The sequence below is a fragment of the Dipodomys merriami genome, unplaced genomic scaffold, assembly GCF_024711535.1.
Source record: "Dipodomys merriami isolate MVZ:Mamm:240054 unplaced genomic scaffold, mDipMer1.0.p SCAF_6, whole genome shotgun sequence".
NCBI classification, from domain to species: domain Eukaryota; kingdom Metazoa; phylum Chordata; class Mammalia; order Rodentia; family Heteromyidae; genus Dipodomys; species Dipodomys merriami.
The window spans coordinates 35,540,316-35,684,494 of NW_027206179.1; the positions used below are offsets into that span (position 1 = coordinate 35,540,316).

The 144,179-nt window shown below is 36.0% G+C and overlaps 1 pseudogene; it reads right to left on the minus strand.

Annotated features, from left to right (window-relative positions):
• Positions 1–38,331: 38,331 nt before the first annotated feature.
• On the minus strand, positions 38,332–38,714 carry LOC138813519 (small ribosomal subunit protein eS25 pseudogene; annotated as a pseudogene).
• Between the last annotated feature and the right edge of the window lie 105,465 nt (positions 38,715–144,179).

The following is a 144,179-nucleotide window of genomic DNA, read 5'->3' on the forward strand; positions in this document are numbered from 1 at the left end:
TTTCCTTGTATTGATACTTAATGTTTCAATAGTGATATGATGAGAAGAGAAGTTTTTATTTCAGCCTTGTCTGTTTTGTATCCTAAAAGAGAACATACCCAAATAAATAAAATCAGAGATGAGAATGGGAACATCTCACAACAGAAACAAGCAAATTCAGAACATTATAATGGGATACTTTGCAAACCTTTATGCTAACAAATTTAAGAATTGTGAAGAAACAGAAGAATTTCTAGCAAATATTGATATACCCAAATTAAACCAAGAAGATCTAAGCCAACTAACTAGACCCATATCAAGTATTGAAATAAAAATGGCAATAAAAGACCTCCCACCCAAGAAAAGCCCAGGAACAGATGGAGTCAAAGCTGAATTCTATAAAGCTTTCAAAGGAGAACTTGGAACAATACTCCTCAAACCCTTCGATGAGATTGAAAGTGAAAGTTTACTACCAAACTCCTTTTTTGAGGCCAGCAAAATCCTTATCCCAAAACCAGATAGGAACCCATCAAAGAAAGAGAACTATAGACCCATTTCCTTAATGAACAGTGATGCAAAACTTCTCACCAAAATTCTGGTCAAATGACTTCAATAACTAATTTAAAAATTCATACACTATGACCAGGGATGCAAAGCTGGTTTCATATATGCAATTCAATTGATGTAATTCAATACATCAAAGAAAGCAAGGACAAGAACCACATGATCAGCTCAATAGATGCAGAGAAAGCATTTGACAAGATATAATACCAGTTTATGAAAGAAACACTGGAGAAACTAGGAATCTATGGAACATTCCTCAATATAATAAGGGCTGTATATGACAAACATAAAGTTAGCATTATACTTGGTGGTGAAAAGTTAAAAACATTTCCTCTAATCAAGAATGAGACAAGGATGTCAACTGTCTCTACACATCTTCAATAAAGTATTGGAATTGCTAGCCAGGGCAAGAAGGCAAGCGACTTTTTCTTTCTCGAGTTTTCTGGTATTATTTCACTGAAAATTTTTTCTACGTCTGTAGAAAATTTTTTCTATGTCTACACCTCTTCTCCATCTTCAATGCCTATTATTTTTAGGTTCAGATTTTAATGGTGTCCTAGATGTCCTTGTACGATTCACTCATCCTTATCTTTTTAAATTTAACTACATCTGACTTTTCTAATATGCATGCTATATCACTGAACCTTGATAGTCTAATTTCAAACCTTGCAGAGAAATAACTAAAGCACGAATTAGACAAGGATTAAACAATTTAAGAATTTAAAAAGACAAAACAAAAAAAAGAGGTAGAAAAAAGTTTCAACAGAAAAAAAAAACTGTGGAAGACAAGTAGAACAAAAAGTTGAAATTCCTTATTGAAAACGCAGGTGTGTGCAAGCTGGGTTCTTTTGAAAATGTAGATGTTCCATTTCAATCTCTGATTGTTGGTGATTTTCCTTTAGTGTTTACTTGTATATCTCTTCTGGGTCAGGTTTGGATTACCTGGGTTTTCTTTCTGGGTTCAGTTTGGGCATTGTGGTTGTTCTGGATCAGTGGCAGGGCTGGAATGAGTTGGAGAAGGACCTATAGAATAGCAACAATTCTTAAGGGCTGGACTGCTCTGTGGGTGGGGTAGCTCTATCATATTGTAAGCCTTCTGCTGGGGGTGGGAGCAGTATTAGGCATGAGAAGTAGTGGCTGAGGGATATGTAGGGAAGGCCCCAAGCACAAATAGTGGGCCATATAACTCTCTGTCAGGTGCACCCACTCTTACAGCCTGCATCTTCTACTGCACAAGGAAATACACAAGTATTATTCTGGACAGGACTAGTGTTTAGGTCTCTAGTTTGATATCACATTTGCAAAGTGACTTGCAGATAGCTTTTGCCATAAATATATATGTTAGGCTAAGCAGGGATGCCATCCCTGTCCCTGCCCTTTGTCCTGGATGGGTGACACAGACATCAAGTATCTGCTGCCCTTGCAGAAAATCCTCATCGCTTCTGATCAGTCATATTGCAGGTATACAGACATGCTGGAAATTGTTCATACATATATATTGTTGGGTAGGATAGGTGTTAAGGATATAGCCAGTTAGGTAGACAATGCCTTGCTTATTTATTCTCATCCCTGCCTTTTGCCCATTGGGTGACAAAGCTACTGGTTGGTTTTCATCAGGCCAGAGGAAAGCTCCTAACTTGAAGATGAATAAGAAAGATGGGAAAATTCAAATATCTCAAAGTTCAGTCATCCTCATTTTGAAAGCCAATGTTTGCTTTTTAAAAGGATTGTTCAGGGACTCAGTTCTGGAGTACAGGATGGAGTGCATGATCCAGACCAGGTGATAAGCCTGGTTTCTCATCTCTTGCTTTAGTAGTACTATATCCTGAAGTTGTAAATCTTGTTTGACAGAAGTTCATCCCCTCCTGGTGGGAGAGAGAAAGTGAAGGAGGAGGGAGGGGAGACTGCCTGATTTAGGTGAAAGAGCAATGTTTACCTTAGGCTCCCCAGCACCTGGACATATACATATACATATATATATAATATATATGTATATGTATATGTATATATAGTTATCCATTAGTTCTGATATTCCTGAATTCCAAGAAAAATGTAAGAGAGAATGATGTAGAGAATGATGTAGAGGCTGGGATGTCCAGCTTTCATCTTGCCTTCAGTTAATCTATGAGCCTAATTAAGTAGTCAGTGATGCTCAGGGCAAAAAAGTTTTTAAGCACTTGTTATAATCTACTGCATAATTAGATGGATAAAGTACTGTATATTTTTTTTTCACAACATAACCAGCAGGCCTAGATGTAACTATTGTGTTGCTGTAATTTCTATAAAACAAAAGTCGGGGAATGGAGAACAAAAAATGATGAGAGCAAAACAGGGTAGAGGGAGAGGTATAATCCTATAATCAGACCAGAAGTCTCACATTCCAAACTTAAAGGATGGGGGGGTCAGGTAAGTAGCAAGGAAGAAAACAAAACCTAAGGCTTACTGAAGAAAGACAAGAGAAAGCATTTGAAGGAGATAACGTTTGAGAGTCCACTAGAGATTCATTCTTTATTAGTACAGAATTCATCTGGAAATTATGGATGACTTCGAGATTTCACCTAGTGAAAGGGACCTTTGTCAAATTATTAACAAACAAAATATAAAATTTAAAAGGCTTTGACTAACATCTTTTTCCATTCAGCAGTTTGGATATATCATCTCATACCTTCTGATATCTAATATTTCTGAAAAGTTATATATTATTTTTAATGAGGTTTATTTGAATATGATTTTTTTTGTTCTTGCTGTTTCTGAGATTTTCTTCGACCTTTAACATTTTTTATTATGATGTTTCTAAAGTGGATTGTTTTGCATTTGTCCTACATGGATTCTGTCAATACTCTTAGTTTTTTTTCATTAAGTTTTGGAAGGATCTAATTTTTGCCATTATTTTGTCTAAAATGAGATTTTCTTTGTTCTCTTCTTTCTTATACTCTCCTTTTAGGTATGTTAGCGTTCTACATTTTTTGGAGGTGATTTTTTAAAAAAAAATCTCTCTTATATTGTTTCTCTTCTGCCAGCTCTGTTATTTTTGACCAGCTATAATGAATTTTTCATTTTGTTTCATATACTAATCAGGTTCTGAGTTCTTCTTGGTTCATTTTTATTATTTATGTTTATCATTATTTTTCTATTTGATAGAATTGCTTGTATGATGGCATTGTCATTCTATCTTTCCTTGCTTACTTAAGCATCATTTTCTTCATTTTGCATATACAATTCATTTGAACTTTGCTACATCTAACATCTGGGCCCATGCACAGGGATTTTTATTGTCTGTGTTTTATGTGTCTGAGTCATGTTTTCTATTTTTTGGTCTTATAATTTTTTAGTTGTTAAATACTACACATTTTAGGTAATTTATTATAGCAACTCTGAATCATAATGTTTATTTGTGATTAGTCAATTGTTTATTATTATTATTATTATTTTGTTTATGTGGTACTGAGGAATCAAACCCAGGACCTCATGCATGCTAGACAAGCAATCTACCACTAAACCATGTTCCCAGCCTTAGACAGTTGTTCATATTATTTGAATGAAGTCCACTTTCCAAGTAGTGTGCAATCTCTTCATGTCATTTTTCATTGGCACAGACTTGGGCATATTAACAGTCTTGTGAGATGACAATGATTTTTGAAGGGTTCTTTGTATCTCTCTTTTCCTGATCTCTCTGTAAATTGACTACCTCTATTATCATACCCAGCTATTAGCTTCTAGCAATGCCCACTGATTGCTCTATTATATTTGACAGTGCCTTAGGGCATATATTGCTCCACAGTTTGATCTCATTAAATTTAGGCCTCTTAGCAGGGATTGCTTTTGAAGTTAGTGTTTGAAGCTTGTTATGATCCCAAGAAGACTCTCAGTTGTTTCTGTCTCTGATTCTCTCCATTAAACCACAAACTGTTCTACAGTTTAGCTTTGTACTTCCATTCTTCTAATCGCTTACCACGAAAATCTCTGACAGTTTCCTTTGATTTGACTGTCCCACTCTCTATTACAAATAAAAATCAGTGCTCTTGAGGAAAGATAGGGAGGTCTTGCTTCTTACAGCCAGCCTTTCTCTTTTGTGAAATCTATGCCACTGCTATAGAATTGTGGGGGACTGGCACCATAATCAGAGCTTAAGAGTGGGAAGAGTTGGTATATTCCTTATTCCCAGCATGTTTCTCATAGTGTGAATCCTCTGCTCGATAAGCAGGAATGAGGGTGAATAGAGCCCAAAATTACTGGCCAATCTTGCCTGGGTAAACTGCCTTGCATTGGAAATGAAGCTAAGGGCATGAATAGAGCTCCAGGCCACTCAACTAGTTTGTTTTGTGTATCACAACAACATTAATGTGGGGTGCATGATAATGCTTATGGGCTGTCTGCCCATAAAGAAGCTTTAATTTTAATCTGACAGTTGAAACTGGAGTAAAGGGAGGGAGTATTTTGTTCATAGATGCACCTGCCATAAGTTGATTTTCCCATCATGAGCCTTTGGAGTCAAGTAGAAACCAAGAGTCCATTGTCACTATTCTTTGCAAATACGGTAGACTTTCATAAGAAGTATTTCCCATCTGTAGGATGCCCTCAAAACGATTGGCAAAAACTTTGCATGATAAATTGTTTGATATTTAGTCTTCCCCAACCATGTTTATAAACATGGCTGATAAAACCAGCCACAGTAAAAGGCTATTGGAACTGTCAGTATTGCCATTCTGGATGTAATCCTTCAGTATTGTACATGTAAAACATAGTATTGTATTGTAAATAATTTTAGTTTTATTTGACAAAGAACACACACATATGTATATATACTTATGGGATATAATACATTTTGATATATATATTTGCAATGGAAATGGTTATATAAAGCTAAATGAGGCTAAATAATTAAGTAAAACTAAAACCACACAAATCTAATGTGTGTATTTATTATTCTTTTGTAGACAAAATATTAAAAAATATTTTTAGAAATGTCAAAAATGTAATTTATTATTATTTACTAGAGTCATATAGCATTGGTTATAAAAGCCTATGTGTTCTGATTGAAACATATTATTCTTTGATCAACTTCTCCCCTTTTTTGAACTACTTTCCTTCCCCAGATGCTGGTGATCATTGATTTTATGAACAACTTCTTCAGGTTCTCTATATAACTGAGATCATGCAGTATTTACCTTTCCATGCCAGGCTCTCTTCACATAACCCAATGTCTTTGGAGTTTAATCCACATTGTCACAAAATTTCTATTTTCAGATTTAATAATATTCCATTGCGCATATACTCTCTTTACCCATTCATCAATTGATGGACAAACAACTAATTTGCTTCTGTGTCTAACTTATTCTGAGTAAGCTGCAATAAGCATGAAAGTGTCGACATCTTTAACTTCTTTCACCAATGTTTTAAAAAATTGTATTGTAAATGTGATGCTCAAAGGGGTTACAGTTACACAAGTCAGGTAATGAGTATATTTCCTTTTGAACAGTTACCCCCTCCTTCATTCTCTCCCAGTTTTGGGGAAAAAACTGACTCCCTCCCCACAATTTGTATTGTTCACTTCCAACACTGTCTAGTTGGTTTTACTGCCGAATTGATTCACCCTTTATTCCACCACTTTTGTATTTCCATTTCCTCTCACCAAATCAGATAAATCTATATACAAGACAAAGGGTACAGAGATTTAAAAAAACAGCAACAAGTTTCCCTCATTGTAATCATTAGGATGTTCCCATAAATCTACAAGTAAACCCAATGGATAGTAGAAGTCAAAATATTATACCTGGACAGAATTAATTAAACAGGAGTCTGAACATTGACACAGTGAGAACAAAGGAGGATATTCTTAGGAGGGAATCAAAAAGGCTCAGTGGCTATGCTTATATGATCATACAAAATGATGCTTATCAAAATGAACTCCAAGAAATAGAAGCAAGAGGATTTTTATTGTACTGTTTGTGGGAGCTTTTTCTTTTTTCCATTTTGCTTTGGTTTATTCCCTTCTGAAGACATCTTTTAAATATACCCATTTCAGTTCCTTTGGATGTATATTCAGGTGTGGGATTACGAGATCATGTGACAATTCTGTGGAGCCTCACACTGTTTTCTATAAGGGCTGTTTTAATTTATAATCCCTCTAATAGTTCATAATGGCTCACTTTTCTCTACAACCTCACCAGCATATGTTATCTTTCACCTTTTCTATGATAGCCATTCTAGTAGGTATGAGGTCTTATTATGATTTTAATGTACATTTCCATGATAATAGATGATGATGAAAATGTTTACTTTGCATTTTAATGAGCTTTCAAAGCTATCAAATACATTAGGGTTCACTATATTAAAAAGCTACCCTGTTCTCACTTTCAGTGTTCTGCTATGTACCAGAAAAATTGTCATAATAAATATAAAACCTATAAAGACCAATCAATATAAGAGCAATTTAATATGTTCATTAAAACATTTAATTAATCTCTACCTATCATTCCTACATGGACCTCTGAGGATAATTTGTTGTTAGCAGAAATACAAAGTGAGGTAACAATGTATTTGTCTATTTCTACAGTGCTTGAAACCACCTGCTAGGTAGATAGCTACTCTGTAAGAGGCAACTGTTAGGCACATTTATTACACTGAGGATTTTTACAAAAAATTTATATACCTTGTTGTGCTTAAGGCATTCTATTTGTGCTATACTTTCAATGGCTCTCACAATCCATTCATTGTTATTTTGGGAGGCAGAAAGTGTGTCTCATGCAAATATTAATATATAAACTAGAAAGACTAAATAAAAATGTGACTTAAATTTCTTAACGGGCATGATGACCACATGTAATGTTGTCACATGTTTTGTATTCTCCTTGTTCTCAATCAAAGATCCATATGCTATTCTGTTTTTGTATATTTTATTTTATTTTATTTTATTTTATTTCTTTTGTATATTTTAAACATGCAGGTTTACTAGTAGTCAGTGAGCAAAGAAGCACATTGCTGTCTAGTGTCAGGTGATTTTTACAGATTATTTTTACAGACATTTAAATGCTGTATTAACTTTTCTCAACGCGATGTGACTTCCCTTACTTGAAAATGAACCCTCTGAAGACATGACAAAAAAAGATACAGAAGCAAACTGGAAAATGAGGTCCGACTGGCTGCCTTGCATCTAGTCTAAAGTGCCAAATTGTTAGCTATTGCCTTCACTCTCACCTCTTCTACTTTTGATCATGCTTCATTTCCTTCTTGTCCTTCCTCATCATTATTTGGAACCATTAACTCAGAGTCCTGCTGCTCTTTGGCTGATGTCAGGTCGCTGCTTTCTTCTCCTGAGAGAAATTAGTGGTCCAAGTGACTGATACTGCTGACAGCTGCTACAGAGTGAGAAAGGAATATGTATATTCCATTAATTTTCCACATGGGCAACTAGTGAGAATCTGGAGCACCACCTGGGAAGGTGTTGATTAGTAAGGAGGTGGAATCTTAAATCTAAGACTGATATATAGATAACTTCATGAAACTTGACGTTATACATCATCTTAAAAGAACTCAGAGACAATATCTACTGTGAAAATTTTGTTACTTTTATTTGTTAAGTCAGATTTATTGAGGTACAATTTATAAGGTGTATCATTTTCTCTTTAGACATTTTATGTATATGCATACATTTATGTATACATTATATAGCTATAAAATATACATATATGTGAACATTTTAACATTGTATCTCCTGTTGCCTTGTTGGCCTGGATTTCTCAAAACTGCCAAATTATGACTGGCCATGCAGTTTATAAATGTAAAACTATTATGTAATCACTATGACAATCATGACTGTTCTTTTTCCATTGATTTACTATGTATCTTTGTTGAAAATCAATTAAGTTTATATTTACATAAACATATCTGTATGTGTTTCTGGACTCTACATTTTATACTTTACATAAATATTGTCTTTATCAATAGAGCTTTATAGATAAAACCTTGTAGTTCAACTCCTCTACTTTTTAATTTCTTTCAAAATTCTTTTTCCTATATAAATTTAGAACCAACTTGTTAGTTTATATGAAAGAAAAGTCTTTTTCATTGAAAATATATACCAATTTATGGAAAAGTGTATCTATCAATATTATTCATTTCAATCTGTCAGCATGATATAACACCTATTATATAGATTTATTACTTTCATCCATCAATTTCCATTCTTTTCAACATTTAGTACTTATAATATTTTGTAACATTAAACCTTAAAATTTTAGGTTATATTGTCTTATTATAGATGGTAGTTTTAAAATTTCTAATGGCACATAGCAGTATAAAATTTTAGGTTATATTGTCTTATTATAGATGACAGTTCTAAATTTTCTAATGACACATAGCAGTATATACAACATTTGTTTTTTTACTTTGAACTTTATGATGTCTTCTAACCTATTTATTAGGTCTTTTCATTTTTATTTTAATAATTTTGTCATTGTTAGACTTTTCTATTTAGATGATTATGTTGTCTTCAAATAAAGTCGGTCTCATTTATTTTTTCCTTTTTAATTTTTTTGCCAGTCCTGGGGATTGAACTCAGGGTCTGGGCACTGTCCCCAAGCTTCTTTTGCTCATGGCTACCTCCCTACCACATGAACCACAGTGCCACTTCCAGATTTTCCTGAGTGGCTTACTGGAGATAAGAGTCTCACAGACTTCCCTACCTGGGATGGCTTTGAATTGTGGTTCTTAGATCTCGGCCTCCTGAGTAGCTAGGATTACAGAAGTGAGCCACCTGTTCCTAGTTTTTATTTTTTAAATGTTTTTTTTTCCAATTTTATTCTGTTTATTTTTTCACAATGGAAAGGCTTTCTAATACAATGCTAAATAAAAGTGGTAGATGTAGAGATACCTTCTTATTTTCTTTTATAAATGTTTAAATGAAAATTTCAAGAACAAAAGCAAAAATGAAGTGGTATCATAAACCTTTAGTTTTAGCTCGGATCTAATATGAACTCACTGTACATAGTTTAATACACTTATTCCACTTCAATTTATTGCAGTGAATATCTCAAAACATAAGTGTTTTTAATATTGAATAAGAATAACTAATCATTGCATTAAATAAGTAGGGTTTTATATTTCTGCTTACTTAGTATGTAGTGATTTTGCTTTATATGAGTGAAATAGAAAAAGCCTGAGACTTGGTTAAAGTTACATCTTTGTAACTTTAAAGTTACATCTATGTTATTACAGTAATTCTTCCACATTACTTGACTTTCATTGGGAGTCACATATCTACATATTACCAATGATTAGTAATTAGAAAGTTTGGAATTAACATATGTTTAGGGTTAAAACAAAGAGTCCTCGTAGCTTTGGAGTGTGGGTGTGTGCGGAAAGGCCGGAGCTCAGAAGAAAGAATCAGATGGACTTCTTCCTGGCCCATCAGGAAAGCTGCAGCTATTCCTGCCCCACTTTCCCCTCCCAAGCCCTTATTCTTCTGGCCTTGCTTAGGATGTGAGCAGTGAGAAGAAAGGAACTCTAGCTGGGGCTTTGCAGAATTCTGGGAGGAGATGACCAGCTAGGGAGTCTCCACTTCAACATCCCATATATAGTGGCTGCACATGAAGGAAATCGTGTCCTGGTATGTTTGGATAGAAAGAGGGCTTTAAACAGTTGCCCTCAGAAGAAACCCCAGTTTTTAAGTAGAAGGCATGGATTCCACAAATTCCCCTGTAGGCTGTAAAAGTTATAGAAAAATCACTGAATACAAAATTAGGTGCTGGCTTGCAAGGTATATATCCAAACTTGTAGCCACAACATTTAAAGAAATCTGCAACATTGAAGAGAGGAACGAGAAAACTGCTGTGATCTTTCTTGGAGGCAGTTTTCATTGTTTGCCCAGGCTGAGAAAGCACATCATCACCCTATGAATGGGGTACTTCAGCATTGGAGGCCATGACCATATGCCCAGAGGCCAAGGGCACAAGACTTCATTCAATGGACAGGTTTTGAAGTCCCATGAGAATATTATCTGTTCTTGTACACAGGAGGAGGTAGGGGTGAAGCATCTTGAGACTGTTCAGAATTATAAGATGGCTTGGACTGTGCCAAACTTACCCAAGAGAGAATGTTTCCTTTATTTAGAAATCTTAAATCTTTCTTCCAATTATGTCATCAGAGTGAAAGGCACTAGAGAACAAAATGAAGTTAGAAACAATAAGAGAAAAGAATTTTGTTTTGTGTGCTTTGGGGTTTCATTGGATTATTTTTAGCCTAGTCCACTTTTATAGATAAAAATATCAATTTTTCTGGCATAGGAAGTTTGCTTTGTGCATTTGATTATGTGACTTTTGACCTTGATGATGTCACTAGGCTGACTGTATGACTCCTCAGCAAATAAAATTCTGTGCCCAGCTCTTACCCTAATCTCATCAAATTTGGAGCCAGGGACATTTTGAAATATGAATCTAGTGAAAAATGTATTTGGGATCTACCATGAAGAATCAATTATAGTGTGTATATATATATGCATGTATAATATTAAAACAATCACAAGATAGTGATTTATATTGTTGAAAACAAATTTACAAGTAGATGCACAATGGGATTTATATGACTGTAAGTTGTATAATTAACCCAATATGATCTCATTGTCTAAACTCGTAAAAGTTAAAAATAAAATACTTTAGTGTTTTTGATAATGTTCTTGAATGGTTGTATTGTCAGCTCAGAACAAAGGAGGCTGTCTCCTCTTAACTGAAAAAGGTTTCTAATTTCCTCAGATGTTAAAAATGTTTGCCACATGGTACATATCTGTATCAAAACCTTCTGTACTTTGGGACTGAAAGTTGTTGTCCAAGTTTTAGACTTTCCTTTATATGTACATATATATATATATATATATATATATATATATATATATATTCTGATTCTCATTTCTGTACTTCCTAATACATTTGTAAACATGTAGGCAAAAGCAACTAAATTATGTAATTTCTTCACAGGCATATGTTTAGAAAAATGATTGTGATAGATTTGGTTTAGAAGTAAGATAGGATTTCTTTTGTCTCTTACCAGCCATGAAATTTTAGCAATAATTCTCAAGCTGCTGTTTCTAGAATGAGGGTATTAAGCTTCAGAGGATACAGATACATACTAAAGATTAGAACCATTTATCTAGAGACTATTGATAAACAAATTGATATTTCTTTTGGTGATCATACCCTAAAAGAACAGCCACATATATGCAATGCTTTGATTAAGAAAATACTTCTATGAAGTACTCTATGAAGTACTTGGATTAAACAAACCATTGAATATTAATTCATTAGCATGTAGCTAAAATATTTAATTATAGTTTCAAAATGAAACACATAATGGTAGATTCAAATTAATAATTGCTTTGAATGTAAATACAAACAGACATGAAGAGGTTAAAAAAGGAAATATAGTTAAACTATAAGTTAAACTTAGAATGGTATCTGGTACTTGAATGCTATAAAAAGTGACATCTTTGACAGATCTTTTTGTGTAGGCAATGTGGTAGCCAGTTTTATAACTTGTATAAATATCTGATCTTCCTAACAGATATAAAGTAGCCTTCTAAATGTCACCTAATTTTCAAGGGATGTGTCAGCTCTAAACTTGATGTTCAACTACAGCCATACCTGCCTGAATTAATTTACCTGTGTGTCTCTACATAAAATGCTCATTAATGACTGTTGTAGGATCTTATTTTGAAATACAAGTCTCTTAGTCAGTGTTCAGATAATAAAATGTAATTAATTCATGTGGCTGTACTCTAGAATAAAGTAGGTGTACCATCATAAGGACATTTACATTTATAATATGCCTAAATATCTTCCAATATCTCTTTTATATTTGATATTAAATCTTCATAATGTGAACATTTTAGTACTATTATCTTTTCCATGGCTCTATTATATATCATTTACTCAAAGAATAATCCTTATAACTAGACTAATAGCATAGAACATTGAATGATATTTTAGTCAGTAATTTTTTTGAATCAAAACTTTATAATATTACAAAAATGATATTTTCTCTTAATACTTGGACTTTATTATATTCTGGCTATCTCTAACACTTTTAGAGAGTAGTGCTACAAAAATTTACAAAATGCTCTTATCATTCTATAATGTTAATGAATCCAATTGCCCATAACACTTAGGTATAAGTAGCAATATTGTAGAGCTGATGTTCTCAAAGAAGCAAAAATTTTGGAAAAGAGCTCAACAAAGAGTTATGTTTTTAGTTTATGTGTTCAGTGCTCAGGAGATCACTTATTATTCAACTAAATCAAGTAATCATATTATATTTCTAGGTCTTGTGAGATTTTTGTTCTCTCCTGAAGCTTCACTAAACAGAGTCAGAAATTATTTTCTTTTTGAAGCATGAACATATAAAGTTGTATATATAAAGTACATATAAAGTAGCTTAAATTGTATACCTCTAAGTGAGTGTATTGAAATCCTAACTAAGCCTAGGATGTCAGAATGTGACCTTATTTAGAAACAGAGTCATTGAAGAAGTCAGATCTTTAAGCTGAGGTAATACTGGAACAGGATAGTACTTCAGTCCCATCTGACTGGTCTTCTTATAAGAAAATGAAGTTATGAAGATGGCTTGTATGAGGGAAAAGTGCCAGGTGAAGAGAAGAAGTGGACCATGTGAAGCCAGAGCAGGCACTGGAGTGCTACCTCTATAATCCACGCACCACCTGAAACTACCAGAAACTGGAAGAGACAAGGAAGGACCAGGATTTGAGGAACTTGGCTCTGCCAACATCTTAATCTCAGACTTCTAGCCTCTGACTCTGAGAGAACAATTTCCTTGTTTGTAACTATCCAGTTTGTCACTATTTTAGCACACCTAAATAAATGTATGAGGAAGAGAGAGAATCAAGCAAGTGTCCCTAGTTAAAGGTTTTTTTGTTTGTTTGTTTTTTTGTTGGTCATAGGCTTGTACTCTGGGCCTGGGTTCTTCTATACCTCAGCTCTTCAGCTCAAGGAAAGTGCTCTACCACTTGAGCCACAGCGCCACTTCCGGTTTTCTGAGCGATTTATTGGAGATAAGAGTCTCATGGAGTTTCCTGCCCAGGCTAGCTTTGAACTGCGATCCTCAGATCTCAACCTCCTGAGTAGCTAGGAGTACAGACATAAGCCACTGACGCCTGACTGCAGAATTAAAAGTTTTTAACAGAGAAAAATTCTGAAATGATCATATCAATGACTAATTGATAAATATAGATGAACATTCATTTTCCATTACCTAAAAAATGCCTTGAATATAAAGCCCATTTTTTAAATTCCATTAGTCATTAATATATAAATCCAAATAATAGTTTAATGAGGAAAGAGTAAATCCTTTCAATTATGAATGAAATATTTAGTTTCAAATAATGCAAATATATTAGCTTACATTAATAGAATGATGTCTATATGTCTTAAATTTGATATTTCATTATCCTAAATGGAGTTTAACCTGCAAATGTGGTATTAAAAAACCACTTTAAATTTTAAATAATTGGAAATATAGATTTTTAATAATTGTTATACAGTTTTCCTCAAAATTCTATTCTAATGACAACTCTTTTTCTCAAAAATGCCCCATTTTCAAATTGTGCACTTTAAAAATGGATTTAGATCAAAGGCAATTTTGGAAATCCAACAGGGTCACTAATTCCCCCACAGGATTGTAACTAGTTGTTCAGTGAACTAGATTTCATATATTGTAATTCAGAAAGTATAACATTGTTTCACATTATTATTATGTATATTGCAACATGATAACATTCTTTCACCTGCTAATTAGACTTACCTTATGAATTTCCTTTTAACTAAAAATGTTCATTCAAAAAAAGGTAAGCCACATAAATCAGAAGTTCAGATTCAGAAATTTTCAAGCTGTTCAGTTTATAAAAGATAGAGCAAGATAATTTAATTGAAAAAAGTAATGAGTACATATCACATTGATAAGAATCAAAATCTAGTAGGATGTGCAAGAATGAAAATGATATATAATAGTTTGTATGCAATATGCTCAAGCTCAATGTATCTTTAAAATAGAAAATATTAACTTTTCACACAAAAATTAAAAGTTCTAAGGGTTGATGATATTTTCTATAAAGATAGATGTTCCAAAAATTAGCTGTCAAATCTTATCTTCAATAAATATAAATATACATGTGAAAATTTCCAAACAAGGTGCTGCTATGATATGCCATCACTAAATAAGTTTTCATTTTTGGAAATGAGAATGGATTTAGTCTGATCAGATTTCACATTCTTGTTGAGTTCAATTTTTCCTCATGGTCAAGAGTTTCTTGATAAAATGGCTGGAATTAAGCAGGCAGCATAGAGGTACAGACTGATGGTGGCTGGTCCTTATACATCATTTACTGTATTCCAGGCACTTTGAAGTTATTTTTTACAAATATTATTATAGTTAATTCTCATAGCAACACGTAAGATGATTTCTAGTATCATCCTGTTTAATATATATAGTTTATGTAGTTTGCCAATAGTTATATAGCTGTTTAGAAGGAGAGTCCTAACTTAAATACAGGCTTCCCAATGCTTAGGATCATAGTAAAGTATTCCACTACTTTAAATTAACAATTTTATGATGTTATTTTTTTTCACAAACTCACCATTAAAAGATTGATTTTGCTAAATTGGGAGAAAAAAGAAAAAAGAGGGATGAATCTATTCTGATATACCATGCAATAAAGACAGCTATTAAATTTATGATCTTGTGTTGGAAGTATTCATCCAATGACTTGTTAAAGAATCCCAACATGTCGGAGACATTGACCATGAAATGAGAAAAAATGAGAAACTGGAAAGATTCTCCCAAGACCCATAGTTTAAGCAATCAAAGGGAATTAAAAACACAAAAGAAAAGTGTCTTTGTGCTCAGGTTAATCTTAGTAACAAAAGCATTGGAGTAAAGCAGATATGTCCTATCTGATACTTCCAACAATTCAATTGTTTACAGATCTCTTGAATTAGTACAAAAGAAACCTTACAGAGAAGAGTTAATCAATAACCATGTAATCTATGGTTGATCACAGCCAAGTGTCTCAAAACAGAAACAATGGCTGTTGTCTTCCTTTCTATGCAGAAACCCTGCAAGGCAGAGAACACAAATAGGTTTTAGTTGCTAGGCTCACCTCAACAGCTTTCTGGGTTTGTCTACACACCCAAGGAGCTTGTGCTGTAGAGGGTTGTGAAATTGCTTCTAGATATCAGAGGGCAATGCACCAGAAATGAGACATGAGCAGATATCAGGTTATTTTAACCTATAGAGAAAGCAAAATATCTGAATCTGAAGAATTATAAATAATCCTCCAATTAATGTGCATCACTAGTCTCATTCTCTTTATATGTCTGGTTTTGAAAAGTAACAAAAGTTACAAATGGGGCAATGTCATTTTTTCTAATGGAAACAGAATTCAGTTGTGTGTGTGTGTGTGTGTGTGTGTGTGTGTGTGTGTGTGTGTGTGTGTGTCTCATTTTCTTAATCCATTAATCCACTGAGGGGCTTCTGGATTATTTCTATGTCTTGGCTATGATAAACAATGCTGCAATGAACATGGTTGTGCTGGTGTTTTCAGTATGGCCTGGATTGTGGTCAATTGGATAAATGCCCAGGAGTAGAATTTCTGGGTCATAGGAAAACTCTATGTTTAAAAAATTATAATAAGCAAAGTGAGCCAGGCCCAAAGAAACATAGGTTGCATGGTTTCCCTCATTTGAAATAATTACGATGTGTCTATAAATCTGTAAATAAACCCAATGGATAATAAAAGGCAAAAAATGAGTTGGACATGAGAAACAGGACTCTAAACATTCATACAGTGAGTCCAAAAGAGGATATTCTTAGGAGAGGATCACAAGAACTCAATAAGTATGAGAAAATGATCATATAAAAAGGTGTTATCCAAATGAACTCCAAGAAGTGGACACAAGAGTTTTTTTTTACTTTTAATGTTTTTTTTCCCTATTTTTTTTTTGCCCCTTTTGTCACTGTATTTGATTTCTGTATCTTTTGTCTCGTATATAAGTTTATCTGACGGGAGAGAAAGCGGAAGCACAGAAATGGTGGGACAAAAGAGTTAACTAATTCAGCAGTGATACTCACTAGATACTATTTTGGAAATGAACTATACAACTTGGTGAGAGGGAGGGGAAAAACTTGGAGAAAATGAGGGAAGGGGTGACACTGTTCAAAAGAAATCTACTCAGTATCTAGCTATGTAACTGTAACCCCTCTGCACATTATCTTTAAACTAAACAAAGTAATAGTCATTTGTTTTACTAATGTGCTTCTATAGATTGTCAGACTATGATTTGTTCCTAAGTGATAGCCTTTTATTTCATTTCATTTCATTTATTTGTTTATTTATTTATTTTGGCCAGTTGTGGGGCTTGAATTCTGGGCTTGGGCGCTGTCCCTGCATTCTTCAGCTCAAAGTGAGCGCTCTACCACTTGAGCCACAGTGCCACTTCCAGTTTTCTGGTGGTTTATTGGAGAAAAGAGTCTCACAGACTTTCCTGCCCAGGCTGGCTTTGAACCATGATCCTCAGATTTCAGCCTCCTGAGTAGCTAGGATTACAGGCATGAGCCACCAGCACCCGGCTAAAAGTGATAGCCTTTTAAATAAAGGTATTTAGGAAAAATAAAACATTTTAATTCATAAGTTCAAAGTAGCTTCGTAAACTCAGAAGAATAAACCATAGAGGAAATATTTCTCAAAAGCATAATTGCTTTTTAGCTGCTACTCTGAAAACTCTTAGCACTAGAAAAAAAAATTTTCTTAAACAAGTATCTTATAATATGGGTCCTTAGAGCAGGTGGTCCTCCTGATACTTGAGGAATAATAACCTATTTGCAATAAAAGGATTGAGTCAAAATCTATTATAGCTATCTCTCTATATAGCTATGTGTATATGTATTTATGTAGTTGTGTGTGTATGTATATGCATGTGTATGTTTGTGGTGAGAAAATATTTTTCAGTTAGGTTTTTTTTTCCTTCTGCCATAGCGATTGAATTTAGTGAAGCAGCAACCATCCCTCAAACAAGTTTTGCTTTCATAAAAATCTTCAACCGTGCTGATATTAGAATAACATTCCAAATGAGTTAATTTTAAAAAAATATTCAGCACCTGGGCCTTAAGTATTTCTAAGAACTAAAGTATATTCTTAGCTGTTGGCTAAAATTCTAGAACAGCTGAAGAAAAACCAAGAAGTAGGAACATAAACACATGCTGATATAAGATGAGAGAGTTGTGGAAATAGGTGGTCAATGACATTAGCTTTATATGAGCAAACACTTCAATTACATGGTAAAAACATTATAAATAAAAGAGGGAAAGCCCTAGCAATATTTGACATTTATTCTTTAAAAGTGCAACAGGAGAGAATTTGGCTTGAAATTCAACTTTGTAAATCCCTGTGCATGTCATTTTTGCATGTTAGTTATGGGATCATTTATCAATAGGCAAGAGACAATTGTCCAGTTTGAGCATAAAATTCAGCCTAGATTTTTCTAGTCAGCACAGGAAAGTAAAGCAGACTGACTCAAATTATGTTAGTTCTTCAGAAAGCACTATTTGCCAGAGGGGCTACTAGAAGCTTAATCTGGATACACATTTTCAATCACTTTTCCCAGAGTGCTCCTTGGTGGAGGCTATGGAGTTCTGAGCATCAGAATTTTTATTGCTTTATCAAGGGACTCTTGGGAATTCTCCCCCCATCCCCCATTTCAATGTGCTGTTGACATCATAGTTTCAAGTGTGAAAGTCCCTCAACTAGAAATGTCCTTCTTTCTTTTCAATAAAGATTCCATTCAAAACTCAAGATTACTATTTAAAAGCCAACTGAAATAGAGACTTTCCTTTATACCTCTATACTTTTTTCTCTCCTTAGCCTTTAAGTCACTTGGGGTGGGAGTTATTTTGCTATTTTGTCAACTATATGTAGTGTGTGTGTGTGTGTGTGTGTGTGTGTGTGTGTGTGTGTGTGTGTGTGTGTGTTGATACTGGCACTCAAACTCAGCATCTGATGCTCTTACTTAGCTTTTACTTCAGAGCTGGCACTCTATCACTTGAGCCACAGCTTACTTCTGTCATTTTGCTGGTTCGTTGGGGGATACGAATCTTAAGGACATTTCTGCTTGGGCTGACTTCAAAGCATGCTGTTCAGATCTCAGCCTCATGAATAGCTAGGGTTACACATGTGAACCACTGCCACCTGTACGTTAAATGTATGCTAATCAATTGGATTTGATTAGAGTATCTAGGACTTACCAGCTCTTTTTCTCCAAAGGAAAAAAGGCAGAAAAAGAAAGAAAAGAGAAACAATACATTGTATTTTAAATCATACTTTTAGGAATAATATAAATCACTGTTTATATGAATTCTTTACTTCTACAAATTGTCAAAGCCCGGGCCTGCCGCTTCCCAACATCAGATAAACTAGATGAAACCTCAAGCTAAAATAGTCTCTTTTCAAATTGAGTTCTTTCATCAGACAGGAGTTCTTTTTATTGACCTAGGGAACAAAAGGACATTTCAATATATTTTTTCTGCACTAAAAGCTATCGTTCTATTCCTATTAAACCATCTTTGTAATATAGGTCAAGATTTCTGCTTTACATTATAAGGCATGGCACACTTTTGTTAAGTATGCCCTTGTCTGATGTCCTTGGAGCACTGTTAGGAAATCATTTCAGCTGCATATTTCCCCTCTCATGACACCCTGGGGAATACTGCTGCATGGAAATGGGAGGGTAATGGCCTATCTAAAATTCTTAGGGAATGATTTTCAGAGATAGATTTAATTAACGAAAAGTATCAACTTGTATCCACACAAATATTTCATTAGAAAGAGCATAATCTTATCGTTGTCATTGGTATTATTTTCGTGGCTTAGATGGACCTTGACAGGAGTCTGGTGATATAGAAGCACAATTGTTGAGTCAGCATCTTCTCCCTAATGGTCCAGCAAATACCCCAGGGAGGTCTTCATTTTCAGACTTCTAACAGCTCTGTGATTTGCCCTCAAGTCATAAGAAATTGTAGAACAGTTTTGTTTCCTCCTTGGCAAAGTTGCCTTCACTTTTATTAATTCTTAATAATTTTTGCTTTGGTTTCCTACCAGCAATACCATATTAGAAGAAATGTGGTTGGCCTCTTGTATATCACTTTACAATTAGCATAATACTTTTACTTCTCGGCAAGTAAGGGAGGGGGCATTAGAGGGATGTTCACTGAGGAAGGTCTAGATCTGTCATTTTTTCTGAAATTCTTTCTTTCTTTTTTTTTTTTTTTTTTGGTATGGGGGAATCGAGCCCAGGACGTTATACTTGCTAGGCAACTGCTTTGTCACTAAGCTACACCAGGCTCTGCACAGTACATTTTCATATTTAGTTCTTATAACATATGAGGTCTAATTGACCAGGGAGCTTCCATTGATTCTTTTGTATCTTTTCTAGAAACATCCTACATGAAAACAGCCCACTTGTTCCATCTCTAGACAACTATGACAAATGATGTAATGTTTTGGCCATGACTTTGACTCTGTGTTGGCAATTGTTAATAGTTGATCATGTGGTTAATTCCTTTGAGTTTTGTTTTAATATTCAGTATGTTCTTAGGCAAGTAAATAAGTAAATGAACATCAGGTAAGCCTTGGGCTGCTGATGGCTGTGTCCCAATAGTATGGCCTCTGATTCCTTCCAAGGTGAAATCTGCATGCCTAGAGAGGCAGATAAATTATGGAGAAGAGAAAGACATCACCTGAAGTTTAGTTACCAGGGCCTAAGTTAGTTTGTCACTATGTGTTCACATCATCACTGTAACTGACAAACAAGTTGACATAATTCTGATTCCCAATTTTAGCTTGAGAAATTGAAATCATGTAAACATAAGTGACCTTTCTGAGATGTTGAATTGTGTTCTGATTTTTGCCCCTTTTGGAATTGTTTCTATTGAACTGTTCTTTCACTTTGACATAGTACAACCTAGTAAATTGAAGGAATTTATATGACTAAAATGCCCTTGATCTTGACTCAAAGCTCTCTCAATCTCACTGTTATGGTGCAGTGTTTCCTTAGTAGCTAGAGGGGAGTTCCTGAGAAGATGTCTTCTCTCACATTAAGAAATGGAATCACATGCCAGACTGAGAGGAAAATATGGATGCTTCCAAATAAGAAATTTGTCCACATCTATTTGTACTGGAGTTAGAACACACCTGAAAAAAATCATGTGACATATGTATATATATATATATATATATATATGTGTGTGTATGTATATATATAAACATATAAAAGTATATAAATATTCTACATATTTATTCATACTTCTTTATAATTTTCTATCACTGCTTGCAACATTCCCTAAAAACCTGAATTTTCTGATAATGGCCTTGTTATTACAAGTAATTGAGTTATAAACATTTACTTAGTTTTGAAGAAGGCGCTAATAGCAAACATTCATCCAGTTTAGTTAAACTTGATTATTACATGGTGTGGTAGTTTGGAGGATATTTTATTGCTTGATTATTTGATTTAGAAAAGAAGGCAGAGCTTATAGTAAAGGTAATATTTGACTCAATATAAAGAAACTGAAATATGATAATTTGGGGGTTTTTTCAGCTAAAGACAATAAGAAGGTTATGAAAGTAAGCTAGAGTTAATATCCATCAGGAAGAAAACTTGAACAATAATAATATTTCTCAACACAATAAATATTACACAGTTCTTTTCTAAAATTTTATAAATATATTGTAATCAGATTGTACAATGAGTTGTGAAAATATACATATGTACATGTATATTGTTTTCCCTGTAGAATCTTAAAAGGACAATTGTATAAACCTCTCTTTCCAATAATTATTTTTAATTATTTCTGAGTAGGATTAATATTTGAAATTGCCAATAAAATTATTATAGATAAAAAAGAAAAATATGCATGTTCTTCATTTATGAGTACCTTTTTTAACTTTTTAAATTAAAAAAAGTTTTTTGTCAAGGTGATATACATAGGGACTACAGTTACATAAGTAAGGTAGTAAGTACATTTGTTGTAAAACTTGTTACCCCCTCCCTCATTTTTCTCCCACTTCCCTTTCTCCCAACTCCCCCACCCACGTTGTACAGATCATTCCAACATATTGTGTTGTATCGCTGTTGCATTGGTTCTCCCTTTGTCCTTTGTCTTACCATATTGCTGTTCCCCTTCCCTTCCCTAATTCAGATAAATGTATATACAATACCAGTGTACCAAAATCAAATACAGTGACAACAGGGGATTAAACCATAGGGGAAAAAAACACAAAAGAAAAAAGAAATCACATAGTATATTAAAAACAACAACAACAAAGAAAAACCTTTTGTGTCCATGTCTTGGAGTTCGGTTTGCTTAGCATCATCTTATATGGTCATATGTACATAGCTATTGAGCTATTCTGCTCATCTGCTAAAATTATCTTAGACATACTAATTATTGCAAATAATGGAAACCATGAGACCTATGTTTCTTTGGGTCTGGCTTACTTCACTTACTATGATTTTGTTCCAAGTCTTCCCATTTCCTTACAAATGGCACAGTGTCATTCTTTCTGATGGAAGCACAGAATTCCAGTCTCTCTCTCTCTCTCTCCCTCTCTCTCTCTCTCTCTCTCTCTCTCTCTCTCTCTCTCTCTCTCTCTCTCTCTCTCATATATATATATATGTATGTATGAGAGAGAGAGACATATATCACATTTTCTTGATCCATTCATCTACTGGGGAGGGGCATCTGGTTTGGTTCCATATCTTAGCTATGGTAAATAATGCTGTGATTGAACATAGTTGTGCTGGTAGCTTTAGTGTGGCCTTGTTTGTGATCACTTGGCTAAATGCCCAGAAGTGGGATTGCTGGGTCATATGGGACCTCTATGTTTAGTCTTTTGAGGAACCTCCATATTGCTTTCCTTTTTGGCTACATTCCATAAGCATGCCACACCCTAAAGACAAGCAAATATCAACCAAGAATAGTGTACCCATAAAGAGTACCTTTTAGAAGAACATTTATACTACTTTTTATCCATGATCATTTAGAGGGGCAGTACTGAGATTTGAACTAAGGGCCTTGTGCTTACTAGGTAGGCACTCTGCCACTTGAACTAAGTCCCCAGATCCTTATCCATGATCTTTTAAATATTTATGTACATCTTACATATGTATATAGTACTGAACTTGCTTGACTCTATTGTTTTTCTGTCCATTCTTTCTCATGTAGCCTATGTTGTCTTTAATTTGCAATCTTCCTGCTTTGACCTCCCTAGTACTATGAACAGAGATGTCGACCACCATGCCCAGCTTTATTAAGATAAAATTATTCTCATCATACTACTAATATATTCTGCATTAATTTTTACTTTATAACCACTGTTAACTACTTTTTATGTACCTTCATTCCTTTATTTTTAAATATCTAAAGCATTTTTTGTTCTTTTTAAAAACAGACAGAATATTCTAAAAACTTGACCCAGGTGTATTTATCCTAATAGATATTTGACAGTTATTTCCATATCTGAAGAATATATTAATAAATATACACAGAATCCTTCACTAATGAGAACAAAATATGAAAAAATTACACAGAGTAAGAGCAGTATATTAGACTACCTAAAGAATTTTTTAAATGTGGTACCAAAAAGTCATAAATTCATTGGAAATTGAAATGTCATTGGTAATTGTGACCTAAAGTAAACACAATGATAAAATATTAATATAAGGGCTGGGTAGGCTCAGAAAGACAAAGGTCATATGTTTTCCCACATATGCAGAATCTAGACCTAACACACACACACACACACATACACACACACAATCATGGTTGTAACACTATTTGGGGGCATGAGAGAATTTAGGAGAGTGAATGATGGAGTGGGTAATATTGAAGTACATTGAATATATATGAAAATAGCATAAGGAAACTTACTGAGAGCTATTAAAAATAAGAATGAAGGATGAGGAAAAGAGAACAATAGAGTGGACTAATCTGATCAAAGTACAATATATGCATATGCAAAATACCATACATGTATATATGTGTATGTAATAGCATACACTAATAAAAAAAGATTAGGACTGCAGGTATACCTCAAATGGAAGAGTGCTTGCCTAGCAAGTGCAAGTCCCCGAGTTCAAACACCAATACTACCAAAAACAAAAAACAGGATAACAAAAGGAAAAAATATATATGCACACACACACACACACACACACACACACACACACACACACACACACACACACACACACATATCTAGAAATATAAAGTAGAGTGAGGAGAATGAAGACCTACTATAAAATGTTCATGCTCTTGGCACCAGTGGTTCATGCCTGTAATCCTAGCTACTTAGGAAAACTGAGATCTGAGGATCATGGTTCAAAGCCAGCCTGAGCAGGAAAGGCCATGAGACTTTTATTTTCAAGTAACCACCAGAAACTGGAAGTAGAGCTGTGGCTCAAGTGGCAGAATGCTTGTCTTGGCTGAAGAACTCAGGGACAGCACCCAGGCCCCAGAGTTTAAGTCCCAAGACAAAAAAAAAAAGTTTATGGAAAACACAGATAAAATGGAGAGAAATTCAATTTTTTTCCTAAGAAGTAAGAAATCAACACCTCCATCCAATGCATCTATAATTTTATACAAACATGTTATTTTAAATTTTTCAATGGAAAAATAAATCAATTATGAACTTTTTAAAAAGATTTTTTCTTTGCTTATTCATTTGCAGTGCCGAGGGCAATTGCAAAAAAAAAGTGTGCAATACATAGTAGAATAAATATCACCTGCCTTAAAATATAGACAGAAGACACAGTAGCTGAAATATTGTTATATTGATCCTAAGGTTGTACAGATGTTCCACAATATATGCAAGAGATTTAAATAGAACAGAGTGGTATGGAATAAGTGTTTTTTACAGAAGACATATCTTTACCTACCTCAATAGGAAGAGGCCTATGAATTACTGAGAAAGAGTAAAGAACTTGTGTCTCTCAAACCAATCTTGTCAATTCCATTATCTGCCAGTGATAAGAAAATAATTTATTTCACTTTTTCTAATTATCAAAACAATCCAAGGATACTTTCTGCAAATTAATTTAAGTTGGGGATGCACAGTTTAATGAAATGTCAAAAGGGATTCTGCACCTTGCTACATCACCTTAAATTTTCTTTCTTCCTTATTTTTCCCCTGTACATTGTCAGTATGAGTGGGCTGTTCATGAATTTAAAGGAATCTTCATCGTGGCAGAAGGGATGTTTTTCTCCATGAGGAGCCTCTCTACCCTGCTGAGAAGTGGACCATCTCAGCACACTAACTGCACACTGTGCAGTCAGAAAAACATCTGGAAACACTATAAATAATCACTTGAATATTTAACTCTGAGGGCAAGAAACTCTCCTTATTAATAGATATTTGTTGGCATTTGTGTAAGATTATGAATTAGAGCATATAGATTTAACTACTCTTGATTAAGTAGGAAAAAAATCAGAATCCTTATTTGCCTGTGGGAAAAGATAATCAGACATTGGAACTTGAAGCACCTTGAGAACCCTTATACTATTTTGAGTTATGATCCAAGGCCACCAATGATGATTGGTTCATTACGTGAAAGACATCTAAATCATAGAGAAGGGCTAAAAAGAAAAGCAAAGAAATAGCAATTTCAAATAACAACTCAAAAGAGGGAAGGAAGAAAGAACTGGTTGATGGCCCTCACCATTGGAAATCAATCACCAGCACACATCAGGGTCAGTTTCTGAATATCAGACTGAGTTTAGGAAATGAGCAGGAACACATGTACATTCAAAAACTTAATATAGAGTCAGGCATCGGTGGCTCACATCTATAATCTTAACCTACTCAGGAGGCTGAGCTTTGCAGATCATGGTTCAAAGACATCCTAGGCAGGAAAGTCTGTGAGACTCTTATCTCCAATGGATCACAGAAAAAGACAGACATGAGACTGTGGCTGAAGTAGTAGAGAACTAGCCAGGGTGGCTGGGAAGGTGGCTTAGTGGTAGAGTGCTTTCCTGGTATGCATGAAGCCATGGGTTCAATTCCTCAGTACCACATAAACAGAAAAAACTGGAACCATGCTGTGGCTCAAGTGGTAGAGTGCTATCCTTTAGCAAAACGTCAGGGACAGTGCCCTGACCCAGAGTTCAAGCCCCAGGGCTGGCAAAAAAAAAAACCCAACCCACAAACAACTTAATATTTATACCTATCTATAATATACAAAACATAAATACGTTCCACAGTTTGCCTCACCTCAAACCCTCTAGAACATGCATTTAAGAGGCAAGAAATCTCTGCTTGCAATGGAGAATGCCTTCCTTCTGTCAACTAAATCTCAAATTGATTTATGACAGCATGACCATAAGGCTCAAATGAAAATTTCTGGGGGAACATTTTAAAAAAGGAAACAGTTTTTGTTTGCCATTTGTATTTCTTTTTCTATCCCTCATTTCAGAAATTAACCAAGTTATCAATCCTGCAACTAGAAAAGTATGAAGTCACAGTACATCATTCAAACATTGAGGGATGATTTCAGGGACTGACAAACACTGAAATCTGTCCAAAATGGCAGGTTGAGCACATTATCAAAAGGTTTGTTGTCATCATTTGAATAATAGGGTATTAGTTGGAAGTTTTGAAGGTGACAAGTGCTTTCATGTCACTCAGAGAGGAGGCATTAGAAAAATATCTGGAATTAAAATCACTGGGGTATAGAGCAAGTTAGTTTGTTTGAAGTTAAATGTGCAAATGGATAAGACACGCGAGAAAATTGTTTTAAAAATGTAACCAGTATCCTGAACCAGGGCAATTTGTAGGATGTAATTCACTGAGCAAATGTATTTCCTCCTTTTACTAGTCATTTACATTGCTCAGTGAGTTAGATTTCCCCTGCCTGTGCATGAACCAGGACAGTTACAAGACAGTAGAACGTAAGCAAAAGGCTTGGATTAGTTTTAAGTCAGAAGATGGTCTCATTTCAGTTAGATGTCTAGTCTCATAGGCAGATATTTGTTTCAACTTCCACTGGGGAAGAAACAGGGGTTGGGGGAAAGAGGGTATGGGTTCTCTTCTGCTTTCTCTTCCCAGATGACTAATTGGGATGTTTTAGGGCTCTGCAGTTGGCATGTGGAGAGCTAGGGAATAGATGTAGGTGGGAAAATACTTGTTCTCATAAGCCATCTTCTTTTTAGCTCTGAGTCAGGTAGGTTGAAATCCACTTTTCCACTTATCGGTGGGATTCCTCTGTTCATCCCTAGCATTTTACTGCCAGTTCTCTTGATACAAAGAAGGAGGTTTCCCTCAGGCTCCTCTTTAATCCCTGGAAGCCTTTAGCTTCCCTCTTCAAAAGTTCTGTTCCTCAGCTCCCCACCACTGTGATAATGGCCTTTTTTCCCCCAAAACTTTAATTTTATTGTCAAGGGGATGTACAGAGGGGTTACAGTTATATAAGTAAGGCAGTGAGTACATTTCTTGTCGAACTGGTTATCTCCTCCTTCATTTTTCTCCCTATTTTCCCCCACACCCAAATTGAATAGATCATTCCCAGCATAATGTCTTGTGAATATCGCTGTTGCATACCACCTTTGTTACCTGTAGTCCTTAACTCCAATACGGAAACTATGGAAACTAGTCACATAAGTAAGGCAGTGAGTACATTTCTTGTCGAACTGGTTATCTCCTCCTTCATTTTTCTCCCTATTTTCCCCCACACCCAAATTGAATAGATCATTCCCAGCATAATGTCTTGTGAATATCACTGTTGTATACCACCTTTGTTACCTGTAGTCCTTAACTCCAATACGGAAACTATGGAAACTAGTCACCTTTCCTTTGCATTGGTGCAATAGTCCCTGTTCTTGTTTTTCATGCTAGAATAGTAGAATCGCTAGCAGCCGGTTTTCTGCCCCTTGCAATCCTCAGGTAGAACAGAGATTAATGAAGTTGTCTGGGACCCGTTGGCACTCTCCACATTGCCCCTGTGGGAATGGAGAGGAGAGAAACAGTTCACCCAATTCCTCTTCCTGGGCAGTGGTGAGTGGCTCACTGTACGCTAACAATAGCCTGCAAAGTCTGTCTCACACATTCTCTCAGATATTTCATCTTCTCAATGGGAAGGAGAGACCTCATATAATCTTCAGCATATACGTTTTTCCCAGTGCTACCTGCTGAGTTATCTCATATCCCATTTTAGAATCAGGCACCTGTCATTTCAGGGAAAGGTAGAGAAAATGTCAACCTTTTAGAAAATCAACAGTATGCATGTATCATTTCTGGAGTCTAAATCCAAGGACTTAGAATCTAGACTGGAATTCTAATAGCTATACAATGAATGTAGTAGAGTCAAAAAAAATGGACACTGTTTTAGAAAGAGTAAATGTGATATACTTTGAAGGTAAGAGGAAGGTAGGCCTTTTATTTTAAGGCCTGCTCTACTATCAAGAAAAGTGATCAAAATGAAAGCTTATGGAACAAAAGAAAAAGATAATGAAAACAGAATGTCAATACTTTTCAAAAATATGTGGTTTTCCTTTTTCACTTTTATCTTTTGTTTAATTTTTTTGGCGGTATTGGGGTTTGAACTCAAGGCTTTGTGCTTGCTAGAAAAATGTTGGATCACTTAAACTTCACCTTTTGCCTCTAGTTAGTTTTTTGAGATGTAATCTTGGTTTTTCTCCCTTGGACACCCTTGAATTGTGATCCTCCTATATAACTGTATAACTGAGATTAAAAACACACACCACTGTATCTAGCTTATTTAACAAGATTAGGTTTTGTTAACTTTTTGTCCTATGGACTTCAAACTGTAATCTTCCCCCTCTCTGCTTACCAAGTAGCTAGAATTACGGGTATGAGCCTGGCTCATTTGCCTTTTAAAGGTTAAATTTTATTTTCTGTTTCTATTTCAAGAAACTCTAACAAAGAATTTTAGATCCTAGAAATAAAGTAACTGTAACATATGCCTGTTCCAAGAATACTACATTCTTCTCTCCTATAATAAATTGGATATTCAGATAAAAATAGGTTGATTTTTGAGGTACTAGAGACTGAACCCAGAGCCTTGCATTTGTTAAGCACTCTATCACTGAGCTGCATTTGTAAACAGAAAAAGTACACTGAAGAAGTTCTTGTTCTTATTCGTTTAGGTTTGCATTACCATGTGTATATTAAGGATTGGTTTTCAGCATATTTTTTTTTAATCCATTATTTGTATTTCCAGAGTATTTTTAACAATTCAAAGAAGAAACCTTCATTTCTTTTGTTTGATCCTGTTATGCTTATTGAGTAAAATAAATAAAATAATGGTTTCTTGGATGTTACTGTATTAAGGATTTAACTTCCTCTGAGGAAACTATGGACAACCCATCCACAGCATGTTGAAAGCTATGAGTCACCTGGCATTGACCTTGATGTGTGTACTTATCTAAACACCACACATCTGTTCTTTCTTTTCCAATAAATGGACCATATGCCCCTTGACTCACATACAAGAGCACAGTGTTCTAAAACAAACACACTAGAGTTAATTTAGGGGATAAAATGAACTTTGAAAAAGACTCATGTTTAATGCTTGAACTGTGACAAAGCAAAATTTATTTCTAAATGTAAGAGTGACATTTTATCTCTTCTCTACTACACTGCTAAACAAGCCAGTTTAATAATGTAATGTTTCAATAAAGCTAAAAAAATCTAGCTAGATAAATTTAATTTCAAACAAGAAATTTTTTAGATACTTCCCATTATATATTATACTTGAAATCTTTTCAACCATACAATTTTATATTCTTAAGCCAGTCATCAGTCATTGAAGCCTTAGGAAAAAAAATATGAGCTACCAGTCTGGAATGTACAAGTTAACAATAATTTTAAGCACATCCTACATTTGAAAAAATTTACAAAAGTATATTTACAAATATGCTTTTACATTATTGACTTTCATTTGCTTCTATAACAATTTGTTCAGGTAGGAAGAAGTACTGATATTAAAACTCAGAGTTTAATAGCCCAAAGCCACAATTACAAAAGAGAAGACAGAACTTGAACCCAGGTCCTTTGCCAAATCACATGTAGGCCCTACACAATAACATGAACTCCCATTCTCGTAAATCTGGTAAGATACATTAAAAATTGGTCAGGGTGGTTACATCTGGGAAATATGGGATGAAATTACAGGGATACTTCATATCTTTATACCCTATATCTTCCATAGCATTTAAATTTAGTTTAAAATTCATCTTATTTTGACCAGATAAAGTTACACAATGATAAAGCTATTACATTGTAACAATGTACAAAACACTATGTTGAAAATGAACTTTACAACTTGGGGGGGTAGTTGTGGAAGTGGGAGGGAAGGGATGGTAGGGGGAAAATCAAAGGAGAAGGCAACAATACTCAATAAGAAGTGTACTCATTACCTTGCTCATGTAACTGTAACCCCTCTGTACAGCATTTTTACAATAAAAATGCATAAAAAAAGGAAAATCACTATTTGAGTTATAAAAAACAATAACAACAACAAAAATCAAGAACCAACACAGATATTTACAAACCAATAAAATACTTTTAAAATCCTTTTTTGGGGGGGGAGGGGCCAGTCATGGGGCCTGAACTCTGGGCCTGGGTGCTGTCCCTCAGCTCTTCAGCTCAAGGCTAGCGCTCTACCACTTGAGCCACAGCACCACTTCAGCTTTTTTTCTTTTTGCTTATGTGGTGCTGAGGAATCGAACCCAGGGTCTCATGCATGCAAAGCAAGCACTCTACTACTGAGCCACCTTCCCAGCCCCTACTTAAACATCCTTAAAGGAAGAATAAACACGTAATAGTCCTGTCAAAGTTACACTTTACCAAAATTTTAAATAAATAAACCCTGGCCATAAAAACAATGTGATAATTAAAATACTGGCTGTCATTTAGGATTCACTTAGACAAGTGTTTTTGTTTTACTTTTTTAATATGCAAAAGGACTGTTTTAGGGGACAGGTTTTCCTCTGTCTCTGTCTCTGTCTCTGTCTCTCTCTTTGGTGCCAGTCCTTGGACTTGAACTCAGGACCTCGGTGATATCCCTGAGCATCTTTTGCTCAATGCTAACACTCTACCACTTGAGCCACAGCTCCATTTCTGGCTTTTTTGGTAGTTTAATGGAGATAAGAGTTTCATAGACTTTCCTGCCCAGGATGGCTTCTAATTGCAACCCTCAGATCTCAATCTCCTGAGTGGCTAAGATTACAGGGATGAGCCACTGGTGTCCAGCTTGGGACATATTTCTTACTACTTATACTTCAATGGCCATTTTGATAATTAAGTTAAAAATGAAGAAACTTTAAATCATGTTGTAAACTAACTTCTAAGAGTTTCTCCCAAAAGAGAGAGAAAAAGACAACAACAAGAAGCACAAAACCCAGAGAAACAGAAAAAATAAAATTACTTAAAAATTATGTATTTAAGCCGGGCGCCAGTGGCTCACACCTTTAATCCTAGCTATTCAGGAAACTGAGATCTGAGGATAGTGGTTCAAAGCCAGCCTGGGAAAGAAAGTATGTGAGACTCTTATTTCCAGTAAGCCACTTGGAAAACCAGAAGTGGCACTGTGGCTCAAGTGGTAGAGCACTAGCCTTGAGCTGATAAGCTAAGGGACAGCCCCCAGGCCCAGAGTTCAAGCCCCATGACTGACAAAAAGAAAAAGAAAAAAAACTTATGTATTTAAGCAAAAAAGGTCAAAAGCTATGTATGTACATATGACCAGATAAAATGATGCTAAGCAAAATGAACCCCAATTTAGGGACACAAGTGGTTTTTATCTCTGTTGCTGTTATTTTTAATGTATTTATAATGTACTATATGATTTTTTTGTTTCTTTTGTATGTTATTCCCCCACGGTATAACCCTTGTTTTCACTGTATTTGATTCCAGTGCCCTGCATCTTGTTTATAAATTTTTCTAATTTGGGGAGGGGAAGGGAAATAACAAAATGCTGAAACAAGGATACAGGTTGACCTATTGTAACAAAGAGATGTACAAGACACTATGTTGAAAACGAACTTTACAACTTTGGGGAGGTGGGGGAAAGGAGGAGTTAGGGAGCTGGGGAGAGAAGGGATGGTAGGGGAAAACAAAGGAGGGGGTAACAATGCTTGAAAGGAAATGTACTCATCACCTTACTCTGTAACTGTAACCCCTTTGTACAATTAAAAATTATGTATTTAATCCAATAGTCAACAGTATGGAATAGTTTTCTTAATTTTGTCACATTTAAACAATAGGGAATTGCTAGTATAGTCTTCCTCAGTCCCCTCAAGTTTCTTATTCCAGCATTCCAGGTCTATATCTGTGTGTGTGTGTGTGTGTGTGTGTGTGTGTGTGTGTGTGTGTGTGTGTGTGTAAAGATATCTGTATGTATGTCATCCATAGTGAAACAAATAGCACACACAGACACATATCTGAAGTTTTGGGGTCTACTAATAAGAGGAATAAGGACAAATTTGTGTATTCCATTCTTCAGGCAGATGTAGAATAGATTTTTAAATATGCAAATGACCTGCCTGCAGGGTGGTAGTGGCAAGAGATTTTTGTTTTCATGATAAACAAGCCAATTTATTGTTCTGTAATAAGAAGTGAGACTTTTTATCATGCAAATTAAAAAAAAAACTATGTCAGCGAAGAACGAAGGGGCATTTTCTTCCTTTAGGCAGTTACATGGAGGACCAGGTTCTATGAAGTTATTTGGCAAATGTGAAGTCCAAACTATTCTTAAGGTCTACAATACATCACGAATTTGTCCCACCACAAGAAGAGCCCACGCCCCAGAAGGTTAGAGGTTCTTCCCTACCCCTTCCTCTGGCTGAGCTCTAAGAAGTAGTGACAAATTTTGGAAGGGAGCAAATTTCAAAGGGAATTTTACATATCCTTTCTAAAGTTAACATGTAAAGAAGATGTTTTTTTCTTTTTGGAGTTCTGGTTTTTAATGAAAGTACCTTTACGTCTTATTTACATAGAATATTTTAAGTAGATACAAGAAGAATGAGATTATTCTTTCTTCTTCCAAAGAAGCAAATTAACTTAATACAAAAGAATAGACAAAGAGAAAAATAGAGGTATCCAGGAGAGGTGATTATATTAGAGAAGTAATAGGAAAAAGATATGTTAGCTAGAAATCAAGGGTTGAAATAGTTATATAAATAGACATGGAGGCCAAACTTGCCAGAATTCTGAGATGAAGGAAACTTTGTCCCTGTGAGGATAATGTAAATTTCAAATGAGAGCTGTAGAAAATGATGATGAAAAGAACATGAAAGAAAAAAATTTAAGGTAAGCTACATATCCAAGAATCTCCTAAGAATTTTCTTGTTTTTATTCTAAATTTACTATATTTAGAAACTTTATCACTGTAATTTCCTATGATTGAAGGAATATGTATAAAGCTTTCTTTCTTTTCCTTAGTAACAAAAAAAATATTTTATTACATTTAACTAATTGTATAAAGGGTTTAGTATAGACAAAAAAATCCATGATTAAGAAATCCTTTAAATATCTGAGGTGATAGTTAAATCATTCAAGAATAAGGATGTGAACAGCAATGGTAAAAAATAAATCTTGCAAGGATAAGTTGAAGCAATCATAGCCATATGTAAATATATATCAAGTAATATCAAGTGCTGAATTACCATTTTAATGTAAGCTTATACAAGAGAAAAGTCTGTATAGGTTTATAAATGTGCAATAGTTGTAACTAAAGTTATCAAGCTTTTGATACTGAATTAGCCAGAATCATCTATGCATAATCACTTTAATTATGCAAGTAGATTGTCTAAATTATCTTCAAAGAGCTCATAGTGTTAAAAGTATTTTGTCATATCTTTATTCGTTTATCCCAGTATTGGAATGTGTGAAATTAAATCAATTAGATGCTATTGATTTCACAAGTTTAGGCAGTAATGTAGGTACATGGAATTGCTTTGTGGAGAAAGTGGGATATTTGTTAAAAGTAAGTATGTAGTTATCAGATTAACTAGGCTTTTGTATATATCCAAGGACTGGTAGTTTAAAAAGTTAGATCTGCTAGAATGGATAAAAAGTATCATGACAAATTCATTTAACAGCTGTGCATTTCATTTTAGACGTCACACCAATATGGCAAAAATATACGAAGAGGAGGCAATGGGTAATAGAAAGCATGTCATGTGGGCTCAAACTAATTGACCTAACAGACACAATTTAATTTCTTTAAGTCAGAGTTATTAGCCCAATTTTGGAATCCATAATTGTAATTGAATCATTAATGTTAAAATTTGTATACATTTGAGAACCACAGCCATTCACTATCAGCACAGCATAGGAAAATTATATTGTTCAGCTATCTTCACTAATACTATTTTATGACACTATTCTATTCCAACAAAAATGTTATCTCTATGCATCTATCTATCTATCTACCTACCTATCTACCTACGTATCTATCAATCTATCAATCAATCTATCTATATATATATATACACACACACTTTTTTTGTTGATGTTTCATGAACCCACAATAAGATGTGAGCATTAGAGAATGGACAATAGATATTCAACTTCTCAGAAGCTAGCCTGAAACTATTCTCATTACTCAGTGGACCTGATGATTCCATTAGGGGAGAGACAGAAATGAAATTATACTGCACTACCCACCAGTTAAGACTGAAGACTATATTATTTCTCTTGCATAGGTCTTTTGATCTACATGGCTTTAAGCCTCATTTTCTTATTTATTTGTATCTCTACATAAATATTACAGCCTGGAAACATCTTTCATCTTCTTACTCTATGCACTAAATATATTATGTCATGAGATTATACTTATATTGTATCTTCTTACTATGTACTAAGAGTAGATCTTTGCTTTTCTTAACTTATATTTTGATCTCTAACACTTTGAATAGTATCCAAGACATATTCATGTCCCATACACATTTCTTGAGCCAAATATAAGAGTGAAGATGACAGGACTCTAGATACATGATGACAATGTGGGCACCTGTGGAGGCTGGTCACTCAGCATGCTCATGGACTTGGGAAAGGTCAGTTCTCCAGGTCAAGGTGGAAGGTCATCTTTGGGACTAGGAATGTGGCAGAGGGTAGGACAAACATTAGGCACTGACATTGTGAACTTGGATGCATGAGAGCAATGTCACCTCCCCAGACAATGAAGATGCTAACATTCCCAAGTTTCTGGACCACATTGATGTAACCATAGTGACTGACAGTAGTAATTGACCACAGGCTCCTCACTGACCATAGCGAGTGGGTCCTTACAGCTGGATGTGATGTAGAAATACAGACGAAGAGCACATTTATTGGAACTTAGTATCAATGGCCTTAGCAACCAAACCTCTAATGTTTGATATTTTTCACTCAAAAGAGCCTCATTGGTAGTGAAAAGTGAACAGTGACAACTGTTGATTAGAGTCTTCATGAATTGAACCTCTGTTCTCTACCCTCAGGGTGATGCTAAGTATAGAAGCAGCCGTCGACTGTACAAGGCATGTGCTCTGAGTCACGTGGCTTGTGTTGGCATCCAGCTGCCACCTACAAGATGTGCCATTGCCAGTCCCCTCAAGACTTCACCCTTGCTTCCACCTCCTCGCAACATACTCAGCCCTCTCTCTTCTTCGTGCCTTACTTCACTTTCTAGGAAGTGGTCTTGGAATGGCATATACTTCAAAAGGCTGCAGAATGAGTCGCATGAGGCAATGGAGCTTTCTGGAGTGGCTAATAACTGCAGAAGAACTAGCATTGGCTAGTTAACTAACCATACTCACTCAGGCCAAGTCTGTGTATACTCAAGTCTCCTCTGAGATTCTAAATGGACAAAACCTGCTGTTTTAGCTATCTGAGTTCAGAATTCTAAAATGCACCTACTTTTCCTTAGTCTTGCTCTATTCTTAATCATACTCCAAGGACATCAAGCTGACACATACAAGTTCTGGACATGTATTTTGATGAACACATATACACATGCTGAATGTTAAGTAGACATTATTGACTTGAAAAGGACTACTCTCAGAAGGTAGTCCCATCTGTATATGACAAAATCACGTCCCTTCTTGCATGATTCATTAATATACCTGATCTCCACTCATTTGCCAGCTAGGATGTCTGAGCAAAATTTCTACTATGAAGAAAGCCTCTCTATTTCTCTTGGACTTTTGAGGGCTGAAATATAAGATGCATTTCTACTTCTGAAGTGATCTAGGAATAGATAACTGTTTATTTTGTACAAGGTTTTGTTTTTTCAGGCTTTGTTTGGGCTTTGTATCTGTATCGTTCCTCTTCCAAATGTTCCACATGCTCTGAGAATCAGACAACAGATTGAGAATGGCCTAGAATCCAAGAACGATGTTCCATCCATCCCAGGGAATGGAGACTCATCTTCACAGTTTTATGAGGCATACATTGTAAAAGGAATGCATCCTGGGTGTTCAGAGACTGGGGAGGTTCCAGGCCTACCTTAAACTATTTAGGTCAGAGGCCCTAAGAGAGCTGCCCTAAATGGCCTGAGGAGTTTATATGCATTTGTCCTAGCTCCTCTGAGGGATCAGATCTGCTGTGTAAGTCCAGCCTGTAACACAGGACTTTCATACCTTGGGAACAAGGCATAGAACTGGCAGAGGCCAGTGGACTCACCACCTCCCTCTGTGATCATTCAATCAGAATTTCACACCAACAGGAACATTTTAAACAGATCATTTTCTTTATTACTGTCTGGGGGGAATGCAGTGCTGAATCTCCTACCAATTTCAATTGTACAGGATAATCCTGCACACTGCCTACAAAGGAGCATTTCTGAGTAATGAGAAAGTAATTTATCAAAAGCAGGGAATTGGTGTGCACAACACTGAATCTGAGATATAGTCATTATTCTTAAGTCTCTGTCACATGTTAGCATTGTGCAATGATTTCCACACGTATAGCCTTAATGATGTTTATAAAGCAAATTTGCTGTTATTTTTATTCTGCAATGAAGATGCCAAAAGCTCAAAATTTTATCTGCAATGTTAAGTGGGCGTGCATGTTTTGTTGGGATTTGAATTCATGTCTTTTTCTTTCGCTGAAGACTAATAATAATAATTATTATTATTATTATTATTATTATCAACCATGTCTTAGTCCAGCCCATGACTATCCAAAATAAAACCATAAATTGGGTAACTTATGCACAACTGAAATACGTTTTCTCAGGTGAGACGTACAAAATCAAGGCAACTACAGATTCAGAATCTGGAATGGGCTACTTTCTCATAGCAGACATTTTCTGGTCCTGCCTTTTGGTGGAATGGACAAGGCAACAAAGCCTTCCTTTATAAAGGCACTAATCATTAGGTAATCATTAAATAATCATGAGGGCCGCACCCTCATGACCTGCACACCTTCTAGAGCCCCACCTCCTAATATCTTTTTGGCCAATAAGACTCAAAAGCAAATTCGAGAGATGGCTCACATGCATTCTGTTCACAGCAAATCACCCTTGAGAAATACAACACCACTGAAAGAGTTTATATCTAAGAAACCAATTTTAGGAACAGAGGGAAAAAAATGAGATTTTATTTCAGAATTCAGTGGCCTTGACAAGTACAAGAAAACAAGCAGAAATAGTCAATAGAAATATTTGTGCCCAAAATAAGAGTTGACTTGTTTTGTGCTCAGTCAAATCTCCTTTGTATTATGTGTTCATCTTTGAACATATTTTTTCTTCTTCCTTTAAATAAAACCAACAAGCAAACAAGAAAAAACCTTCGGCATAGTTAAATTTGCATTTTTAGAAATTTGTGGCAAACTTTGGCAAGCCTTTCCATGTAAAAGCCAAAAGATTTTGCTATCAGCTTGGGCAAAAACTTCTCAGCCTCCGAGAAGTGTGTGTGACTCAGAGTTAGTCTCATGACAAGACCATTTCACAGTCCTGCTGACAGGGCAGAAGCAAACACAACTCTTTCTGACTGGTAATTTCTCCCCTTTGTTTGATTCCTTGTCTGCATCATCTCCCTTTCCCTAGAGTCTTTGAAATCAAATGAAGAATGACATGAGAAAAGAGTGCATTTCAGGATACAGAGTTTGACTCTTCTAGCCTATTGATTTGGGGTGCCATGTAGATTTGATATCAGCCATAATTCAGTATCCACCAAGAGTCACTTCCATTCTTTAGGTCTGTGTTTCTGAGATGAGCTACTTTAGATTACTGATGGCTTTTAACTTGGGTAGGAATATGGAAAGCCTGTTCTGGAAAGTTCATGTAAGTAAAGGAGGAATTAAATGATCTGTTGCCTAATGAATTTTTGAGAGAACTTATATAGTAAGGATGAGGGCAAATGGTCAATAGTATTTGGATACTATATCCACTACAGTTTAGCTCCTTTAATCCAAGTCAATTAAATTCTCTGTAGTTCAATTTCTCTGTCTGTGGAATGGATATAATAACACCAACTTCAGAAATTGCTCCAGTATTTAGACTCAGTACAGATAGAGCATTAAAGCATTCCTCTCACCCAGTAAGTGTTCATGTTCCTATTCAGCATGTTCAATGATCCGGACATGCACATTAGTGTGGGACTGAAACATTTCATTTTGCATTTTCATGTAAATGATGAAAGCAACTTATCTGTCTCCAAATATTATTTCTCTTTAATTTTAAAAAAATTTTTGGTGTAATAAAGTTTTATTTTTCCAAATGTACAGTTGGTTGGATCTGTTCATGCATCTTCACCAGCGTTGGGGACATCTCCACCTTTACTATTTCTAGTGTAAATTATTTGAGCTCTGTGCTTTGAAGCTAACTTGATGAGTCTTTTACTAAGCAGCTCCTTAAGGGCTGCCCTGGCCAGGGAGCCACGAACCAAATCCTTAGCCTCTCAGAAACCACAGCAGGGGTTATGAGCTTATAGTAGGGAAGTTCCTTACAGAGTTTGTCTTACATGGCTTTGTCAAACAGGATGAGGTTGTTGAGCTTGTTCTGAACTTGGCCTTTGGACCACTTCCTCTTCTTGGCCTTGCACCCAGACTTGTTTACTGGGTCCTATTCCTTCTTGGCCAACTTCCCAGCATCTTTCTTCTTCTTGTCGTCCTTGCGTGGCATCACGAAGTCTGGAGGGCAGGAGGGAGCGCTGTGGCTTGGTCAAGATATTGGGCAGAAAAAGTGTTTCTCTTTATTAACAACCTCTTTTACCAAAGTTATGATCGGGATTCTAGAATGCAGGCCCAAATTCTTCCTCTTAGTTTGCTGACAGAGAGATCGTATGTTTCAGAAATTTGTATTGCATTTCTATGAGACTTTGATCCAGTGCTTTACCAGCTGTGAGTAGGAGTCAGAGAAAAATTACTATTAACAGTTGGAGTCACTATTCAGAAAGGCCTTCGTCAGGAAAAGAAAATTTAGTATCTCTGTGGTGGTGCCAGGCTTGAATTTTAAGTGACTCTGGCTAAGAAACACCCAGATGAAGGAATGCCAGAAAATCAGATTTTTTTGTTCTTATGGAAAGTATTCATTATCACTATCTACATAAAAATGAACTGTGGCTTAAATATCAGGTAAATCTCCAGAAGGTGCTGCTTTATTATTATTTTTATTTTTATTTTTTATTGTGAAAATACCATACAGAGGGGTTACAATTACATAGGCAAGGTAATGAGTACATTGTTGCCTCCTCCTTTGTTTTCCCCTCCCATCCCTTCCCCCCTCCCACCTCCTCCTACCACCTCCCCCAAAGTTGTACAGTTCATTTTTAAACATAATATCTTGTACATCTCATTGTTGCAATGGGTCCACCTGTATCCTTATTTAAACAATTTGTTTTTTCCCTTCCCCTCCACAAATTATACCAACAGCAAATACAGTGAAAGCAGGGGTTATACGGTGGGGGAGGGACATATAAAGCAACAAAGAAATCATCTTATAAGTATGTTAGAAACAATCACAAGAAAGAAAAAAAACATTTGAATCCTTATCTTGGGGTTCATTTCACCTGACATCAACTTATCTGACCTTTCATATGAACAGAAGTCAAGAAACATTACCTTGCAGAAAGCATTCCAGATGCATCTTCAGATCAGGCTTCTGGAAGTGAAAATTGAGTCCGAAGATACATTGGGGAATGTATCTTGAGAGACATCTAACTCATTAGTATTCTCCTCTGTTGAGCTTTTTGTCTATCCCGTAGCTGGAATCAAGTTCTATCCAAGAGATGCTACAGACAAGCAAATATTATCAAAACAAAAAGGCAGTGATAGGCTCTTACACAATGTTCCTGGGGACTTCAACACCCTAGTGTCAACACTAGGTAGATTATTCAGACAGAAAAATCAAGGAGCCAACATTGGTAAATTGCATCCCAGAACAAATGGCCTTCACCGAGCCCTATAGAACATGCCACACAATGCCCACAGAATCCACATTCTGCACACCAGCACATGGTGGAGCATTCTTCAGAGAGATCATTTGATAGGTCATAAACACATCAACAGAGTGTTATCTATATACACATGTTCAGTGAATAACTATCATAATATTCAAGAAACAGGTGAGGTATATGCTCATGCCTGTAATACTACTTGAGAGGCAGAAATCAGAAGGATTGAAGCTCAAGCTCAGCCTGAGCAGAAAGTTGGCAAACCTTATCTCAAGAAAAATGCTGTATATAGTACTCCATGTTTTAATTCCAGCTATCAGGGAAGCATAGGTAGTAGGATTGTGATCCAGGCTGTTCTGGGAAAAAAACATGAGAGACTTCATACAAAAACAAAACAACAACCACAAAAAACCCCAAACTAAAATCAAACAGGGCTGGGAGCATAATTAAAGAATGCCTGTCTTGAAAGCATGATTTCAAAACCCTTTTGCTAAGAAGAATGAAAAAGAAATTAAAACAAATTAAGTGTCCACTCATTGATGAATGTGTAAATAAAGTGAGGTACCTATGTAGGATGACTATTTAGTCATTAAAAAAAATCTTGTCATTTCTGACAACATGAATGGAAATGGAGATCATTATCTCAAGTGAAACAAGCCAGACCCTGAAACACAGGCATAGCATGGTCTCACTCATTTGTGGAATCCAAAGAAGCTCACCTCATAGACATTTAAAATTTAAAAAAACAAAATGCAAATGAACCATAAGTTGTCACAGACAATTGGCCTTCTAAACAGAACATGGCACAACTCCAGGAAAACTCAAAGCCTCTAGCAGGCCTCAAAGAGTGACTAATGTCTGACGTCTCAAGGATTTGGGAGTTCAGAGTCAGGGTTTGAAAACAGTCTTGGCAAAAGTTAGCAAAACTGTATCTGAAAACAAATTGGGTATGGTGGTTCACACTGTGGGCTTAGCTACTCAGAATTACAGGTTAGAGGATCATGATTTGAGGCTGGCCCAGGTAAAACCATGAGACATATCTGAAAGCAAAGTGAATAGACTGGGGATTCAGTTCAAGTGCAAGACCCTGAGTTCAGTTCCTAGTACCCCCAAAACAAACATAAAAGGGAAAATAGATCCCCTGCTTATAACTTGTTAAGAGTCTAGAGTTCTATGCTTGATGCTGGTGGCTCATGCCTGTAATCCTAGCTACTCAGGAGACTGAGAGCTGGGGATTGCGGTTCAAAGCCAGAGTGGACAGGAAAGTCTGTGAGACTCTTATCTCCAATTAACCACCTAAACACTGGCAGTGTGGCTGTGGCTCAAAATACTAATCTTGAGCAAGTAGTTCAGGAACAGTGCCCAAGAACCTGAATCAAACTCCAAGACTAACAAAAACAAAAACAAAAAACAAAAGAAAAACAAAAAACCATCTAGAGTTCTAGTCTTGCGTGAATTCTTTTATTATTCTGTGGTGACAGAATCTATGGTAGACTTTTTGGTCTTTAGTTTTGTGTGTGTGTGTGTGTGTGTGTGTGTGTGTGTGTGTGTGTGTGTGTGTGTGTGTGTGTGTGTGTGTATTTGTGTCCAGTTCTGGGGCTTGCATTTAGAGTTGGGCACTGTCCTTTGGCTTTTTTTGCTCAAGGCTAGTGCTCAACTATTAGAGCCACAGATCCACTTCCAGCTTTCTGGTGATTAATTGGAGATAAGAATCTGATAGACTTTCCTGTCTAAGCAGGCTTTAAACTGAGAACCTCAGAGGTCAGCCTGTTGAGAAGCTAGGATTACAGGTGAGAGGCACCAGTGCCTGGCCTCATCTTCAAGGTTTTTGTTTGTTTGTTTGTTTTTAATTCAAAAACATTTTACAAAACTGACCACTTCCAGGTTTCTTTTCTTGGCTTTCTTGACCTTTTCTCTTCCCATTTCCATTCCCCTTCCCCTTTGGATGTTCATTTTAAATTTTCTTCATTGTTTCTCTCTAATCAGTAAATATTGCAGCTTTGTTTCTTACCCTTTCCCCCTCATCTTTGTCTCTTTATCCACTTGGTCACTTTAATTACTACTTATTCACCAGCAAATGCTTTTTTTCTTTGAGTTAACCCATTTCAGAATTAGATCAAGCCTCGCCTGCCAGTATTTATTTAAAAAGTTGTCTCACCATAGAACTAAGAGAAGGAAGGAATAAAAGTCAGCAGAAAAACACATTATCAAGACAACCACTTCTACAGGCCTCTCATACTGGAATCTTCTAAGGGCTTCAGAGCAGCTTTAATAAATGTGTCTCGGGTCTCTCTCCTCTGAGGGAGAATAACAAGTTATGCCCCTTAATCAGCTTCTGTTTTGCTGATCAAGGGCTACCTCATATGTAGGCTATAGTTTGGATCTTAAATGTGTGTGTCTTAACCCTTTCATTAATAGGTTTTTGAGTTAAAAAAAAAAAAAACAACCTGAAGATGAGGCCAGTCACTGATGGCTCACACTGTAATCCTAGCTACTCAACAGGCTGACCTCTGAGGCTCTCAGGTTAAAGCCAGCCTAGGCAGGAAAGTCTATCAGATTCTTATCTCCAATTAATCAACAGAAATCTGGAAGTGGATCTGTGGCTCTAGTAGTTGAGCACTAGCCTTGAGCAAAAAAGCCAAAGGACAGTGTCCAACCCTAATGCAAGCTCCAGAACTGAGCCACAAATACACACACACACACACACACACACACACACACACACACACACACACACACACACACACACACACACACACACACACACACACACACAAACTAAAGACCAAAAAGTCTACCATAGATTCTGTCACCACAGAGGTCAGTGTTACTCATGTCTTGTATCTGCTTTTTCTTTTTGATAAAACATCTGCTTAAAAGAATTCACGCAAGACTAGAACTCTAGATGGTTTTTTGATGGTTTTTGTCAGTCTTGGAGTTTGAATTTAGGTCCTTGGGCACTGTTCCTGAACTATTTTGCTCAAGATCAGCACTTTGAGCCACAGCTACACAGAGACATGTTATTGGAGGATGTTAGAAAACTGACTTCCTCATATTTCCAATACCCCATTGAGGCCTAGGAGAGAGAACGGTAAGAGACATTAACTATAGTTTGGCAAGAGCGGCTGGAGTAAGTGGTTGAGATGAAAGGTATTTGAAGGACCTGATACGATTCTCATGTGTATTTTTCCAGACTTCACTGAACCCTACACTTACTTGAAGATAACCAACCATCTCCTTGATGTCTCTACCTGTATAACTCAACCATGGCTCCTTAATCTTAGAACATACTAAAGTGATCACATGGGTTACTTCCTTCATACCTGTACTGCCAAGATTTCTTGTTATGGAAAATTGGTACCTGCCTTCCCAAGTCATAAAATTCAGTCAATGATCTTCATGTTGCCCTCTCTTTCATGTTCCATATGATATCATTTCCCATCTAACCTGTTGGTGATTCCTGTTGGTTTCTATAGCCATTGCCATAGTCTAAGCCACTGTCATTTCTTACTGGGACTGTAGTAATAACTATTCCACATTGCTGTTGATTCATTCAAATCCTTTCTCCACTCTGAACTGGAAGGATCATTTTTTTTTAATGGAAGAGTAAACACATAGCTCTCCTGTTAAATCTCTTTACTGACTTCCCATTCTTAAACTGAGTTTTGAGCCTCCTAAGTATGGTCTACATAAAATGCCTCTTGGCATTCTCCCCTGTGTCACAGAAGTAGTTCAGTTCCAGTTTCCCAGCATCTGTCCAAGTATAGAAGCCCCTCCTTCCTCTGTGGCTACACGCTTGCAACAAATAGCTACTTTTCGGTGAGATATTGTTCGTCAGCTTTCTGTGACCGTAGCAAAATAACAGACACAATTAACTTCTAAAGCTAAAAGGTTTAATTTTGGCTCATATTCTGGAATTTCCAATCTGAGATAGGGTTGTGCCCAATTTTTTAGGGCCTCTGGCAAGGATGGCACACCATGGCAGAAGTGTGTGAGAAAGCAAAAGTTGTTATATTATGAGCAAGGAAACAAAAGGAATCAGGAAGGGGCTGTGGGCCCATAATCATCCCCAAAGACCTAAAAACCTCCCACTGCCTAATGAGAGCCTTCCACCTACTCAATGTACACTGCACTTCCCACTTGGGCCACTCTGGGGACCAAACCTTTAATACATTTGAGGATAGTACCTATATTCAAACAGCATACAGTTTTTAAAGGTTTCTGATTAACCAACATCTTTGAAACCTTGAATGAAAGAATGAGACAAATCAGAGAAGAATATGGAGGGAGAAAGTATTTTCAAAAGTCTGAAGTCTCAGCCAGGTGCCAGTAGTTCACACCTGTAATCCTAGCTACTCAGGAGGTTCAAAGCCAGCCCAGGCAGGAAAGTATGTAACACTCTTATCTCCAATTAACCACCAGAAAACTGGAAGTGGCTCTGTGGCTCAAGTGGTAGAGTGCTTGCCTTGAGCTGAAGAGCTGAGGGACAGTGCCCAGGCCCAGAGTTCAAGCCCCACGACTGACAAAAAAAGTCTGAGGTCTCAGTTACATGTTTACTACATTACAGGTTTGGTTTTCTGGTTGTTGTTGTTGTTGTTGTTGTCAGTAGTGGGGCTTGAATTCAGGTCCTGGGTGCTCTTGTTCAAGGCTAGTTCTATCACTTTGAGCCACAGCTCCACTTACGGATTTTGAATCATTAATTAGAGGTAAGAATCTCAAGGGGACTTTTCTGCCCTGGGCTGACTTCACACCATGGTCCTCAGATCTCAGCCCCTTGAATAGCTAGGATAATAGGCATGAGCCACAGATACCCAGTTCCTTACAGTTTTTAGTCTAGATCCTGCCTCTAAACCTTCCTTCCTTGACAAACAGTTATTTCAGTTATATAGCACTTAATTTATACAAAGCTATGTTTTAAATGCCTAGAAAACATTAATTCCTTTACTTAATTGACTCTGTTGCACAATAGAGCTGTGTTCAGACTCTACTTCCTTACTGTCATTTTTCTCAAGGCTAGTGTTCTACCACTTGAACCACAGTTCCACTTCTGGCTTTTTGTGGTTAAAAAGGGTCTCACAGACTTTCCTGCCTGGGCTTAGTTTCAAATCTTTATCCTCAGATGTCAGCCTTTTGTGTAGCTAAGATTACAGGCATAAGCTACCAGTACCTGGCTATGTTGTAATATGCATTAGTCCAGCTACTATACTTACAAGAAATCCTGTGATTGAGAAGAATGAGTAAATTAAACCTCAAGGTAAAGCTACTATATATTTTGGACTTCTAGAAATACCTGACTTCAAAGCCCCTGGCTTTTCCACTTACTTTTCATTAATGGATTCAATATTTAATGAGAACCTTCTGTAAGCACTGTATGACCTTTGGGACATGCTTTCACACCTTAGATTCTTTGTGTCTAAACCCGACCTTTCTTTTCCTTTAGCATTCCCTGTCACGTGTCTTTCCTAATTTGAGATAAACCTTTCTACAGCTACTTACTTCACCTTGCACTAAAAATACATTTTATCTATTCCAAATTCCTTGCCTGGGTATGACAAGTCATTTATTAGGTGTATATGGCTCAGACTATTTCCCTAACAGCTCAGTTTTTTTTTTTTTTTTTTTACCACTTTTCTACCTGAAATTCCTACAGAAGAATCTCATCCAAAGTGCTTTTTTTAAAAAAATATTATTGCCGACTGCTGTAAGGCCTTTTTTATTGCCCAAGAGGCCTCCACTCATTATTTTTTTAACATGTGTACTTCACTTGGTTTCACTATAGATATGTGTGTGTTTAAAGTTCTGCATAAAAGAGTGGGGTCAAGGGAGTAGGCCCCACAGCCTCAACACACAGGCCCAGCAGCGGAGGGTGGAGGCCATGGCAGCTAACAGCTTCAACGTGGGTGAAATTGCTTAGAAGTGCATCACTGAACAGTGACCACAAAGCAATGAATCAGGTGGATTCATTCCAATGCCCAGGACCCAGACGCCAGGACCTGGCACTAGTGGAATAGTTTTACTCATTCCTAAAGACCAATGTTGCATCTATGAGGGAAGTCACTTTGCAGAGCTGCCCACAATCTCTTCTCACCTCCCATAGTATTTTGTACATATGTATGTATATGTGTGTGTGTGTGTGTGTGTGTGTGTTCTCATGGATGTCATCCCTTACAGGTTTGCAAGCTTCTGATTAGACTGAGCTTTTCAAATTTAAAATCTATGTCATCTCCAATTTTCTTTTCTTAGCACATCAGAATGAAAATCTCCACAATGAAAGAGACATAAAATATCAAAGAATAAATCGTTACATATATTTAGATACTATATAAAGAAGATGTTAATATTCCATTAAAATGCATTAAATACACTCTCAATAATTAGGAAACCACATTCAGCTTTGGAAAGGGAGGCAGAATTCTTTGGGAAATTAAATAACAAAATCATTTTCATCTCAATAGAAAATATGAACATACTATGAAAACCTTGACAGAAATCAGATAAAAAATGAACGCGTGAGAATAGCGTAGACTATTCTAATATTGACAAGTAATTAAGAGTGAATCATTCTATTAACTTAGAATCTCATTTGTTCTAAGACACCTGTGTCTTAGAACACCCTTTACCTTCCTGGTAAAGGGTGCATTCAGAAATGGAAAGATGTGTGCTCAGTGATAGGCTAAATCGCTTTGGAGGTTCATTTGGATATTTGTAATTTGCTCAGAGATAAAGATTTAAATCTGTATATGCCTGTGACAGGGAGGCTGTTTTGGCACAAAGATAGATCCAGGCTGCTGTGGTGAAGGATGGATGCCTTTACTCACCAAACTGACAGCACACACTCTAGCAGAGAACTAAGGAGCCCTTGCTTTCTGTATTCCCCTCTGGGTTTGGCAGAAAAGTAGATTTCACAGCACTATCCTTCTCTCTGTAGCTTCCCAGTAAAATAAGGAGTGAGAAATGTCACCTTCTTCTGTGGTTTAATTGCTGAGCATAGAAACTTGGCTCTAACCCGAGTAATTACAGATACAGCTAATGAGGTGAGTGGCTTGTGGTGAATGTATTTAGTCAGAAGTTTGAAAGGTGTGAGCTGAACAAATACAAATAAAAATAGGAAAGCAAACCATCAAGGGTGTTTTTTTTCTATTTAAAAAGAATTCTTTTTGTTTCCAGGATTTTAGTCAAATGTACTTACTTAAGTCAAAACACAAAAAGCAAAGAAATGCCTTGCTCAGCACTCAAGCTCCTCAGGGAAAAGATTAGGGTAAACACATAATTTCTAACTCTCCCTCCCTCTCTCTTTCTCCTGCCTCTCCCCTCTCCTCTCCTTCTTCTTTTTTTCTTTGAGTTCCACAACATTAGCTTAATAATAATTTCTTCTAAGTTGTGGCAATTTGTAAAAATGTGTTCAAGCTGAACTTAACAATAATACTTGAACAAAGAGCCTTGTTGTAATAACTGAAGAATTTTTGCTGTCACATTTTTCATGTTACTTATATAACAATTGAATGCAAAGGACTTAGCACATTCTCACTTATAATGGCATTTCTAAACTAAAACTAAAACATTAAAGCTAAAACTGAAACATGGTCAAGAACAAAAACTTATCTTTTTAATTAATTTACTGTATTGTTACTATGGAGGTGATGTACAGAGGGGTTACAATTACATGAGTCAGGTAATGAGTGCATTCCCTTTCATACAGTGTCTTCTGTTCCCTCATTCTCTCAGTCCCTCCCTCCCATCTTCACCCTTGAGTTGGATAGTTCACTTTGAACATCTTTGGGGAGAGGCCACAGAAACGTATTTTTTTGGTAGAAATAAAATTAGAAAAAAATCTTTAACTCTGTTTTCCCAAACATACAACATGGGCCAACGTGGACACTGTTAGAATTTATTCTGTGAATTAAATAAGCGGCCTTAGTTGTTTCTGGAAAGTGACATACTATGTTCTTTTATTTTTTTCCAAATTGTAGTCCAAAAATATTTTAATAATAAAAACCATAAGTTTCGTGTCTTTGTGTGTAAAATTCTTTAATGTAAAATTCTACCTATATAGCCGTAAAGAATAAAATTTTAATGTAAGAGCATAAAGAAACTGTCTCAGATATCAAAATGCAATTTAGGTAATTGTCATGCAGTTTGAGTTTAGTGTTGTATTAAAAAGTAGATTATTCTTATTTAAAAGCATACAAAGAACTATTTGTGAAAATGAGATTTTTCTCTCTGATCTTTCTGTCATACTTCCCAGCATAACTTTAGTTACTATACCTTCAAATACTTTTGTCAAAAATTAGCTTTCTTTGTTACATTTTTGTTTGTTTACACATTCATTTTCCAGAGTTTCAATTCCTTGTGAAAGTGTTTTTATGAAGTCTGGCTTCCATTCCTTCTGAGATCATTTCAGTATTGGCTTCATCTTGGTGTTGACATTGGTTGAGTCTTTCCTTGGTATAATATGTTACCTTTAATTATATCCCAGACACAGTATGACCATTATGTTGGGAGACTTTGGGTCCTATTAAGATATTTATTTATTTTTCTTTTTAAAATTACCTTTAATAGTCATACAAAGGAATTTTAAATTTTTTCTTGTTGTTGGCCATGGGGTCTGAACTTTGGGCCTTGAGATCTTCAGCTCAAGGTTAGCGTTCTACCACTTGAGCCACAGCACCACTTGCAGCTTTTCTGCTTATGTGGTGCTGAGGAATTGAACCCAGGACCTCATGCACACAAGGCAAGCATTCTACCACTGAGCCCCAGGAGTTGGCTTTTAACAAAACAGTTTATGAATACAATACATCAGTGTCACCCATTTCAACATTTTCACCCATCCCTTCTTTACACACCTCTTAGCTCACTCTTCTTATATACATTGCATTCTTGACTGCATTCTCCCACTATTCTCTTCATTTTTCTGCCCTTGTCCCCTTGTCCCCACCCCTTCCTGGTGTTTATTTGGCTGAACTTGACTTTGCCTTTCTAAAGAATTATGCTATTTCAGTTCTCCCTTGAATCCACCATATTTCACTTAAGACATATTTTGTATACACTCGCATACCACCCAGTGCATTTTAAGCTTATAAGCTAAATCTAGCTTCTACCTATAAGGAAAAACATGCACCCATTGTCTCTCTGTGTCTGACATACTTCACTTAACATAATTATTTCTAAGGTCTTTCCATTTCTTTACAAATGATACAATATCATTTTTTTCTAATGGATGAGTACAATTCTATTGTACTCATTTTCTTGATCCATTTGTCCACTGAAGGGCATCTGGGCTGATTCCATACTTGAACTATGGTGAAAAGTGCTGCACTGAACATGTGTGTGCTGGTAGCTTTGCTGAATCCTCACCTCTTTAGGTTTAGCAAACAGCCGCAGGCTTGCTTTTTGGATTACGGTTCTAATGACAGTTCAATTTATTTATTTATTTATTTTTTTGTTGGCTGTGGGCTTGAACTCTGGGCCTGGGCACTGTCCCTCAGCTCTTCAGCTCAAGGCAAGCGCTCTACCACTTGAGCTACAGCGCCACTTCCGGTTTTCTGGTGGTTTATTGGAGATAGGAGTCTCACGGTCTCTCCTGCCCGGGCTGGCTTTGAACCACGATCCTCAGATCTCAGCCTCCTGAGTAGCTAGGATTACAGGCGTGAGCCACCAGCGCCTGGCCTCAATTTATTTTTTTATGTGATCTCAATTGTCTTGACTTAACTGGTATTATGTCCAACTGTTTTTGACTTAAAACACCTTTACCCTGGAAAATGTGAGAACCCTTTGATCTTTGTCAGTCATTTCTTGCCTCCCTATTATCCATCCGTAAGCAGCCATTAATCTGTTTTCTGTGTCTATGTTGTTGTCCTTTTCAATATTTTACATTGATAAGTTAATAAAATATGTAGTCCTTTGTGGCTGGTTCCCTTCACTTCTCAGTATATTTTTGAGGTTCATCTGTGTTTTTGTACAAATCCTACATTCATCGTTACAATGAAACAACGTCCTATAAATGTAGCTTATTTTATTTATCTCTTTATAAGTTAATAGTCATTTTGATTATTTCCACAAGTAGCTAATAAAAACAGTGCTGCTGTCTTTTGTTTGAAACCAGTCTTTGATTCTTTCGGGCTTATACCTAGGAGTGCAATTGATAGATCTGGTGGTTAGTTTGTGTTTAATTTCTGAAGAACAACCAAACATTGGTTGTGCCATTTTACATTGCTGCTAGAAATATGTGAAAATTCCAGTTTCCCACATCCTCACTAGCACTTGTTACTTTTGACTTTTTTTGCATGTATTTTTAAAGTTTAATGTCTTTATAGTGTTATTTTTGCCTTCTTGGCTTATCTGAGATCATTGCTGATATTGACTGAGGAATAAGTAGCCTGTCCACACTGGGTTTCCTGAAGGTGTGGAAAGAAGTCTCTCTTTCCCTCCAGGAGATGAAGAGTCCTTCGAAGAAAGCTGTGTTTTGCAGCTGAATCACCTTTGCCATGATGCCCACTCACCTGCCCTCAGATCTGGAAGAGCAAAGAGGCTTTACCAGACATGATGCCTCTTGTAGCTCCTTTGCTGATGCTGCCTGTCCACCTATATATTCATGGAGTGGGAAGAACAGAGTCTTGGGACTGGTGTAGGAGAAGCTCATTTCCATAGGTTGCTCATTTTTATCATGTGTCTTTGTAATCCCTCCCCTTTCATATATATATTCTTGCTTGCCAAACTGAATGTTTTATTAAACATTCAGGAGAATTATATATATGTACACATCAGGAGAATTATATGTACATATATATATAATTCTCCTGAATGTTTAATAAAGTATATAACAGGAGAGTTACATACTTTCTTGGGCTTCCTTCTAGTCTTGAGACCACTAACTAGTTCAGTTTCTTTCAGAGTTCTTAATCTGTTGTCTCTAGTATTATTTCTATCACTTGTACTTTTGGGAGAACTGTCTAGACTAGAAATCTAACTCTCTCTCTCTCTCCACACACACACACACACACACACACACACACACACACACACATATCTATATACGTTGTCTCAACCAAGGTCTGAGTATTTAAACATAGGGACCACATTCTTATTGGTGTTGTCAGTGGCTATTTCTTTTCTGACACATCAAAGTTACTTGCAAAGGTGTTAATAGATTAATGTACAGAACTTGCTCTAAGTCTATTTTACTATGGTGAGTGAAAGAATTTTGTTATGATACTTAGCCAAAAGAGCTAAATCAGGTCTTTGCTCAATTACATGAAAATGTGACTCTTTTCTTTGTGCTTAGAGAGCAGACTGCACATCTGTCCTTGGCTGTCGTTTGCATTGTGTGTAACTAAAAAGCATCAGGAAGGATAACCACAATGCTTTCTGTGCCCGTGTCACAGGCATCAGAGAACATCTGAGTGTACAAGAATTCTCTCCAAGGATTTTGGAAAATGGTCTATATATAGCTATGCAGCTCAAGGCTTCCCTTAAATAAAAAAAAAAAAAGAACAACCCAGAAATGTTTCTGTCATAATAGATAAGCCTATGAAACTACAAGCTTCAAGCATTAGCCGAAGGTTTATCTCTCTGCCTCTTTTGTTTGTTTATTTATTTATTTATTTATGGCTGTGGCTAAATGGAATTCTGGGGTTAAAACAAATAAATCTAGCTTCAGGTTGCTTAATAGTCTCTCCCTTCCCTTTAAAAGAGTACCATCTTTTGTGAAGCCCTGAGCTAGCAACGTTCATTTTAATACCAATAAACTTCACAAATCTCCATCCTGTAGATGCAGAAATTACAAATTAGAGAAATTAATTTGCATTATCTCAGTCACACCACTTGTGATTAATAGAGTAACAATGCAGTCTCAGGATAATTTTGCTTCAGTCTTTTTACTGTTGTCTCTTGCAAGACACAGACCTTTTTAAAGGAAAGCATGAACATGTAACCCATGACAGAATAGGAGTTTATGAAAAATTGTATATATATTTGAAAGTGTCAGAACAACTCCTTAGTTAATCTTGTAAGGATTGCTGCTGAGGTGATAGTAACAATGCTTCTAAACAAATGGATGCTTTGTTGTTAGCTCATTGAACTCTAATGGCAAACACTGTTTTGGAAGGCAGTAATGTCTCACAGTACAATGACTTCTGTCCTGCCCCCTGTTGTGTGATTTCTTTTCCTCCAAGCTGACAGAAGCATCCAACAAAAGGAGGAACTAGCAGAGGCCACAGCAGAGTCAAATTTTGAAACAAACAGTCAATGATAAGTGTGTCACATGAGAACAGCTCTTAATTGTCCTGTGATAATTCACTCTCAATATAATGATGTTATTAGAAAGAATAGACTAGTTTCTTGTGGATTAAGAAAAACTCATTTGTCGAAGATGAAAGGGCACACAGCATTTGAATAGACGGAGAAAAGAACTGCAAGAACATGAAATTACTTTTTTGCCTGATAAGACATTTATCTGTGTTTCTCTATCCTCGTGCTAAATGAGGTCTAGAAGATGGAGTACTTTGAAAACAGGCATGGTATTAGGTCGGAATTTTGTCCCAACCACTTAGGAGACAAACATAAATAAGCCCTGCAGTGATACTGGTTACTAATGAAAAAACTTCTTTTGCAAAAGCCATCTGAACTAGTTTTTTTAAAAAAAAATGTTTCCCCCTGGAAATTACCCAGAGCTTCCTACTAAAAGCCAAAGCCACAATCTGTATACAAAGATATATATGCTTCTCAGTGAGAAAATTTGGAACCTATATATTAATCCAAATACACACAGATTTCAAAACAGATGGGTTATGGTAATTTCCCTTTGAAGATGTCTAAACTCTTATTCAGGTCACTAACTTTTTGAGAAATTCTCCTTCTTCTCAGAAGAAGCCTAATAATATGAAATGGGTTCTGAACCAAACTCATTGTTGAATTCCTCTGTCTGCCTTTCACAGCATCCCCAGATGAGACGGCAGCTGCACATTGCCCTAATCCTCCTGTCTTTCCTGCCCGTCCGTCCATCTTTTCTGACAAGTTGGATAGTTAGCTGCTGTTGGTTTGATGGAAGTCAAAAGAAACTGAGGTCTTTGCAAGAAACAGCACAAGGGCTTAAGTATTTTTAAAGTTAGCATTAGGAAATTCTGGGGACTTTTTGGAGGGAGGGAGTCATGGATTTTCTTTTAACAAGGACTTCCTTTGAAATAGGGTTTTATCTGCTGTATTAAGAGGATGAGGAATCTTGGGAATAGGACTGAAAGTGGAAGAGTGGTGGTAGACAACTGATGTTGGAAATAAACAAACGCTTAACAGATACAATAGAATGACGCATAAACCAAATCAAATGTGTATACCCATCATAGAATCATTCCTGAGCCATTGAGAAAATTGAAAAGTTGGGCTTTGAGCAGTGAGAAGTAAACACAGGAAGTTTAGTGTTGTGCATGCTTGAATCAATAGTGGCACCAGGAAATTGAGTATTAGGACAAATGTCAGGGAGTGAAGGTTATTTTGACATCGCTAATATAAACCGCAATCCCAAAGGAGAACTGAAATAGCTTGGGGAGGGAATAGTGTAAACTTGTTTTGAAGGGGGTGGGAAAGAGACAAGGTACTACATTTTGTTTATGCATGTATCCACTAATGGCATCTTCACATTTTTAAAAAAATTATCTTTTTTAAAAAGCTGTCAAGTTAACTTGTAATAGAAAATAGACCTTCAAATCTTCAAATCTTTCTCTGCTTTATTTTTTCCTTTCAAATCTGTTTCTTTCTTTCTTCTTTTGCAAATAAAATAAAACTCTCAAGTCCCAGATGTGTGAGATACTGAAAGTCTCTTTCATGGCTGACCAACATGAGAATTTTCTATTTCAGTTTTCAATTTTCAACCAAAGAAAGAATACACAAAACAAAATAAAAAGAGAGAGAAAAGAAATTCCTTGTAATTTGAGTCAATGACACTGGAGAAGGTAGAGCAAAGCTTTCAGTGTATGTGTATATGTGTTATGTGTGTGTGCATGTGTTATGTATTGCAGTACAAACTATGTATGTAATGTATCTCTTGCACATGAGTTGTGGCATGTGTGTGTGTATCATAGGAAAAAAATGCAATAATGAATTCCTGAGTCAACACATGGAACAAAATTATACTCCTAAAGTAGAACAGTTATGTTATGCAAAATAGTTAACCTAAAGAAATTTGGTATGGCAATTAGAAAACATAAGTGGAGGTAAAAATTCATGATGTTAAACATTAATTTCTCTAGTGCTAGAATCTAAATGCTTTCTCCAAACTCTTATGCTGAAAGTTACTGTCCATTGTGGTGGTATTAATTATTAAGTATTAATTAAGTATTTAGTATTAAGTATTTCAGTCACCAGGGCCATTCCCTCATGAATAGATGGGTAATGGGTTCATGGATTACAACCTTCTAGAGGGAGTTAGTCTAGGCTCTTTCCCCTTTGTGTCCCTTCAGCCAGGCCATGTGTGGACATGAGGTTTGCCCCCTCTAGAGGACAGAGCAATAAGGTGTCATCTTGGTAGCAGAGAGCAGGCTGTCCCTGGACATTGAATTTGTGAGCTTCTCTTGGCTGTCTAGTCTCTGGAATGGTGAAGTATACATTGATGTTCTTTATAAGTTATGCACTCTTAGGTATTTTATTACATTAGCGCATATGGGGGCAGCTAACACAGATGATAGAGCAATAAGTAATTTGTACAAATCTAAGAACATGACCTCTAACTATGTAAAACAAATATTGCAAAAATAAAATGAGAAAGACAAGTTTAAAATGATAATGATAACACAATATTTTTCAATAATTAATAGAACAAGTGGAACAAAATGAGGTAAAACACAATTCTGAAGTACTTACTAATAGATCTGACTTCCTCCCCCACATCATCTCCAACATATAAACAATCTATTTTTTCAAGAACAAACAAAGCAGTTGAAAAATTAATTATATGTTGTCTCACAAACCACATCTTAATAAATTTCAAAGAATTAAATTGATTCAGTCTGTATTCGTGGCATAATTCATCTGAAAAAGAGTACTGAAAAAGGAAGAGACAAAAATAAAAAAAAAACCTGACAACCAGATATATGGAAGGGTGAATGGTCATCTTAACAACTTACTTTATTATTGTGCCAGAAGGAAAGATCAAATTAGAAGTGAAATATCAAAGAGGTAATGGCTAATCTGCTCAAGCAAATGAATGGTACACTAACCCAGATCCTGTTTAAAGCAAGATAGTTAAAAATGAAATACAGAATGAGAGAATCCATGGAAAGCCTAGAGAAATATGGAGTCAGAGAGGAAATACAAACTATCTACAAAGAACAATTCTTATTACCAGATAACTAAGAGCCAAATGAGAGCAGAGTAAAACTTTCAGAGTTCTCAGGGAAAATTACTGGATTGAAATAAGCATGTTTTAATATAAAAAAACTGAGCTCATTTGTCACTAACCAACTTCATTAGAGGAATGTCTTTGAAACCTGGTGCTGGTGGCTCATGCCTGTAACCCTAGTTATCTAGTAGGCTGAGATCTGAGGTTCACCATTTAAAGCCAGCCTGGGCACAAAAGTCCATGAGACTCTTATCTCCAATTAACTACCAAAGACCCAGAAATGGTGCGCATGCACACGCGCGCGCGCGCGCGCACACACACACACACACACAATTTTCTTTGAGTAGGAAAACAATCCCATTGGAAAGATGAAAAAAATGTACTGCAAACTAAATTCAGTAACTGCTGAATTACTCATCAGCTCATTTATTGACTTAATATGATAATGGCCGTTATTTGGCTCTGTTTTTATAAATTGGGAATTTAGGAGTGGCTTGGGGCTGTAGCTCTAGTTTGTAGTCACTCATAAGGTTGTAACTCCCCTCTGAACTGAGGGTGCAAGCATGAAGTGTGCAGAAAATCTGCTTCCAGTGTGATTCATTTGAGTTTTTGGAAGTTGATTCTAGTTGTGATTTTGCACAAGATAGCTTGGGTGTCCTCACACCAGGATGGCCAGATCCTTCTAGATCAATGGTCCTAGTGGAGAAGGTAGAAATTAAAATCTTGTTAGAATCTTATCTTATTATAATTTTATATTGTATGTAAGTGTCAAGAAAAGGCAAACAAAAATATCTTAGCTACTAATAATGAAATATAACAAAGGCCAAAATAAATATTTTTTAAAAATATGGAAGAGGTCTTATTGGCTTAATTTTACATTTCTTTATTTGATATAAAAATGTCATTCACTACTAAAGAATTTCTAATAGATGGAGAAGCACTCTATAGTCACACAAAAGCAAAATCTAAAATCATAAAGATGCTTACTTGCTCCAAACACATTCTATTAACTCAAGTAAGTTGCAATCAAAATTCCCAACAGATTTTCTTCTTGAATCTTGACAAGCAGATCCTAATATTTATTTAATGGGACAAACGCTGAGAACTATATCAGAATTTTTCTGAAGAAGAAAACAAATGTGAGAACATCCCCTTGTGTATTTCAAGTTGATTCTAAAACCACAGGGAGAAATACACTGCCCAATTGGCTCCAACAGAGAGGCCAAAACAACCCACACACGTATAGAAATTATAAATGACACATGGCATTGCAAACCTCTAGGGAATGAATGAGACTCGTGGCAAAGGAAACCATGATGTTTATTTATCTCCACGGGGCTCGGCAGTGAGACTGAATTCCTACCTCTTACCACAGCCTAAAATAAACTATACATGGGACTAAAGATTCCAATGGGAAGCAAAACTTGAAAATATTTCAAAAAAACATTGAGCCAAATTTTTTAGAATTTCAAGTAGGGAAGAAATTTTTTTTTTGAGTAAGGCAATTTTTTATTAGTGCTTAGTGATTATATAATATAGAAGAGTTTCATTACAGTATTTCCATATATGCATTTAACATCTTGATTATCTTCCTGCCCCCATTATTCTATCTTATCACCCCTCTTCCCACCATCCTCTTCTTAAAATTGTTTGTACAGTGTTAAAACAAGTTTGACTATGATATTTCATACATACATGCAACATACTTTGATTTACTCTCCTCCCACTTCCCACTAGTTTTCAAATAGTTTCCGATCTACGGTCATGTTAAGATTTTGTCTTTTGTTTTACTTTTCATAGATGAGAACACTGTGTAATATTTTTTTTTATTCTGACTATGTCTTTGATGTACAGAAACTTCTTATCTTAATGCAAACCCATTTTTCCAAACTAGTGAGAGTCCTGTTCAGCAAGTGCTTATTTCTTCAAGTTCTTATTGTGGCAAATGGTGCCACAAAAGGAAGTACTGATAAGTTGTTTTGTATTTAAAAATACACCAGGTTATTAACTCATGCCAATGAAATGTAACTAAACTGGTAAAAGTATTTGTAATATACATAATATTGTGGATCAAGGAGAGAAAAAGCGGACTGATCAAACACAGAAATAAGCTAAATCATTCTGAGAAATTTCTTTTTTTTTTTTTTTGTCGGTCATGGGGCTTGAACTCTGGGCTTTGGCGCTGTCCCTCAGCTCTTCAGCTCAAGGTGAGTGCTCTACTGCTTGAGCCACAGTGCCACTTCTGGTTTCTGGTGGTTTATTGGAGATAAGAGTCTCACAGACTTTCCTGCCTGGGCTGGCTTTGAACTGCGATCCTCAGATTTCAAGCTCCTGAATAGCTAGGATTACAGGTGTGAGCCACCAGCACCCGGCTTGAGAAATTTCTTTACTGCTGTCAAATTTGGGGAATTACATGAATCAGACACAAAGAAGTGTCATAAAATCTACAGATGGGTGACAGAACAGTCAGGCCTCAAGTTACTGTAAATGTTACAAGAAGTTAATGTTTTCTCATCACAAAAGCTTTCCCCTCCCTTTGTTCAAATTTGCATTTTCCCATCTGATCTTGGCTTTGCCTTTGGAATTTCTAGAAGTGAAAAAGAAAATGTGAGTCGGAATCTTCTGCATCGTAGTCAAATGTTAAAGATGTGGCTTAGTGGAGTTTATGTTCATAGCCTTTTACTTTGCTTTGATGAATGTGAGCCTCTGAGCATATAGTGAGATGTGAATGTTAGATTCCAATACTCTGTCTTGCAGAAATCTTGGGAAGTAGATACTATTCTAGAATAGCCATCAAGGCAAGCCTCATAAAATTTGGTACAGCTGAGTTTTGTTTAATAGTGAATTAAGCCAAAAGTTACTGAAGATAAGGTACAAGGATCTAATTTATCTAAGATATCCTTTTCTATTTTCCTTGAATATTTAATAAATATAGAACATGTACTATGTATAATACATCGTCTTTAAAGAGATATTTTGAACTTTAACTTTAGGAAGAATAATACTTTTCCCTAAAACACATTAAACAGTTAAACATGTGTATGTATGTGTGTGTGTGTGTGTGTGTGTGTGTGTGTGTGTGTGTGTGTGTGTGCCTGTGTGCTTGTGTGTCTGTGTGTTTGTGTGCTGTGGCTTATACTTAACTCAAGGCTGGCGCTCTATCACTTGAGCCACCACCCCACTTCCAGCTTCTTGGTGGTTAACTGGACATAAAAGATCCATGGACTTGCCTGCCAAGGCTGGATCTGAACTGCAATCTTCAGATCACAGCCTCCTGAGTACCTAGGATTAGGATTACAGGCATGAGCCACTGGGTCCTGGTTGCTATTATAAATTTTAAAAAGCAAAATTTACTCAATTCTCTTCTATTTACACCACCATCAGAAGTTAATTTTGAGTATCATGCATACATAATAAAAATAATTTCAGCCAGAGTATGAGAATCCAGGCAAATATATTTACAAACAAAATCGTTACCAGAATTAATCTTGTACGAGAAAACAAGAGGCATATTTCCTCATTACAACAAAGCTGTAACTTCAAAGAAATAATCTTTAATTTTATGTGTGGAGGAAATTGACTTGGTCTTTATGATGTGCTGTTTCCATTCATTGCATCAATAATTTTTAGAATTGATTATATGTCAGACACAAATTCTGGCACTAGGGAGGTAGAGTTAACCCAAATCTATGCCCTACAAGTTTCTTATTAGATTGACTGGGATAAAAACAAATAGCTACCATTTTCAATTTTAATCTGATCTGGTTATACAAAAGTCAATTCTAGGCTTCCTTTAAAGAACTATTCACAGACCACAAGTTTCTCTGCTGTGCCTTAGAAATGGAAACAGAGTCGTCAGGTTGATGGCAAATCTCAGGCTCTTAAATGGCTTAAAAGTGAGCAGATGTTAGGACATTGTAACACAGAAGGATCTATAAGATCATTCATTAGGAAGGGAAAATTCAACTGGAAAGAGGATATTGAAATTAATAATTAACCTATTTGGTGCTTGAAGACACATGATCTTAACTCTGGCTGACCTCAGAATAGAAAGTTGGCCCCTTTTTTCTTATTTGCAATATCTAGCATATGTCTGGGTCAAGCAGAAAAGGTCAGATAAGGTGATGTTAGGGAAATGAACCCTAAGATATGTATTCAAATGTTTTTTTTTCTTTCATGCAATTGTTTCTAATGTATTTATAAGATTATTTCTTTGTTGCTTTGTATGTCCCTCCCTCACGGTATAACCCTTGCTTTCACTGTATTTGATGTCGGTATAATTTGTGGAGGGGAAGGGGAAAAACAAATCGTTTAAATAGGGATACAGGTGGACCCATTGCAACAATGAGATGTACAAGTCATTATGTCCAAAACGAACTTTACAACTTCGGCGGGGGCGGGGGCGGGGGGGGGGGGAGGGGGAGGAGAGGGGGGCGGCGAGGATTGGGTGGAGGGGCCGGGAGGATGGGAAGGGATGGGAAGGGGAAGCAAAGGAGGAGGCTACAATGCTTGATAAGAAATGTACTCATTATCTTGCCCATGTAATTGTAACTTCTCTGTACAGTATTTTCACAATTAAAAAAAAAAAAAGAAAGAAAGTTGGCCACTTTTTAATCTGTGTCAGAGCTAGTTTAATTTATTGGCTTCAAATCCAAGCAATTTATACTTAATATCTCCATATATTGTTCAAGTATGACCTGCTAATTCTTGCCAGTCACAGATCTGAGGATTTCTCAAAGTATGAACATACATTTTTAAATGTCCCCAAACTTTTACAACTTTCAAGAATGGCAATAAAATAAATTAAATTTTCTATCTCTTCTTGACATACATGTGTCCAGGGATCTCCTCCATGTAGCTCAAGGATATACATAAGATTTCACTACAGTTCATTGCAGTGAAGTAACACTCCACATGGCCCTACATTCATATTCAATTTATGAGCATCAAAGAGAGATGGATTTAAGTACATTAAAATGTGTTTTCTGTATATATAAAGATATGCAGCCACAGTCAAAAAAATAACATCCAGAACACCTTTACTACCAAATAGCTGTGGAAAGTCGAAGTAGAAATTCCTGGCCTAGTTTGGGAATACTTTATTAGATCTGAACACAAATTAAAGAAGGCCATTCCTTGCAGTGAAAATGAAGATGGAGACCTTTCAGAATTCTGTCTGACTTCCAGAAATTGAATTGAAAACAGATGTCTACCCACAAAGTAAAAACGATCTCATTAGTAGAAATTCCTTAAAATGAAACATAAGAAACAACATCAACAAAGAAAGATTCTTTAGAGGAATCTCAGTCAAAGAAAAGGAAATATTAGATAAGTTGGAAACATGTCATGATCTCCAAATGTCCAAAGTACCAATGTAGAGGAAATTTTCTGAAATAATTGAAAACAACAATGTAATTCATGTATATTTCTTGTGTGTATGTGTGTGTATATATCTGAAAGTATAAGAGAAGAAGATAGAGAAAAAAGGCTGTTGAACAACTAGAGAAAGACCCAAATTTCACCTGTTTTAGTTTATTTTTAGACCTGAATACATATATTTTTGGTTAATCAGAGAGACCAAAACAGATGTTCAAATAACAAATTTTAGGCAAGTAAATAACATGTGTTCTGGAAAGAGGAAAAATGTTTTCTTTTGTTAAAAATAATACATTTAACATTAATTATTGAGTGTTGGAATATATTTAATGCATATCGACATACTTCTGAGGAATCTTAAGATTTATGAATATTATAAATATAATAAATTGACAATTTAAGCAGTTTTTCCAGTGCATAAATTTTGTTTTAAATTTCTGATCTCAAAATAACGTTTTTACTTACTCCATATTCCCAGCAACACAAAATTAATGTCAGTTTCATAGATAAGTATTTGATTAGGCATCAACTTCTTTTCTAAGTAGAATGACTAATTTTTAATGCCAAAATATTAATGAAGAAGCATCTAAGATCATTGTGTCACAGCTCCCTACACAATCCTTTGAACACAGAAGATTCTCAGTAGATATTGCTTGGTTTCGGTGGAGAACTGGAACTCTGATGAGGGGGGTAAGGTGAGCTCAGTTGACACCACCAGGGGGCAGCAGAGGCTGCAGGATCTCAAGACTGGACAGTGGGTTTTACCAGCTAGGATATGGGTATGGTCATGAGTTAGTCTTCCAGTCCTGCTGAAGCGTCGTTCAGCTTGGGTAATAAACAGGGTCCAGAGAGTTGTTGTTTAAAAATTTCCTGGACTTTATACCAATATCAAATCATACTCTCTAGAGGTGTGGTCAAAATGTGTCTAATAGCAATTATACTTGTGCCTGGCAATAGACAAGAAGATAGGATGAGCTTTCTCTTCAGTGAGCAGAGGAAACAATGGATGTCTAGTGGTACCTTCTTCCCCACAGATTGGTGTCAGAGCAGTTGAGAAATATAGACCATACAGACAGGGTTTTCAGGAGCTTACCTTGGTTTCTAGTCCTCTGAAATCACATAATAGGAAGAAAAGCAAAACAACCTGACCTCTTTCCCTGAGGTCCTCTCACTGGTAGAGAACACACACAGAGCTAGAAAATTCATTAGACTCACCACAGCCCTAAGTTCACTAAGGGCTCCAATTTTTTTCTGTTTTGTTCTGGTTCTTTAATTGCTGCTACTCCCATACTTCTCATTGAAGTCAAGGAATTCAGTGGTCACTTAAATACCAAACTGTTGTAATCTTTGCTTTTCTATTTACTAAACTTTCAGTATTTGGGTTGAACACACTGATGGTACTTGGAGCAAGAAGCTCCAATTCTGTGCCAAAGAAAGTCTTTTTTTCTTTTGAGGTAAAATATCTTGTAAATTAGCATCCTACATAATAAATATGTCATTTTTTCCCTTGCATCTTTCAAGATCAATCCTCAAAGAAAAAGTATTTTTATGTGTATCTTTGAGCAGAGCCAAACCCCAAGTAGTAAAGAAAGCGGTTGGCTGAATTCTGGGAAAGCAAAGAAGCAAATCAGCTCTGAAATTCTGATTCTCGATGCTGTGACTTACAAGTGAGAGGTTGCTTTCAAGAGTCCCAAATTTCATTCTGTCCCAGGTAGCTTTTTCAAAAATAAAAGCAATAATTAAAATATTCTGGTAACTAGCTGTTCTTCCAACTCTTCTTGGAAGTGACAAACTCCTCTCTTAGTTAAGTTAAGGAGTTGAGTTTTATTCTGAAGGGGCTGGAGTGGAGGTGGGGGCGGGGTGGGGAGGGAACAGCTTGGTTTATGTTTGGTTTATGGTTATGGTTATGTTTGGTTTATGTTTAGCTGAGGAAATATACCATTTGGTGATGACAAACTGGTAAATAGGTAAGAGGGAAATCCAGGTGCCAGCTAAAATGTGAAATAATGTTGCTTGCCCTCACACCTACATGGTGAAGATTGAGAAATACAGTTGGGATGTGCCTTTGATTTCCCTGATGAAGCTCAGCAGGATGTTGGAAGGTTACCAGTGGGGGGAAACAAATCTATCTTTGTTTCCTTCATTGACCTCATATATGTCTTTGCTGTTGCTTGTGCTCATGGATTACAATGAAAAGCACCAGTCTGTCCTTCTGTATTCTACATTAGAGAGACTAACTTTTTGTTTTATTTCTTGGGGGTACTAAGAAGTGAACTCAGGCCTTGTGCTTATAGGCAAGTATACCACCACAGGAGGTATGCCTACAGTCCTTTTTGTTTTAGTTTATTTTATAGATAAGCTTGGGCAGGCCTTAGACTTTGATCATTATATCTCTACCTGCTGATTTGATGGGATTATAGGCATGTACCACCATGCCCAGCCTTAGAGGAAGTAAAGTGTTTTCTTTTATTTAAATACATTTTCTGAAAAAATGATATATTTTGATGGAAAATAGGATAAAATATATATAACCCTATGATATATTACAGGCAGATAGAAAAGTTCATTAAAATAAGGCTTGTGAGGTATGAGTGGGAGATTCTTGTCAGGCTAACTGTGGGTGCTCAGTTTTCTCAAGCTAGACACATTGCTTTTTCAGGCCTGGGATTAGTCTATTACAAGATGTTAATGTTAGTATCAGAGCTGTGCTTTGTGTTTAAATTTAAGTGGAAAAGGGATTGTGGGCTAATTCACCTTTGACTAGACAAAAATTTCATAAAGTCTAGAATTGTAAAGCAATAGTTAATGTGGCTAAGAGGCATGCGGGTTCAACCAACAACTGAAATCAAATTTTCAGGTCTACTATGTTGGTCCTTTACACAATTAATTTAAGTGCATCAAAAAGCCAAGTTTGGGCAGACTTTATTTGCATTTTCTGTAGGAACATTCAATGCCTCAAAGCAGTAATTTTGAGGTTTGAAATGAAATATGCTATAAACACATGATTACAATTTGAGCTTAAATATCAAACTCAGTTTAAACCATGAATGCTTTTACCACAAGAATTTGGTCAAGGTATTCCCCTTGAAAAACCAGGACTTGTATTTTGAGGACAAGAGAGTGATGAGTCAGAATTTGTTACATTTAATTTTATACTTAAGTTGATGACCCAAAGCCTGCCTTTCAGATACTACTTTAATATGCAAAGGCCATTGGGAAAGCAAAATAGTCTTATTTGATAAAATGGTGGCACATCTATACTATGATTTTCTTTGCATATTTAAAACAAAGATTCTAGAAAGACTATAAGAATATTCAACTCACTAGTGGAAGAATTTAGTTTTATTACAGTTTATTCTTTAGCTTATTCCACTAGAAAGGAGCCAGTAATTCACTCCTTTAATCCTAGCTACTCAGAAACCCAAATCTGTGAGACACCTACTTTACATAAATCAGCAAAGATCAAGAAATAGAAACATAGTTCAGTTGGTAGATCACCAGCCATAGGCGAAAGCTGAGAGAAAGTGCAAGGTCCTACATCCAAGCCCCCATACTAGTATAAAATAAAAATAATTCAAACCCAAACCAACCAAAACCTATTCTACAAATGTGAATCTATGAGACATAAATGGAGGAATTATACTCTTTTTTCCCTCCTATCTTGGGGCTTGAACTCAGGGCCTGGATGCTATCCCTGAGCCTTTTTGTGCTTAAGGCCAATGCTGGTGCTCTACCACTTGAGCCACAATACCACTTTGACGTTATTTTTTTCTGAGTAGATTACTGGGTTTTAAGAGTCTCATGGCTTTGAACCTCAATTCTAACATGTCAACCTCCATTGCAGCCACCATTACCTGGTGAGGAATTACACTTTTAAAAAGTTTAAAACACTTGAAAAAATTAGAAATGTAAACTGCAGTAGGATATTTGATAAAAATAAATAATACTATTCAGATATGAGGATGTTTAGAATTCTAATCATCTGAGTTTCAGTTTGAAATCTTTACATATAAATTAATAATTTTGATAACCAATTTTGGTTTTGGAAATAAATCAAAATAGGAGAGTACTTAATTTCTTAACCATCCCTTAATTTCAATAACCTCTGTGTGCAGTATTGTTACAATAAAAATATATATTAAAAAAGAAAAAAGAAAAATCAAAAAAATTTTAATAAATTCTGGTTAGGTATTTTGTTTTATTGATTTGGTATTTATAAATTATTATATTCAGGGAGAAAAACAGGAAAAAAAGGGAGGATTCCTTTTTTTTTTTTTTTAAGGAAACCCATTGCAGTTACTTCTACTTGAATTTGAGGCAAACTGTTCCTGACTGGGCCTGTTATATAAGCCTATTTCTCATCACTATCAAGGTTCATTTCATGCTCCTCTTTCTTCTGTAGAAGGTAATCTTTATTTCTCTTGCTAATTTCAAGGCTAATATAGCAGGAACCCCATCTTACTTTCTGTACATGGGTCCCCACCTACATCTCGCATATCTGGAAAACAGCAGGGCAAAGACCCTGGTTGGCTTTTGTAGAATCATTTTGTCATCTGTCTTTGGGGTACCCCATTCCATACATTTTGATTGTAGAAGAGACTCAAGTCAGTCCATTAAACTTCCTTGGTTAACTAATAACCTTCTCTGATAATAACCTTCTTTGATTTTCCCTGTTGTATCTATGAGATAATATGCTGTCCATAGAATGTATGTATTTAGGTTGAACTTTAAAGGGCCCATTGCTGATAGCTGAAAGGAAATTCTTCTTGAAAACAATAAATCAGAGAAAACAATCAAATCCGAGGGCATCTCAGCAACAGATGGAAGATTTCACAAACACACACACACACACACACACACACACACAATTAATGGAGGCAGAGGGACTTTTAGGTGAAGACATTCTTCTAGTGACCTAATGTGCATATGAACATGGACAGGAAATAAGACAGTCTGAGAAAACAGACAAAAAGGGAGGGAATGAAAAATCAGTTGAAATTAGGAGATTTCTGGCTGGCCAGAAAACAGGAAACCAATAAGCAATGCTTCCACACTTGCATGCAGAAGATAGTAATGATTCTTGACTACTTTCTGTGAACCATACTGTGTGTTAGGGACTAAGAGTATAGTGATGAACTGTCAGACGAGAGGTGCCTATAATTCTCTACTGATGCTGTGCTGTTTGTTGGATTCAAGAACAACGGAGAGCTGGGCGCCGATGGCTCATGCCTGTAATGCTAGCGACACAGGAGGCTAAGATCTGAGGATGGCAGTTCAAAGCCAGCCTGGCAGGAAAGTCGGTACGACTCTTATCTCCAATAACCACCAGAAAATTAGAAGTGGCGCTGTGGATGAAGTGGTAGAGCGCTAGCCTTGAGTGAAGAGCTCAAAGTCAGCGCCCAGGCCCAGGGTTCAAGACCCCATGATGGAAAAAAACAAAAAACAAAAAACAACTGAGATTTGTGGAGGGGAAGGAAAAAAACCAAATTGTTTAAATAGGGATACAGGTGGACCCATTGCAACAATGAAATGTACAAGTCGTTATGTCAAAAATGAACTTTACAACTTTGGTGGGGGGGAAGAGGATTGGGTGGGGGGAGGGAGTATGGGAAGGGATGGGAAGGGGAAACAAAGGAGGAGGCTACAATGCTTGCTAAGAAATGTACTCATTATCTTGCCCATGTAATTGTAACCCCTCTGTACAGTATTTTCACAATTAAAAAAAAACAAAAACAAAAACAACTGAGAATCCTGGAGCAGGAATGTTGACTGACTGAAGACTAGCCCTGCCTCCAAAGGCAGTAGCAAACACAGATACTGATTCATCACTAAAAAAAAAAGCGCCGAAGTAAGTAGTGTATACCCAGTTTTGTCTCAATATCCACACAGAAGATGCAGAACTAATAATCAATGCGCTATCAAAACTCTTCATTTTGCCTTAGCCAATTGGAGTGGGTTTCTGTTCCTTGTATCCAAAGAGATTGACAAAGACTAAATTAATAATCATTTATGCTAGATCAGATGCGTATTTAACTGAACATTTATACCTTATTAATAGTCATTAATTAATGCAACATCAATGTGGATTTCACTAATGTGTTGGCATTTTAGATGTATTCTTGCCGTTCATAAAACAGAGCCATCTGCTAATAGTTCTGATCAAAGCACAAAATGTTACTCAATCTAGCAATGAGCTTTCAAAATAAAAGTATGTAGAGACTCACTGATTTTCTAATTGCTCTTCATTGCTATTGAAATCAGACAGCATTTTATCTTTAGTGGGGAACAATTATAAAGAGAAACATTTGCTAGCTAATTTAAAGGTTGTCCATTATGGCATGACTAATGTCTATGAGGGAAAACAATCAGCAAATTGCTACATTGCTACAATGAGTATAATTTATTTTCCCAGTGAATTCTTGGGATATTTAACTGTGCTTTCTTCCATGGATCTGTAGTGTTGTCTGGCATGAAGCTGGAATTCCATGTAAAGGCTGTTACATTTCTTGCTTTGGCCTGCCAAACCATCTTTCTAATAACAAGACTTCATCATTCATTGAAATGTTTTGCCTTTAAGAAAAGTTTGCCCTTTTGGTGATCATCTTTTTTACATAGCTGTGACTGTTTCACATTGGCAGATAGGGTGAAAGATGGAGCCAGAAGTATGTGGGCTATCCATAAAGCAATGCCTTGTCACTAGCACCAAATGTGTCCCCGGAAGCCTTCTGAGAACTTCACTGCCATGTATCAGTGACTCTCAACACTTGCCTTCACTCAATTCTTTTCCATGACCTTTCCATGTATCTCAAGGGGATAGAAGAAATGGTTTAAAGAACAGCACTTTTCATTTGGAAAGCTTGAAGACATTAAGATTTTACTCTTGTGCAGCTTATGTGGTCCTCAATGAAATGGTTGAAAAATCAAATCTCTAAAGCCAAAAGCCCATGCATATTTGAATGGCTGGCCAGCATTGTTGACAGAAAAGCACATATCTGTACCCCCAGGATATCCTGACATGGTGCTGTTCATGGGGTAAAACTAAGCTCTATTAGAAGCACCATGAGCACAGGCCTGCTGCATATTCATGACTACTCTATGAATTCAGGAGTCTAGAAGAACAGCACCAGTAGTGTGTGTGTGTGTGTGTGTGTGTGTGTGTGTGTGTGTGTGTGTGCATGTATGTTATGTATGTATGTGTATAAACCTCCTAAGCTGTGGCTTCATTCTGGTCTGGCAGTAAGTCTGCCCAAATTTGCAGTGTAGTAGGAAGATGACCTTTGAGTTTACAACTCTGTCTCCATTTCCTTGGCTTTCTCCAGTTGGTTCTGGCATTTCTTAAGCAATTTCAATCCCTCCAATACAAATAAATGTTATTCTTTTCTTCTAGGGGAAGCAAGACTTATATAAGCTTATAATGAATTAATGTCCCTTGACTATTATCTTGACTTTTTTGTTGTTGTTGCTAGTGGTTTTTTTCATTTAAATTTTATTGTAAAGGTGATGTGCAGAGGGATTACAGTTACATAAGTCAGGTAATGAATACATTTCTTTTTGAACAATGTTACCCCATCTATCCCATCCTTCATTTTCTCCCATAACCCTTTCCCTGCTTGGCTTGAGGTTGTAAAGTTCATTTCCAACATAGTGTCTAGTGAGTATCACTGCTGAATTGGTTCATCCTTTGTCCCCATGTTTCTGTGCTTCTTTCCCTCTCCAAATCAGATAAACTTATGTACAAGACAAAGGGTACAGAACTCAAACCCAGTGACAATAGGGAATAAGCCAAAGGGGGAAAAAAGAAAGAAAAAAGAAACAACTGAGAACAGTGCAATTCAAAAACCTCTTGCTTCCATGTCTTGGAGTCCATTTCAATAAGCATCATTTTATATGATCACATGCACGTAGCTATTGAGCCATTGTGATTCTCTGCTAAGAATAGCCTAGACAAAACAAATCCTCAAAGAAACAACAACCCCATCAATAAGGGGGCTAAAGATTTGAAGAGGGACTTCTTCAAAGAAGAAGTAAGAATGGCCAATAGACACATGAAGTTCCTCCCCCATGGTATAACCCCTGTTTTCACCGTATTTGATGTTAGTATAATTAGGGGAGGGGAAGGAAAAAAACAAAATGTTTAAATAGGGATACAGGTTGGCCCATTGCAGCAATGAGATGTACAAGACACTATGTTGAAAAACAAACTTTACAATTTAGGCAGGGTAGCGGGAAGTGTAGTTGTGGAGGTGGGAGGGAAGGGATGGTAGGAGAAAAACAAAGGAGGAGGCAACAATGCTTGATAAGAAATGTACTCATTACCTTGCTCATGTAACTGAAACCCCTCTGTACAGTATTTTCACAATAAAAACTTATTAAAATAAAAAAGAAATGTTCAATATCTCTGGCCATAAAAGAAATGCAAATCAAAATAACACTGATATCCCACCTCACCCCAGTTAGAATGGCTATTATCTAGAAAACAAGTAATAACAGTTGCTGGCAAGGATGTAGCCAAAAGGGGAATACTGTTGATGAGTTCAACCAGAGTTCAACCACTCTGGAAAGCAGTATGGAGGTTCCTCAAAAGACTAAACATAAAGATTCCCTATGACCCAGTACTCCTACTCTTGGGAATTTATCCAAATGACCACAGACCAGCCCGCACTGGATCAAGGAAATTGATATATACACACAATGGAATTCTGTGTTTCCATCAGAAAGAATGGCATTGCCCCATTGGTAAGGAAATGGAAAGACTTGGAAAAAGTATATTAAGCAAAGTAAGCCAGATCTAAAGAAACATAGGCTCCAGGGTTTCTTTCATCTGTAGTATCTTGACACTATATTTATTTACTTATTTATTGTTTTCCCCGACTTTATTCAGTGGCACGTTCACAGTGGGGATGGGAGTAGACACAAGATGGGGCCTGATCTTGACACTTTAATGCAGAGTTACTGAACATCTGTAATGAGCCACGTGCTTAGCAGAACCTCTCTCGTTTCAGACATATTCTCACAGATGTGTCAGACACATTCTCACAGGTGGTTACGAATACCCGATGTTCCTAGCAGATGTGCTAAGAGGTAATGTGCTTGGCACTGGAGTGGTTCTAATTTGAACAGAGAATGGCATTAGAGTGCTTGAATGCTGAGGTAGGAAAGAAGAGGCCACACTTGAGTTTGTACACTGCCATATGTGGCCTTATACAGACTTGAGTGAAGGAGTATGTTTTGTCTGTCAGGGGTAACATTGTGCTGCATGGGAAAATAGCTGAGCCATTTACAGCAGTGGGATTCCAAGCTAGGGGGTATTCCCAACTAGAAAGGAGATGTCAATGAGACCAGACACAGAGAAAACAGCAGGCTGAATGCTTGCCAGTACAGTTAAGCTCTGCTCAACTGGTTAATCCAAAGCAGGGAGTAACCACATAGGAAGATTCAGCCCCCCACATCTAGAGGAGTCTACCTCTTACCTCTACTATGTTTAGATGGATCTGATTTGTTAAATTGCAAACAAATTCAATACATAACCTAAAATCATGATAAGTAGGAGAAGGGGTGGGCTGGGAGGGGTGGGTGAGAATGTTGGGAGGGGTGGGTGAGGTGACATTGGCTCAAGATGCACTGTATTCGTAAATTGCTTTGGTGAATGGCAACTCCTCTGTACAAGTACTTAAACATAATAAAAATACCCAAAAAGATTTTTTTCATTTAGTTTTCAGTTTAACATTTATTCTTAGCATGATTCCTATGGTTGACAATGGTCCATTACATAAACATTTCTCTATTTCTGGTCTTCAAGTTATTTCTAGTTTTGTTTTGGTCAAAGTATACAGATGAGCATAAACTCATATATTTTGAAGTGTGAAGATTTCTAGTCAAAGAATCCTTTTGAGAGTTATAGTTTCCTGAGGAAGTTTAGGTTCGGGTACCTGCAGTGGGTAAAATGCCACTGGATACAGTTTTAAAAAAGATAGTTCTGGGTTTTTAGTCCATACATTGTACGATGTTCCTTAGGAAAAAGACATTAGTCCAGACTGAAAACTGAATTAAGTAATTTAAGAGACTAGGCAGATTAATGGTTTGTGAATAGAGAGGTTTAGGGAGAGATATTTCTTTCCCATGATGAATGGCTTCCAAGTGGACAGTAATAATACGTCCGGCAAGTGCTTAACCATCTTTAATAAATGGCTTTCTTCTTTCCAATGAGAACAACTTTCTAAATGCCTTTATTTTAAAATTATTGTATCAAATCATGTTATTTTTATTTTAGAGTCTTTAAAAGCCTATGAAAAGATACATTTAATAAATCCTCTTTAAAGAAACCATAATCAGCATTTCTAACGGAACAACAATTGTGGGAGGGAGGATTCTTTTCAGAAATACAAACAATGATGCCAAGTTTCTGATGTTTTCAAAGGAGTTGCTTAAATAAGACACAAAAACGAACTGGAGAAGAAAAAAACAATGTTATGAAATCTCCTCAAGTTTCTCTCAAGTGAAAAAAAGTAATTTATAAAATACAGTAGTGGAAAGATTAGGCCAAGAATTTATACATCTTTATAGTATAAAACCTTAATATTCAAAATATTTTTATTTAACTATGAGGGTTATGTTCAAGAGATTAAATTAAAGTCCTAGTTAATACAAATCTCATGCCTTGGGTGAATTGATTTATCCAAAGCATTACAGTCTGAGAAGTGAAACATAAATTCTTAACACTATTATGAGTTCTTGATAGCTTTCCTCCTCACAAGTAAGATTTTCATGAAGATTAAAAGTATAGGACTGGATGTAGCCCAGTGGCAAAGCACTTGCCTAGCAAGTGCAATGTCCTGGGTTCAATCCTCAGTACCAAAAAAGAAAAGACACACAAAAAATACACTTTTAAAAACAGATTAAAGCTTCATAACTGTTTTTCTTTTGTAATTATTGTGTGAAAATCATAATCATATTTTTAATTTGGGATCCTTTAACTAATGAAAGGCACATTTATTAAAATCTCTGGTGGTCAATCATAAGTACTTATAACCAAGAATCAGTTTGGCATGTAGATTTCTATCCCAAATACAACTAATATGCATAGGTCGACTTTCTCTTTGAAAATGAGAAAATAGCTTCTTTGAGTTAGTTTCCTATTTAAGACCAACTTGACTATGTTTAATTTATGGCAATTATAAAGCACTTAGAAGAATGCACAACAAAAAGAATGATTAATAAAGGAAGAGTCCAAATGACCACTCTGAGATGTGTATGTTTCTTCAGAAAGATATATGAGTAGAGGAAAGGAATGGGAGTAAGCCTATTCTTCAGAGAGGCTGGGATGTACCAGGCTTCTGGGAATGTGTTCTTCTTCTGGGCTTAGCAGAAGAAACAAAAAAAGCTTAACTGATTCATAAATAAGACATGTTACAGCTCCCCACCCACTTCTTCCTTCTTTTTTGGGGGGGGGGAGTCCGGTCGTGGGGCCTGAACTCTGGACCTGGGTGCTGTCCCTCAGCTCTTCAGCTCAAGGCTAGCGCTCTACCACTTGAGCCACAGTGCCACTTCTGGCTTTTTTCTTTTTGCTTATGTGGTGCTGAGGAATCAAACCCAGGGCCTCATGCATGCAAGGCAAGCGCTCTACCACTGAGCCAACTTCCCAGCCCCCCACTTCTTCCTTCTACCTAGTGAGTCATTTTGACTTCCCTCATCTTGGAGTACACTTGAATTGGTACCATTGTAGGTTAGCAAATCTTATAAACATTCACAATGCATTCTTTCCTTCTCTCTTCTGTTGTTTATCCCTAACTTGTATCATATTTTATGTATCCCTTAACATTCTCTTCTCATTATTTTTCTGAAATTTTAAACCCTTCAACCTATTAGATGCCATTTTAACACCTTCTTGAACTATTCTCTAAAAAATGACACTGATACTTTGCTTCATAAATCTACCTCCACCTGCCAAGTATAATAATTTTAGTTGGTGTTTCTGCTCCATCCATGCATTCTCCCTTTGACTCCCTTTGAATAGATGGTGAAGTCTCAGGAGAGTGAATCCTTCTAGACTCAGTTAACCTGCTGATATCTGTCAGCCTTTGCTGTCTGTGTGATGAAGCTTTGTGTCTGTCTAACCAGCTCTCCTGCTGAGGCATCCCCAAATCCGTCATGTACTATTCCTCTGATTAAGTTCTCCAATCTTCTGCCTTTAGAGGAACCTCTCATCCATTTCATGGGTAAAGGCAGGGCTTGCACTTTGGTTGACAGGTGAAATAGGGACCAATGTCTGAATGTTCCATGTGTAAAAGAGCATCTAATTCTTGTTTTGGTCTCATTTTATGCCTTATTCTAGTTTGCATAACCCTCTCTGCCTATGGCCCTCCACATGTTCTGGGCTAAAGTGAATTGCCTTGTTTCTTGCAGACATTAGACTTTTTATTTTCCTTAGCTCTGTTGGGGCACTTGCCACCCGGATTGTCTTTTCATCCTCAAAAACACAAACCAAAAAACAGTCTTAGCTCCCACTATGATTGTATCAATAGCTGTTCTCTTCTTGAGTGTTTGCCAATGTTCTTTCTTTGGTTTCATTTTCGGGATGTCTGAGGATGGTCGAAGCTTCAGCTATACCTGTATACATTCTCAGGTTTACTATTGGTAGTAGGCCTCACAACAGAAAGGAAGGTTTCTATCAGGCCGATGTCTCCAGGACCATTTCCCTTCATAAAGCTTCTTTCCATACTGTTTATTAACATACAGTTTCCTATTATTCCTAAGAGTTGATTCCTAAGAGTTGACATAGAGACAACACTAGAGAACAATAAAGAGAAAAAGGCGAATTCTGTTTCTTTTCCCCATGTCCTTATTTCCTGTCTGGGTATTACTTTCACTCCACACAGGAAGACATGATCTAGCTATGTGGTCCCAAAGTTATACAATTGTCTGGCTGTTTATACCACATGTCGCAGATTCTAAATTATTTGGCATTAAGTTACAACCACATGTGAGACATTACCAGCCCTGCATGTACTGTGCCAAGCTCCATTCAATTTCATTTCAGCCTCTCCTTGGCAGTAGTTTAGAAATCTTGTGGTCCAGGCAAAAACAGAGTGTCCCTGTTCAAAGACAACTGAAAATGAGGCAGACGGTGAGAGTGGTAACTACCAAGCCAGCCATTTCAGTCACGGAGCTAGCAATCCAGTGAACTCTTTTCCTTTGCTCCTCATCTTCTTCCTCTTTTGGTTTCTCCTTCTCTTCTTCCTCTTTTTCTTCGTCGTCCTCCTCCTCTTCTTCATCCTCTTCCTTGTTCTCTTCTTCCCCCTTCTTCTCTTCTTCTTTCTCCTCTTCTTCTGTTTGCCTTCCTTCTCTTCCCCTTCTTCCTCCTCTTCCTCTTCCTCTCATTCTCCCTCCCTTCTTTTTCTCTCTTCTTCTCCCTTCTCTCCTGTCTCTGTCTCTCTATCTATCTGTCTCTGTCTTTGTCTCTCTCTTTCTCTCTCTCTGTCCCTCTCTCTCTCCTCTCTGGCTTACCATGAAAAATAAAAAATTCTCAACAGTCTTTTCAGAGAATTCTGCTATTACTCTTCCAAGAGCCAAGAAAATCTTCATTATGTCCAACCTAAATTTGCTTCTGACTTAATTTACCATGAAAAGGGAAAATGTAGTAGGTTTCAATTTCATTGAAACCCTCCATAAACTTGAAGACAGTGATTAAACCACTCCAAGATTTCCTTCCCTAGCCTAAACAACTCTGACAAAATATATTTCTGAAATGATTTTTTAGACGCTCTTGGAGAAAAGATACTTTTCTTGGTAAACATGTTCTGATTGATGCTTTCAGAATTCTCTAGTCATGCATGCTTTTATGGATATGTATTTTTTATTTTTTTAAACGAGGCATCTATTTCAATCATACATTATAAACCTCTTTGACAATGTTTAGCACTTATAGTCTCAAATCTTGTGGAGCTTAAAAAATGCAACTTCCCTTGACATTAACTAGACACCATAATAATTCAAAAGTGACCACTGCCTAACTTTGCTCTTATGAAAACATAAACATTGGTCTCCTGAGGCTGAGTTTCCACTTCCCTTTGTCACAGTTCGGGGAACAGACACAGCACAGAGCAGTGTCTGCAGATAAATGCTCAGAACTAGTTAACCCCATGTATACCTGTAGACTTAGTTCAAGCTAATAAAAAAATCAGAGAAAGTATTGTTTTAATCAAGTGCAATTTTGAACAGCCTTGGGGACTGTGTCTGAGATAAGAGGAGTTACAGTAAAAATCAACTTTAAGTTTCTCAAATATGTTGGATTCAATAAGGAAACATCATGCCATGAAACAACTTCTAGCTGGTATTTCAGCATGATTGACCTTCATGTGTAAGATAGGCAATCCTAACCAGGAACATGTATAACATTAAAGACATATGTCGCAATGCTTGGTAAGAAATGTACGCATTATCCTGCCCATGTAATTGTAACTCCTCTGTACAGTATGTTCACAAATAAAATAAAATTAAATTTAAAAAACAACAAAAAAAATAAAGACATATGTCATGAAGGTTATTTAGTTGGTGTTAATGATTGAAAAAAACCAGGTATTTAAGCATGCTCAATATGTAAATGACACTTGTAATGGACATTGGTTATTTTAATCTATCCAATGTCCCCTTCTCCATTTTGGTAAACAGACCATTCTGTGGAATTTGGACAGAAGAGTACCTCTTCCATTTCTGAGCCACTTGGCATAGGACTTGTCTGGATGAACATTACATGTTACTAGACCCAGAGACTCTCTGGTAATAGACATGTAATAAAACCAATGGTAAGCTTAGGATTTTTCAGTTAGCCTCCGATAAGAAGGATGGATATCTGGGTTACCAAAGCCCCAATATGAAGAAGAGCAGGAACTCCTGGATTAACAAATTCTATTCCCTAAACATATTTTGGGGGAAAAATTAGTTAATCCATTTAGATTTGAATTTTTATTGTAACAAAAATTTGAATTTACAAGATCAACAAGAATCTTATTTTACACACATAAACATATATGAACATCAACTGTATTCAGGTATATGTCATATACAACAAAATATATGAAGTATTAAATTATATATAGATGGCATACATGAAATATCCATAAACTATCATGAAAACCAAGGCAGTCAACATACCTTCCATCCTCCACCAAGTTCTTTATGCCTTTCACAGTATCCCTCCCTCTTGATCTCCTATCTAGCTCTAAAAGGCCATCTGATTTCAGTTTTTATATATTGCTTTGTATTTCTAGGAGTTTATGTAAGTAAGAACACTCAGTATGTACTCATTTTGTTTGGCCTTACTCAGCAGCCTATGTTTATTATTATTCTCTCCTAGACATTGAAGATGGAAACAGAATAATTTTTCTTTAAAGTGGAAAATCTGATTCTGAAAACATTTAGAATTCAAGACAAAGTCATTTTGTAAGGAAGCTGGAGCTGAACATTAAGGGCTACAGAGGGGAATTTGCTAAGGTTTTCGGATACTTTGCTTTATAAGTCATTCAGAAGAGTGACTGAAATCTACCCAAGGTTATATAAACTTATAGGCCAATTAATACAGAGACAGATAATATATTTTGGAAACTGCATGAAGTCCATACACAAATAACCAAATTAGGCCTTTGAAGATGGAGAGAACTCTACAAGACCTAAATCAATTTCATGAATGATTCAATAATACTGACAGAGGTTCAGTTATCCAAAACCACCTAGCCTAGTTGTAAACACATTAATCTTCCGGTATACAAATGTGACTCAAGAGAAAGGAGGCTGTATTAATTTTGTTTGTTATTAGGGGAAGTGCCAGACAGGTTTTATAATTCCCTCTCTCAGTTACCTAATAAAAGGAATAAAAAGTAGAGAGGTTGTAAGTTAGATCATCTAGGGTCACTTAGAAGAGGAGCTTTTAGGTCATTTCTAAATTGTTGACAAGCCTGCCAGATAAGGAGACTATAACTTAGGATTTCATAATTAGGGAATGAGAGCATCCAGATGAGTTGCAATGGGAAGTGAGTTTTGACCAAACCTAACACAAATCATGTATTCTAAAATCATGTCGGTCACAAATAGAAAATGGCCATCTTACCATTTGGGTGAGATATTTTCCATTGGTTTTGAATCCTCTCTTTCCCCGCAAACCCTCCTTATATCTCAAGGACTAAAACCTGACAACTATATTTCCAAATTCTTACTGTAGGATTTAAGAGTAGTTCCAACAAGGATATCATTCATGAAAGACTTGAATGATAGAATTGATCTGAGCTTGTTTGCTCTGGCAACAAAAAGACAGCTGTCCTATGGACTGTAGACAGAAGGTTTTCAATGTCCTCTGGGTGGGGTTCTGCTATTCTGCCTCAGACAGCTTCAAAGGCATTTCCACTGGTTCCGATATCCTGAAAGCCAACAGAGACAGTCACCATTATTCCCCACCTCCGGAGCAGCTTTCTAAAGTATTTCATTCCCTCTGTTAAAATACCTTCTTCCTAAAACAGGCACAGTAGTTTTTGGTTTCCTGCCAAAACGTGATGGATACAAGCTTTAGATGTATCCCTATTTACACAGTGGAATTTAGTGCCTATGTATAATATGTACTAGTGTTTCAAATTAAATCATAATGTTATTTCCTCTATTGATAGTTGACAAGAAGCATGACTAGCTGCCCAGGTCTAGCTATTCAGTAGCTAGTTTCCATTTTGGAAAACTACATTCCACACACAGGCAAAATGTTATAATAAAATTACCTGGAATAAGTATCTAGATTACTCGATTCTTTCATATACTTATCTTATCTGGCCTAATTACCTGACCTGAGTCTTCTAGCAGGGTTTAAGGGACAAGGAGGAAAATTGTAGATCTAACCATTCCCTTTGTTAGCCTCTGTCAAGGCCATGTCAGAGAAATTTCCCATAGTAACTATCAAGAGATAAGATAAAAGGTCCAATGAGAAAAAAAATACTCCTTAAATAAAGTGATAAATGGATAACTTCTGTTTTCAAATGAATATTTTCCAGAAACAATAGCATTTTTAAATGAAAAAATGGGAGCAATTTTTATCAGTACCTTGACACTCCATTTCTTCATTATGACTCAATTGAAGACAATAAATATTTAATACTTCTAAACCTGACAAGTAAACTTGTCAGGGTGGGAGAAAAAAATCCTACACATATTTTAGATGACACATTTTATTCAAAAACAGCTTTAGTGAGCCTCCCTAAGGAGAAAAGTGCATTCTTACAACAGATTATTTGCATTATAGAATGAAATATTAACAATGAGAAAAATTGGTGCCATCTTAAAGCCATTAAGATGTTAATGGCTGAAATGACTTAAGAAGTAAGAACAAAAGGGTAGCACTTTTAATCTTTTGTCTAGAAACTAGGTTGTGATTTGAACTGGAAAACTTTCCTTGATACACGTTTGCACTCATTTATCCTTGCTCATAACAGACACTTAAGAAAAAAAAAAACAACTACAAAATGTTATTGGACAATATACATCAATCAAACAAGTAACATGAGCATTAATGAATGCAAAGGCATGATGTTGTGTTCCTGGAGGAAAAGACCAGATTTTAACTGGCTAATTCACCTTCAAATTCCTACCTTTTCTATGATTCCAATTTAAGTAAGACATTTTTCTTTAGCCTTTCAAAAATTATTTCAAAGTTCGTTTGTAAAAAATAAAGACAAGATAGCCATGTCATTTTGGAAAAAATGTGATTATCACAATTAAATGTTACAAAGCCTAGAAAAACTATTGTAAAATCAGGAAACCAAAGCTTAACAAAATCATACTGTAATCATAAAAGGAAAGTCTGTAGCCTCAAGAACATGAGCTATTAGTACTACCCAGAAAAATATTGGTGAATATTGTGTTAATGGCAAAAACCTTGTAAATGAATGTGTTTCATGTGATGTATATAAACTGTATGTGCTCTTAAATTTATTCAAGTACATATCTGAATTAATTTAGAAAAACTCAACAATGCATCTAACTCCTAAAGTTTGCATATCTAACACACTGAAGGCTGAGACAGACGTTTGATTCCTAATTTATGTATGTATCTATGTATGTGTGGTTGTCTACACATGTCTGCTATTTATCTATCTATTATATTTAAGTAGTTGTACAAAGGATCTCGATCAATATCATCTCTTTCCCCATTCTTATCAATCCCTCCCCTACCTACCTCTTTCCTAACTCTTCCTGATTTTTTAGGATACATTGGATTCTTGTTTGCATTTTTCCCTTCTGTTCTTCATTTATTTACTCCTTTCCCCTTGACTCAACTGCTGGTATTTTATTTTGCTGAACACTTTCTTACCTTTCTAAGGAATTACAGGATTTGAGATCTCTCTTGAATCCACTATTTTTCAGTTCATACATTAGTATATGCTTGCATACCAACCAACATAGTTACTTATGGGTCTGTAAGCTAAATTTAAGTTTCCACATATAAGAGTAAACAAGGATCTTTTGTCTCTCTGTGCCTGATTTACTTCACTTAATATACTTTTCTCTAAATCTTTCTGTTTCTTTACAAATAGTACAATATCATTGTTTCTAATAGATAGTAAAATTTCATCATATATATGTGTGTATATACATGTTTATATATCACATTTATAACTATATATGTATAATTATGTATATATGTATAAATATGTATATATGTATAAATATGTATACACACATATCACATTTTCTTGCTTCATTTGTTCTTTGAGAGTCATCTGGGCTGATTCCATATCTTGGTGAATAGTGCTACAATGAGCATGTTGTCCTGGTGACTTTATTATATACTGGTTTATAATCTGTTGGGTAAATATCTAGAAGTGGGATTTTTGGTTCACAGGGTATTTCTGTGTTTATTCCTTTCAGGAACCTCTACATTGCTCTTCAGAGTGATTGTACAAGTTTATATTCCCATCAACATTGTATTAGGATTCCTTTTGGCTCATTCTTACCAGCATCTGTTATTGTTTGTTTCCTTGATAATGCCCATTCTAACTAGGGTTTTGACTTTGTATTTTCTTTATGGCCAGGGATGTTGAGCATTTCTTCATGTACCTATTGCGTATTTTTATATTTTCTTCTGAGAAGTCTCTTTCATTCATTAGCCTATTAATTAAGCTGTTATTTTATTGAGGATTTAGTTTATTAAGTTCTCTGTATATTCTCAATATTAGGCCTTTGTCTGATGTGTAGGTGGCACATTCTCCTATCCTGTAGGCTGTCTTTTGAGTTTGTTCACCATTTCCTTTGCAGTGCAGAAACATTTTAGTTTGGTGCAACCCCATTTATCAAGTCTTCCCTTGATGTGCTATACTTGTGGATCTTTATTCAGAAAGTTTCTACCTGTGCCAAGTAACCCTAATTTTTCCCAGTAATAGGTTCATGCTTTGAGATCTTACATTAGGTCTTTAACCCATTTTGGATTGATGTAGGTACAAGGTGATGTATAAGGATCTAGTTTTCTGCATGTGGATATCCAGTTTTGCCAGTATGATTTATTGAAGAGGTTGTCTTCTAATCTGTCTTTATATCCCTTACCAAATATTAAATGATTAATATTAAATTATTAGTGATTAATATTAAATTAATATCAAATGCAGTCTGTGAGTTTATTTCTGTTCCATTGATCTTCAGACCTGTTTTTCTGTTAGTACCAAGCTGTTTTCATTATTATTGCTCTGTAACAGCATTGGAAGTTCAGTATTTCCACTCATCCAACAGTATTATTCCTGCTAAGTATTGTTTTTTGCTATTTATGATCTTTCATTGTTGAATATGAATTTTTGGGTTACTTTATCTATATCATTGAAGAATGTTGTGATTTTAATGGGTATTACGTTGAATTTGTAGATTGCTTTTGGCGGTATTGCCATTGTCACAATGTTCATTCTTCTAATCAAGGAGCATAGAAGGTCTCTTCTTTCCATAAGGGCTCTTCAATTCCCTTCTTTAAATTTTTATTTTTCTACAGTTTTCATTATAGTGGTTCTTCACATCTTTGATTAGGCTAATTCCTAAATTATTCTTTTTATTTTTCATGTATTGCAAATAGAGTTGTTTTCCTGATATCAGTCTTGATTTTCTTGTTGTTGATGTATGGAAAACCTACTGCTTATTGTGGGTTCATTTTATATCCTGCTACCTTACAAAAGTTTTAAATCAGCTGTAGTAGCTTGGGGGAGGAGTCTACAGGGTTCTCTACAGGAACATGTCATCTGTGAAAAGGGACAGTTTTATTTCTTTCTCCCCCATTTAGATCATCTTTATGTTTCTCTCTTGCCTTATTGCTCTTGCTAGGAATTCTAGCACTTTATTGAAGATTAGTGGAGAAAGTGGATATGCTTTTCTCATTTTATATTATCACCATTAAGAATAACATTGGCTATAGGTTTGCATGTGTACTATTTAATCATAACTTTATGGAAATTTTTAAATTTTTCTTCATTTTCAATATTATTCAACTAAAATGCAAAGAAGTCTATCATATACTACTACTGTCTTGTAACACAAATTAACATACATGTATACTTACACACCTACACAAGAAAGAAACTTTGGTATTTATAATATGACTATTGTCTTTTGAAAATGGATACTTTTTATAGAAATGTTTTTTGTTGTACTCAGAAGTTTTGATCTCCAGTGGCCCATTTAGTAAGCAGAAGTCAAGGAAACCTGAATCACTTTGTGAGTCAGTTTGTGTACTTGATATGGTTTTAAAACGGTCAGCAGTGAGATTTCAATGTCATCTCTGCCACTCCTGCCAAATAATGAACCACATATCTAGTTTTCACCAGGGTACTTACTTTCAGCACAAGTCAGTCAGAGCACAGTTCAAGGCTAGATGCAAGGACAGTAGAGCTGGAAAGCAGAACAAAGTATGAAAACTAAGATCCTAGGAATTTTTAACATGTATAAGATATTTTATTTTTCCCAGATGTGGCATTCAGATGATATTTCAATAATATTCAGATGGCTTTAGTTGTTTTATGTGATGGCTATAAGAAAACCATTCCTAAGTATACAAAGGTTGCAATCAATTACCCTGAAACTTAAGCAAGGATGACTAAAATAGTGTCTAGGAGAGAAGATGAGTATGAGTTTAGATAACAGCCTCATTCATAGCTAAGGATCACAATGGCAAAGACATATTAAGTAGTCTTTTTTTAAAAAATGATTTATTTACATTAAAATAACTGTAAAGAAGATCATCAGCAACAAAGGGACAGTTTCTGAGGAACTCACAGCCATCCTCTAAGAAACTGGGCTTCAAATACCTCACCAAGCCAGAAAGGAACAGCATCTAGTCAACGTTAGAGTTCAGCAAGGCATATCTAGCATGTTGATTCTCTTCTTTGCTTCTTGAACTTTGGCCATGCCAAAGGCAGTCTAGCTTAGAGGATAGTAAGAAGAATTCCAGATGTGGTTTCATGAAGGTTGCAAATGCCACATTCCTGATTTCTAAAAGAGACCTTAATAAATTTAATAATTTGATACATCTTCCAGCATAGGCATACCTAGAAAAAAGAATGCTGAATGTGCCCCAAAGTGAGGATCCAGTGATTAAAACACATACTGATCAGTTTTACAACTGATTTTTTAAGTGTAGATTGTATTTCTCTAAACAATAGTATGTATGCGTTTATTTAACCATATTTATTAGATGTCAACTTTGGACCAATGCACTCTTTTGAGCCCTGAGAAGATTGGATACAGCATTACCAAGTTTTAGCCCTCTGGGACTTTATATTCTAGTTAAAGAAATCCAGAGTAGATAAAATAAAATGCCAACAGAGAATAAGTGTTATTATGAAGAAGTAATTCAGCTATGAGTTTAGAGTAATAGGCTACTATTTTATGTAAAAAATCAGATTGCTTTGAGAATTTAAAATTTAGGAAACTTTAAATAGTGAAGAAATGGCTATTTTGGAGATACAGCCATGTGCCCAAAGGGGAAAAGGAGGACAAAAGGACATGGTGGGAACAACCTTGGCCTAGGGTAAAAGTGTGGGTCCTGATGGTTAGATTGCAGTTATGCCAGTCCATGCCCAGGCCTTATTTGAAGTGAAATCACTCTCAGATAAAGGAACTCATGAGAAGCTGGCATGGCTGTGAGGACCAGAGGTGGAACACTCTGAGAGGCTGGTTGCTAGCAGGAAGAAGATTGGTTCTAATCATATCCTATTTGTGGAGATTTTTCTCGGTTACTAACCTTTCTCCAATAACCTTCTAGCTTACCAATAAGTACTGACATGTAACAAAAATGGCGCTTCTAGAACATCAAGCTATCTCCATGGTGGGTTCATGAAAATCAATAGGACTTCTATCTAGAGACAAACACAGATCAGAAAGGATGTCCTCTTGTGAGCAGGGTTGAGGGTGGGCAATGAGATATTTAATAGTTCTCTCACTCTCTCGCTCTCTCTGAACATACTACATGTAATAGCCAATTCTTTTCTAGTCACTGGAGCAAAAGAGTGCCTAATTCTATTGAACAAAATGGATCAGCTAATTAAAATTGTAACAGTTGTGTAGAAATGAAGTCCCTACTGAACTACTTACCTAAGAACCACCTTTCTCACAAGACTCTTTTATACATAAAGGGTATAATCCTGTTGTACCAGTTCTTGTAACAACAGGATCCTAGCTACTACTTATTTCCTCCTTGTCAAGGGATAAACAGTCCCTGAAGCATGCAAGTGAATTTCTGAACTCAGTTTATTTAGAAGGGGAAAGGGAAGAATGGCTATAAGACTGGCAGCCAGCAATGTCTGTTACAATCCTTAGCTTTCCTACTTCTTTGTCTGCTACTTCCTAGAAAATCCCATAACCATATGGTTCTGAATGTAATACATATGTGATTAAATGAGCATTAAGTTTCCATATGGAAGTGTTTTCTGTATGCCCTATGCTCTTTAAAAATTATTTCAGACTTTATACAGGCTGCTATTTTTACTTATCATTTCTTTATGTTTCTTATCTTATTTCATCTTCAGAATAGACACTGTGCCTTTTCATTCATTTATTCATAAAAAATCTATATCTGGAGGAGTATGTTTCCTATTATATTTTTTTGTCAAACATATAGGAATATAGACAAAGGGTCTGATGGAAAAGATACAGACAAAAATTGCCAATTAAAACCCACTGCAGGAAGTGTTTATATGGAAGTATACATCTGAGTCTCTCAATTTACCATTTCCACCACGGGACACAGGGTAAACTGGCTGGAGGCACAATGCTTATCAAGAATGAGGGGTCAAAAGGCAAGGTGGGGATACAAAGAGTCTTCCTGGGATGTGAACAATCTTAAAATAGCTTGTGTGATGATTGCTTTTATGTATCAACCTGATTGGGCTAAAGGATGTTCCCATAGTTGGTAAAATATTGTTTTTGAGTGTATCTTGGAGAATATTAGTGGCGCTATTTAACATTTGAATCGGTAAGCTGAGTAAAGAAGATCTGCCATCACACGTCTATTGAGAGCCTAAGGAGAGAAGAAGGAAGAATGTTCTCTCTCACAAATTGAGCCTACCGGTTCTTGGGTCTCTGGACTCCAGGATTTAACAACATTCAGATTAACATTTGTGTCATCAGACTCATGCAAGCCCATTGCCAAAATAAATGTTTATTTGGCAAAAAAAAAAAAAAGAAAGAAATGTACTCATTACCTTGCCCATGTAATTGTAACCCCTCTGTACAGTATTTTCACAATAAAAATAAATAAATAAATAATAATAAATTAAAAAAAAAACAAAAAACAAAAAAAACATTTGTGTCATGGGTTCTACTTTGAGGTACAGGAAATGAACTTTCTATCTTGTACTTTCCAGGCTGGTGCTTGCTGTGCTACTTGAGCCCAGCCTCTGCTCTGAGTTCTACCAATTCTTTAATACAACCAGTTTACCTAGTTTACTAGTTTTCAGAGAGCATATAATGGGACTCCCATCTCTCCGTAATCATACTTCCTTTGACTGTAGCTCATTCCCATGCTATCTTTTAAGGTCCATTCTGGCAGATACATCTGCCCATGGGTTTTCCAGCCTGGATTGTCTTTGAGCTAATGTGTCTTTGGGAATTGCTTCATGCCAGATTGGCTTTAGAAGGGTGTCCAGTTGTGCATATTTTTGAGAATGTTTGTGGCAGATTATCACTTAGAAATTTCTTTAAATAATCTTGTCACTTTGAACATAATAAAAGTGAAAATTAAACTTAGTATTCATTGGAAGAGATTTTTTTTGTCGGTTCTGGGTCTTGAACTCTGGGCCTGAGCACTGTCCCTCAGCTCTTCAGCTCAAGGTGAGCATTCTACCACCTGAGCCACTGGAAGTTTTTTTTTATACTGCCTTTTTCTCTGATTGTGCTTTATATTTTAGTTCTTCTGCATGAATTGTATTGTTTTTATTTTCATATTTATATTTATATTACTCTTCTATTTTGAGATATGTTCCACAGTTTGGGGAAGCATAGGGTATTAAATTACAAATAATAATCATTAAGTGCTGGGGTTGTTGTTCAGTGTTTACCTACCTAGTTTAAACAAGCTCTTAAAAAGCAATGACAACAAATATTAAGTGACTTAAAATTGGTTTAAGGTTTAAAATGACATTAGCCATTCAAAAAAGTTTTTTTTTTTTTTTTTTGGTTGGATGTGGAGTTTGAACTCTGGGTCTGGGCACTGTCCCTCAGCTCTTCAGCTCAAGGTGAGTGCTCTACCGCTTGAGCCACAGTGCCACTTCCAAAAAGGATTTTAAACATTTATATGAATGTCTTATGTGGAACCGCAATATCCTCACTTTGTATATTAAACAGAACTAGTTCATTATCAGTTATTGAAATCTTAAAGATTTTGAATGTGAATAAATAATGGAGACAGTAGTTTGTATGGATTATTTGATCACTTACTCTTGAATATGAGACAAAGCAATAATTTAAAATTCAGATGAGGGGAGAAATCTTATTGATTAATAAAATAGCAAAATAGAAGTATCATTAGTCATAATTTAAAGTAAGGCATAAGGTGTTCAATGAAATTTAAAGGTTCAAATCTCACAAAAAATGAATGGTATAACTATCATTTCCATGAATATTTCTTATTAGAAACTGACAAATGGGAAGGTAAAGTGTTATCACAGGCTAAAATCATTATACATAATCAAATATTAAAGTGTCTAAACTTTTTATTATTATTGTAGCCCCTCAGAGGGGACTGATTAGATCTTAAAAATTGCTAGGCAAAAAAAAATATACATCCTCAGTGACATTTTCTAACACTTCCCTGAATATTCTCTACATTTTGCTAGCTCTTAGTCATGCTTATTGAATGAAAATACAGTGCTGAGTTGATTTCCTAAAATCCCATAGAACTGCAGGATAGATGCATTAACGGTGATTTAAAATGTAGCCTAGCTTGAGGTTTATCCTTTGCATTGGTCATCAGGGTTAGATTTTATTTCGTGTGACAAGATCTGACTGTAATATGAATATATGTCTCACTCCTCAAAGTCATGACATTGCATTATTGTCATTTATAGGCTCTGGTCTGACACAGTGGCGTTAGGAGGTGACACGGGGAGAACGGTAATGATAGCCATTGTTTCAGCTGCCTTTGAGCTGATCACATGTGCCTGGCACCTTATGTTCACATTAAACTTTGTAGAAAGATGTATCTAAATATTTCTTCTTAGAACTTTCTTATGGTTTGAAAGTTTCTGTTACAAGGTGGGCTCCAAGAGTAACTCCTATTAGCAATGACACTGAGGAAAATGTTGCTGTAGTAGAAAACCCATTAGAATACACTTACATTGCCAGTTACAGGTTAGCTGTTCCTGGTATTCATATATCCCTTTGCATAAGCCAATCAATCCTCCTGAGTGTTTTTGTTTGTAATTAATAAACCTAGCCTCTAGCTTTTTCATGATTCAATAAAACAAGACAAAGCCCCCAGCTTTAACAAAGGAGGAGGCTACAATGCTTAATAAGAAATGTACTCATTATCTTGCCCATTGTAACCCCTCTGTACAGTATTTTCACAATAAAAAAAAAATAAAATTTTTTTTTTTTTTTTTTTTTGTCAGTCATGGGGCTTGAACTCTGGGCCTGGGCGCTGTCCCTCAGCTCTTCAGCTCAAGGCGAGCACTCTACCACTTGAGCTACAGCGCCACTTCCGGTTTTCTGGTGGTTTATTGGAGATAGGAGTCTCACGGTCTCTCCTGCCCGGGCTGGCTTTGAACCGCGATCCTCAGATCTCAGCCTCCTGAGTAGCTAGGATTACAGGCGTGAGCCACCAGCGCCCGGCAATAAAAAATTTTTAAAAAGCACCCAGCTTTGTCCCAACCACTCTTTTTTCCTCCATTTTTTTTAAACACCTGTCATTAAGAAGCTGTACAGGGGCTTTTAATTCAGCATATCACTTTACGAGTACATTGGATCTTGATCAAAGTCACATCTTCCATTGCTTTCCTCATCTCTCCAACTCTACCCACCCCTCAAGTTACCTGGCTCCATGGTCACATCTATACGTTGGATACACTATTCACCACATGTACATATTCATACTTGATGTCACATAGACAACATAAAAAACAGGAAGAATGGAAGTAAAATGCTAGCTCTGAAGCAAAAAAAGCACAAGGACAATGCCCAGGCTCTGAGTTCAAGCCCCAGGGCTAGAACAAACAAACAAACAAACAAAAACCAAAATCAGGAAAAAATGTTAGGACCTTTTCAAATCAAAGAAGGTTAATAATGAAACCCAATAGTAAAATAAATATAAATATATTTATCTTACACATAACCAAAACACATGCAAATATAAAATGTTAAATAAAAATATAATACACGGAAAATTTAGTTTTAATAATACTTCCATCCAGGAAGGGCTTGTTCATCCCCCAGACTTAGGGACCTAAATTATTTCTTTAAAACTAAGGAAAGTGAACCTAGCTTTTCATTGAAGAATCCCATCTAAATGCAAACAGAAAGGTTTTCTCATATGATCCACAGAAAAGCCAAGGAACAACTAGGAAGAATAGGAATTTATTTACTATGAATGGACACTTTAAGTCAGTTTAATTTGCATTTAGTGTTGTCTTAACCAAAAGCATTCTGAAGTCATTTCACATTTTGAAAAGCATTAGAAACAAAAAAAAGATTGTTAAGAATATGTAATGGTTGATTATCAGGAACAATCAGGTTGCTATGTGAGAGTCCTGATAAATAAAGTAAAAATAAACCTTGTCTGTTCTTTACTTTCTGAAATGCGAAGACATCCATAATTTATCACTGCCTTTAATGTACATCTCAGATTCTTAAAAAAGGTCACAATTTAGTTTCACCCTTTCTATTTTACATTTTCAGTGAGGGGATTTAAATAATTTGAATGAATGTTTTCTGCTCAGATATACATCAGGAATATTTATGCTACAAACATAAAAACAGCCTGCAAATGTAGAAAACATCTTGTAACTTAAATCCATAATGTCTTTGTAGTGTTAATACAGAGCAAGTTAAATTGTTAATTGGGATATTAATAGTTATTATAGCCTGGGGAATGTTTTCATATGAGACTTTGGGTTATTTTTCTCTGATCTAAACACATACTCGTATCAAAAAATGTTTCCTTGGAGCTGGGAAGGTGACTCAGTGGTAGAGAGCTTGCCTTGCATGCATGAGGCCCTGGGTTCGATTCCTCAGCACCACATAAGCAAAAAGAAAAAAGTCGGAAGTGGCGCTGTCGTTCAGGTGGTAGAGTGCTAGCCTTGAGCTGAAGAGCTGAGAGACAGCGCTCAGGCCCAGAGATCAGGACCCACAACCGGACCCAAAAAAACAAAAAACAAAAAAAAATGTTTCCTTTAAAAAAATGTTTCCAAAAATAAAATTTTAGCTGGGCACCTGTGGCTCATGCCTGTAATCCTAGATACTCAGGAGGCTGAGATCTGAGGATCACAGTTCAAAGCCAGCCCAGACAGGAAACTCCATGAGACTCTTATCTCCAATAAACCACTAGAAAACCGGAAGTGGTGCTGTGGCTCATGCAGTAGAGTGCTCGCCTTGAGCTGAAGAGCACAAGGACAGTGCCCAAGCCCTGAGTTCAAGCCCCACGACCGACAAAATAAATAAATAAATAAAATATTTTTTCTATGTTTCTTTAGTTCATTAAGCAACATTTCTAAACATTTTAATTGTCTATGATTGGTAGCAAGTAATAATTAAAAGGCAATATATAACCAACCATTGCACAACTGGTTTCCTTCTCAGAGAGTCACTTAGTCAGGAATTTCATTTACAATGTGATAGGAATGGTCAGAAGTCAAAATTTTGACAATCCCATTTTCATGAGCTGTGGGCTTAGATTTAGCATCTTATTTCAAGAAACTCTCCTGGGGGCTGGGAAGTTGGCTCAGTGGTAGAGCGCTTGCCTTGTATGCCTGAGGCCCTGGGTTCGATTCCTCAGCACCATATAAGCAAAAAGAAAAAAGCCGGAGGTGGCGCTGTGGCTCAAGTGGTAGAGTGCTAGCCTTGAGCTGAAGAGCTGAGAGACCGCTCAGGCCCAGAGTTCAGGCCCCACGACCGAACTCCCCTTCCCCCCCCCCCCCCAAAAAAAAAGAAAAGAAACTCTCCTGGGAAGTTATTTGGGAAACAGTTGCTGTTTTGAGTGAGAATGAAAATTTTACTCTTGAAATTTAAGAAAGTGAAATCACTTAGTTTAGTTCTAAAAATGAAAATTGTAATAATTGTATAGGATATTACTTGAAATGCCTATGCATGCCTCTATAGAGCCCTTAGTAATAATCATTTGATCCTTTGCTATGTATAATTATTGTAACATAAAAATTATTTTCTTCCTTGCTAATGCATGCCATGGAGCACAATTTATGTCTAGTAATGGGAATCCCGTTTCATCAGATGGATGACATTTGAGATAATGTATATAAAGTTATTTAAAATATTTAGCAAAGATAAAATTTCCCATACTTGTAATGAAATTTTCAAAACTTCCCCCCCACTTTCAGTCTTTTCCTCTTGTTTAATAAAATTATGACAAGGATTGCTCTTAATGGCAAACATTGGCCTACACCAGGTGCATCCTTTACATAGCAAGTCCTGAAAACTATGGCGAATGATTTCCAAAGAAAGGAACAAAGGAGGGAAGGAAGGAAGGATGGAAAAATGGAAGGAAAGAAGGAAGTATGGCATTGTAAAAATGTAAAATATGACAGAAGTAGATAAAAAGGGCATAGTAAGAATAATTCAGAGAGCGGAGCAAGATAAAATAATGGATTTTAAGAGATGCCCAAAATGACTCCCTATCATGATTTCCTCAGTTAAGAATGGCATCCAGAATTTCTTCCTTCTGAACTTCTTTAGTTCTTTAAAGTCTAGCTCAAGTTCCCTCCCTAAGGTTGAAATTCCCTCCAAAATAGAATGCTTCCCAAAGACCAGCTTTTCTTTAGTGAGAATAATTTTAAAGCTTAAGATTATTTTATTTTAGAGAAACCATAAAGTACATTCCAAGTTGTAATAAAAATCTTTGTTACTACTGTCAACAGTTCTTGAAAATTGAATTGATGTATTTTCTATAAAAGTTGATAAAGATATTGTGAAGTCTTTTGTTCATATTTCTAGAAATAGGTTGATTTCATCCACTTGGCTTTGAACACTTTGTGATGAGATTTGATCAAATGAATCATTATTACTCCGAACAAGGTATCATTTAAGGTTCAGCACACAATACTTTGCTGAAAGAAGGGAATCTACTAACTGTGAGTGTTTAGAACAGCATAGGAAAGAAGACTACATAATTAGCAGTGGTGAAGAGATTTAAAGCATATCAATATCATACTTTAGGAACAGAATTGTCATTTGCATAACTTGATGCTATGTAATGGATATATTAAGTAGAAGAGATTAGATGGATTTTTTGAAATTCCTTTGGTGTTAGGTGGTACTGATTAAATTTTTACTATCTGAGGTGGAAAGGAATATTAGGTTTCCTTTCTACAATTTTAAGGTTGTTTAAAATCCTTTCAAAAGCCCTAAACAAGCAAACAGAACAAGCTTCATTTGTCCCTTGTTCTGAAAATTATCCTTATGTTTTCTGATATTGCCACTGCCATTGGATCTATAATTAGAATTTTTTACTCTGGGCATTTTTCTAAATGCAGCTTCAAATTAAGACTAGTTTATGGGTGCAGATGCCAGCCAGGAGAACTAAAATGGAAGATAGGGAGATTGCCTTGGCTAATTAAATTACAATACACACAATTGCTCACAAGTATCTTTTTCTCCTTCTTCGTGGTGCCAAACATATTTGTGAGAATATTGATCAGTTTACAGTCATATTGATCCAGAGAAATTTGAATGGCCTTGGAAGATGGCCATGGTTCACTTTATAGGTAGCCAATATAACAATAATTTGAGCCTGAGAGATAATTTGCCATAAACATGTTTTAATTTTTAATTTTTTTAGATGAGTTGGCGGGAGGGTCAAAAAGAAATAACGGGTGGGGGGAGGAGGGGATAGGAAGGGTAAACAAAGGAGGAGGCTACAATGCTTGATAAGAAATGTACTCATTACCTTGCGCATGTAATGGTAACCCCTCTGTACAGTATTTTCACAATAAAAAAATAAAAAAATAAAGAAATAATGGATAAAAGAATAGAAGGAAAGAAAGAGACAGAGGAAAAGAAGGAAAGAAAGAGATAGAACTTTCTACTACAACACCTAAATTCTAGTGAGTCCTTTGATTTTTGATGGAGCTCAAACTAAGTTTTTGAGTTTTTTAAATCAGAACCTGAGAATAAGAATAAGGAGAAAATAAGTCATTACAGTATACAATATTGGGAGAAACTATATTGTTCTGGCTCATCATAACAAGCAAATATGTAATTTATTGTTCCTTGCTAGTGTGCTCTAGTAAACAAGAGACCAACCAAAAATCCTCTGCGAACAGACTGTGCAGAGGACAACAGTTGAAAACAACACCCTTTATTGGGCTGTTAGATTTTATTGCATGTATTAACAGATTTCTACAGATGGAATAAAGCTGGCTTTCTATCAGAGCCATAAGCCCTTCAACTTTTGATGGGTCTTAACAGCCTATTTCATCAAATGTCCCCTCAGACATTCATAGAAGTTTGGCATTTATTTCTGTCCTTCAAATCTGGGCCAGGATTGCCATTCAGTTCTTACTATACAATAAAAGCTACCAATTGTTTTACAAGATAAACTCTAAAAGAATAAAATTCCATTGTCTAATATGTGGTGTACTTGTTTTCGAGGTTTTTTAAAAAACACATCTTAATGTGTGTCTGTTTAAAATTATACAAATGTAGATTATTTTGTAATTACTCAGATTGCACAAAATTTGCTAGACAAGTATAACACTGGCTTTTATTCCTTTTCATACTCATCTTTTCACTAGCAAGTCTCCATCTTTGGGGGTCATGTCAACCCTCACCTCTTCTTTACAGACAACAGAGACCCCTTTTGTCAAATGCCAAAACTTCCTTTCTGAATACTTTGTTCCTTAGGTATCCTCTCCCTACTTCCATCCTTGATCTGCCTCATCAACAGAGACAGTAGGCAGTAACCACTAACTATATAGAGAACTATATCTTCTCTCTCTCTGTCTCTCTCATTCTCTATCTCTTTCTCTCTCTCCCCTCTCCCTTTCCCTCTCTCTACTCTGTGTGTGTGTGTGTGTGTGTGTGTGTGTGTGTGTGTGTGTGTGTGTGTAGTATATGTTCTCTCACTATATATGATTCTACATACTTTTTTTGTCTGTCATAGGGCTTGAACTTTGGGCTTGGGCGCTGTCCCTGTGCTCTTTAGCTCAAGGCAAGCACTCTACCGCTTGAGCCACAGCACCACTTTCAGTTTTCTAGTGGTTTATTGGACATAAGAGTCCCATGGAGTTTCCTGTCTGGGCTGGCTTTGAACTGTGATCCTCAGATCTCAGCCTCCTGAGTAACTAGGATTACAGGTGTGAGCCACCAGTGCCTGGCTCTACATGCTTTTAAACTATGCATTGTATTTACATTAATGCCAAATTGTAAACCTCACCCAACAATGTCCTATATTATCATATCTTTGTCTTCTTTTCTAATCTTATCTCACCACTTCTATTCTCAGGGCCATGTTTAACATTTTATTCATATCCTGTACAAATCTATATGTAAATTAATCCTTAAAAGCTGTCCTTATTGTGTGCAAGTTCACACATTTCTAAATTCCAGCTTCATCTTTAACAAAACCCTGATAGACCAGTAGAAATACAAATGCAAACTGGCAGTCATTGGAATCCATACAACGTCCTTTGTTTGCCAATGTCTTCAGAGACACTAAAACAAATAATACTAAAATAATATTTGTGGACAGAATTCACCTCAGTTTAAGAGAGACACACACACTCCATTTGCTGACAGAGTGCATTGTCTTTTAGGAAAGACACACATACACATCCCTTTAACACATTTGCCCACAAAATTGTTTTGGAAAATAGAAATGAGTTAAAGAAGGTAAAGAAAATTCACTTGGAAAGAAAGATCAATAGACAATTGAAAAGTAAAAAAAAAATTCTCTAGCCTAGACAGAATTGTAGTAAACCTAGAGTTCAGAGAAGGAGAGTGCCAAAATGCTGAAATATATTTGAAAGCTTTTAAAATACAGAAAAATGTAGCATACATAGAAATAAGTCAACAATTTTCAATAGTTTGTTATGAAAAGCATAATGCTTTAACTGATTTTTTAAATTTTTGTTTAGATTCTGTTTAGATTCGTTGGTTGTGGGGCTTGAACTCTGGCCCTGGGCTCTGTCCCTGCTTGCTTCAGCTCAAAGTGAGCACTCTTCCTCTTGAGCCACAGCACAACTTCCAGTTTTCTAGTGGTTTTTTATTGGAGATCAGAGTCTCATGGACTTTTCTGCCCAGGCTGATCCTTAGATCTCAGCCTCTTGAGTAGCTAGGATTATAGGTGTGAGCCTCCGGCACCTGGCTGAACCATATTTGATATGGTGTTCTTAGAACACGCTTGAAATCAACTGAGAAATCTATACGCAGCCTTGATGAGACTATTTTAGATATAAAGATACCAACAGATTGAAAGAAAAAAGAAGTCCTAGTAGACTACAAAGATAAACACAGTAGAAAGGGATGTTGTCAAGACAAAATGTACACTTCCCTAATGACTAGTTTTGAAAGATTTTTTTTTGGGTGAAGTCATCAAAAAGATATTACTGTAAGCATCCATATACCTAATAGCTTTAAATCACATAAAGACATCACAGTTAAGAGCCACAAGAAAATAGACACGTTCACAAGTGTAGGCAGAAATATTTTGAGTACTACATTAATGATTGATAGAAATAATGCACAGAAAATCAGCAAGGAAAAAAGGCTTGAGGAAAAAAATACGGCTGCCAATTAGATAGTCACATCAGTTCTATTCAATGATAGTGAAATACATATTTCTATGTAAACATATATTTATTAAGAAATTAAGAGTGAAATTGTGAAAACTAGAGGCTAGAAAGAGCAAGAGAGAAGGAAAGATAGAGAAAGATTAGCCAGTAGGTTAGAGTTAGAATGAAGCAAAAACAGTGAATTAAAAAAAACTTGATTTAAATTTTTAAAAAAGTTTTCTTCTTCAGGAGCATAAAACATATCTCAGGACATTCCAAATATTTTACATTATGCAAATATGTTCTCTGACAAAATACAATTAAAAGAGAAGAACATTAAAGAATAGATTATATATAATATTCCAAATATTTAGACAATAAGTAACATCTACTTAAATTATTTGAATCAATGAAGTAAGCATAGAAAGTATTTGTAAGTGGATGAAAATGAAAGCAAAATATATCTGAGTTTGTAGATGGGAAGATATGTGATGGGAAGATATCAAAGTCCTAATGTAGAAAAGAAAATAGATATCAAGTTGATGACCTCAGTTTCTACTTTTAGATAGCAGAAAAATAACTGTCAAGAAGCTTAAAGGAAGCACAATGAAAAACAGCAAAGAGCAGAGTGGAAATTAAATTTTTTAAAAAGCAATAGAGAAAAATCCATAAATACAAGCCCAATTCGTTGAAAAGGTAATAAAAATGATAAACATTTACCTAGGTCTAAACAAAATAGAAAGATGACCCAAATTTGCAATAGCAGCAATGACAGAGGCATTGTTACTACCGCTTCCTCAGATTAAAAGGATAATTAAGGCATATTATGAACAACTTTATACCAATGAGTTTGACATCTTAGGTGAAATGGGCAAATTCCTGAGACTTCCAAAGTTCACTCAAGCAGGAACAGATAATGTGAGTTACTCTCTGCATACTAAATTAATTAAATTTTATAGCTAGAATTTTTCCTTTCACCTCTCTTTTCCCAAAAGATATCTCTAGCCTAGATAGCTTCATTAGAAAGTTTCCACCTAATACTTTGGAAAATGTTTTTCTTACTCTACACAGAGAATTGCACAATCAGGAATATTTCAGCAGGTATTTGTTTTGGAAAACAGCATTACTCTGATATGAAAATCAAATAAAGGCTTTATAAGAATTGCAAAATACCAGGTTTTGGTGACTCACACCTGTAATTCTAGCTACTTAGGAGGCTGAGATCTGAGGATTGAGGTTCAAAGCCACTCCAGGCAGGAAAGTCCATAAGACTCTGATATCCAATCAACCACCAGAAAACTGGAAGTGGAGCTGAAGTGGTAGAACACTAGCCTTGAGCACAAGGAGCTCAAAGGCAGCGTCCAGACCTGAATTCAAGCCCCATGACTGGCAAAAAAAAATTGACAAATTCATATCAATAAAATCTACTGATCCTCTAAAACATTAACAAAATTTTAGAAAGTTAAAATATAACTATATCTAAGAAGAACACTGTATCAGAACCAATGGGGTTAACACAGGAATTTGAGATTATGAAGGTAGAGGTAACACTAGGAAGGAAAATTGGAGAAGAAGCTTTGAACTTAGGCAAAGATTTCTTAGATTATTTAATAAAAGGAACAATCTCTACATGAACTTAATAAATTAGCCTATCTCAAAAATCCTTTCAATAATCTTATACCTACAATATAATAAGAACTTATAAAAATCAATTGTGAGACAACAAACTACCTAATCCAATGAATACAAAACTTCAACAAGGAAGAGATATCAATGACAAAAAGCATATGTTCATATATTCAGTAATTAGTGGAAATTCAAGCTAAAAGCATCAGCAGCTAATACTTGAAATTTCTGTGTAAATTTTATATAAAAATCAAAAATTTATAGTTCTCTTTTTTTGACGAGTCCCTGCCTGGTTTGGGGATGAGGGTTATGATGGCTGCATAGAATGTGTTCGGTTGTGAACTTTCTCTTTCAATTTCATTGAAGAGTTGGAGGAGTATTGGTGTGAGCTCTGCTTTGAAGGCCTTGTAGAATTCCGCTGTAAAACCATCTGGTCCTGGACTTTTCTTAGATGGGAGGTCCCTTATTGCTGTTTCTATTTCAATGCTTGATATGGGCCTGTTAAGATGGTTTAACTCATCTTGGTTTAGTTTTGGCATGTCAATATTTGCTAGGTAAAGGTCCATTTCTGCCAAGTAAAGAAATGCAAATCAAAACAACATTGAGATACCACCTCACCCCAGTTAGAATGGCAAAAATCAAGAACTCTAATAACAACAGATGCTGGAGGGGATGTGGACAGAAGGGAACCTTACTTCATTGTTGGTGGGAATGTAAACTTGTTCAACCACTTTGGAAAGTAGTATGAAGGTTCCTCAAAAGACTCCACATAGAGCTCCCCTATGACCCAGCAATACCACTTTTGGGCATTTACCCAAATGTTTACAAACAAGACCACACTAAAGCTACCAGCACAACTATGTTTATTGCAGCATTATTTACTATAGCTAAGATCTGGAACCAACCCAGATGCCCCTCAGTAGATGAATGGATCAAGAAAATGTGGTATATATCCACAATGGAATTCTATGCCTCCATCAGAAAGAATGACATTGTCCCATTTGTTAGGAAATGGAAAGACTTGGAAAAAATTATATTAAGTGAAGTAAGCCAAGCCCAAAGAAACATAGGCCCCATGGTTTCCCTTATTTGCAATATCTAGTATATGTATGAATCAAGCAGAAAAGGTCAGATAAGGTGATGTTAGGAAAATGAGCCCTAAGATATGTATTCAAATGTTTTTTTTCTTTCATGCATTTGTTTCTAACGCATTTATAAGATGATTTCTATGTTGCTTTGTATGTCTCTCCTCCACAGTGTAACCCTGCTTTCACTGTATTTGATGTCGTTATAATTTGTGGAGGGGAAGGGGAAAAACAAGTCATTTAAATAGGATACAGGTGGACTCGTTGCAACAATGAGAAGTACAAGTTGTCATGTCGAAAATGAACTTTACAACTTTGGTGGGGGGGGAGGATTGGGTGGGGGAGGCGGGGGGGGGGGAGGCTGAGAAGGGATGGGAAGGGTAAACAAAGGAGGAGGCTACAATGCTTGATAAGAAATGTACTCATTATCTTGCCCATGTAATTGTAACCCCTCTGTACAGTATTTTCACAATAAAAAATAAATAAAAATTTAAAAAAATATTTGCCAAATTAAAAAAAAATCCAAAATTGTAAGATATTCCTTAGTGACTGGAATTAGGATAGGTTATCATGGGATAGGTAGAAGAATCAGATGGCAAGAATAACAGGAGTGTGCAGACTTTTGTGCAGGATGAATAAATATGTTCATGATATGTTCATTATCACAATTGTAGCTATGATTTGCACTATGTCTGACAAATTATACATCTTTAACATTACAGTTTATTACATGCATATTTTTAAAAGGTAAGCTACAGCCAGGTGCTGGTGGTTCATGGCTGCAATCTTAGCTATTCAGGAGGCTGAGATGTGAAAATTGAGGTTCAAAGCCAGCTGGTCAGGGAAGTCCACGAGACTTCCCCCTTGGGGAGGGGGTCTGGTTGTGGAGCCTGAACTCTGGGCCTGGGTACTGTCTCTCAGCTCTTCAGCTCAAGATTAGCGCTCTACCACTTGAGCCACAGCGCCACTTCCAGCTTTTTTCTTTTTGCTTATGTGGGGCTGAGGAATTGAACCCAGGGCCTCATGCATGCAAGGCAAGTGCTCTGCCACTGAGCCACCTTCCCAGCCCCGTCCACGATACTCTTATCTCCAATTAAATACACTAGCCTTGAGGACTAGCATTGAGCAAAAAGCCCAGGGAGAGCACCTAGGCCTGAGTGCAAGCTCCAGGACTGGCATATAAAACAGTAAACTAGTAGTTAGTAAGTTTATTCTTATTGTACAAAATGGAATTCATAACTAAAAAACTAATGAAAAGGGCTGAAGTAAAAATATAGTTGATAATATACTTAAAACATTCTTGAAATATACATAATAATGTAATTACATATGAAGTTTTCACAACTTTCTTTTTTCTTTCATATATATATATATACATATATATATATATATATGAAAAATAAGATGCTGTGCAGAGGGGTTACCGTTACATAAGTAAGGTAATGAGTACATTTCTTGTCGAGCATTGTTATTCCCTCCTTTGTTTTTCCCCTACCATCTCTTCCCTCCCCACCTCCCCAACTCTGCCCTCCCTCTGCCCCCAAAGTTATAAAGTTTGTTTTCAACATAGTGTTTCACAACTTTCTTATAAAAATATTTGTAAAAGGAATGTATGTTCTTTTTATATTTGTAAAAGGAATGTATATTCTTATTGTTCAGACAAAAAAAGATACTTTCCACAGGCATAAAATGGTTAAGTTTTAACTGTGAACTAAATTTTATTTCGTCTAAAGAATAACTTTTTTTCTCAAGTTTAAACTATACCTTTTCCTCTGTTCATTTTTGTTGTTGGTGGTGGTGGTGATCATGGGGCTTGAATGCAAGAGTTGAGCTCTGTCCCAGAGCTTTTCCACTCATGATAGTGCTCTTGGGGCTGGGAAGGTGGCTCAGTGGTAGAGTGCTAGCCTTGCATGCATGAGGCCCTGGGTTCGATTCCTCAGCACCACATAAGCAAAAAAGAAAAAAGCCGGAAGTGGCCCTGTGGCTCAAGTGGTAGAGCGCTAGCCTTGAGCTGAAGAGCTGAGGGACAGCGCCCAGGCCCAGAGTTCAGGCCCCATGACCGGACCAAAAAAAAATAAAAAGATAGTGCTCTTCCATTTTGAGCCACAGCCATACTTCCGGTTTTCTGGTGGTTAACTGGAAATAAGACTTTCACAGTCTTTTCTGCCTGGGCTGGCTTTAAACAGTGATCCTCCGATTTCAGCCTCCTAATTAGCTAAGATTACTGGCATGAGCCATTGGTACCTGGATCTTTTCCTCATTTTTTTTCTGCCTTTACTAAAAATTGGTAGTCAATTGTAATCCAAAAACACAGCCCTTTAAGAAGTCAAATGCTCCAAATACTAAAACTAAACATTTTCCATTTGGCAAGGGAAAATAAAAACTCTAGATTTAAATGAAGATGAAACAATAAGTCAACAGACCTAAATTAGTGCCTGATAGTATATGAAGGAAGACAAGCTTTTGTTGTCATTTAAAGTCTCTGGTATATGAAGGTTTGCATTATGAAAGTACACAAACAAGGAAAAAAGACCTTTTAACTACATGGAAAAAATAGAATAAGCAAACAAAAAAATGAACAAATAAAAGAAGGAAAAAATCAAGGAGATAACAGTGATTAAAAACTTGGACAACTGAAGAAGAAATAGAGATGGCTAGTTCTCTGTCTACTTGAGATCTCTTCAATCCTTCTTTCCCCTTTTCCACTTAGCATTACAGAAGCAGAACTAGAAGCCTGTTGATCTCTATTGGAAGATTAAACTAGGTTCTGTGGTAAATACATTTCGAGGAAAAGAGGAAAAAGTTTAGGACCCACCCGATCTATATCCTGGAAGTATAAGTATTGGCTTATAATTCTCCCATAATTACATATTTAAAACCTTTTCAGGAAGCTGAGATTAGGAGGATCATAATTCAAGGCAGCCCAAGCAAAAAAATGGCCAGACTCTTTCTGAGCCTGGCAAATGAAAAGCTTTGAGTTCAAACCACATTTTGCCAAAAAAAGAATGAATAAATAAGTGAATGCGTAAAATAAACCGGATTTTTATGTTGTTATAGCTTGAATACGAACAGTTCACCATGAAGGCTCTGACATCTTTCTCTCAAGTTGCTGACATTACTGAGATGTGATTGGACCAGGAAGGTCTTAGCCTTATCAGTAGGTTAATCATTGATGAGTTCATGTTGAACGTGCAATCAGGATGTGGGTCGTAGAAAAACTAGGACACTGAGACCAAATAGGGCATTTAATTTGGTTACAAGTTACATCTTCCGTGCACTGGTGTCATTTTTATTTAATGGTGGTTGTGCCTTTAAAAGGCATATCTTGTCCCTTACCTTTTCTTGTCTAACTGCTTCCTGTCTACCCTAAGGTGAGGCTTGCTACCCTTCTTCCCCTACAACTGCATCCTACTCAGCATGACGTTCGGCCTCACTACAGGCCCATGGTAGTAGAGCCACTGACAATGACTGAAACCTCTAAAACTGAACAAAATAAATCTTTCTTCATTTAATTTGTTTTCTCAGGTATTTCGTCACTGGCATCAAAAAAGACACTTAGAGTAGAAAATACCCTTACTGTGAGTTCTGTTTAATGGGCATCAAGTTCTCTGCCTAAACTAAACTTGCAAGGTTTAGTTCTGAGGTGGGGCAGACACACTAAACACATTTTTTCCCCATATAATACAATCATCACAAAGTCTCAAGGATATTCCCCATTGCTGCATAGGAAAATAGTGAAAAACATACTCAATTTTTTTAAACTTTGCATCTAGAAAGCTTAATTATATCATGTAGAGAATTTGATTTTGTGAACTAGCCCCTAGAGGATACAACCGTAGCTAGACACTGAAGAAGAGATAGAAGAGGAAGAAATAAATATATGGTTCAGATAATGCTTAATAAGTCTACAAGTAAACATACTGGGTGGCAGGCAAGGGTTACAAATGAATTAACTTGACTATAATAGACTCTATGGAGAACACAAATAGTATAATTCCTTAAAAAGACAAGTCAAATCCCAATAAAGTAAGTACCAGGAAACAGGGACTTGCAAAAGAGGAGATTGGAGCCAAGGGGAGAGAGGCAGAAGAATGAAGGGGGAAAAGGGGAAAATGCACTCAAGAATTCATTGTGTATTTCACGGAATTGATAAACATAAAGGAAGGGATAGGCTGAAGGGAGATGAAAGTGTTGACACGTATCAAGATGCATTGCACACATAAACTGCTTTATTAAATTCAATATATAACCTTAAATTAAGATAAGTAAGGGAAGCAGGGATTTGGGAGGGGTGAGTGAGAATGTTGGAAGGAGTGACATTGATCAAGATGCACTATATTCATAAACTGCTTTGGTGAATGGCAACTCCTTTGTGCAACTACTTAAAGGTAATAAAAATATTCATAAAATATAATTGAGGTGGTACACTTTAAGAACAGAGATCCAATTATGACTCAATTGAAAAAATGCTCTATTCACTTCAGTTCTTCAATTTCGGAGCCTGTTAGCTAAGAAGTTCAATGTTAGAATTGTTTATGTTTCTGGTCTGAGCTCTGAGAACTCTTTCATATATGTGTCAATGACAGAGTCTAAGAAAACTGCAGTTTTCTGTTTTTATCAATGTAGACATTTGAATGGAGACCATCTGGCTCATGTCTCTTAACAGTTAAACCAAATAGGGCATTTAATTTGGCCACAAGTTACATTGTCTGTGCACTGATGTCATTTTTATTTAATGGTGGTTGTGTTCTAGGCGAAATGTAAGACATGTTAATACATCCTCTTGTTAATTAGAGATTCATGTGGTTTGAAGACATAAACAAGAAAATACTTCAGAAAACAAAAACTTACTCTTTGGCAAGTAATTTTTATCGAAGTCCAATTAACCTTTGATACACAGAAATACTGGATCATTGCTTGTCCAGATTTTGTTCCAATTACAATGTGAAAATTACCCACAAAATAGAATGAGTCATTTGAAGTCTTAATAACACTGAAGAAATATGGGAAACATTTTAATTTACTTGTTTAACTAAAATATGAAGTGCAAACAAATTGAGTTGTTTGGATCCTTGAAGTTAAAATCCTTTTTAAAATGCTTTTTACATTCATAGTTAAGGACTCTATATTACACTTTTGCTAGTTTATGTAAGGAATTAAGTTGTCATGGGCAACAACATGTGAAATGATTGGAAGGTACTGGAAAGGCAATATTCATATTATGAGATAATACAAGATTCTGGTGTTGGAAAAGGAGGAGGACAAGAAGGAAGACATAATTGGAAGTCATAAATAATATATGACTATAAAGGGAAAATATAAAGGAGTTACATTTATTGGAAGGTTATTAATAAGAAATAAAAATTTTCAAATCAGACATAATACTAGAATCAAGATAGTTTAACTAAACACGTCCTGCTTTTGTTGAACTACATCCATAGAACTACTCCAAGAACAAAAAAAGTCCTGAATTATTTTTCCTAAGCAATAATCCCATTGTTATGAATCTGATTAGGGCAATCTTTTTTTTTTCTGATCCTGGGGCTTGAACTCAGGGCCTGAGAGCTGTCCCTGAGCCTCTTTGTGCTCAAGGCTAGCACTCTGCCACTTGAGCCACAGTGACACTTCCAGCTTTTTTGAGTAGTTTATTAGAGATAAGAATCTTACAAGGACTTTTCTGCCCGGGCTGGCCTCAAATCTCAGCTTACTGAATAGCTAGGATTACAGGTGTGGGCTACCAGCATCTGACTAAAACAATCAATTTTTAATAATATTTAAAATTGAAATTTTAATATAGATCTTTGTCTTAGTAAATGGCAAAATATGTGTTTTGTTCACCCATATATGTGTACGTAATATGTGTGTATATATGTATGCATATATATGTATCTACTATAAATTCCTTATTTTACAAATAAGAATATGTATTCATATTTGTAAAACTCACAGTCTATTATAGTTGCCACAAACACTAACATTGAATGATGAGCATAGGAAAAAGACATGGTTAGGTTCCTGAGAGCCTCTGGTCATACTTTCTTTAGCTGATCAGTACATAACATTGGGTTGTGTACACTGCTATTTAAACACAGCTTATTTGATATAGACTGTTGGTTTCTTCACATTGCACTCAAACTCCTGCCCAAGTGAAGTTTGATTGACACATGAATTGTTTCCAGTAGACACATTGTATTTATGATTAGAGGCCATTCTAAGAACAAAAATTATTGCACCTCTCCCCAAATGCCCCAAATGTTTAAAATTTTAGATGTTTAAAATTTTAAATGTTTAAAATGTTAGAATTTAATAGACCAGGAAAGATAAAAATTTGTTTAACCTACATATGAATCTGCTTAGTACATAACTAAATACAATATAAACCATTTAAACCATCACCTATCTATGAATCTATTTCATGCATAACAAAATGTATAATAATCATTTACAAAAGAATCTGAAAGCATCATAGTTCATACTTTTATGGTTGTACACTCTTGGAATACCTCTTTACTTGGCCTCAGGAAGGTCCCAGTGGACTTTGTGACTCTTTATCCCAATCCAGGTTTTAGGTGGAAAAGAGTCTGGTAAAAGCCAATATTTGTATGCAAACAAATGATTGTTTGTTAAAGCCTAGTCAAAATAGAGTTAGGATATTTCTTCCTGTGAACATGTCTTGTGTACTGTTGGAACTTAAGGGCATTCTTTCTTGAACAGTATCATACATGCCTGACCATATGCTTAAGCATTCTGTGTACAAGGACAATTGGATTCCTTTACTCTCTACTTAAAGATTTAACCAGATTTCCACTCATGTCTGCTTGTCTTAACATTTCTGTAAATATCTGAATATGTAAAATAATATTTTTCTCTTTTTCTCAATTTTCTCTCCCTATTGTTATTTTTTTCAGTTCTTTTTCCCTTTGAGTTAAGCAGACAGAGAGGTACAGGGTATTGGGTTATGAAGAAGGGACCTGGGTAATTTGTACTGCATTACAGTTCCTGGACCTTGTAAACTCCATTTCATATCTAATTCAATCCCAGCATGCCTATCATCTCTACATCACCACTGTCTCACTCCAAGAATTATCACAGCAGCTAGACTTCTGTGCTTTCTGTGCCTGAATACACTGTCTTTTCCTCTGTCATTAAATTTCATGACTCTGTACTACAGTTTCATTTTCTTTTCCTGTAGCATTTTTTTTCACTTTCTGACATTACCTTACTTATTTAATACTTTACATATCCATTTTCTCTTTGCTCACCTTAGAATGTTTTCTTGTTCTATGTGAGTTCAGGTCTGTGTTTTCAAGCACTTGATTTCTAGGTCTTAGGCATTGATGAAAACATCTCATTTATATGGTAATATTTCCTGAATGCAGAAATTATTAAATCACTAGAAGAACCATGACTTCTATATAAGTAGGTGAGAATGTCGATAGAACCTAAATATCCATAAGAACAGCATGTTGAACGAGAAAAGAAACAAGTCTGGCACCCAGACCAGAAAATAGAGTCAGCACAGTGTTCTAATTCCTGTCTCTGGGGCAATGTGCACCAAGTTGTTAAGTTAAAATAAATATACCCATAACAAAATTTGACTAGTCTGTCTTGAGTTTCCAGTAGATTGACCTCTACTATTTTCTACTATCTGTGGGTTAGGTTTTCCTTACTAAAGTGACAGCGAAATTGTTCTGTTGAGACTCATTTTCTGCATAAATCCATCACATGCTAAATGATTTTTATGAATATCCCTAAGCAGGGCTTCTTTGTTGCCACGTCATTTACTATGGTAGGAATAATCTATCCAAAGTATATTTATTTACTCAACTCTGATTGATTTAATTTATTCACTTGAGAATTATTATTAATTTTTAGTAATGCATCATCTATGTACCCAGTGCATAGTACTTGTAATAGCAGGTCTATATAAACCTGTTAATGTGTTCTTAAAGCTCTACTCATCTAAAAATATTTTATTGTATTTCCCAATATTTCTTTTACAGATATCTGGGATATTCTCATTGTTTAACTATGCTAGCTTAAAACAGAAATGTTTGTGACAACATGAAAAACATTTCCCCTTTTTACTTTGGTATATGCAGTAGAGAAGTCAAATGATGCCACTCCTTAGAAAAACTCACAGTCCAACAAAATGAATACCAGAAAGCTGGTGCTTGAGATGTATGAGGAGAGATTAAATAAATGAAGAGAGGATAAGGGGAATCCACTCATAATATTCAATTTAACAAAGGGAGTGGTTGGGTTGGAAGGAATAGAGGAGGGGTGATATTGATCAAGATGCATTGGACATTACTTAAAACTGATTTGTTGAATTGCATCCCCTTTGTACAACTGCTTTGAGGTAATAATATATTTTAAAAGAAAATACATAGCTAGAGATTATATCAGAAAAAATTACAGATAGCCCATTTAGTGAGGCAAAGTGACACAAATATATTTTTAAATTAAAAGATACAAACTTTTAAAAATATTTTTTCATTGTAGGTGATGAACAGATGAGTACATTTTTTCTTGAAATATCCCCTCTTCTCTTATTTTCTCCCAGTTTTTCCTTACCAACCCACCTTCCAAGTTATATAGTTCATTTTCAATGTAGTGTCTAGTGAGTATCACTGCTGCATTTGTTCACCCTTTGTCCCACAATTTTTGTGCTCCTCCTTGCCTTCCCCAAACAGATAAATTTAATAAAAGATAAAAAAGGTACAGAAAATAAAAACAAAAACTGAGAACATGAATGGACAACAAAACCAAAAAAGAGCAAAACAACAAAAGACCTCTTGTTTCCATTTCTTGGAGTTCATTTCAATAAACATCATTTTATGTGATCATAAGCACATAGCTATTGAACCTTTATGGTCCTCTCCTAAGAGTATCCTCTTACATTCTAAACATCACATTCACATTTGTGAATGTTTAGAGTCCTGCGTAATTTATCATATCCAAGTGTAATTTTTTGTCTTTTACCATCCAGTGTGTTTACTTGTAGATTTTATTTCTGGTCATGGGGCCTGAACTCTGGGCCTGGGCACTGTCCCTCAGCTCTTCAGCTCAAGGCTAGTGCTCTACCACTTGAGCCACAGAGCCACTTCTGGCTTTTTCTGCTTATGTGGTACTGAGGAATCAAACCCAGGGCCTCATGCATGCAAGACACACACTCTACCACTGAGTCCTACTTCCCAGCCCTACTTGTAAATTTATAGGCACATTCTAGTTACAAGAAATGAGGGAAATCATGACAGTCAGAAGCACTTATTCAATAGAAAAGATACAAACTTCAATGCACATAGAATCAGAGGTTCAGAAGGATCAAAATTGAAATCCAAAGACTGGAGAAGCCCATGGACTCCCATGGTAATTCCTGCAGAAGAATTATTTCAAATGGAAGAGATGATATGAAAGAAGGAATTAAATTTTAAAATCAGCAAATATTGCTTTTGCTAGATAAAACTTAGTTGTATAAAACAATTGAAATGTCTCATGAGATTAAAAAGAGAGGAATAAAATGTCAAGGATACTGAATTAGTTGGAAAGTGAATTGTTTGTGGAATCTTAAGAAACAGATAGCAAATGGGATTGGATGCCCAAAGAAATGACTGGAGCAAACATCTATCATGGGTTTTTAAAGGAGAGATCAGAGAAGGTGGGGACAAACCTTTAGGCAAAAATGACACCTAGAAAGGGAAAGAGGAGGAGGAGAAACAGGAGAAGGAAGAGATGGAGAAGAGGAAGAGGAGAAGGTGGAGGAGGAGAAGAAGAAAAGGGAAGAGTAGAAAAAGAAAGGAGGAGAGAAGAAAGAGAAGAAAGAAGGAAGAGAACAAGAAGGCGGAGAAAGAGGAGGAGGAGGAGGAGGAGGGAGAAGAGAAAGGGGAGGGGGAGGAGAAGAGGAAAAATTGAGAAAGAAAGAATTAAGAAGGCATAGCCCATGAGACATCTAAGAATGTTGGAATTGGACTTGGGGAGTTCTCAAGCAAATATTGCTGCTTTGGACAGGAATAGAATAACACCCATACAACCATCGTTGTAGTTAGTCTGGGGAAAATGTATGGCCTTGATATGAAATTGATAGAGGGTGAGATTTTACTATGCTCTATGAAGGAGGAGTTATGAGAAAGAAATTTTGCAATTGCCACTTGGAGTTAAATGTTCTACTGCCCTTGTATTTTGAAGATAATGAAGTTGATTAGTATAGATTCCATTAGTTAAGCATAGTATGCAAATTGTAATTTCTGGAGTGACAACTATCAAATATATCATTCCCCAATCAACAAAAGAGAAACTATGGAATAATTAAAAATAATTTAAAAGAAATAAAATTGAGAGGGAACAAAATATTGAAACATGGGTCAAGTAGAAGCAATAAAACTATATAAGAAATAAGCAAGCTGTGTAAAGTTTCTGTTAACTCTAATGTACCAAATGTTTGAATTAAAGAAAGGGATGACTAGATCAAGATATTGATGGCATTGATCAAAATATTTTATAGCACTTTCTTTATTTGAGAATGATACCTCTCTAAGAAAATAACAACTTAGAATTGGAAATATATCACGAGACATCTATAGAACATCTTTTCCTTCTTTTTTCTTGTTTACAATCTCCTCTTTTCTCTCCGCTATATTATTTTTCTTTTATATCTCTCTTTTCTCTACTTTCTGTTCTCTCTTCAGATATTCCTCTATAGATCTTAGCAAAAAATGAAAGGAGGCAGGAAATAGGGAGAAAAGAAAGAAGTAAGGCAGGCAAGCAGGAAGGAAAGAAGAAAGGAAGAATGGAAAGATGGAAGGAAGAGGTAGGAAGGAAGGAAAGTAGGAAAGAAGGGGAGACAAATGACAAAAGGAAAAGAGGGAGAGAGGAAGGGGGATGGAGGAAAGAAGGAAGGAGGAAAGGAAGCAAGGGAGGGAGGGAGGAAGGAAAGAAGGAAGAAAGGAAGAAAGGAAAGAAGGAAGGAAGGAAGGAAGGAAGGAAGGAAAGAAGGAAGGAAGGAGGAAGGAAATAAGGGAGGGAGGGAGGAAGGAAGGACAGATTTAGAGTTCTGATTCTTTTTTCTTTCAATGAGGTCAAATGAATTCTGACTTTGACTAAATTTTCAGAGAAAGTAATTTTATTAAGTACTTTGTAAGAGTGCAATGCATGCTTCAACATTATTGTTTTTAACGGGAGAAATGACTCTCAAGTGACGGGATGTTCTGACTGTTAGGAGGGGGAGGCATCAGCAAGATTCTGAAAGCTTTCCACATCACTAAGGCTGTTCCAGGATTTTGATTGATTGCTAGTTTTTTAAAGCTTCCTTTTGTTAATAGCAAAGCTTGTTTTTTTTTCCCCTTATGATGTAAAAACTTTTAAGCTGTCCAACAAGGTATTTGGGAGTTGTGTGATGTATCTTTCTAGACAAATCATATGATCCTTTTAAAGAGCATTCAACAACATGACATATGACCATGAATCATTCACCAGGGCAAAGCTTTGAATCTTAATTGCTTAATTACTGAGAGTTAGGGAGACTCAAGGGTTATTACTTTAATTTAAATTCAATGGAATACTGCATAGGAAATGGCTTGCATAGGTTTCCATTGGAGTAGAAAACTTCTCATATTTAACCTTTTGCTTTGAAGTTTTATGTAACCTTTGTAGCTTTGTTTCGAAATGAGTGGGGAGGAACACTTATCTCTATATGCTGCCATGTCTCTTACTGAATGCTGCTTCTGCTTCTTTCCCCATTGGGGTCTTACAGGAAGTCTTGTATTCATGGACTATGCAATCTCCCATTTCTTTTTCTCCATAGGCCAAGATCCAAAGACAAGAGAGCCTGTTACTGAACCAGAAAGAACCACTAATATCTTTTGTGGTTCTGTAATTAAGCACTACTCCAGTTTTACAATTGGAACAAAGTAATATGAAACTTGACCTCGGAATTTCAAACATTTAGTTTAAAAATTAAATTCTGTTAAAGTAAGTAACATTCATTGTAAAAATAAGTCATTTTCTCAAATGTAGTTCTTTATATTAATTTCGCCTCTGTTCATGTTACTTCATTAATTAGCTTACAATGACATCTTGCCTCAGTGGTTTAATGGCTCATGCTAAATCAATAATCCTCTAAGCAGTTTTTACTTGAAAACTTCTATTCTTGTGGCTGTGAAACATTGTTAATCATTTCATTCCTGTCTAAATTAATATTTTTTAAATGATCAGTTGTCTGTCTCAGGTGACTGTGAGTTGTGCATTTTATCAATTTAGGTTCATACTTTGGCTTTGTAGGTACTGTGTAGACATAGTTCAGCTTAGCATAGATAGCTACATTTAGTCTCAGTGATACTTTATCTTCTTTAAATGATGAATTTCAGTTAAATTATTGCTGCTTTAAACTCCGGCCTTGTGCTTGTTTCATGTGTTCAGTGATTGATGGAGAAAGAAATGTCAAGGACTTTTTCCAGACTGTCACATATCAACTTGGCATTTTCTGCCTTACTCTGAAGCTTGTTTTTGTGTCAGAAATATTCACAGTAAAAATAATTGAGGAAGTTCTTTAGAGAATGTTACTCTTTGGTCTTTCATTTGCCTTTATTTTGTTTTGTTGTTTTTCTCTTTTTTGTTTTTATTTTATTGTAAGGATGCTGTACAGAGGAGTTACAGATGCATGAGTAAGGCAATGAGTAAAATTTCTTGTTGAGCATTGTTACCCCGCTCCCTTGTTGTTCTACCACTATCCCTTCCCTCCCTTCCCTCCCTCACTACTCCCCCCCTTCCCCAAAGTTGTAAAGTTCATTTCTAATATACTGCCTTGTTGGTATGATTGTTGCAATGGGTTTTAAAATACTATTTCCTAATGTTGGGTTCTTAACTGAACTCACAAGTATGTTACTAGTACATGTCTTCAAATTTTATGCGGTATCAGTTTTACATGATATGATCATGGCTTATTTATTTTTCAGCACAGTGTCTGTCAAACAGTGTAAAAGGAGTATTTCTTGATGGTATGGATTATTATGTATATTACTTGTTAAACCTAAGTATAATTGCTAGCATTTATAATACTTAATACATAGTTCCAGAAAGAGAGCTGTGTTATCTCACAGATCTTCTTATTAATTGAAGAAATAATCAGTTATTTCTTCATCATCTGCTACCTGGGCACATATTAAAACCTCTGTGAGTGTTCATCAATACTGTATAATATGGGAGGTAGTAAATGTAAATGCCTCTATGCCAGTTTGTCAGCTCTAGATCTGAGAGTCATAATGAAGGATGAGACCTAATCAGGTCACTTACAGAAAGCCCTGTCATCGACAAGCCTCATCTTAAAGGGGGAAATGCCATTTTATTTGTTTTACTTACCAACATTGGGGTAACAGATTGTGTAGTACTGATGGAAACAGAAGAAACTAGCTTCTGGAATTTCTTATGTACTTGAGATTATGAAAAGTCCTTAATACTATTCATGGCCATTTGTATTCTAAAATGGAACCCAGATAGGCGATTAGAGAGAAATGTGAATCCTATGCCTAGCTAACAGAAATCTTTGCAACAGTAGTGCCAGTCAGGGGAAGGTGCAATAGAAGTAGCTATTTGCTTTATTATATCTACTGGTCAGTTATATCCATTATTTGTTTGATTGTATCCATTGGTTACTATATCTTTTTTCATGAGAATGAAGACATGAGAGAAAGCATAACAGATTATTAGTGCTTCCCTACTTTCTGCTAAACCTAAGCAAAATGAAAAAGCAAACGATGAAGATCATTAGAAATACCCACCTAACAGAAGCAGAAAATCAGATTCTTATTTAGACATGAGATTTTCTTTTAAGTGTATGACACAAATCAGATGAGTCCTCAAACAAAAAACATCAAGAGAAACTTGTTTGAAGTAGACCTCATGATAAGCACCTAGGAATAAAACTAAGGGTCAGATCAATTACTTTCATAAGTGAGAAAATCAAGTTTGGTAAAAAATCTACTTACCAGTAAAATGTATATATAGTTACAATTTGAATCTCTAGAACCTTTTTAGAAATTTTAAATAATGGTAGGCTTCCCACATGTAAGAGTGTCTAATCATTAAGGTTGTAAATATCATTATACCCGATCTCTGACTTTCACAGTTGGTAATAGCTGGGAAAATGAATAAAATGATTTTTTCACATGTAATTCATGTGTATAAAAGAGACACATAATAGCCTAACTGACAGAAAATATGCTAGCCATTAGTGATAGGTTGTATATATATTATGAAATATTTATCCACGAGCCTCTATTAACCAAGTAGCTTTGTGAAAAAATGTCATGTTAATCTTTTTCAAACTGGATTATTTTTATGATAATGTTTATATAAAATAACATGCTAATTCCAATAGTACTCCCAAAAAGAAAAGGGCAGCATTTGCCTAAACTCAAATCACAGTAGTTATATACAATATACTATATATACAATATAAACATATATAATAACAATTCATGTAAATGCAATGTAAAATTTCATGATTGACTTTTGAAACATATCCTCACCCAAACTAATGTCTCAACTTTTCTCTCTAGGAATGTAGTGTCTTTCATGGCTAGATAAATCATTTGCCTGTTTCTATCCAGTAATTTTCCATTCTAAAACATTGAATCCTTTTTCTTCTGGTTTAGTAGTAAGCTATGACAATTTTCACAGACAGAAAGTTAGAAAATAAGCATTCGTGTACCGACTGGCCAAGATAACACACTGCGTGACAGCTCTCAGAAGGAAAATACATTTTGATCATGTTTTATTGTCAGTCAGTGTTTGCATATTTTCTTCAAGAATCAAAGATAATGATGTAGAAAACATGTAAATATTTTAAAGAATTTTCCTTTTGAGATTTATAAAAGTTGTATGCAAGTAAGATTTTCATTAAAAACTATGCATAGCTTTGTCAACAGACAGACAGATAAACATAAATACATGACTCTGAGATTAGTATAGAAACTAATGCCATAATTTATGCCATAAACCTATGGGAAAAGCCTCTTTTCTATCAAAATTGATTGCATCCTGTTGATCTTGTGAGAATTGTTTTTCTGAAAAGGTCCTGCTTTGGACAGATGGCTTAGACCTTGTTAATTACATATTAGTTACATACTTTTCCTGCTGCACATCAATAAAAATATCCTGTTAGAAGCTCCTTGAATATTTCTTACATCCTATTAATGAAGCCAGATCCTTTTTCAGATTGTGAACCTGAGCTCAACCAATGAGACCAGAGGGAAGGGCTTTGTAGGTTAAGAGTTCAAAGGGAGCAGCTTGCTGCTCTGTGTTTTTGTTTGCAGATTGTGGCTGATGACACATCCTTCTGCAGAAGTAATCTTTGCCTGTCTGAGTTCCTTTTGAGTTGGTGTCCTTATTTCTATATGACACTGCAACGTGTGGAGCCATTTCTTTTTTGTTTAGTTTTTATTTGTTTTTTATTGTGAAAATAGTGTACAGAGGGGTTACAATTACGTGGGCAAGATAATGAGTACATTTCTTATCAAGCATTGTAGCCTCCTCCTTTGTTTCCCTTTCCCATCCTCCCCCCCCAACCCCCCCATCAATCACTTTCAAATTTCCTCTGTCTTCTTTATTCATTGTTATTATTTTATTGTGGTAAGACCACTCAATATAAGATCTATCTTAAAGTGGGAAGAGGAAGCAAAAATCTTTTCAATCAGGATTTATCCAAGTAAATATTAAGCATTCAATACAGTATTTTTATGAGTATAGGAATCTGACCAACATCTTCCATTCCCCACTCCCACTCTGGCCTATGACAACCACCGTTCTAATTCTTTTTTTGGGGGGTGGGTGGTCGTGGGGCTTGAACTCTGGGCTTGGGCACTGTCCCTCAGCTTTTCAGTTCAAGGCCAGTGCTCTACCACTTGAGCTACAGCGCCACTTCAGGTTTTCTAGTGGTTTATTGGAGATAATAGTTTCATGGACTTTCCTGCCTGAGCTGGCTTTGAACCGCAATCCTCAAATCTCAGCCTCCTGAGTAGCTAGGATTACAGGCTTGAGCCACCTGCGCCCGTCTGCCTTTCTAATTCTTCACTTGCATAAAGTTGAATAATCTAGACTCTTCACACAAGTAGGATTCTTACTGAAGTTCTCTGCCATAAGGGCTGACTATGGGTCTTAAAAGCCTACCTGTATTAAGACAAAAAAAAAATGAAAAAAGGTAAATAAAAACACAAAAGCAAATTATGGTTTTGGCCCAAACTGGGGAGGAATTCTCATCTTTCTTCAGCATGCTCAACAAAGCCAGGAAATAGTGTTAAGTAGTCTTTCTTCTGAGAGATGAGTGTTTCTTTTGGTGCCAGGGCTGCTGCTGGTGGTCCAGTATGGAATTTTATGACCAGAATCCTAGTTTCTAGGCTTTTTGTTAATCACATAGTTTTGTTTTTCTTTCTTTTTTTTTTTTTGGGTCCAGTCATGGGGCCTGAACTCTGGGCCTGGGCGCTGTCCCTCAGCTCTTCAGTTCAAGGCTAGCGCTCTACCACTTGAGCCACAGCGCCACTTCCGGCTTTTTTCTTTTTGCTTATGTGGTGCTGAGGAATCGAACCCAAGGCCTCAGGCATGCAAGGCAAGCGCTCTACCACTGAGCCACCTTCCCAGCCCCAATATTTGTTTTTCTGTATCTGCCATATTTCACCTAGTATTTGATGAGCTATAATATTTGAAATATGTTACAAAATGTACTTACATTGTGGCAAATCAAAGACATTAGGTCCTTTCTTAAAAGCTAAATAATATTCTCTGTATATCTATATAAACACATATATGCATGTACTTATATACATATATATGTATATATGTGTGTATGTATAAATATATACCTATATCTATATATACATAGATACATATATCACATATATATCTCATATGTGATATTATATATATCCATATATATATGTGGTATATATATATATATATATATATATACCACATATTAAAAGTCACAAACTTCTAGCTATTTAAATTTGGAAAGGAAGATCAAGGAAGTAGAATTTCCATTGGGCCTGTCAAATTGTCTTACAATAATATATTTTTCCTAAGATCTGAAACTATTACAGAATTATTTTAAGGAGAAACTATTATTTTGAAGTTTCTCAAAAATAATTTTTGATTTCTGTGTTTTGTTTGTGCTAAAAATATTTAGAGATGTACACTAACAATTGTATATTTGTACAATTAAACTACAATGGAAGTTTAGCAAATTCAAAGTCATTTATTTGTATCAGAAATGTTATTTAATATCACTTTCAATATTTCACTATTATCTGAAATTTCTTAGACCAGAGTTCAGAGTGTAGCTGACATTCAGTTCAACCTGTCTTTATGACTTGCATATTTTCCTTAATATGATATATACTATATGATTTTTGTATGAATTTACCAAAAGATTCCCAGCCATTTTACAAGTACCTAATACTGTTGTATGGTCAATTATCCATATTCACAACATTTTCAAGCTTTTCCACCTTCTGACAGGGCCTTATCCAAATTAATTGTAAATGGTTATGATGACTTTATATACATAAATGGTCTTTGCTCTGTCTTCCTTATCTGTGGAGAAACTCTTGAACGTCCTACCCTCATTATCAAAACTACCATATATCTGATGACTCAATTATGTAAAAATTGAATATGTTTTGCTGCAAGTACTTTTTTAAAATATAAAACCCTGTTAAAGTTGGTCTCAGTCACTTCTTTAATAAAATGCAGATGAACTTGGTCTCTTGTTAACAGCAGCAGGCTTGATGTTTATAAAAAGCATTTGCCACAAACTGACAGCCAGACAAACCGCGATGGCCACCGTGGTGGCTGCCTCGCCTTTTCTTGAATGAATGGAGACAGGGCATCCCACATTCTGCATCATTTGCACATCTGCATCCTTTCGTTTGTCACTATCTATATAGTTTTATTTTTCTGTCTTCAGAACTGTTCAAATCGATCTGTAAGTTCAAAGATGAAGCACCTTTTTAATTTACGATTTCCAACAATGGAAAAGAAATGTTTTTCAGTACAAATGTAAGAGACTCATATTCTTTTAACAGTCAGCACTATTTCTCAACATGCAAATGCTGTAAACTCTGAATTTCAAATGTTCTCCATAGTCATATGTGCTATTATTGTTTTTGCTATAACAATTCCATCACAAAATCTACGTTGCCACCGAAAGCAATTATTTTAAATATTTATTCCTCTCATGTGTTCTAATTTATTATTTTATTATTTTTTATTTTATTGTAAAGATGCTGCACAGAAGGGTTACAGTTACATGAGTAAGATAATAAGTACATTTCTTGTCGAGCATTGTTACCCCCTCCTTTGTTTTACTTCTACTATCCCTTCCCTCTCCCATCTCCCCACTCCTCCCCCCCCACCACCGAAGTTGTAAAGTTAATTTTCAATATAGGTCTGTGAGTCTCATTGTTGCAATGGGTCATCCTGTGTCCTTATTTCAGCATTTTGTTATTCCCCTCCCCCTCCCAAATTAGATAAATATACATATAAGATGCAGGGCAACAAAATCAAATACAGTGACAACAAGGAATATACCATAGGGGGAAGAACATACAAAATAATGTATTCTAACTTTTGAGGATTTTTTTCAATTGGAAATCTCTCATTTTGTTTTCAAATAATTATTACTTCCTTAAAAATATCATAGTTACAAGTAGTTTAGACCAGAATAATGTCACATAAGAAGGCAAAGTCAGAATATAGTGTTTCCAAGATGTGCATTGTTGACCATGAAGAAATAGATTTATGAGGATGGATAATATGATTAAGAAAAGCATTGCTAATTTCTTTTTGTTCATGTCATTTGTCTTTCAATTATTTTTTACATTTGTTATTGTAAGATGCTGTACAGAGGGGTTACAGTTACATGAGCAAGGTAATGAGTACATTTCCTATTTTTATCCTATTTTTATAAATGCTTTGTTTCACACTACTACAGTAGACGTAAAATCACTGCTATGTTTCTGTTTATATAACCACATTTTTTCCTAGTAAAGAATAAGCAAAGTATTGGCCTTGCAAATGAGAACATAGATTTGGTTTTGAATGAAGTTTCATCCTTTGTATTGATGAGACCCTATGCCAGAACCCTTCAAACATGTGTGGTACAGTACTTGAAGTCCTTAATCTTTCCCATGCTTCCATACATGTTATCTGCTTCCAAATAGCAGCTAAACTTGGTATTTTCATACCTGTCAAGTCCTCCATCCTACTTTACTACCTCCATCAATCTAAAACAGGCAACACATAAGGAAGCACACCAGACCCTTATCAAAACAGGGAGGAAAAATTCCAGTATTCTAGACTAAGATTTTTCCATATCTCCTTTTATTATAGGAGAAAAAAATCACAAAACTAAACAAAACACTCCTTTTGCTTTTGAAGATATTGAATACCTTTGGCAAGGGAAGATAAGAATTCCTTTCACAAGAAATAATCAACGAGAACCTGCAAGTGCACCTGCTTACTGTGTGGAGAGAATTCCCAGGCCATTATGCAGGGATGGGAAGTTAGGGAAAGTCCAGTGTATACCCCGAACTGAATCTAGTAATCTGGTAATGGAAGACCAAGGCAGGTGAAGTTTGAAGAGGAGTACTGCATGGGGAAATCTCTGGTGGTCTGCAGAGGAACATCATGATTCTTTACTCATGCTCTGTAGTCAGTGCATGGATGTGGGGAAAAAAAAGTGCAGAAATAATCACCCAAAGGGAGTCTTTGTAAACCTTCCTATAACTCACAACAATCGTGCAAGATAGGAGATAGAACTTCATGTCATGTGGAGCAATAGGTAGCGTGCACAGAAGAGGGATACCTTCCTACCCACAGTAATAAAAGTATAAGCCCATTCAAGGACTTGTTTTTGGACACTCATGGCTGCACTATTTGTAATGGCATACACATCTATAAGAAGGTAAGTGAATAAATACATTATGGTGGTGTACCCATAGAGAGGAACACTCCTCAACAATAAATGCTACATGTAGCTTGCCTGCATAGAAACATGATGCAGCACAAGTATGCTGAATGAATGAGCCTGGCAAAGATGATTATATACTATATGTTTTGCTTCACACAGAACTTTAGAATAGAAATAGTAATGAATAGAGAGAGAGAGAGAGAGAAAGCAAAGAGAAAAAAAAACCCAAATCATTACCTGGGAAAGACCAAGTTAAAATAAAAACAGAAGACTGAATATAGACAAGTCTGAAGCATAAGGCTTTTCTAACCCTAAATCATGTTAATGACTTCTGACTCAGTTCCCTTACCAGTTTGAGAAGATAACACAATTAGTACATAGTATATGGTGATAGCTAAAATTTTCGTGTAGCTCACTAAGTTTTTTCTCACACTGCACAGAGTAAATCAATAAGGTAACTCCATGAAAAAGAATGAACTAATTTTCTGAAATATCTATTTATTTTAAATCTATTCTATTTTGTGTGTGTGATACTTCAGACAGACAAAAATATTATTGCCAATCTACATATAAGGTAGCATACAATGATTTAGAGAACACCTGTCTGCATCCATCATGTGTGAAATAACTAAATTCATTCCCTGACAAATTTCAATAAAAATTGTTTATCATGTTAAACAAAATCTGCCTTTTTTCTGTTTGTATAATTGCCAACCACTTCTCATAAATGATAGCTTCGGAGAAGATAGAGCATACTTTAATATGCTGTTAGTTCCCATTGTCCAGAAAAAGGAAACAAATAAATATGTTTGCCTTCTAAGTGGCCTGGTTGAATTTAAATGCTTAAATAAAAATCTGAATTTACATAATTACAAATCTACAATTCAGATCCGAGAATCAGGTTAGAGACAGAAAGAGTTTAAGAACTTAGTGAGTGAATCCAAGCTGTATTACAAGCTTTTAAGTTTGTTCAAGGTATTAGTTACACTGAATTTACTTTCCTTGCCCATAAAGTGAAGGTTATAAATTTATTATAATCCAATGAAATGAGAATTAATTAGTCTATACAAAGTATTTAGAATATTGTCTGATATATACCAAATGTTCAATGAATGTTAGCTAAGATAAGACAGGCCTAAAATGGTTACCTTTCTAAAGTTTTATGACCTTCCAAATGAAGCCATTATTGTTACTATCCATCAAATCTGTTCTCAGAGATTGCATATAGTGTTGATTATTTAAAACACTTGGTTACACATGTTCCCTTTCTAACAGTATTCAATTTTATCTGTTGACAGTTTTAAGAAAAGTAAATGACCATAATCAGTATTGATCTTAATGTAGTTAATTTTTAAAGTGTGATGCTTCAGATATGTGGGCTTTGACAAATGTAAAGAAAATATCTGCAACATGATTCTATATTTATCTTTATGCAGTTAATTCAAAAAGCATAATGCTGTAAATATCTGGGTTTTCTCAGTTTCAAATGGCTAACATTTTCTATCCTTTAAATTTCTCCTTCACTTTACTTGTGTAAACATCTGCTGTATACACACACACACACACACACACACACACACACACACACACAATTTAAGTAGGGTAGATCCAATCATTTTGGCATACAATTTGTTATATCTGATCAGAATGATAAAATACTGCTGTTTATTTCCTGAATCGTCTCACTTTATCTCTCCTACCTCTCGGTTTTTGTGCAATACCACTCAGCATCTAGAATCGAATCTTTGACAAATTTGCACATCTTTGCAATATTTCAATTGCGATGTGTTGCTGGTCCTTGATAGTTGCCTGTGTGTCTAGCAAACAACCCAATTCAAACAATTTTTGCAGCTGCTTTCTGCCAAATACCAAGTTACACTGGGCTCTACACTCCATTTCTATCCTCGGAGCTTTTTCCATGGTTTTGTTGCCTGCACGAACTCAAATGACGTAATGGGTGACAGATAGAGCAAACCTACTGGAGACGGAAGAGAACATACAACTCTTAGATACTAACCAGATGCGTTCTAGCCATTTATTTATCCTCCCTCCACCACTCTTTTTTGCAAAACAGTTTTAAACTTAACAGATTCATTATATACAATAAAATGTTGCCACATGAGCCCTTGAACTTCTTACTTGAAGCCAAGAGTTTAGGCAATCATTTGCATTTCATAAGAAGAAACAGATGTGGCTTCAAAGTCGTACACTAATGAAATTCAGTCTGTGGGAAGGAACTGGAGGCTTTGCCTGCTCCAAAGCTGCTATTTGGTTTGTTTGGACTCGATCTAGGGAGCTTCAGAGGTGGGTCAAACCCTATCATTTATTCTTCTTGCTTATAAAGATAGTAGTGAATCTGAAACAAATTCAGTTGTATCAGCTTTCTTGTTTGTTCTATAAATTGTTTTGATAATATTAGGCTGGGAAACTGGCAGCCCGAGTAATTATAAGTAGTGAACTCTTCAGAAAGTGTCTTTGCTCTACTTAAATGGACCAGTTAGTTGAGTCAGATCTTTGCTTTACTTATATGGACCAGTTAGTTGAATCAGATTACCTAAAAATATAGAAATATAAAAAAAAATTTAGAAACTGGGATGGCTGGAAACAAACTCTAAGTAACTTATCCCAATTCTTTTTCATGACATACCGTTGTCACAATGATTATTCCAACCACTAGTTCCCAAATTTGTCTATTTGTAATTTGAGATGTTTTTCAGGAACTTCAATTCTCTGGAGCCTCCTCGAACTTTTGAAATCAGAGTATATAAAATATCCAGAGAGAATGCCTGGGAAAAATGTACTTTTATTCGTCCTCAAATGTTTTTGATTCTCAAGCCAATTGGACAATCATTGATCTACATTGGAGATTTGTCAGTTACCTGAATAATTGTATGCATCAATGTTTTACTGGATGTGTAAAAGCAAAATGCTAACCAGGGTACCCAGAACATTGTCTTAACTATGCTGGTAAAAGGCAAGGTTAGAATTCCAAGCTGTGTGGAAAATCAGTTACATCTCTTCTACAGTAGGATTCTGAGGTCCAGAGAGATGAGGGTGTGTTTGAAATAAGCACATCTGGATTTGGTTTTGGAGAACACAGCATGAACCACATTTGTGGTCTCTAATGCCTCCTACTGTTGCCAACTTTATAATCATATATCTGTGCTTGTGAACCATTACCCACATGCATATCAACTGACCAAATAGGCCTAGAATCTCCCTCAGCTTGGCCAAACTTTAGAAGAGTTCTTTCTTATCTCTAGGCATGCTCTATGACATTTTCTTTTAAGTATTTAAATTAGAAAACTTACACTTGTACATTCTTTCCTTGCTCCTTTGAGAAGGAAACCTTAAAATTTTATTTGCCACTTTTATAACCCTGAACCATTTGTTCTTGAAGATTTGGTAGTCATCTCTTGGAAATGTAATCAATGAGGAAGGGACTAGTCCTATCTTTCTGTTTGAAAGGGTCCCTGCTACCAAGTTGTAAAGATTACCTCATGTCATAAAAATACAGGCCTTTGTGTAAGGCCAATTGCCAAATACATATAGTATTTAATTCCTCCTGCCTTAGCTCCAGCATTTGTTGAACAGAGCTGGATTCAGACTGAGTTCTGGTGTCCTCTTCTAGTACAATTAGCATGGATGTCATCTTCTTTGACTATTAAACTTTTTCCAAAACAAATTTTGCTTTGATACAAGATATTGGGCTCTTTCCACTAAAATTTACTCTGACCTTTATTATATTTTCATCCGTGTTCTAATGAAAATAAAGATAGGCTTTTGTGAATCTTGGTGTCTCTTTGAGTTGGCAAAAATCTTGACACATGTCATCTAACATAGAAAGGCGTATCCTAGGTAAATCACAGCAGGAAGGTTGATAGACTTCAGCTCTGCTGATCATGGTAGGTTTCACGCCAAGTGCCTGGATAGGAGCAGTAAGGAAACTAAGAGTACTTTTAAGTGACAATGACAACATTAAAGGTGAGCTCACGAATCTAGTACAAGGAGGAGTTATCCTCATGTCCATTGAACTTGTAGCACATATATAGAACTGCAATTTTCATGAGCTTTACATAAAATGTTTCAGAAAAGACAATTTAAGAAGACCAGGGTTCCCCCCCCCTCTTTTTTCGTCTTCAAGCCTAGAAAGTCACTACAGTGTGTCTGTTCAAGTGGGGAAGAACTAAATACTCCACATTGATCTTTTGTGGTGCTCAGATTTCTGGTTATTCTAAATAGCAGATTGTAAATGGAAAAGCATTATCTTTTATTTCTGAGTGATTGTGCATTCAGAACTAAGAGCTACCCTAGGAACATTTTATTAGGCCACAGTCAAGAATGGCTTGTGGTAAAACATTCTATCTACAGGTAATATCCATTCCTACTTTACTAGTTTGTTAGGGAAGCTAAGAAAGATATCATAAAGTAGGCATTTTGAATTCTGTTTTACAATTCTAGAGCCTAGAATCCTGAGACCAACATATTACCTACTGGGGAGGTAGATATCTGGAGGATATCAACTTGAGGTCAATTTGAGCACACAAAAAAATGTGTGCTCCTTTCAACTAATGAAAATATGGGTGTGGTGGCATGATTTTGTTATTCTAGCTACATAGGAAGCATAAATAGGAGGACCATGGTCCAAGTCAGCCCAGGCAAAAAACAAGACCTTTTTAAAAAGAATAAAATAACAAAAGAAAAAAGAGCTGGAGGTATCATTCAAGTATTAGAATATATTCCTAAAAATGATACAACCTGAGTTCAAGCCCGAGGACAGAAAGAGAAAGATAGAGATAGGAAAGAGAGTGAAGGAGAGGGAGGGGAGAGAGAGAGAGAGAGTTTGGAGTGAAAGAGGTTTTGAATCAGAATGATTCCGTCCATTACCTATTAACTTTGAATGTTCTGGCCTCAAAAATTTCTTGTCAACAAAGAAATATCTATTGCATTAGTCAGCTTCCCTTCACTTTGCCTGAGACAAATCAAATTAAAAAGAGTAAAAGTTTGCTTTGGCTCACAGTTTTACCAGTCTCAGTCCAGAGTCATTTGTTCCATTGCTTTTGGTCCCATTGCTTGTGGTGGTAGTGAGACAGTATATGTATATATACAGAGAGACACAGGAAAGATCTAGAGTCCCAACATCCCTTTCATGAGCATTCCTCTTGTTCCAATGACCTAATTTCCTTCCACTGGGTCCCATCTCCAATACACCACAGGATAGTGACTAAGCCTTTGGTACCTAGGCCTTTGTGAGACACTTCCAGCGTCTATCAACTGAGAAAACTTGTAATGGAAACACTGAAATACAGGGTATATAACTGCCTGGAATTAGTCCCCAGTACATAAACTAAATGAATAGTTGCCCTATTAATTATTAATATGCATGTTTCCTCCTGCTTTTTATTCCTGAAAATCAGGTAATGTTTCATGTGAAAGCCATTGCAAGTATATTAATTAATATGTAAATTTCTCTAGAACTTTACCAAATATCCTAAAAAGCAAAATAGGTATAATGATTTATAGTAATTATCTGAGGTAAAATGAGTTTTGAGAAATGTGTTGTTTGCACATGGTAACAATAAATATGAAAATTTTGGTGTGGCTCAGTCAGAGGAAAATAAACAGTGGAATCTAAACTATATATGTGGTGGGAATGTGGTAGAATTTAAGAAATAAAAATGATAAAACAGCTAAAACTTCGAATTTTTAAATAGATAATTCCTTTGCCAAATATTCTCTATTTTATAAATAAAGAAATACAAAAAGCAGAGGTTAACAAAGGATGAAAGTAGGAGTATTCACCCCGTATTTACTCCAATACCGGGAAATGAACCCAGAGTCTCCTTGCACATGCTAACCATGTGTTTTCCCATTGAATTATATCCCAAGCCCTAGTGCTTTCCTCAGTCTCCAAGATAAGTACACCTTAAAGTATAGCACACATAAATCTTCAATCCTCCAACCAGTCCATTGGCACTCTGCCTCCGTAGAGTGGATTCTTGCAGCTCTGTGCCGACATCAGCCATGATATTGTCAAAGTTGATCATGGCAGGGCTAGAAACAATTGTCATGTTACTTGATTCTGTATGTACTATTTTCCTTCTATGTCATTGGGTCTTAGAGAAAAACATAGCAATAGATAAAAGGAGCTATAAATGTGAAAAATGATGAAAGTAGTATTACAACTTGAAGAAAATAGATGTGAGTGAATGTTATAAAATTTTGTTTTGAGAATTGAGGAACACTAAAACATCTGTAAAACTATATTTCATAATATTTTTTTCAAAAACATACTAAATATAAAATGTATCACATTACTTCAGGAACCATTTTAAACAAGATTTCAAAGGACTCTGGGGAAGAGGCACTTAATTAGAAAGATCTAGAGTTGTTATCCTTTGGGCCCACTGGCTATATTCAATTATTGGACTGTGCCTTTAATTTTACTGAGAGAAATCACACAGGCATAAGAAGAGTGGTAAAAGACATCTGAAAACTCATCTTTCAAGGAGGATTTTTATGTGTGTTTGTGTGTGTGCGTGCGTGTGTGTGTGTGTGTGTGTGTGTGTGTGTGTGTGTGTGTTTATATAAAATCCCAATGACTCAAGTGACACAATCTTACCAATGATTTTTTTTGTGTTGTGTTTTTCTTTCTCTGAAGGACTCTGTCTCTAGCCTTTGGGTAGTAACATACTATTTATTATTATTTATTTATAATATATTATTTGTTACTATCATAATTTTAGATAAAGTTGCACTAGGAAGCAGAGGCATCTGGTTCCACTCTTAAACATTGTTTTTAATGAATGAATGTGGAGTAAATGAACCATGGTCCCTCACATTTCCTATATTATAAAATGTGAATGGCTGAAATGAGCAACCAGCAAGCTATCAAAGTAATAATAACTAAAAAAGAAATCCTAGGAGGTATTTCAGTGTACCCAAGCTTCCTGCCAGCAGCCTACTTCTTGATGGACAGTTCTTGTTAAAAGCCAGAAAGTCAGCAAGCATATCAAGTAGAAAGATTCTTTACTTCAATTGACACAATGTAGATCTTCCGGCAGCTTAAACAGATAAGACCTTTCATCCCCTCAAAATAAGATGGGCAGCCTAGGTGTGGGAAAATTGCTCAAGGATGTCATTCATAATGTTGTTTTCTCTGTTTTTCTCAGTCCACTACCCTCAGTTGGTGGCTTTCTTCCTAATGCATCCACTATGCTTGCTGTCTACCTAGGCTTTATATAAGACTGCCAGGCAGAAGGAAGTATGAAGGATGAAAAGTGACAGAGTATGATTCTGGAGTTTTCTGTCCCACTAAAAATTTCCAAGTCCCCACCCTGTATTGTCTGTGTGTATCTCATGAAGTAACATAGTGCCATATAGCTATGCCTAGCTGCAAGATAGTCTGGATGAAAGAATCTTAAGGGATTTCCACTCCATTATCAAGTCAGAAAGATAGTATCAAATTGTGAATGGTTTGGGGGAAGCCATTCCACCTCATCGTTCAGTACTTTGTGTATCTAAAGTATAAATTCCATGTTTGTGATATATGAGTTCAAGTTTAGTTTTAAAAAGCCAGTGTGTGTGTGTGTGTGTGTGTGTGTGTATGTGTTATACAATTGAACACCTGTGCAAATATGTGATCATTCTGGAAGAATTATCTAGATCACTGGTTTGCTCATATGTTTGCTTACCACTCCTGATCCACTTCTCACCTTTCTTGACCTTTTATTCAACTCTAGGAAGTGGAGCATATTAATAGAATTTCTGTGCTCTGTGGCTTCCACTTTGGTTAGCCAATAAGGACTCTCAGTAGGGGATAGTATATGGGCAATGAAGTTACTATTTATCTAAACCACAGGTTACTTCCCAGTTATGATTTATGCAACAAATTCTGGTTTACACTAGGTAGTAATTATAATTATAATATATGTGCATATTATATGAAAACATTTAAATGTTGACCATACTGAAAAGGCCAACAACTGCTCAGTTATCTATGTTCGTTACTTTTGTGTTGAAGCAACTTGAAAAGAGGAAGATCTATTTTGGGTCATGGTTTCAAATGTTTCAGCCTGACACTTGACATCATTGTATGTGATCTAGTACAAGGCTGAATATAACAGTGTTATGTGACTGAGAAGATTACTCACCTCATGGCAGCCAGGAAGCTGAGATTGTCTACTAAGAAGAAGGATCATAAGACAAAATACACCCTTCAAATGAATATACCCTGGCCTGTCATACATTCTCCAAAACCAGGCACCAGCTTCTAATAAATTCATTATGAATTAACTCATGGCAATCAGTTCTTTAACTCATTCAGAAGACAGGTATTCAACCCAAATAACAGCTAGGGGTGAAATCTAGGCTATTCACATATACCTTATGATAATCTTCACTGTCCATAAACAGCCAAATTCTATATAGATTATATATCCCCACTATCATTTTACTTATATTTTCCTCTGAGTTTTTAATTTTATTACCTTATCCATACATTCATCATTTCTTAAAATAACTTCCAAGCTTTTTCTTTGATTTCATATCCTTTCTAAGCCCTAACATTACTATCCTTTCATGATAAATCTATTATACATTGTTCTCTGAATAAAGTTCAGGAATCCTAGAAAAGCATCGAAGAGCCTCTAACCCTTGTCTACTGTGTAGTCTTGCCTTTCATTGTGTCATTTCTTGGATTTTTTTTCTTCTTCTACTCAGACAAAATTGCTTGCAGTGCCCCTCACAAGACAGCCTATTTCACACCTCTGTGCATTTGCTCATTTTCCCTACAATGCCCTTTTCCTTCACTCTGACTGATGTTAGGATGGCTCTTATTGAAAGTATCAAGTCCTCTTTGATGATAAAAATCTACCATTATGTGCTCTGTGATGGCTTCCTTTCCCACCTCACTACTCTGCATATGGCACCCAATCTGCCTCTCTGACAATTCAACACATTTAGGGACACTCATTTCATAGAACTTTATGCTTGTCAACTATAGAAGAAAATAAATTAGGATCACTTCTTACCCTGAGAAAGAAAATTTAAAGGAAGAACAATATAGATAGATAGATAGATAAATAGATAGATAGATACAGCTATATAGATAGATAGATAGATAGATAGATGGATATAGATACATATATAGATTTCTAATAGTGTATACACTTATGTATAAATTATTTCTAATAGTATACACAGCTATATTAAATTGTGAAGCTTTGGTAATGATGAGAACATGATTTATTCATTATTTAGAGATGACATCTTCCTAATAGAACATATAATGTTAAGAATTCTCACATACTGACAGCATGTGCGTATATATGATATCAGTGTGTATCATCCATAATATTTTCATTATTTAGTATCTTGTTCATTTCATCCTTGTTGAATTTATTTCATTACTTGAGTGAAATTTTCTTTTTTGATAGCTCTTTTAAATCATTTTTATTTTTCACATTGCATTAAAATAGAATTTGGGATCATGCTGTCACAGCAATAAGATTATGATTCCAGTATAAAAAAACTCAATAACCTCAATGTTCAAAACAGCATGAAATAGGCTATCATTTGAGTTTGCTTTTGACAGATGTATAAAGTAATTTCATGCTATAACATCTCCTATCTGCATTATAAGAAAATAAGCCCTGCCAGTAATTAGTAACTGTTTGTATTTATCTCATAATTTTCTTCCAAATGATGTAGGTGTTTCTATCAGGCATCACATCTAATTAAATGTTCCCTTATAATACTGGATCTACAGCCAGTTTGCTATTAAACTATGGATGCATATTTATTGGTTTCCATAACCAAATCAACTAAGGGTATGGTATGATGGGCCTGATTTATCCTATATTAGTTGAGTTGAAGTGACTCATAGCAGGAAATCTTTTTTGTAGCATTCTTTTATATCTCCTTCTTTTCACACATGTCCAAGCCTCTCTAGTGGCTTCTTGTGAATCCTAAGGGGGAAAAGGGATGAGAAGATTCTGAGAAAGAGAACACTGGAAGAGGGACAATCTTCAGGATTTAGCAAGACAGTGTGAGGATACTGAAGTGCTTTCTTTTTAAGACTGTTGAGCTCTCAACAACATATGAGGAACTTGTTTTCAACCTTGCATAATAAACATAAAACACTGTATCAATACATTTCCTTAAATGGAAAAAAACACCTCACATATATTTCACAAACTTCATCTGCTCATGGGTGTAATGTCTATTTCTATTAGTTGATTGCTTTCCCTAAGTTGGTATTGGTTGTTAAATTATGTTTATTTATATTTGAGATTTGTCTAAAAATTTTCTATGGCATACTTACTTTCTTAGACTTTAATATAATTTTTATGCTGGCCAATTAAATGGTAATAAGAAAGCTTTTTTTCTTCTATGCTCCAGAATAGTTAAACCAGCATTAAAACAGAACCATTTAAGTAGCATTATTTCTCACCATTACTATCATTTTGAGAAGGACAGTATTTGTAATTCTCATATAGTATTATTCTTTTAAACATTTTATCATCTTTGGCCAGTTTGGGAAGTTATGGTTTCTATTTTATATATACATGTAAGACTATTTTTTGCATAGTTAAACAAAGACATCTCAGGGGAATACAATGTTCTAGCTGCATGTAGTTATTTTTACATTCCCATTTTGTATGTATTACGTATATTCTGTAATTTTTGGTCCCTAGGAAATTTGGTAGTCTTTATTAATCTTATTACTATATTTTTCTTAACATTTCTGAATTTTAAAAAAAATGTTAATTTTCCTTCTGCTTTTATTGGGATCTTAAAAAAATACTTTTCTATGTCCTTTCCTGATTTCTGGATTGATTTCCTGATTGATGGACTTTCATTATTTTAATGAATTGATGTGTGAATTTACCATGGATTTTTTCTGGTTTTCTTTTACCATTCATTTTGATAGACCTCAAACCTTTGATATGAAACATTTCAATTATTACTGCTTTCTAACTATTCCTTATTTTCCCATACTTTTGTGATTTTTGTTTCTGTGATCACAGGTTATTGGCATTTAATGACATTTGTTTTCTGCCAAACATAAAATTTATTTTTGTAGAAAGTAGTCTATATACACTTGAGAAAATGCTTTCCTATTTTTAAAGTAGTTAAATATTTAATTACTAAGATATATTGGGTTTCATTTAGGTGTCTTAGCCTTTGGTTACATTTGTTCACTGGAACTTCTATGGATTGAGAGAAGTGAATTAGAATTTAATAATTATACTGTAATTGTGGCTGGATCATTTATTTTTTTATGTTATCATTAAGTAGTTGTTAAAAGAGGTTGTCGTTTAAAAAAGAAGTTTTTGAATGCAATGCATCTTGATCCCACATCACCCCTTTCAACATTCCCATCAACATTCCCATCAACCCCTCCCAACCTATTCCTTTCCTTATTTTTCTTAATTTTGTAGAATACTACTACATTCTTGACTATATTCTTTCCCACCCCTCACTGGTCACCCAGCTTTCCATGTATAATCTTGTTTGTGATCTTATGGATAAATGCTCAGGGGTGGAATCGCTGGTCATAGGATAGTTCTATGTTTAGTTTCTTGAGGAACCTCCATGCTGCTTTCCAGAGTGGCTGAACAAGAATACATTCCCACAGAATCGGAGGATTCCATTTTGGCCACTTTGAGACCAGCATCTGTTATTCTTTGTTTTCCTGATAATGGCCATTCTAACTGGGTAAGGTAGAATCTCAGGGTTGTTTTGATTTACATTTCCTTTTTGGCCAGAGATGCTGAACATTTCTTCAGGTGTTGTTGGCCATTTTTAGTTTTTCTTTGGAGAAGTCTCTCTTGGTCATTAATCCCACTTCTTAATTGGGTTGTTGGTTTTTTGGAAGTTTGATTTCTTAAATTCTCAGTATATTCTATTTATTATGCCCTTGTCTGATGTATATGCCCTGTCTGATGTACTGTCTGTAGGCTGTCTTTTTAGCCTACTGGCAATGTCCTTTGTTATGCAAATTATTTTCAATGTTGTTTAGAGCAACACTTTTTTTTTTTGGTAGGTCATGCAGATTGAACTCTGGGCCTAGGCACTGTCCCTGAGCTATTCAGCTCAAGGCTATCTCTCTACCACTTGAGCTACAGCACCACTTCTGTTTTTCTGGTGGTTAATTGGAGATAAGCCAGCCTGGGCTGGCTTTGAACCATAAGCCTCAGATCTCAACTTCCTAAGTAGGTAGGATTACAGGCTTGCTCACTGGCGCCCAGCAGTTTTTTTTTTATTATTATTATTATAGACATACCCCTTATTGCAACATGATATTATTTTATCAATATTTTCTGTATGATTACTGTTCTTAGTTTGTACATATTTGTATTCTTTGCTTGTTTCTTTTATTATCTACTATGATTTCCTTTACCCGTCATATATCTACTCATAATTTAGTTTTTTATTATAGTTTATGTTTTATTTTATAAATATTACCTTATGTATTTAAGCTTTTTCTTGTAGCAGATACAGATATTGCTAAAATAGATATATCCATTGCATTCCTTTATCCTCACTTCTGCCACTATTTTATAATGTTGTTATTACATTTTTGACATTTTCTTGGCATTTATCTTTTGCTTTTATATAGTCACATCTCTATTCTCCACATTTCAATGCTGCTTTTAGTGCTTTTTCTTCACAATGAAGAAGATACAGATAGACTACCTTCCAAATTCTTTTTCCTTTCTCTCTCAATTTTACTTACCTATACTTTATCATTTACATCTTCCTGTGTAATTAGAAGGATTGAGTGAGGACAGAATTTAAACAAAAATCTCTGTAGGAAGTGACTAGCTTGTACCCATGGTAGGTGGCTATTTCTTAACCACCCTAAAAGCTATGTTTTAGGTAGTAATAGAAGATGGGTTGATAAAGAGTGCTTATAAAAGAGAAGTCAAACATTTTCTTTCTTTCTTTGTCATTTCCTTAGTTCACAGGTGTGCTTCAACCCACTCTTCCTATTTAGATAAGGGTGAGAGGATTGGAGTGAGGTGCTGAAGTGGGAGGAATTTTTGGAAAAGCAGCTTACTCTCTACTGGATATGGCAAAGAGGCAGAGTATCCAGAGTGTCCAGGGCTTATGCAGGTACCTGGCTTGAAAAGTTTGGCTGTTTTCCTACCTCCAACATTTCTGTTTTTTAGTTAGGAAGATCTCAGCTACAACACTGTATTAAATATACTATGACGGTATTGGGAGCAATTGAGCCAAAGCAGACCTAGGAATAAAATAACCCCACAGTGAATATGGTGGGTCTTTGCATTTATGCTCATGGGACACAAAAGTTAGGTAGTTCCACTCACTACTGACAGTAAAATACAACAAAGACATGAGGATTTCATCAGTATCCCAATAAATAAAAACCCATTTTCCCTTCTTTTATTGACCCCCAAGTGCTGCAATATTTGAATTCAAAAGAGAGGAATAAACAGAGTAGAATGCCCTTGAAGTATCCCTTGCTGCATTTCAGGTCAGGTCAATGTTGACTGAAAGTTGGGGAAGACTTTAAATCGAATGTATGATTGAAATATTAATGTCATACTACAGAGTTAATAAGTAAAAGTGACTTGAAGTTAAGGGAATCTCCTCAAGGTGTCCTCAAGGAAGTGGAAAAGGAATTTGACATAACATTGCAGAAGGCATTGATTGAAGATAAATAAAAACATGACAGGTTTGCAAAGCACAGTCTTGTCTTTGAATGCATAATCTGCTAATTTATTTTTTTTTAAATATTTTTCAACTGTATTGTCTAATTGCCATATAGGAATATATGCTTCAGATTCACAACTTGACACTTGGGGAAATGATCTCCACCACCAACAATTTTTGCATGCTTTTGCAATAACATTTTTTCTGTGAAATGCCCCTCTCTAAGAAAAGAAATTCAAAGCTATTTTCCTGTTGTGTTAGTCACTTTTCCATTAACATAAGGAAGAAAAAGCTGAGATAATAATCTTAACAAGAGGAAAGGTTTATTTTGTCTCACAGTCTTGGGGGCTTCAGGCCATGGTTACTTAGCTGTATTGTCTTTGGGCCTGTGGTGAGGCTTCTGCCTGGCAAACGTACAAGAGAAGGGAAGGTCCATTCACATGATGGCTGGGAATAAAAGAGAGAAGGGGAAGAGACAGCATCCCACAATTTCCTGCAAGACATGGACTGGAGATCTAAGTCCTCCCAATAGGCCCTCCTCTTAAAGTGTCCACCACCTTCATGTAGATCCAAGCTGAAGGCCAAACATTTTACAGATGCGTCTTCAGGAAAAACTTTAGATCAAACTATAGCAACTGCTGACATCCATACTCTTCCTGGTTCTTTTCTAGGAGAGGTAAGAAAGCTCAGGATTTTCTTTTCATTCTGCAAAATTGGACATAAAACTTTGCAAGCCCCTGTCTGTGTAGAAATTTTCAGTGGGGACTCGCTTCCTAATCACCTCCATCTTCCTAACCAATCCATCTTCTGGAATTCTCGCACAAGTATTTTACATATTATTGGTGAATTAGGGATGTCATGTCTGGCCTTGCCATATTGGCCACAGGATGAATAATAAGGTGTGGCATTGAAAGACCCCAGACTCACTGGGATACTTTCTTCAATGGGAGGGCACCCCAGGAACCAAGACTCCAAACCAGCAGATGTAACAAGCAAGAGGAGTTTATTTGGCGTTTGCGCAAACGGGCTCCCTGTCCAAGGCAGACAGGAAGCCCCGAGCAGCGGTTACAGGCACTTTTAAAGGCAAAAACCACAGGATTAGCATAAGACAACAGGCACACCGTGATTGGCTCAGTTTAAAAATCATCATATACTCCAGCAATCATTTTGTTGAGCGGGAAGTCTTGTAACACTTGTAGTAAACTGGTTGGCTCTCTAGGGGGAGGCTCTTCTGGAGGGGAGTCCACCTAGTTACAGGCTCGTGATTGGTTGACATTTGACCTAGTTTGCTGGGTTCGCCAGATGGTCTTTATCTTGAGTCCCTTGCTGAGAGTTTTTACACAGGAATTTAGAAGAACATACTCTTTTGTTCTTTATCTATGTTTGCAGACCTTGTCCCAGGACCCACATCTGGACTCTGAAACTTTTTACTTATTTGGGGGGGGGGGGTGTCTGTGCTAGGGCAAGCAAGTTTACAGAAGCAGAGTCAGCAGTTAGCAATTGTAAAATGGACACAGCCCTAATTTTTCTAATTCTTCAGCATCTTGTCTTCAAGCTGGGGGAAGGTGACATCCACCCCCCTTCAGGTGATGGCGGTGCCTGGATCCCTGGAGACAAGGGTGGGCACTTGGCTAATAGGTTACTGGACCTGTCAGCCAAGAGCTAGGGACTGGGAATTTCTGGTGACCCTGCCCCCAGCCCGGACCATATTTAGGCCTGGACCAAGCACAGGCGCAATTACCACCATGCCACGTGTCTCGGTGTTCATGTCTTGTCTCCAGTCTCATGGCTCTTCTCTGATCACCATGGTGTCCGATTCAGCTCTCTATTGGAGCTGAATTGGTTTGTTGGTATTGTTTTTGTTCTTTCTTTACTAGCTGGCCTGTTTCCTAACAGTGTTAAATGTATTTGTGGGTTGCAGGCCTTTGTAACAATTGGTTTCCTGCAGACGGCTAGCACTCTAATAAAGACTCCAAGATTCGACCTCTTGAAATGGGCTTCTCTGATTTATCACCTTACATTGGGAGGCTTTTTGTTTCATCTAGAAGATCTCATTATGTGATTGGTAAACTTTCCATTCTCTCTTCTGTGGGTTTGTGCCATCTCCACTCTCAATATTTGTAATAAATTTTGGAGGGGGTCTATTTCATATCTGCAGCATGTCAGTAACAAACTGACTTAGATCATTTGATTTATGACTTCTTTGAGTCTAGGCTTCTGTATCTAGCATTCCTCATTATTACTGACTTTAGTGCAGATTATTAAATTGTCACAAACTGGTTTGAAGAGCTGGATTCTACTCCATGCCTGAAACTGTTACTTCATTCTTTCTCCTTCCAAATCAACTTTCCATATATCTGGCAATCTTTTTGCATATACGGGAGTTCTGTTTACCAACTCTCTAACTTTATTGAAATGTGACTGCTTTTTTTTAAATCATTCTTGTTATATTAGAGGGTAGAAATGGGCAGGGCATGAAATTACATTTTAAAAAGTTAAGCAAACAAAATTACCTAACTTACTTTATTCTGTTAAAAATAACCCATATCATGATCTATGGAATAGTTGGTATCTATCTAAAATGGAAAAAAATATATTGTTAGCATAGGAATCATAAAGCCAAAGTTGATTTCTCTAAAGAGATTATATAAGTAATCATGATGTCTATGTTCTAAAAATTTAAAAGAAACATCATTAAGGAAAGCAATTCAAGTGGCTGAATCTTATTAAAATTCTCAGAATTTTAATGCTGAGAATTCAAATTCTTAAGAATTTGAAAATGCAATAGGTGTTTGGTTAGAAAATCCCTGGATAACTCACAGCCTCATGGAAAATTCTCATTTTCTGGAGGAGACTGCCATGTTGCATGAACTCAGTAGCTGTACCTTGCTGAGACTGCACTGAAGCACAAGCCAGTGGTTTGTATGGTATGTCAGAGCTGCAGACTGGTGCACAGCTGGAGATATTTTCTGCTCTCAAGATATGCTATTGCTTCATTCATATTATTTTTCTACTCATTGTAATATGATAAAAATATTTTCTATCAGGCTGCCACAGCACTAAGCACAATTCTAGAAACCTTCATTAAAGGTTATATTACTAATCTGATATTATGGGACACCATTCCTGTGATTCTTTGCACTTTTCCCCCCTCTATTTCAAACAAGAACAGAAATGAGGGCAAAATCAGAAAGCAGGTCTCCTCAGTCATGACAAAAGATCTCTGATCAAAGTGAATCTTTATAAGAAATACACAGGTGGCTTAATTCTAAATTCTCAGTTTTGAGATTCTCTAGTTTCTCAAGCCTTGGGAAAGAAGAGGTCAGAAGTAGGTGAAAAGAACTAAGATCATTTTCCTCATGCTTTATGTTTCTCCAGGGGGGAATGTCTCAAAGAAGCTACCACATTTTTATTTCTGTACAGGACAAGAAAAGAAAAAAGGGCAAAATTACTAACATAAAATATTACCAGCAATTAGGATTTTTTTTTAAATTTTCAGTCTCACAAAAAATAATTAAAGGAGATGCTCAGGTTGACAATCTTTTTTAAATGATCTTGCCATCACTAAATTAAGATAGCACAGAAGATGAGAAAGGGTAATTGAAAGCAGAGGCCTTGTGCCTGTTGCTCCATGGGAATCCAACCATGATGAAAAGGTCAGAATGTTTTCAACCAAGGGAGCTGCACACCTCCCCACTGAGGGCCCTGGCCTTCGCTAATAGGAACAAGCCTAATTTTAGCCACCAGGATGTCCCTCACCATGGTTTTAACCTTTTCAGAAGACTTTTTTAAATTTATTTTTTTTACATTTAGCCAGAAGTTTGAAATTTAAATCTTCTTTGTTTTCAGCAGATGGTCTGAGACCTGATCTTTTATGAGTGGACAGTCAATGCCTTCCTTTTCAAAGTTCATTTCAGTGTCAAGAAAAGGAATAACTTACAGAGGGAAACAAATATTTTCCCAAGCCTGCTCAGTGGGCAGACTGAATTACTCAACTAAATTACTCACCATGCCTTTCAAAAACAGTGCCCCAGTGCCCCTAGCAAATTTCTACTTTATCAAGAAACCTGAACATCCAGAAGCATAATAAATCCCAAGTTCTATTTACTTACATAGAAACAGTCTCAGAATTGAGTTGTAAGCATGGAAATCACATGATTAATCACCCTCCTAGTTTTATTTGCTGGGATGGGGATATAGTGCTTCTTTCTTAACGGATGCAAGAAGACAGAGGTTCTAGGGTTAGTCAATGTCATTTGATGAAATATTTTCCCACATTAATATGTTACTCCTCTACCCATTCACTCCTTGATCCAGTGACATATAGATGTAGTACTAAGGAGGATCCAGGCTGAGGCAATGTATGGTTCTTATGGGCCTGAATTTCTGGAGGTCTTCTTCCTTGTCCCAGGAGCAAATCCCCTAGTCCACACTTTACACACTCACTTAGCCTAATTGGCTAATACTTCCTTAACCTTTTCCATTTCCTAATGAAATGGAAAGCACAGCTAAGATTTAGGCTGGAAAGTTGGGCGGCGGAAGGAAATGTCTGCAAATAGCAGAGATTGACTTCTTTCAACTTTGTGAGCTTGTGCATATATTTCCTTCTATTATGAATAGAGAGGAATATATAAAATTCTGTTTCTACATCCACCCCCCCATTCCCCTTACACCACCCAGGCTGTAATTTGTTTGGAACCTTGAGGCTAGGAAGTTGCTTGCCACTGTGATTCTAGCTTATTCCAGGCAAAAGAAATCTCAGAATTCTCAGCAGTTTCTCATATACCGCATACACTCGTGGACTTTTCAGATTTTATTTTGTCACTCTTTCTTTGCTTTCCTTCCCAGAAGTCAGAAACTCATTGCCACTTAATATCTGTTCCTCTACTTTTTGATGATACCCATAGCTATTATACTTGTGCTTGCTTTCATATGCAAGACAAACACAATTTCCTTCCTGCTTTTTCTTTGAAATGAATGTGGAAGTCTTTAAAGTTTTATGTACCCAGAGCCCCTGGTTCCATCAGGAAAGCTCTGAGACTATCCAACAGCGAAGAGAGTCTCCCTTCAGAATGATACTACATTTTTTTTTCAATATGAGGAGAATATTTTCATTATGGCCTAAAACATATACTTATTTTTCTTAGAATATTTTTATGTTTTCTCTCTTTCTGCATGATTTTCTTAGTGAATAATTATTTGAAGATACCCATTTTGGAAGTTCTGTGGAGAATGACCAGTCTCTCTTTCTGTTGGAAAGGTTATAATGAGATCATTATGGTAACTTTATAGTTTACAGGGGATATTTTTTTTTAAATTTTTGTTGTTTTTCTGCACTACTAGGGTTAGAACTTAGGGTCTCACACTTATGCTGCTTGTTTGCTCTGCTGGTGCTCAACCAGTTGAGCCATACAACTAGATTGGCTTTTTGCTGGTTATTTTGGTTTTTTTTTTTTGGTTGTTGTTGTTTCTTTGGTCGGTCATGGGGCTTGAACTCTGGGTTTGGGCGCTGTCCCTGCTCTCTTCAGCTCAAAACCACTTCTGGTTTTTTTTTCTAGTGGTTTATTGGAGGTAAGAGTTTCACAGAGTTTCCTGCCTGGGCTGGCTTTGAACTGTGATCCTTAGATCTCAGCCTCCTGAGTAGCTAGGATTACAGGGATGAGCCACCAGCACCCGGCTATTGCTGGTTATTTTGGAGATGAAGTCTAGTGGACTCTTCTGCCTGGCCTGGGTTTGAAGTTTGAGCTGCTGGATTCTAACCTCTTGACTAGCTAGAATTATATGCATGAGGCAGTAATGTTCAGCCTTACAGGAGTTTTCTAGCTACATATGGTACCTATTGCTATCAAGAGTATTTATTTTAGCAAAAAATGCAGTGATTTATTTATAGTAATGTCTAACCAATTCTTTTAACCATACCCCTTTATCCCACTGATCATTAAAATATATTTAGAAGATTGATCAACAATAAAACAAAAGTGTATTTGGGGACTTTTAAACTTATTTAAAAGCTATCATTTAAAGGATGCAGTAAGGGTTTTCTACATAGTTAATTTGTAGTAAAATTATGAAGCCAATTTACCTGACTAATATTCTACACACACCTAGGATTCATTTCCTGAAGGCAATTCTACTGTTAACTTACTTCTGATGCAAATAAGAACTTTGGCTCATGGGTTTTAGCATTTGTTCAAAAAAAAAAAAAAAACCCTCTTGGTGGCAGTAGCTCACACCTATAATCCTAGCTACTTAGGAGACTATTAGGAAATCTGAGGAGCATGGCTCTAAACCAGTTTGGGCATGAAAATCTATGAGACTCTTATCTCCAATTAATCACCCCCAAAGCTGGAAATAGAGCTGTGGTGTATGTGCTAGCATGCTAGGCTTGTGTGAAAAAGCTCAGGGATGGCACCCAGGTCCTAAGTTCAAGTCCCAGGAGAAACACACACACACACACACACACACACACACACACACACACACACACACACACACACACACACACACACCTTAGTGCACAAGAAAAAGAGTAAGCAGGGAACTTAGATATGTTCCCACTCCAACAGAAGTAGAGTGAGTTCGTAAGCCCTAGGCATGCATGCTGTACACAACACATATGCATATTTTTGCACCATATGGTTTTGAACATTGAAAAGCTTGGTTCAAGATGCAGACAGCATCCATCTGGAGGAAAATGCTGGCTGGGAAGTAATGTTTGATGGGAAATCAAAGCTAATATACTCTAATGTACTTTAGTTCTATAAATACTTTGCAAATGCAATTGAGAGATTAGATTACTGATAGACTCAGATTCTTATGGAATGAGAAGTGAATTTTAATATAAGAAGAGTTGACTCTGGTTATGAGTAAAGATATCTCCTTTTCTGACACATTAAGAAAAGAAATTAAGATGAATGCATTATTCATGACTAGTAACTTCTATTTTTCCCCTTTGCATAAAGTAAGCAGTGTGACTGTTGAAAGTGCATAGTGGAAAGGAAGAGTTGGAGGCTACAGGGAGTAGTGAAGGTCTGAAATAGCCACTGAGGAGAGGGAACGTGATCTTTCAAAGACAGAGGCTGGAGACAATGTATTTATAATTGAGCTGTTATGTTGGTCTCAAAGTTCTCCTATTCACAGTGAAAAGACAGGAAAGAAAATGCTGGATGTTGATAACAAACCAGAAGGGAAATTCTGTAAAACAGACTTAGGTAAAACAGACTTGGAAACTAAATAACTTAAGGTGGTGAAAACAGATATACCTAAAAAATACAACTCTTATCTTTGATTCTGACTTAGATAGAGAAGGAAATGAATCAGGATAAGGTTGAGGGTGTGAGGTAAAATAGAATGCCCTGGAATTGAAAATACCCTTAGGATAAAGGCAAGGTAAGAAGCTGGATTTTTAGGGTCAGTGAGCCAATATAGTAAGGGTAACACAATAATAAGGTAGGAACAGCGGAAAATTCTGATTCCAAATTTGGAAATGAGTGCATTCAAACTAATAATAAGCTTAGTTTGGGTTAGTGAATTAGGACGGCAAAATTGAAAATAGTAAGAAACATTTTCATTGGTCTATTCCACTTCACCTTGAGAACTTGGGTCATTAGGATGTAGGTAAAAAGTAGAAAAGAATGAAAGAATGATTGAACTAAACGTCAGAGGTGTAATGAGAAAAGGAAAAGGCAAGAAGAGGAGTAATGATAGAAATGATGAGAAACCACTCCCCAGCACGCGCGCGCGCACACACACACACACACACACACACACACACACACACACACACACACACACACACACACACACACACACACACACACACACACACACACACACACACACACACACACACACACACACACACACACACACCCCAGATTAAGAAGCTGTCAGAGTACAGAAAAACAGGCTGAACATTAGAAACTTTCCCCAGAAGAAAAGAAACAGAGGAGCAAGTCCAGACTTGAGAATTAATAGTAAAAGCTTTCCTTGGGTAATTTACTGACCAACTCGAAATAAATGTGTCCATTTTGTTCCCAATCTTCTGTTTTTACACATCATGACATAATACTTTGTGCTCAATGAGCCAAAGCTTTTAATCAATAAGCAAGTGTTGTAAATGTTCTTCTGACTTTCCAATGCCAAATGCTTCAGTTTCTAAAAGTCTCTTGCTGCCTGGATTTAATCTCAGCTCAATTAGAAACAGACTTCACAGTTTCAAAAGCTCAGCTTCCTCATCCATTAAATAGGTACACTAATAGAATTTACCTCACAGTGATTGTGAAGATTGAATGTGGTAAAACATATTGGCAAATACAAGGCTTCAGAACAGAGACTTGTGTGTAGTAATCATTTGCTGAGCATCAAGCTTTCAGTGATTATTGTTGGAGTCATGGTTTTACCTCATGATTAAGTTTTACAGTGAATGAATTGGCAGAGAACTAATGTCCTGGTATTTAGTGAGATGTCATGAAAGTACTTAATATTTTTGATAAAATTAATGTAAGACAGAGTCACAAGTAAATTAATATGGCCAAACAAGCTTGGAACTCTTAATAATCGACTTAAAAGATTTCTCACATTTGAATTCATGGTATGGAGGTATTGAGCATGAATGGGAAGATCTGATTTCTGGCTCAAACTCTACCATGTCCTTGAGAAAAATCACTTCCTGAAGTTTCAGTTTTCTTACTCAGGAAACATCATATACACTCCTTGTTTAGTTACAAGAGGATGAAGTGACAGTCATCCTTCAACATGGGATGAAAAGTAAGCAATAGCTAACCTGTTATTCTTACATTTTCCCCCTTAACTAACCTCTGACTTCTAACCACCATCATTATTGCTTGTTTAATTATATTACCTACTAAGCTGCAGTCATTACTCACCATTTAAGTCTCCCAAATAATACTTCTTATTAGTCCCAAATAAGCCTTACATTGTTTTGCAAGTATCATTACTTAAAGTTTCACATAATCTTATCCTCGTCTTAAAAATTATCCAGCTGGGGCTGGGAAGGTGGCTCAGTAGTAGAGTGCTTGCCTTGCATGCATAAGGTCCTGGGTTCCATTCCTCAGCACCACATAAGCAAAAAGAAAAAAGCCAGAAGTTGTGCTGTGGCTCAAGTGGTAGAGCGCTAGCCTTGAGCTGAAGAGCTGAGGAACAGCACCCAGGCCCAGAGTTCTGGCCCCACCACTGGACGCCCCCCCCAAAAAAATTATCCAGCTACTCAAACTTATATTAAATTTATGGTCATTAGAAGAATTAAACCCTCAAATGTATCACATATTTGAGTTTTATGCCCTAGTCAAGCAGGTACTATTATGTCCTGCTTCAATAGCTCATCGTGTTGTTATTTAAAGGGAATAAAAGGATGCTTGCAGGGCTGGGAGGTGGCTCAGTGGTAGAGTGCTTGCCTCGCAGGCATGAGGTCCTGGGTTCGATTCCTCTGCACCACATAGGCAGAAAAAGCCGGAAGTGGCGCTGTGGCTCAAGTGGTAGAGTGCTAGTCTTGAGCTAAAGAGCTGAGGGACAGCCTTCAGGCCCAGAGTTCAAGTCCCCTGACCAATAACAACAAAAAAGCTGGTTGCTTTTCAATAGTAGAGATGATACAAATAGAAAAATACTATATGGCAAGTGCGCGCAGAGAGGAAGAGGTTGCCATGTTGTTGACTTTGCTTCCTGGTAGAAGTGAGCACAAAGGAGACACTGTTGAGCTCAGCCTGCCAGAATGGCAGACATTCACCTGGCTGGTGAGCAGAAAGGAATCCTGGAGTTGGAAAGGAGGCATTCCTTCACAAATAACGACACTAGACATCTGACTGATAGCTGTTTAGGTGCAGCACTCACTGACTTCCTTCACAGAGCTCAGGGACTTAAAGTATCTATAAAACCATGGCAACAAAATTAGATTTAAAAAATTGAGGGAAGGAGGAGAGGGGAAAAATCAAGTGTGGAAAAGATATAAAAGCCAACATGACAAATAAGAAGGGGAAAGATGCAGCTATTACCTTTGACTGTAATGTTTAGCCTTGAGTTTCCCAGGAGACACCAGGAAGAGAGAAACATAAAAAGTTACCAACATCTTGTAGGATAACAGGAGGAAAATTATGTTTCTCAGTGAAAACAAATTTATCTCAAATCGAAGAAGGGAATTCTCACTGGGAATTATATGGTGATCTGGAAGATAGAATGGACAGTACACTCAGAAACATTTTTATGGCTAAGAAGAGTGAATGCAGACAAATATTTCTTACATATTTTTAATCTATGAAGAAAATGCTATATCAAGTCTTTGTAAAGTAAAAACGTAAAATTCCCTCATTACAGAGAAAATAAGATCTGAAATATAAAAGCATTTAGGAATAGGCATTTTCCCAAATGACCAACATTTCACCATGACGTGAGATAATTTCTCACATAAGTCAACTTGATAGTTTATGTTTTTGTCACAAACATGAAGACTGCTATCTTTCCTTTTGCTTCTCTAAGTTAATCATTGCATATATTTATGAAAAAACCATTGATTATAGTTTCAAATGATGTTCTTAGAGTAATTCAGAAGAAAACCCACGAAGATAGTCATAAATGTTGAATTTAGTTGCTTAAAGAATTAGTTCATAATTGTTCTTCTGATAAGGAAAACTTTCAAATTAAAATTATTTCATATTTTTGCCCAGAAAAATCAGAAGTGTACTCATTTTCTAGATTTTGTAAACAGCCACTCCCACCCTTACTCTCCTTTCATGTACAAGTTACATTTAATATAAGGAATACAAATCCAACTGGGTATTGGGATTTAGCCTGGCATATGGGCTAACCTCCAGGGACTCTAAATTTCATTCCTTCATTTATTGTGCAAACGGATTGGCTTCACTGGCCTTTCTAAGTGTCACTTAGAAAGTACCATTAAGAAAGAAAATTGACCCTCCCCCATGGTATAACCCCTGCTTTCACTGTATTTGATGTCGGTATAATTTGTGGAGGGGAAGGGAAAAAACATCGTTTAAATAGGGATACAGGTGGACCCACTGCAACCACGAGATGTACAAGTCGTTAGGTTGAAAACGAACTTTACAACTTTGGTGTGGGGCGAGGGAGGAGGCTTGAGTGGGGGGCAGGGGGAGGATGGCAAGGGATGGGGAGGGGAAACAAAGGAGGAGGTTACAATGCTTGATAAGAAATGTACTCATTATCTTGCCCATGTAATTGTAACTCCTCTGTACAGTATTTTCACAATAAAAAAAAAGAAAGAAAGAAAATTGAGCAAACAAAATTTGGGCTATTTTGGTATTGTACCTAGGATGGCCAGAGAAATCTACTATCATTCTATTATTGTTTATTGTTCCTATCACTTGCTTAGGAATTTCTAAGCAAGAAAATATGAAAGTATTTCTTCTATGTAGTTTAGCCTATTTTTCTGCCAAAATCATCTGTTCTTTTTGTTTAGATTTTTAAAATCATGATTATACTTGAGAAAACAATATTGAGAAACTTAATATAAGGCTGCTGCCCATGAAAAACGTGCTGGGTGTCTTAGTGTACAGGCCAGATAACAGGCAGCATGTCACCAAAACCAGAGAGAACAAATGTCTCTAAATGATAAATGACAAGCATCACTTCTGTGGGAAATAAGGGTTCTCAGAGGCCAGGCTATTACAATGTACTCTTTAATGTAAATTTTCTATGACTGTATAAAGAGGCAAAGAAGGTGAAAGGTTTTGACTTATAATTGCTAGAAGACAAACTTATCTGTTAACTAAAGAGATTTATCCTGGGCTTTACAAAATTAACTTCCTAAGACAGTGGGTCTTTAACTGTTGACTTCAATTGTTTTATTTTAATTACTCATGGTCTAATATTTCTTATAACTGTAAAAAAAGTAATCAAGAACCTTTTTATTTTTAATTAGTATCTTTTATTAGCATATAGTAATTATACAGGTGGGGTTAATTTTGGCATTTTCAACTTGCATACAAGGTATCCCATTAACTCCATTCCTCTATCACTGTTTCTTACCTCTCCACCCCACTTCTTAAGATCAAATGTTTCATTGTTCTATGTTCTGTGTTCATATATACATATAAAGTACTTGTTTCCATTTCTATTATTACATTGAATTTGATGTCTCTGAGGGCTTCTCTCTTAGTTATTAATAAAATATCTGAGATTATTAGGATCTGCAAAAGTACATCCCTTAAGTGAAGTCAGCTTTTACCTCTTTCTTTTCTCTTACTTACTGTGGATGTATGATTACAAAGATGACTAGCACAGTCGGCCAGCAACTTGATTGAATGTTAAGGTACCAACATAAAGGTACTTTTTCACTATTGCTTTTCTAGATGAGCAAGAAAATCTCAACACACTATCTAAGTAAGTCAGGAATTATTGTTGCTAACAATTAAATTTAATATTCCATGACAATTTTAAAATTTTGTAAGCTTTCATCTTGCTACAGTAAACTGAAAAGTAAACTTCCCATTATGGAAGACCTTTTTGTGAGATTGGAGTTATTAACAAATGTAATTAATAAATTAGCAAATTTAATACTGTAAAATGAAAACTATACATCAATTTTTGCAAATATCCAATGAATACATTACAAAATCATGAACGAATAAAAGATTTGTTCAAAGTGCGAGGACAGCCAATTAAATTTAATGTAACTGAATATGTAAAGTTCATCAAAATTACTCCAGATGGCACATAGCAATTAACCTTTAAGATACTACACTTGTCAAGTTTTATTGTAATACCAAGGAAACATATTTATAGTTATCTGAGAAAGCTAAAAAATATTTCTTCTTTTTCTGTCTACATACCTATATAAGACCCTGTTTTCTTTAAGTACTTCAGCACAAAATACTGCAAGACACTGGCAATACTCTATGTCTCTACCTCCTTAGTAGTTAGAAGTACAGGAATAAGCCACTAGTTTCTGATTTTCCTTGCCTGTTTTAATTTCCTATGTTTTTCTTCTACATGTTAAATCTTCATTTTGTAAGACATGAAGTTTGTGAGTGTTTATACTGTATCATTATTATTGCAGTGACTGACTTAGAAACTTGGTTGATTAGCTGATTTGTTTATATCTAAGTCCTTCCTATATTATTTGAGAGGATTAGAAAATAAAATTTAATAAACTAAAAATGTGAGGAAAATAGAACTAAGGATAAGGAAAAAGAAGGAAAGCTGTTTTGACTAGTGCCAGAATAATTTCTAGAGGCTGGAAAGGTAGCTCAGTGGTAGAGTGCTTGCCCTGCATGCATGAGGCCCTGGGTTTGATTCCTCAGCACCACATAAGCAGAAAAAGCCAGAAGTGGCGCTGTGGCTCAAGTGGTAGAGTGCTAGCCTTGAGCTGAAGAGCTGAGGGACAGTGTCCAGGCCCAGAGTTCAGACCCATGACCAAAAAAAAAAAAAAAAAATGAAGAAGAATTTCTACAGGTAAACATCAAATATAATCAGAACTGAAGATGGCAGTGATGGCTTAGATGAAAACTGAGCCGTATGGATATCTGTAATTGGATGAATACAAGTATGTTACAGTAGAAATATATTGCCTACCATCTAATACCAAGAGATTAAACCCAAAATGTCAACAATACATAATATAGTAGCAATTTATGTATATATTATATATAATAGATTAGCAATTTAGTCAAAAATGAAAAAGTAATTATGGCTTACTTTTAGTATAGTTG